Consider the following 144,179-nt stretch of genomic DNA (forward strand, 5'->3'; position numbering starts at 1 on the left):
CAGAGACCATGGATGGGTACTGCTGCCACGCACACCAGTCGAGTCAGCTTGACAGGCCGAGAGGCCTGGAAGCACTCATGAGGCAAAGAGTTTCACGGAAGCTCACCTTCTGGAGTTTTGGCCTTCTCATTAACCCATATACTCATCCCCTATTCCCACGTTAGTCTGGTGTATGGATCCACATGCTCTCTTTTAGTGTTATCTTATTATAAGTTCTTTTTAAGATTGAATTCTGATATAGCTAAGCTTTTGCCAGTGTTCCAATATCCTAGAAAGTCCTTGAGCTGACCATGGGCTTGGAATTCAGTAAGAATGTTGTCTATTCAGTGGCATTCAGAATTGCCTCTGGTATTATACTACCACTTTGAATAAAAGCTAAGTCACTGCCCTACACAAGAATTTATCATCATCTAGGAAGAAGGAAGTTTGAGACCTAAGGAGGAAGCAGAGTACATACTTAGAACTATAGATAGCTGAGTTCCACCCATATACACATATTTACAATTGCCTAGGGGGAAGGTGGTCTATACAATAGACTAAAATAGGAACTATAGAAAGGGCACGAAGCCCTTGACCCTGACTTCTAAGATTATGTGGATATTTGGTGGAGCTCTTTTTGATCCCAGTTGTTAACAGTGAATTTTATCCCAGGTGTTTCCTGTGAGAACTTCTGAGTTTGTATTCCTCCGTTTTCTGTAAGAATCCAGTAACCTCTTTGTACCTTGCTTGTGTGTCACCCAACTTTCCTAATCTCTTCTGTATAAAAAGTTTGATGCTCAATTTGACACATTACATTCAGATTCTACACAACCTCTCCTCTGTGTATCTGTCTATCATTTCATCCAACGCTTTGCCCACCTGTGACTAGAGATCCGTTCCACGCAGACAAAGGGGCCCAGAGTGTCTGCAGCATTCTGCTTAGTGGTTAGTTCCCCATGGTTTCATGCTTTCTCATAGAGAACTCAGAACCACAAGCACATGGATGGCAGTATCAACAATTGGCAGAAAACCTACCCATCAATCATTAATTAAGAAACTGCCCTGCAGTCCTGCCTGCACAGACCAATCTTATGGAGACATTTTCTCAATTGAGATTCCCTACTCTCAGGGGACTTTACTTTGTGACAAGTTGACAAAAAACTATCCAGCCCAGTCAATATCAACATATAAATCAACACATAGCATATTTATCTTCCTGGGACTGGGATACGTTATTCAGGTTATGTTTTTTTTTTAGTTTTGTTTTTTTTTATTTTTTTCTGTTTCCATCCATTTCATAACAGCTGAGTAATGTTCCATTGTATAAATATAACATATATGTTATACATTCTTCAGTTTATGGACATGTAGGTTGTTTCCAGTTGCAGATAATTATGAATACAGCAGCAATTAATATGGTTGAGCAAGTGTGCTTCTAGGAGGAAGAAGCACTTTGCGAAACTTTCTGACCTATCAGGTGTCTGTTGTTATGTCCCCCCATTTAATATCTGATTTTGCTAATTTGGATATTATCTTTTTTATTTTAGTTAACTTGAATAATAGTTTGTTTATCTTAGTGATCTTGTCAAAGAACCAATATTTGTTCCAAAAATTTATTTGTATTTTTCTTTCTATTTTTTTTTCCACCCTGAGTTTTACTATTTCCTGCCACCACATCTTTTGGGTGTCATTTCTTCTTTGTGTTTGAGATCTTTAGGATGTGCTGTTAACGTGCTAATATAAGGTTTTGCTAATAATTTTAACTCATTTTTTATTAGATATTTTTCTTCATTTACATTTCAAATGCTATCCTGAACGTTTCCTATACCTTCCCCTACCCTGCTTGCCAACTCACCCACTCCTGCTTCCTGGCCCTGGCATTCCCCTGTACTTGGGTATATAATCTTCACAAGACCAAGTGACTCTCCTCTCTTTGATGGCTGACTAGGCCATCCTCTGCCACATATGCAACTAGATACATAGTTCAGGGGGTTACTGGTTAGTCCATATTGTTGATCCTCCTTTAAGGTTGCAGACCCTTTAGCTCCTTGGGTACTTTCTCTAGATTCCACATTAAGGGCCTTGTGTACCATCCAATAGATGACTGTGAGTATCCAATTCTGTATTTGCCAGGAACTGGCATAGCCTCACAGGAGATAGCTATTCCAGTGTCTTGTCAAAAAATTTTGCTGGCATATGCAATATTGTCTGGGTTTGGTGGTTGTCTATGGGATGAAACACCAGGTGGAGCAGTCTCTGGATGGTCGTTTCTTTTTTCTCACCTCCAAAATGTCTCTGTAACTCCTTCCATGGGTATTTTGTTCCCATTATAAGAACCAATGAAGTATCCACACTTTGGTCTTCCTTCATATCGAGTTTCATGCGTTTTGGAAATTGTATCTTGAGTAGTCTGTTTGGGGGCTAATATTGGCTTATAAGTTAGTACATATCATATGTGTTCTTTTGTGATTGGATTACCATACTCAGGATGATATCCTCCAGATACATGCTTTTGCCTAAGAAATTCATAAGTTCATTGTTTTTAACTGCTGAATAGTACTCCATTGTTTAAATGTACCAGAATTTCTGTATCCATTCTGTATCATATATTCTTCTGTTGAGCAACATCTGAGTTCTTTCGAGCAAATGGCTATTATAAATAATGCTGGTGACTGCTTCCAATTTTAAGAAGGGGCAAAGTGTCCACAATTTGGTCTTCATTCTTTAGTTTCATGTGTTTTGCAAATTGTATCTTATATCTCGGGTATGCTAAGTTTCCGGGCTAATATCCACTTATCAGTGTGTAAGTATCATTTGAGTTCTTTTGTGATTGTGTTACCTCACTCAGGATAATGCCCTCCACATCCATCCACTTGCCTAGGAATTTCATAAATTCATTTTTTAATAGCTGAGTAGTACTCCACTGTGTAAATGTACCACATTTTTTGTATCCATTCCAATGTTGAGGGGCATCTGAGTTCTTTCCAGCCTCTGGCTATTATAAATAAGGCTGTTATGAACATAGTGGAGCAGGTTTCCTTCTTGCTGGTTGGGACATCTTCTGGATATATGCCCAGGAGAGGTATTGTGGGATCCTCTAGTAGTACCATGTCCAATTTTCTGAGGAACCGCCAGACTGTTACAGAGACAAAGTTTGGAGCTGAGACAAAAGGATGGACCATCTAGAGACTGACATGTCCAGAGATCCATCCCATAATTAGCCTCCAAACGATGAAACCGTTGCATAAACTAGCAAGATTTTGCTGAAAAAACCCGGATATAGCTGTCTCTTGTGAGACAAGGCTGGGGCATAGCAAATACTTAAGTAGATGCTCAAAGTCAGCTATTGGATGGAGCACAGGATTCTCAATGGAAGAGCTTGAGAAAGTATCCAAGGAGCTAAAGAGATCTGCAATGCTGTAGGTCCAATAACATTATGAACTAACCAGTACCCCGGAGCTCTTGACTGCATATGTATCAAAAGATGGCCTAGTAGGCCATCACTGGAAAGAGAGGCCCGTTGGACATGCAAACTTTATATGCCACAGTACAGGGGAATGCCAGAGACAAAAAATGGAAATGCGTGGTTAGGGAAGTGGGGGGTACGGTATGGGGGACTTTCTAAATGTACATTCTAAATGTAATTGAGGAAAATACGTAATAATAAAAAATATTAACAAAATAAATAAATAAGGCTGGTATGAACATCATAGAGAATGAATCCTTATTACACATCGGAACATCTTCTGAGTATTTGCCCAGGAGAAGTGTTGCTGGATCTTCTGGTAGTACAATGTCAATTTTCTGAAGAAGCACAAGACTGCTCCAGGTCCCTGCCAAGTGTATTCTGCAAAGGCCCCAAACATCCGGCCACTTTCCGAACCAGAGTAAAGGGGGTCCGCCGGGTGCAGAAGTGCTTTGCCTGAGCATCGGCAACAGACATCTTGGTTCTAGGACCCCACAGGGTGTATTCTGCACAGGTGAGTTTACGGAATACAGAAGCCAAAAGCTTCTGGGAGAGGTGGGAGCCACAGAGCTTCTAAGGCAGCCCACTTTTCGGGCCCCAGACAACTGGCAAATGTCCAGGCCAGAGGAAAGTGGTCTGACCAGTGCGGGAGCGCTTTGACGGAGCATCGGCGGCAGCAGATATCTTGGTTCCGGGACCCAGCCGAGAGTATTCTGCACAGGCTTCAGACATCTGGCCACTTTCCCAGCCAGAGGAAAGGTGTCTGCCCAGTGCAGGAGTGCTTTGCCTGAGCATCAGCTGCAGACATCTTGGTTCCAGGACTCCACAGAGTGTATTCTGGACGTGTGAGAGTGTAGAATACAGAAGCTAACACCTTCTGGGACAGGCCAAAGCAACTCAGCTTCAGGACAGGTCCTGTTTTGGGCCTTCTTCTTCGGCCAGGAGGGAGGTCTTTAGGCCATATATCTGTGCACCTTTCCCTTGAGAGGAGAGCTTGCCTGCAGAGAGTGCTCTGACAACTGAAACTCAGAGGAGAGATGTAGTCTACCAGGTCTGCTGATAGAGGCTAACACAATCACCTGAGGAACAAGCTCTAACCAGAGAAAACTATAACAACTAGCTCCAGAGATTACCAGATGGCCAAAGGCAAATGTAAGAATTGTACTTACAGAAATCAAGAACACAGCACTCCCACTCCACCTAGTCATGTGCACCCCAACAAAACCGAAAAGCTAGACCCGGATTTAAAAGCATATCTCATGAAGATGGTAGAAGACATCAAGAAGGACTTTAATAATTCACTTAAAGAAATACAGGAGAACACTGCTAAAGTGTTACAAGTCCTTAAAGAAAAACAGGAAAACACAACCAAACAGGTAGAATTCCTTAAAGAAAAACAGGAAAACACATCCGAACAGGTGATGGAAATGAACAAAACCATACTAGACCTAAAAATGGAAGTAGACACAATAAAGAAAACCCAAAGTGAGGCAACGCTGGAGATAGAAACCCTAGGAAAGATATCTGGAACCATAGATGCAAGCATCAGCAACAGAATACAAGTGATGGAAGAGAGAATGTCAGGTGTAGAAGATTCCATAGAGAATATCAGCACAACAATCAAAGAAAATGCAAAATGCAAAAGGATCCTAACTCAAAACATCCAGGAAATACAGGACACAATGAGAAGACCAAACCTACAGATAATAGGAGTTGATGAGAATGAAGATTTTCAACTTAAAGGGGCAGCAAATATCTTCAAAATAATTATAGAAGAAAACTTTTCAAACCTAAAGAAAGAGATGCCCATGAACATAAAAAAAGCCTACAGAACTCCAAAAAGACTTGACCAGAAAAGAAATTCCTCCCAACACATAATAATCAGAAAAACACATTCACTAAAAAAAGATAGAACATTATAAGCAGTAAGGGAGAATGGTCAAGTAACATATAACGGCAGGCCTATCAGAATTACACCAGACTTTTCACCAGAGACTAGGAAAGCCAGAAGAGCCTGAACAGATGTTATACAGACCCTAAGAGAACTCAAATGCCAACCCAGGCTACTATACCTGGCCAAAATCTCAATAACCATAGGTGGAGAAAACGATGTATTCTATTTCTCCTTCCCTGTGTAATTTGTTGACAACTTTCTGAAGTATTATAACTATCTATCCTAAAATTTAACATTTTTTTGTTTCATATTATTAATCAGTAGTTTGAAATACGAACTTATTATGGCACTACCCAATGCAGGTAGAAAATATTCATAATTATTATTTTTTAAACAATATTCTGTATTTATGTTTAGGTAGGCATGAAATTATTAAGACAAAGTATTCTGTCCTCGTTCTAAAATCAGTTCTAGGTAACAGTAAAATAGTTCCTATGATCTAGAAGTAAACACAGAAAAATAGACAACAGGAATATATTACTTTAAACCTAGATGATATATATATGTACACAGTATATTTCAAATGAGTCACTAATCTTGTTGTCAGGGATCACAGATGTGTAATATGCTTGATTAATTTTTCTGCTAGTAGCATAAACAGAACATTCTGCCACTATATAACAGCAAGCCCTAAGAATTAAATTTCAAGATTGTTTATAACTTTATTTATTCATGTTCTATTACTCGAGTATGTGGTTTCTTCAGAAAGTGTTGTAGTATCAAGTTTTGGACTGTAACCAAGAGTAATTCCACTTAACTGTAATATTTTAAATAAACTTCCTAAAATGTGACATTCCGTATGGAATAACAGACATAATCCTATACTCATGCTTACCTAAACTTGTAATCTCTAATGTTTCCTCCTCCTACTATGTTGCATCAGATCCTACTATTCAAGGCTGTACTCAACAAAACTTGAAAATCTGGATAAAATGGACACTTATTTAGACAGATATCAGGTACCAAATTCAAATCAGGATCAGAGAAACCCTGTAATTACTTCTACCACTGTGAGGAGCCGCCCTCATGGTCACCAATACAAGATGGCGCTGACAACACCATTGTCACCATTGCTCATGGTGAGTACGCTCAGGCGTCAGGGTATCTTTCCATTACCTGAGCCCTGCCTCTCCAATGGCGTCATCAGGCTGATGGTGGGCAGACAATTCCGGTGATTCACGTCTCCAACCGTATTTCTAACCATACTTTGCAACCTATATAAGGGAGGGGTTTTCTGCTCTCTGGATCTCCTGACTTGAAGCTGTTCATCTATCTCTGGAGATGTATTAAAGCTTTACTGCAGAAAGATCTGAGTGTCCTGCATGTGTTCTTGCTGGCGAGATGGTAGCGCAGGTCATCCGGTGCCATAAACCCAGGATCAACATCGCTGGCATTGAGGAGAACCCCTGGAGATGGGGTGGATTCAGAACTGCAGGGAAAAGGTAAGTTTGGAGTGGTATGTCTCATCGTGACCCTCTTATCCCTATTGATTTCGGTCTTAATCTAGATGCACCCTAGGAAGGGGCAGTAGAAGCTCTAGTCTTGGTTGCCCTGGCCCTCATTCTGTTTCTTATTCTGTCCATCGAGGCTGGTGCTGAAAAATGAGGTGTTGTCAGTCTGACGTAGATAAGTGGCAACACTGAGGTATCTTCTAAGCCTTCCGTAGATAAGGGAGCAGAGCACTGTGTTTACTTTCGCTTTGCTTAAGGAGTACTATAAATGGGGTGTAGATCAAGAGCAGGGACTCACTCTATCATGGCCTCCTCAAAGTCAGTGATCACTGCATTACAGACAGGTTGCCTCCAGTACGCTGCAGAACTTTGTTAAGGAAGTGGATCGCATTTCTCCCTGGTATTCTTGTTCGGGGTCTCTAACTGTAGTCTTATGTAGTAAGCTAGGAAGTGACCTTGACCTTAAGCATAAAGAGGGAGACTTACGCCTGGGCACCAAGGCATTTGCAAGCTAATATAAAACTGTCTAGAGGATGAAACCTGCCAAACAGCCAATGTGGAGGGACAGGGAATACTAGAAGAGGTTCAGGACAGTATGTCAGAAACCTAACAGAATGAGAGAATGGGAGCTTGTAAAAAGAAAGACATGTCTAAGAAAAAGGGCCCTCCCAGGGATTCAGAAGGAAGGGGAGAGAGAAAAGAGGGCAGTAAAACTGATCCCTCTACTAAGAAAAAGCCACACATGTAATTCAACATTGCCTTGAAGCTTGGGGACAAACCAAATTTCTTAGAACCGATAATGGACTGTCCTACACCTCTCAAAATTTTCAACAATTCTGTCTACAGAGGAATGTAACTTATTTAACTGGTTTGCCATACAGGGAAAAGGCATTGTGGAACGTGCCCACCACACTGTTAAAACTTACCTTATCAAAAAGAAAGGGTGAGTCGATGAGGCTCTTACCCTTAACACTGAGAGTGGACATCTCCATGGTACTCTTTACTCTTAATTTTTTGAATATTGATGAGCAAGGCCACACTGCAACTGATCGTCACTGTTCAGAACCAAACAGATCTAGAGAAATTATCAAATGGAAAGTTGTCTTAACTGGAAAATGTAGAGGCCTGCATCCTATTTTAATAAGATCCAAAGGAGTTATTTGTGTCTTTCCACAGGAAGAAGACAATCCCCTTTGGGTTCCAGAATGCCTCATCTGAAGGATCTCCCCTTCAGAAGATGTGGACAAAAGAGGGAATTCTGGAAACAACGATGGATAATGACCCTTCTACTGGAGATCATGGTTCCTAGTATATCGGGGGAATTGTGTTGGGGTATTATGTCTAGCATTCTGTTCATGCCTGTCATGCACAGTGCACAAGTTTTTCCACATTTCTTTACTACTGATAAGGAGCTGGGACTTGCCTTTTTACCATTAGATGGACAAATTCAGGTTCTGATGGAAAACAGAACTTCTCCCTCAAAGGAAGCCTGTGCTTTGTAATGATCTCTGACTTGAAAGACCAACGCCAGTGTATATCCTTATAAAATCAATCAGTGGCCTGGTTGAAAGCAGCTGCTTGGGGAACCCACTCTGAAATAATAGCCAATGCCTTGATAATCCAAGGCTGGAGGCCTAGTCATAAATCCAGGAAAGCACTGCCCCAGCAACCCAGAACGGCACCCTTTTGTAAAGGAAGATCCTCGGAGGACTCCATGCTTCCTTGGACTGGGTGCCAGGCCAGAAAAACCTTTTGGGTGGTTGAAGGATTTTTTTTCCTTTTCCCCACATGTAAGTGTAGAGATTAATGAAATCCTTGCTGGACATGATTTTAACTTCATGAATTCTGATCGGGCAGATGCTAACCCTTTTGATCAATGGTTACTTTGTGGGGTTAATGAGAGCTGTACCGATCTTTCACCTATGGCAACGATTGGAGGTGGATATAGTGAAAAGGTCCAAATGGGTTTTGAGTGGTAGGGCACTTTGAGTGCTGGTTTGGGGTCTTTCGATTGGTCCTCCTCTAATACTAAATATAAATCATTTAAAAGGGTGAATTATACTGTCACCCCGGTTTGTGTTTGACCCCCTTTCTGTGGGTGGTAAGTAATAAAAGTTTAAATAATAATCAATTAGAATTAGATTGCTTGCTTAATGAAAGTTTCTATACCCTGTGTTGGGATGCTACTAAGTATTACTTTGCTTTGGTTACTCATGTGCCTAGATTTTTTCCAGTTCCTGTGGAAGCCTCTAGAATTTAAGCTTATTTAGAGAAAAGAGAGATTTTGGAATCTCTGCTATTATAGTTGGCTTGGTAGCAACAGCAGCAGTAGCTGCCTCTGTCACTGTTTCGGCCCTGGCCTTGTCTGCTACGGTTCAGACAACACAAACTATAAAATTACCTTTAGGCAAGAGTGACATTGGCCCTGAACAGCCAGGCAATGGCCAACTCCCAGATACAGAGAGGCCTCATGTTGGTAAACCAACGGATCGATCTGGTCCAAGAGCAGGTGTATATTCTTTGGCAAATGCCTCAGCTGGGTTGCAAACATAAGCTGCCTAGCGTCTGTATCACCTTACTACAATTTCAGAATTTTACAAGAGCAGCTAACCTGTAAAAGGCTTTGTCTTGTTATTTGTTACAGAATTGGACCATAGAATTTGAACAGACACTCCGGGAGCTGAGGATCACCATCTTATAAGTTGATTCGACATGTCTTGACCTGTCATTGATGGAAGGATTTTCTACCTGAATTTCTGCAGCATTCTCCTACTTCAAGCAATGGGTGGGGGTGGTTTGTTTGGAGTGGCTGTGTACAGTGGAGTACTGCTCCTACTATGGATGATCTGCAAACTTAAATCCCAAACAAGGAGGGACAGGATGGTAGTAACCCAGGCACTTGTTGCTTTGGAGCAGGGTGTTTCCCCCGATATATGAATATTGATGATGCTCAAGCAATAAGGTTGCTGGACATCCAGCTCCACAAAACCCTGAGGCGAGTCTTGCTGCATGGGTTGGAGCGGGTGTGCTTTAACAACCCAGGTGAGTTTTGTGGCTAAGCACTGCACTGGAATGGCGTTGTGGTGTAATTTGAGCTTCTTTCTGGGAGATATGTCATCATTCAAGAAGGTTGAGTGTCCTAGTGTCCTTCCCCCAAGGAAAAACTACAGGGGAGCTGACCAAGACCCCTCTGGGTGACGAGCCTGGGAGGAGGTTTTGTGTAAGGCCCCTATGCTTGCACACTCGGAATTTGACCTCTATCTCCACTCTCAATACTGTGTGGCCTGTTGCTTCTAACATAAAAGAAAAGGGTGAGATGTGAGGAGCCGTCCTCACGGCCACCATTACAAGATGGTGCTCACAACACCATTGTCACTATTGCTCGTGGTGAGTGTGCACAGGCATCGGGGTATCTTTCCATTACCTGAGCCCTGTCTCTCCAATGGCGTCATCAGGCTGATGGTGGGCAGACAATTCCGGTGGTGCACTTCTCCAACCATACTTCTAACTGTACTTCACAGCCTATATAAGGGAGGGGTTTTCTGCTCTCTGGGTCTCCTGTCCTGAAGCTGATCATCTATCTCTCGAGATGCATTAAAGCTTTACTGCAGAAGGATCCGAGTGTCCTGTGGGAATTCTTTCTGGCAAGACTGTAGTGTGGGTCATAACACCCCTAAAGAATTAGAAGCAATCGTTAATAGTCTCCCAACCAAAAATAAGCCCAGGGTCTGATGGGTTTAGTTCAGAATTCTATCAGATATTCATGGAGACCTAATACCAATACTCCTCAAACTATTATGCAAAATTAAAAGAGAAGGAACACTATTTAATATGTTCTATGAAGCAAGATTACAACTATACAAAACCTAATGAAGAAAGGAAACTTTATTCCAATTTCCATTATGAATATCGATGCAAAAATACTAAATAAAATCCTTTCAAAACGAGTCCGAGAATACATCAAAAGGATAATCCATCATGACCTAGTTGGCCTCTTTCTTATGATTCAGGGAGAGTTTAATATCGAAAACCATCAATTAAATCCATTATAGAAAAAAAAAGAAAACAAAAACAAAAACAAAAAAAACTCAACTACAAAAACCACATGATTATTCGATTAGATGCATAGCAAATAGTTGGATAAATACAATGCCCATTCATAATAAGTCCAGGATAGACCAGGAATTCAAGGCATACACCTAAAAAAAAAAAAAAAGAAGAAGAAGAAGAGGAAAAGAAAAGAAAAGAAAAGAAAGCCCAGGATTTAACTTTAATCTAAATGGTCAGAAACCAGAAGGAGTCCCACTAAAATCTGGGACTGGACAAGGCTGCCCACTTTCTCCCTACCAATTCAATAGAGTACTTGAAATACTAGCCAGAGCAATTACACACATTTAAAAAAAAAAAAAAACCAAAAACCGAAAACAGATGAATACAAATTGGAAAGGAAGAAGTCAAAATTTCTCTATTTCCAGAAGATATGATAGCATGTATCTATGACCCCAAAAATTACAACAGAGAAAAGCTAATCCTGATACACATTTTCAGCTTAGGAGCTGAATTTAGAATTAATTTGAAGATAACAGTGGAATTTCTCTGCAGAAAAGACAAATAGTATGAGAAAGAAATTAGGGAAAAACATGCTTCATAGTAGTCACAAATAATATAAAATTCCTTGGTGTGACTCTGAGAAAGTGAAATATATGTATGATAAACACTTCAAGTTTCTTCAAGAAAGAAGTCAAAGAAGATCTCTGAAGATGGTAAAATCTCCCATGCTAATGATTTGGCAGTATTAATATAGTAAAAATGGCTATCTTTCAAAAAGCAATCTGATATGCATTGCAATCACCATCAAAACTCCAACTCATTTCTTCACTGAGTTAGAAAGGGCAATTTGCAAATTCATCTTGAAAAAAAAACCTACTATATCCAAAACTATACTCAACAATAGAAGAATGTCTTTTGTAATCACCATGCCTGACCTCAAGCTGTACTACAGAACAATTATGATAAAAACTTAATGTACAGGAATAGTGTTAGACAGGTAGATAAATGGAACAGAACTGAAGACAGAGAAATGAACCCAAACTCATGAGGTCACTTGATCTTTTACAAAGGAGATAAAACCACCCAGTGGAAATAAAATGGCATTTTCAAAAAATGGTGCTCGCTCAACTGGCAGTTAGCATATTGAAGAAAGCAAATTGATTTGTTCTCATCTCATTGTACAATGCTCAAGTCTAATTGGATCAAGGAACTGCACATAAAACCAGAGACACTGAAACTTATAGAGGAGAAAGTGTGGAAGAGCCTCGAAGACAAGGTTAAATGGGGAATATTCCTGAACAAAACAGCAATGGCTGTTATTATAAGATTAAAAATAGACAAATGGGACCTCAAAAACTGCAAAACTTCTGTAAGGCAAGGGGCACTATCATTAGAACAAAACGGGGAAAAAGTCTTTATCAATGCTAAATCAGATAAGGGACTAATATTCAATATATACAAAGAACTCAAGAAGCTGGATTCCAGAAAATCAGATAACATTATTTTTAAAAAATGGGGATGGTTCTAAGCAAAGAATTCCAAATTAAGAAACACTGAATGGCTGAGAAGCACCTCATAAATGTTCAAAATCCTTAATCATCAGGGAACAGAAAGTCAAAATAACCCTAAGATTCCACCTCACAGAGAAAGAATGGCTAAGATCTAAAACTCAGATAACAATAGTTGCTGGTGGGTATGTGGTGAAGTAGGAACACTCCTCCATTGCTTGTGGAATTGCAAGTTGGTACTACCACTCTGGAAAGCAGATGGGGTTTCCTCAGAAAAGTGGTAATAGTTCTACTGAAGATCCAGCAATAGTCCTCCTTGGCATATATCCAGAAGATATTCCAACTTGTAATAAGGATACATGCATCACTATGTTCATAGCATCCTTATTTATAATAGCAAGAAGCTGAAAATAAACCTGATGCCCGTCTTCAGAGGAATGAATACAGAAAACATAGTACATTTACATAATGAAATACTACATTACTATTAAAATCAATGAATTCATGAAATTCTTAGACAAATGGATGGATCTGGATGATATGTTCCTAAGTGAGATAACTCAATCACAAAAGAAAGCACATGATATATACTCACTGATAAGTGGATGTTATCCTTGAAGCTCAGAAAAAAACAAGGTAAAATTTGCAAAACCCATGAAACTCAACAAGAAGGAAGACCAAAGTGTGGATATGTCGTTCCTTCTTAGAATTGGTAACAAAAGATCCATGGAAAGAGTTACAGAGAAAAAGTTTGGAACTAAGACTGAAGGAATCCAGACACTGCTTCATTATGTGATCCATACCATAAACAACCACCAAACCCAGATACTGTTGAACAGCCAAACAAGAGCTTAGGGACAGGAGACTGATATAGTTGTCTCCTGACACGATCTGCCATTTCCTGACAAATACAGAAGTGGATGCTCACAGAAATCCATTGGACTGAGCACAGGGTCCCTAATTATGGAGCTAGAGAAAGTACACAAGGAACATTCTATGAGGAAAAACAACTAACAAGTACTCCCAGAGTTCCCTGAGATTAAATCTCCAATCAAAGTAAACATAAGTTGTGACTTATGCCTACAGCTGCATATGTAGCAGAGGATGGACTAGTATGTCATCAATGGGAGGAGAGACACTTGTTCTTGTAAAGTTCCTATGACCAAGTTTTGGGAATGCCTGGGCCAGGAATTGGGAGTAGGTGTGTTGGAAAGCAGGGATAGAGGGGAGAGGACTGGGATTTTTGGAGGGGAAAATAGAAAAGGGAATAACATTTGAAATGTAAAAAAAAAAAAAGAAAAAAAAAGAAAAGAAATAATAAAAAAAGAATGAAATAAATTATTTGTAATGTTCTTGAAATAAATTCAGGTTTTGCAAACATATTATTGGAACAATGTTCAGGTATTTTCCGGTGGCAAAATCATAACAAGTTATTTTTTATCAACATATTGTGACTACAATGTCAAGAGTAGTTATATGTGTTGCTAAAACTCGGGTATAAGAATATATAGATATAGATAGATAGGTAAAATTTCAAATGAACTATATAAAATCTCTGAGAAAAGACTTCTTCCGTTTCAGGTGACTAGGTAAAAGTCTAGTGAACTGCACAACACACAATTAATACCCAACACTGAATATGCAGTAACCTTCAGAAAGAGACTCCTCCGAAATATTTATGTCATCTTCTTCTTCATCAAAGTACAAAAGTACTAAGTAATCTTCCTTTGGAATCACCATCATTTTCTTAAGAGCCATTCTTCTCTTAAAAACTATAATGTCTTCTTAGTTAAAAAAATGGAAAAAAGAGAAAAAAAAATATGATCTTCCTCCTTCATTTAACCCTCAGAAGCCGTAGGAAAAGGCAGATCGGGAGGTTTTTCCTCACATAGTGGCCTCTTGGGACTGAGATTTCTCTCCAGTCACACATCCTTTAACAGTCCAATAACCCTGATCAGAGCTGGTTATCTCTTCCAGGTCATTCAGAAGTGAACTCCTTCACAACCGCACCTTTCCTTGCTTGTCTGCTCAATGGGAAAAACAAACAAACAAACAAACAAACAAAACAAAGCAAAACAAAGACAAAAACAAAAAAAGCAAAACAAAAACAAAGCAAAACAAAAACAAAAACCAAAAAAAAAAAAAAAAAACAAAAATAAAACAAATAAAAAACAAAACAATAACAAAAATAAAAAACAAAACAAAATCAAACAAACAAACAAACAAATAAATAAAACGTTATCAGGAGAGACCCACATGTAGTACTCTGAGGACCCTTTGTGATGCCAGATGGAGAAAACAGGTCTCATCCAGGGATTTCACCCTTTGGCTGAATATACCCTGTGTATGCTGTCATGGAGTACCAGGCACCATTGATTAGAAGGGAGGTCTCAGGAGGTGGAAATGAGCTACCATCTTTAAGACAAATGATTTCCAGTTTCTAGGTTGATAAGCATTTGCAGACTTGAAAAAACATGAACAAATGTGTAACATGAAAGTACTGGAAATGGCACTACTAATTTCAACTGTAATATTTTTTGTTATTTATTTATGTGCATAAAATTAAAATGTGTGTACTTTTTCTGTATGTACATACCCACAACAGAACAGTCCATGCTGTCCTAATAGATCAGAAGAGAACATCCAGATTCACTACAATCCCTGGTAAACTCCCACCTCCACCTTCCTAGTATTGAGCTTGATTACAAGAGTGTGCTAGGATGTGCAGGCCCTCTCTCCCTCACTTATGTGCTTGGATGCCCAGCCCCTTTTTCTCCCTTATGTGCTAGAGTGCTCAGGAACTCTCTCTCACCTATGTGCTATGCCCTCTCTCACTTCTGTGCTAGTCTGCTCATGCCCTCTCTCTCACTTATGCCTCTATAGCCTACAGAAGCTAAAAGAGAGCAGTGATTCTCTAAAACTGTAGCTGTGCATAAATTGTAAGCCACTATGTGGGTGCATTGTGCCCGGTCCTCTTCATAGAACAGGTGCTTTTTGTTTGTTTGTTTGTTTGTTTGTTTGTTTGTTTGTTTTTTGAGAGAGGGTATCTCTGTGTAGACCTGGCTGTCATGGAAATCACTGTATACCAAGCTGGTCTCAGACTCAGACATTCTTGGCCTCTGCCAACCAAGTGATGAGAATAAAGGCATAAAGCACCACTGCCCAAACAACAGTTGCTCTTATCAGCTAATTTTCCACTTTTCAACTAATCTAGTGTGTACTTCATGTATCTTTAGGGCATTTCTCCCATTTACTTTCAAGGTGGAGGGTGTTTCCACCAGAACAGGGACCCAAAGTGGGATCCGTGGCACCATGGCATGGGTGTTTATTGTTACATGCCAACATTGAGAAATCCATCAAGAATCATTGGAACAGACTTCAAATGAATCACTTGAAAGAATATAAACAAGAAAGGGGGGTAAACACAGACTGTGGGAGATGTATAAATAATCTGGTTTACCAAAGTTTTATTGAACCCAGTGATCTCTACTCTGATATTAGTATGTCCATAAGAGTCCTGGGAGGCATCATGTATTCCCCAGTGCTGAGTAAATCTTGAGATGCCAGTAAAAGAAGCCTTTACAACTGCTCCTCCCTGGATAAAAATCAAAGGATTGAAATCTGTACAATTGCCATTGACTCCCCAAAGCACCCACTTGTGAAAGGAATGCATTCTAAAGTCCTGGATGAAAAATCTCTTTTTCATAAAAAATTCATTCTTTGGGTCATCTGTCATGTTGGAAGAAAAGGAAAAAGTTTTACTCTGATCTGCCCAACAAGTGATGGAGGATTGACAATCAGACCAAGGCAGGATCAGACCTTCATCTTCCAAGACACAATGAGGGGCTATTTTTGGTTGGTGGGGACATTCTTTGTCTGAAAAGTTAGGTGGTACAAATGTACCATTAACCCAAATTGCATCCTGCCAAAAGGTCCGATTTGTAAAGGTTATATCTACATTAGAATTATCTTGGGTTGTGCTCACCCAACCTCCTTGGTGCTCATTAAACCTCCCTAAAGCTCAGGCTGGGAGGTTGATACAATGTCCTTGTCCATTAATTTGAAAACATAAAAAACCCTGTTCTAGTAAGGAGGGATTTTCTCCTAATGATAATAACGAGTTGGATCATAGGGTAAATATGGCAAATCCACTGTTTTATTATTAGTAAAGAATTTTGGAAATTTGGAAAATTTGGAAAACTATAGTATCATGGCGAACTGACATTGGTTTAGGGAAAGTCGAGAGAATAGCACATATCTGTTCACCCATTATACTAGGAACCTGAGACAAGTTCAGCATTGTCAGGATCAGGAACAGTCCTCAGGAGGTCAGCATTTTTGCACCATCCTTGATGAATATCCTGCGGGTGAGTCAATCCGGCAGCCAAAATGGGTTGTCTTCACTCTGTGGAAAAACACAAACAGCTCCCCGGGATCTGATTAAGATAGGATCCGGGCCTTTCCAGAGACCAGTTAAAACATCCTTCCGTTTGACCATTTCTTTTGGTCTATCAGGGTCTGAACTATGTCGCTCAGCTGCAGAACGTCCCTGCTCGTCAAGATTCAAAAAATTAAGTGTAAAGAGTGACATAGATACTGCTACTCTTGGCACTGAGGGCAGAGTCTCATCAACTCCCCCTTTTTGTTTTATAAGATAAGACTTGAGTGTGTGGTGGGCACATTCCACAATGCCTTGTCCTTGAGGATTATAAGGAAGGCCAGTCAAGTGAGTGACATCCATTTGATGACAACATTGCTGAAATTTAGTAGAAGTATATGCTACCCCATTATCCGTTTTAAGAATTGTGGCCTTGCCCCAGCACTCCACACTTCTAGGCAGTGCTGTATAACATGAGAGGTTTTTTCCCCTGTTAAAGGTGTGGCAAACATTACACCATTGCAGGTGTCAAAGGAAACATGTAAGTACTGATTTCTCCCAAAGGAGGAAATATGAGTGTCATCCATTTGCCAGACTTGTAATGGCCTGATGCCTCGAGGGTTTACCCCTACATGAGGTGTAGGCAAAAATTGACAACTACCTATGCACATAAGGCAGAGGTTCACTAGGACACTGAAGCCAACAATCCCGAGGCCGAGCAGCAAGCTGGCTTTCACCAGTCGTTGTTGGACTTTTTCTGCACTGAGTAGCTTGCATTTTATCTTGCAGGTACCTTTCTCCCTTATAATGAACTGCTTCCTCCTCCAAGTCCGTTTCTTCAGAGGAGCTAAGCCCTTCATCAGATTCTGAGCTACTAAGAGCTAGCTGCTTAAACTCATCTAGTGGCAGGTAGAGGCTCCTTTCCTTATGTGCCTCTCCACCTGGATCTCCCTTTTTCTCTCCCTTTCCATCCCTTTTCTAATCTCTCCCAAGGCATTCTTTTCTTTTTATATCTTTTCCTCGGGATCAAGGCCCATGAAAAGGCCTAAATGACCCTAAGCAAGCATACCATGGTGCCACATTGTCTATCTCCCTGACAAATCCCTCTAAGGTATTAGTGGCACATTTTAGGCCACAGTGCTTCAGGACCGAGTGTAAGGCCACTATTATAGAATGCGAGATTCTCATACTGCCGCTGTACAGTCCTGACTGTGACTGAAAATGGACGCTGTCCAGGCACTGTCCAGTCCTGACCGTGACTGAAACTGGTCGCTGTCCAGGCGCTATCCAGGCCTGACCGTGACTAAGAACCAGTCAGCAGTGGAAGCAGTGGAAGAAAAACGAAACTGAAAGGAAAAGTGCAATCGCTGTGCAAACAATCAAAAAGGTGTCTAACTCTGGAGAAATTTCAAAACTGTATGTACCTTACAGAGCCTTTCATCCCGTAGTTCTGATTCCGCCCCGCGAACAAGGGATCTTCCTTGCACTGGTGTGATGGTATAAAGTTCCCGGGTTCCTCGGTGCCACTTATTGCATCCCACTCGGCCGGCAAGAAAGAAGCAACAAACCGGAATCTTCTGTGGCAAAAGATTTATTGCTTACTTATCAGGAAGACCATGATCCGGGAAAATGGCGCTGCTTATATAGCCAACAGCATGACGTTTCAGCACCTGATGTGACGTGACAGCTCCTGATTCGATGCTTGACCATCACCCCACTATTATGCCCCGAGAATGGACAGTGACTAGGAGTGAGTTCACTCTTGCACCTGCGTACAAGGCTTGTTTACTAGTTAGGCACAGGGGAGGCCATCACCATCTTATAATGGCGATTGCTTGTGGCACGCACGCGATTTCTCAGGGCATGGCACTACACAGCCGTCTATATAAAAATGAAAATGTAATTAAGGATAAAAGTGATACAGGAGAAATGGGTAACAATTCAAGGAGGAGAAGATAGGGATGAATTTGCTAAAACTCATTTATGTGTATGTAGAAAGTTCTTACCCAACAAATTTAAAACAAAGTAAGTAAGTAAGTAAGTAAGTAAGTAAGTAAGTAAGTAAGTAAGTAAGTAAGTAAGTAAGTAAGTAAGTAAGTAAGTAACTAGGTAAGTAAGTAAATAAATAGACAAATATATATGTATGCACGTGCATATCCGATTGGGGTGTGTGTGTGTGTGTGTGTGTGTGTGTGTGTTCATATAAGCTTGTAGGTATGTCGCACCTGTGACTAGAGGAATGCAATCATGCAGTATCTTTCTTTATGTCCTATGACGCAGTGTGTTGATTAGAATATCTTTTGCCCATGGTATGTGGCATTATTACAAGGTGTTGGCTTGTTAGAGGAAGTGTATCATTGTGTAGGCTTGCTTTTGTGTAGTGCTCAATCTCTGCTCAGAGACAAAAATCGATCCTCTTCCTTGCTACCTGTGACCACAAGCTTCCTTCTGGTAGCCTTCAGACTAAGATATAGACCACTTAGTTCCTTCCCCAGCACCTCCTCTACCGGGGTGCTGCCATGCTTCCTACCAAGATAATAATGTACTGACCCTCTGAAACTGTAAGACAACCTCATTTAAATTTTCCTTATAAGAGTTGCCTGAGTCATGATGTCTCCTCACATCAATGAAACCCTATGGAACATAGGCAGTATGTTAGACTGATTTTTAATGCTTACAAGATAATTGCAACCAGCCTGCAAGCACAAAGTAAAGATGATGAATGAGTTGCTGTATTTTTTTTCTCCATCTACCCAAGGGACTTCAGACACTCCCAGATATGCTGGACTGCACCTGAATCTTACTACATCACTAGAGGTGTCCCCATCATCTTTGAGATCTGAGCAAGGAACTGTGGGACCTTTCTCATCTAAAGCAACTAAATCTAAGGAAACAACTGTAGGGTTTTCTGCATCTGCTCAGGGTACTAGGGGGCATTCCTTATCTGCACAAGACACAGTAGGAAAGCCAATGTCTGCAAAGCAGTCTGTGGGAACTTTGCCTCCCACTCCAGGACCTTTAGGGTCCACCCAAATCACTCGGATCTGATCAGAAGCCTCTGGGAATTTCTTCCTCTTAACCAGGAACTCTAGGCTCTTCTTCTTCCATAGAGCCTTCTGGACATTGCCTTTCTGACCAAGCGTCTTTAAATCTGTCCACAACTAGGCAAGGGAGTGTACAAACTGTGCCGTCTTCTCCAAAGACTGTGCAACATCCAACTTATTGCCAGAAATGTATGAGGTTTTCTCCGCTTTCTGAACCTTCTGGACAAAGATCCCCAGCTTCCTCAAGGGATATTGGGCCGTTACTACCTAGCCAGAAATCTCAAAAATCCATTTCATATTCACCAGCAGATGGGAATCACTCACCATCTGTACTAGGATCTCAGGAGCATCCTCTATCTAGTAAAGACTCTCAAGGATATGTGCTATCCTCTCAAAAGTGTAAGGACTTTTCCACAGCTGCAGAGGGGATTTTGCCTGTGCAAAGTTCTTTGTCATCCACACAAAGGAATCTAGAACCTTCCGTAGATTCCACAGGGATATTGCTCATGGGACAATGTAAACACACAGAGACTACCTCGGGTCCTTTGCCTCTAGTGAGGGAGAATACTGAATCTTCTACATATGCTTTGCCTACCCTAGGACCTTTGCCACCATCACCTCGAGAACCTGGTACACATTCATCTTTTACTCAAGGAGGTGCAGAAACATTCCCATCTAGTCCCGGGAACCTAGCACATTTGCAATCATCCCAGGGGCCTCTGACACATTCCATCTCAGCCCAGGCAATGACTCATATCTCTGGATCTGCTGAAGGGGCTCTACTGCATTCAGCTCCTTCCCCAGCAGTTTCAGAAACAAATGAATATTCTCCTTCTACCTGAGGGACTTCAGACACTTCCAGATGTGCTGAACTGCACCTGGATCATACTACATTATTACAGGTGTCACCATCATCTTTGAGATCTGAGCAAGGATCTCTGGGACCTTGCATACCTGAAGGGACTAAATCTAAGGAAACAACTGTAGGGTTTTATGCATCTGCTCAGGGCACTAGGGGTCATTCCTTATTGGCACAAGCCAAAACAGGAAAGTCCATGTCTGCAAGGTAGACAGTGGGAACTTTGCCTCCCACTCCAGGACCTTTAGGGTCCACCCAAATCACTCGGGTGGTCTCAGAGTCTTTTCCATCTGATCAGAAGCCTCTGGGAATTTCTTCCTCTTTACCAGGAACTCTAAGCTCTTCATCTTCCATAGAGGCTTCTGGAAATTCCCTTTCTGACCAAGGGTCTCTAAAACTGTCCACAACTAAGCAAGGGAGTGTAAAAACTGTGCCATTTTCTCCAAAGACTGTGCAACATCCAACTTATTGCCAGAAAGGTATGAGATTTTCTCCCCTTTCTGAACCTTCTAGACAAAGATCCCAACTTTCCTCAAGGAAATTTGGGCCATTACTACCTAGCCAGAAATCTCAAAAATCCATTCCATATTCACCAGCATATGTAACACATTCATCATCTGTACTAGGTTCTCAGGAGCATCCTCTATCTAGTAAAGACTCTCAAGGATATGTGCTAACCTCTCAAAAGTGTAAGGACTTTTCCACAGCTGCAGAGGGGACTTTGCCTGTGCTAAGTTCTTTGTCATCCACCCGAAGGAATCTAGAACCTTTGGCAGATTCCTCAGGAATATTGGGCTTGGGGCAATGTAATCACACAGAGACTACCTCGGGCCCTTTGCCTCTAGTGAGGGAGAATTCTGAATCTTCTACATATGCTTTGTCTACTCTAGGACCTTTGCTACCATCACCTTGAGTACCTGGTACACATTCATCTTTTACTCAAGGAGGTGCAGAAACATTCCCATCTGGTCCTGGGACCCTAGCACATTTGCAATCAGCCCAGGGGCCTCTGACACTTTCAAGCTCAGCCCAGGCAATGACCCATATTCTGGATATGCTGAAGGGGCTCTACTGCATTCAACTCCTTCCCCAACAGTTTCAGAAACAAATGAATGTTCTCCATCTACCAAAAGGACTTCAGACACTTTCAGATGTGCTGAACTGCCCCTGGATCTTACTACATCACTACAGTTGTCACCATCATCTTTGAGATCTGAGCAAGGAACTCTAGGACCTTGTTCAACTGAAGAATGCCATCTAGAAGTGACTAAATCTAAAGAAACAACTCTAGGGTCTTCCACATCTGCTCAGGGCACTGAGGGGATTTTTTTATCTGCACAAGCCACAGTAGGAAAGTCCCTGTCTGCAAAGGAGACTGTGGGAGCTTTGCTTCCCACTCCAGGACATCTGGGGTCTACCCAAAATACTCAGGTGCGACCAGAATCTGTGTCATCTGAGCAGATGTCTCTGGGAATTTGTTTATCTTCACAAGGAACCCTAGGTTCTTCATCTTTCCAAGAGGCTTTCGGACATTTCTGTTTTTCCCAAGGGTATCTAAAAGCCCAATTTTAAACAGGGGAATACACAAAGTGTTTCATTTGCTCAAGATACTTTGCATCCTCCAACTTCTTGTCAGACAGAAGTAGGATTTTCTCCAACTGCCCATCATTTTGCACAAAGATCCCCAGGTTTCCCAAGGGACACTCGAACTTTCCTACCTAGCCAGAAATCTCAAGAAACCTTTTATCCTACACCATCAGTACTGGGTGTTCAGGAACATCTTGTATCTACTCCAGAGGTTCTAGAAGCTTTGTCATCTTTTCAAAAACACAAGAAATTTTCCAGGGCACAAGAGGGAACTTTGCTCATGCAAAGTTCATTTTTCCCCAAACAAAGAAATCGAGAAAATTCAACAGATGCCACAGGGATATTTGCACAATATGAAGAGTCACACAGTGCTTTAGGCCTTTTTTCACAAGTGAGGCAGGCTGTAGCATCTTCTCAGTCTACTTCAGCAAATCTAGGAACATTGCCACCATCATCGCCAACACCTGGTAGACATTCCTGTTCTGACCAAGGAGGTGCAAAGACTTTCCCATTTGGTCAAGGGTATCTACCACCTTTGCAATCTGCCCCGGGTCCTCTGAAACTTTCTATCTCAGCCCAGGCAATGATGAATACATCACAATGCTATGAATGTTCTCATAATCCTCTGGGTCTTTCATCCTCAGAACAAAGGACTCCAGGATCTTCTGATTCTGCTCAAGGAGGTGTGAGTCCCGGTCTCTGCACAAGGGGACCATACATCTGTCCACATGTCCACAAAGGTCTACCCAACATTCTACATCTTCCAAAAGGTTTTCAAGTCCTTCTTTACATACACAAGGTATAGGAACTCACTCCACATCTACACACTACACAGTAGCAGACTCACCATCTTTACCATTGTGTCAGGGATATAACCACCCTGCTCAAAATACAGCAAGGATTTTGAGATCTGACCAGGGATCTCTGAGGATTTCAGCAAATACACAGGCTCTGTAGAAACATTGCTGCCTCCCCAGGGGGCTCTAGGATATTCATCATTTGCATGAGGAGCACAAAAATTTTCAACAGCTACCCCAGGACATGTGATATCCAATGACTCAACTCTGGAACTTGCAATTTCTGCCCAACTTAGTTCCTCACTTTCTTCCCTAAGCCTTTTGGATCTTCCCTTTCCACAGAAGAGCCTTTTGACCTCTCTAAACCTACAGAGGGACCTTTAACTTTATTCCAGGGACCAAATGAGTCTTTGAATTCTCTACAAGGGGTTCAACAAACAGATCCATCTGCTTCAGATCCTTCAGGATCTATGCATTCTTCCAAAGGACCCATGGTAATTTCTTTATCTGATTGAGGAACACTAGGATCTATATCATCTGCCCTAGAGCCTTTGACATTGTCCCTATCTGCTCAAGGGAATCCAGGACATTTGTTATCTGTTCAAGAAGCTGGAGGCCCTTGGCTGTCTTTATAGGGGAACCTGGAAGTTTGTACCTGTACACATGGCAATCCAGGAATATCCAATGCTTCATCACGAGCTTTGGAAATTTCAGCATCTACCATAGTGAGTCTAGGACCTTCTCCATCTGTCCAATTGGATTTGAAAGAGTAACATTCTGTCTTAATGTCTTGGAGACCTTCCATGTCTGCCCAAGGTGTACTAGAAACATCAATATCTTCCCAAGGGCTTACAGAAACTTCCTTGTTACCTCAAGAGCCTCCAGGACACTGGTTGGAAAAGGAGGCTTTAGGATATTTACCATCCAATCCAGAAGATCTTGGACTTTCTGATTCTTCCCAGGACACACTAGAAATATGGGCATGTATGCAAAATAGTACAGAAATACCATCTGTCACCCAAGAGGTCATAGAATCTTTGTCAGCCACACAAGATTCTCCCAAATTACCAGCTCCTTCACCACTTAGTCCAGAGACAGAAGAACCTCTGACATATACACAATCCATTTCTAAGAGTTCAGAATTTGTGCCAGGGACTCCAGAAGCTTTGGCATCTGTGTTAGGGTCTCTGTGTCTTTTGAAACCCAATGAAGGTGCTCTGGGCCCTTTAGTATCTGAACAAGGGATCCTGAGAACACCAGCATTTCCCCAGGAAAGTCTAGAACTTTCTCAACCTGCCCAGGGGCCTCTAAAATCTGTGACATCTCACCAAGAAACCGTCGATACTCCCTCTTCAACAGAGTTTCAGGGACTGTCCCTTTGTGCAGAAGGGGACATTATGCCTACCCCTCCTCGTGAAGATGGATGGAGAAATTTCTCTTATCTCAAAAAGAACCCTAGACGTTTGAAATTTAACCAAAGGATATTGAAACATGTCCCAATTCCTGAAAGGGATATCAGATACTGCCTTTCAGAACTTGTTGCCTTAAAATGTATCTCTTCTGCCGTAAGTAGCCTCACATCTTCCAAGTATGCATAAAAGGAATCCAGTCCTACCTCTACTCCTCAAAGGAGCATCTCCTCCTTAAAATCATCTCAATTGAGTTTCAGATCTAGTATTCTTTGTAAAAAAGTTCTCAGTCATTCTCCTCTTCCAGGAGATTGCCCCACACCTTCTAAATTGAGGAAAACAAGACCAAGCCCTTCCTCTGTAGATCAAGAGGGCCTGAAATATGTGCGCTCAAAACATGCGGGCTGGAAACACTGCCATTCTTCCAAAATTTGGGTAAGAGTTTGCAAATTTAAGAAAGAGGTGTAAAGCTTAAAACTATGACTAACATAAACTTCACCACTTCTGATTCTGCTAAAGGAGCCTGCAGATGCTCACCATCTCATGAGGTGGGCCTCAGAAGTCCCCTACCAAGCCAAGGCATTCACAGACCATCTAAGTCTACTGAAACCCCATCAGAAAAAGCCCCTTCTGACCAATGGGACACCAAAGCTTCCAATTCAGAGCATGAGGTTGATAAGCCATCCTCCATCCTTACAGAAATGTGCATGCGAACCACTCTTTCTCATGAAGACAGCCTCAGGCATCCCACCTTCCTCATGAGATTCCCAGACACGCTACTTCTACCAAGAGAAAACAGAGGAAAGCCTCTGTTACCCAAGGAGCCCTGCAAGCTTCCCCTACAGATCAAGAATGCATTGAGTCATCTCCAGATGGAGACAGTCCCCATAGAGGTGTGAAACACTCATCATCACCCCAAGAGGATATCAGCCTTTCTTTTTCTACTAAGGAGGACTCAAAACATATTCCTAATCTCCAAGAGGGAGAGAAAACTTCCAGAATTGCCAAACGGGAGCCCATAGCTTTTGTGCCTATCCTATGGGCATTCATACCTCCAAAAGGGAGTACCACATTCCCTTTTGGAACATTCCCTGTTATGCGAAGATATGACAAACATACAATATCTCAAGCAGAGGATGTGGTACCTGCTCTCTCCTGTTCTTGGAGAGACCCATCATTACAATATGAATTTGGGTTCCCCCTTTGTGACCTAGGAGGCCACAAATATACACATCATTTGAAAATCAATCTCAACAGGATCGCACTGCAAAAGGGGAGTTGTAGTTCTTTCCTCTTCCCTAAAGGAGGTGTCGGACCTTCTCAATCAGACCAATGTGGACTCAGACTTTCCAGTTCTCACCAAAGGGACACTGGCTTTGTGATCCCTGTTTCAGAAAGGCTCAGAATGCTTCAGGCTGAAATAGGTGGCCCCTCAAATGCTCCATCTAAGAAACTGGGCCTCACCGGTGCTTTTTATGACAAAAGAGATATCGAAAATGCTCTAGGAGGCTTACGACTTACTCCTTGCTTCTGACTTCCTCCTTCTGCCCAGGGACACACCAGAGCTCCCCAGCCTGCCAAACGGAACCTGTAAGGCAGTCCATTTCAAGAGGGTGGCCTGGGCCCTACTCTCTCTTACTCTGGCATTTTCAGTTCTTTTTTGATACAGAAGCTGCCCTCATATTTTCCCTTTCTATGCCCCTTATGAACAACATGAATTTAGAACTTTTTCTTTTCATCAACTGTATATCAAACTTACAATTTCCACTCCTAGCTGCCTCAGATGCATATTGAAGCCTCATCTATGCCCCTGTGACTAAAAGCAGGACAAGAATCCCCTTTCTGATTAAGATTAGCTCACAATTGTATCCAGAAGAATGTGCTATATAATTTTCACCTCATGGAGAGTATTATGTGATTCTCCTGAACATTGAGGACCTAGACCTACCTACTAGATCTGATCTAGTCCATGAAAAATCCACTCCCTTGATCTAAGGTGCACCAAGTGCTTCTTATTCTGATCCTCTGACCTAATTACCCCTGTCCAAGGATCAGGACCCGGGTTCCTGAAGTCTCAGAGCTTAAGAGTAGCCAGCACGTTAATGAACCCAGGACATAGACATTAAGCTGACCAGCAAAAATGAGAAAGCCTTGCCATTTTTAGAAGTAGGCAGCAGATTTATCAGGAGAACTAGCTGGGAAATGCCTCCTAGCACACTGGAGATTGATTAAGCTGTTGCATGGCCTGCATGATTTGTGTGTTCTAGCTTCCCAGGAAGTCTCAATCATGAAATATTCAGGCCTTCTCTCCTCTCCACATCGACCCTTGATCTTGTACAGATACAATAGTCTTTGGCATTTCTACTTTCCCCAACATGGTGTGAACCTTTCTGCCTCTAAAGGATGGCATCCTTTATAGATTGTTTGTGGATACATCAATATTATCACTCTGTCAATGGGTCCTCCAAGTCCTGTTTCTGACACACAAACCTCAGAATTATCCCTTCAGCACCAAGAAGACTCACACTGTCCCCCCATGCTTGAAGTGGAGCTTAAATCACTCTCAGTGGCTCAAGGAGTCATCAGGTACACTTTGTCTAAATTAGGAATTCAAAAACACTCCAGGCATTCTTCTCTGGTAAGGTTCAGACCTACAGCTTAAGAACCACAGATCTTCTAAACTACTGTATGGACCAAGGGAACTTCTGATATGCCCATTCTGAACCAGGGATCCTCAGATCATCCCCAATAGCCTAAGTGACCTTCATCTTACCTGTCTAGAACCAATGTGCTGGGGCTGGAGAGATGGCTCAGCAGTTAAAAGCACTGACTTCTCTTCCACAGGTCCTGAGTTCAATTCTCAGCAATCACTTGTTGTACCACAACCATCTGTCATGGGACCTGATGCCACCTTTTGGTGTGTCTGAAGACAATGACAGTATACCCACATACATGAAATAGAACCTATGTGACTCACAACTTACACCAATAACTCAAGGGGGATTCAGATGTAACCCCGAAATCAAATATGTTAGAAACTCCCGAGTATTGAAGGCAGCATTATCATATGAGAACCAGAAACCTCAGAATTTCGTTAATTTCCCTCAGAATTACCACTTCAGAACAAAGGTGTCACATAGGTCCTCAATAACTGAAGATGCCCTGATACATATGACATGATAAGCAAAGGACTTATCAACAGACCCCAACAACATTTTAAGAAAGCCACAAAGTTGGCTCTTTTACTATCAGCATGCAATAGCATTGATGAAGTTACAATGGGGACTCAGATGTACCCTTCTAGACCCAGGATAATTTATACCTCCAGCATAAATATCAACTCCATCACGTCAGGCCCCCTCAGATGTAAAGTATCCCATAACTTCAAGGGGGCTGACACCCAGTTGGTTTATCTTTTGAAGAGCACCTAAACCTTGCTTCCTCTAATCATAGTATCCCCTGACATTATGTGTGTGCCAAAGGGGTCAGCTGACCTTGAGTAAAACTCTTTATTCTTCCTCCTTCTGCACTGGAAGGGTCTGAGACATGCCTCTCTGATGAAGCAAGGTATAGAACTGACCTTGTGAGTGAGAAGTTTATCTCAAATATTCAGGCTCAGCTCTAGTGTGCTTCAGGCTGAATCCTTGGTACCAAGAATACACAAGAGTTTCAGTCTTTGTTCATGGTGGAATCAGGTCTACCACTCAACTAAGAGCTTCTCCCTCAGACCTTATTGTTTAGGGAATACACTTTTGACCACCAAAAACAAACAAACAAACAAAACAAACCTCACAGAACTCCAGAGTCAAGTCCCATGGCCAATGTATAAAAACCTCAGCCTGGATTCAAGGCTCTCTTTAAGCTGGTCATCAGAAAGGTAACTGTACACTACACCCACACCTGTGTGCTTTGTTGTAAGTTTAATAGACAACAAATCCAGGGACTTTGAGCCAACTTGTCAGAAGAAACCTCAGATTGCTGTCAAATCTTCATGGAGTCCTAAGAGATAAGAATTTTTTAGAGTTCTCTGAAGATGTGGAGGCCTGGAGTGCCTGGAACAAACTCCTCTACAGAAGGTGAACAGGGCAACTCCCCTACTGTCCAACAGGGTTGAGGGACTTTCTACTTTCCAAACCTATAGTATTTTCCTTCCTGTGATGATCAAGGTCATAAAATGTACACCTTTGATGCAATGGGCAATCATAAAAATCCCTTCCGTTCAGGAACCCATGGGATATTTTACCTCTGACCAAGGAGAATTGCTCCCTCTGCTCAAAGTTCACAGAAATCAAGAGGAGGAGGCCAATCCTGGAACCTTATGCCACTTTCTTGAGTATAGTCACATGACATTGTGTGAAATCATCATTATAACTCAGTTCTGGTTGGTTGAACATAATTCTTAGGAGGCAATCATGCTGAGGATACAATCCGAAGCTTTTCATGAATCATGGTATCTATATTTGGTGCCTTGCTAATTCAGCTAAGGATATGGATACCCCAGGCTGTGAAGAACTGTCAGAAGTTGTGGCAATGCTAGGACCTCATGAGCTAAGGTAAGCAATTTAATTTTTGCTCAAAATATTATGGGGAATTTTATACTCCGATCATCTCTCCTGTTACAAGGATATCAGCAACTCCTTTCTCCCCAGGGCTACTCACTCCTTCTACCTTTACTTAAGGAGGCATCACATATTCCCACTGAAGCAAAGGGAGCCTCAGATCATACCAGTTTGTCCAAAGCAGGCTTGGACATACATTTAGGTTGAGGAATCCCACAGAGCTTGCTGATATTATGGACTGAACCTTAGATGTTTTTCCTAATGTTTCTGAGACTTTTCCTTCAGTTCAAGGTAAACTCTAGATTCAAAAAGGTTTCAATGAAGAATCTTTGACATAGATACTCTGTCAAGGAAGAATCTTTGATTTTATCTTTGAATTAGGGAAATATAGACTCACCCTTAAATTTGACCGGGGATTAATACAAATTCTGCTGCTTATGGAGCCTACAGAAAAGCCACTGACATGAAAAACTCAAGCCAATGTTCTTTTTTATTTTTTTTCCTCAAGGAAACTTTAAATCAACTTCTCTTGACTATGCTTACCTCAGAAAATCCACTTTTATCCATAGAACCATGAGGTCTATTCCTCTAGGAGGTCCTAAAGTTTCCCTTCAGACCTGGATGGCCAGGCATGCTCAAATAAAAGAAGGGATGCCAAACACTCTGAAATGATGTCCTGGGACATGACAGTAATTATATGAACCCTAATCTAATTTTTAATTTTAAGCCTGTCACTTGAAATGGATCAATTCCATTTTGGTGCCTATGCCTGGGATGCTGCTGTACAGCTTATGGAGAACATAGAGCTAGAGTTTACCAAACAATTTGAAAGAAAACTGCTCTGATTGTTGGCAAGCAAAACTCAAAGTCTCAGAACACATGGGTATTCTGGACTATGAGGACATTTGCACTTGATAAGTTATTTTTGACATCTTCCAATTCCCAAGGTAAACTTTTGTCTGAGGGATTCTGTGACCTTCCTTCTCTTCCTTATCCACCCAACTCGTTCTCTTTCTCAAAAATGTCATTCAAATATATGAAGTATATATGTGAATGTATACTTCAAAGTAGTTTTATACCTAGCTGGTCAGCCATATTTCCAAAAGTGACTCCTTCTGTAAACAATGTACCCTAGTCCAGTCTGGTTTGAGGTCCCATAGTCCAAGTTACAAATCAGAGCAAAGTACCTGTGCCATCTGCCTTTAGGCAAGTCAATAGAAATGTAATAACTTCATTAATTCTGCCTAGACCTGGATAGATGAACAAAGTCGAAGAAGTATACTAGCCAGCAACAGTCATTGAAAGCCTTTGGAAGAAAAAAAATATGTTGCTGCCATGTCTCTTCTGAATGAACACAAACTATGAAAATACAAACTCTGAATAAGAATTGGAAACTTATGATCATGCCTGGAAACATTCTCCACTCTATAATGTACCAGAGACCATTACTTTTGACAGAGGTGTATATGGCAGTTTCACATTCTGCCTCAAGAGGAGTCTGCCCTCCTTTTTCAGTAGGGCCTTCGAGATTTCCTCTTTTACATGGGGCCCACATTTCCCCATGGTAACTCATTTTTTTCTCACTACACTGAATAGAATGTCAGAACTCTCCTAGGGCTAACATTGCCTTAGACCCTATTGGTCAAATGTCGCCTAAAACATGTATTATGCCTTATAAGGAATATTCCTAATCCTACCAAGTAGCTTTGAATCATTTTTCCTTAAAGGGATGTCAGACCATAAGAGACTTATACCACTCATTCTACATAAAAGAGAATCTAACATTCCCTGTCTTCCCAGTAGGAATCTGGGCCTATTGTCTACTTCAATTCACCAAGTGGATTTTAGAACTTCAGTTTCTACAAAGGGGGTCCTGGGAAATCAAAGACTATTGAAAGGGCTCTCAGAACTAGCTCCTGTGTCAAAGGGGCGTTTCATACATCTACTCTCTGTACTAGGACACTTCAGGTCCATCTGTGCAATTATTGAACCACCAGAGATTCTCTTCTGGCTGTGCCTCGCAAATACCCCTATTAACTAAGTTTGCTTTAAACATATCCATACAATACATACACGACCAATGACACCTCACATTTTCTATCCTTTTAGATCATAGGACAGAAAATAGAAATCTGAAATTGGCTCTCGTATCCTGTGCTTCAAAAATGGTCATCAAAATGCACCATTCCTATCTCTTATTCACAGATGTGTGCAGCTGAACACAGCCTCGAGGAAACATCAATGCTTGCATAACTATTTATGCTGGGAGATTGTTGTGACCACTGACTGGACTCTCAAAGATGTTACACAGGGTATGCATATAAGGGAAATACTTGGAAGCTAGTGAGGCAGAGTCTGAACATTCCTCCAGTACCCAGTGAAGCCTAGAAACTTACCCTGTTGACCATGGGTGAACTGGATATTTCTGACCTGCAAAATATGACTGGGGACCTCTACTTTAGGAACTAAGACATTCACGATTTTTTCTCTGTTGAAGGTGGTCTTGGAACTTACCATTCTGAGAAGAGGTTCTCATAACTCCTATGTTCCCAGGATTCCTCTCACACTCTTTGTTTTTTGAAGTAGCCAAGAGAACTAACCTGGGTGAGGCTGAGTGAGGTTCAGTCTTTTCCTTCCCCCAAAATATGGCCTTGGATCTTGTCCATTTCTGCAAGGGAAGGGGGCATTAACCACTGTGTTTGACCAAAGGAAGGTCCCACTATTCTTTATTCCTATAATGCTATTAGATATGCTCTTTTGAATAGTAGTGCATGATGCCTTGTATCCTCAAGCATTCACTTATGACTTTGAACTATATCAAATGTATATTCTCTAATTAAGTAAGATTCAAGCCTTTCCCTTTTATAAGGATGACAGGGGAAATATATTGTTTTTCTCTGGTTTGTGGTCCCAGGTCATTCATATATATATAGAGAGAGAATTATTGAATGGATCCTATGTTATGCTTTGTAATCCAATTGAATTGTTGTTGCCTATATATGTACATATTACGACAAACTGAAGGCGGCAACCTAGCCAGGGACAGACATCCAGGCTGTTTGAAAAGCCTTGGAATGTTCTCTGAACTCCCTCAGACTAAACACAGGATGTGAAACTTTTACCAACTAAGGAAGATTTGGAAGCTGAAGAGCAGTGGAGGGACTTCCTTTACTAATCAAGTTAAAAGGGACATTCATACATAACAGGATGTTGCATGGCACTTACCCCCTCTCCAAGGTTTTTCTAATGCATACCATTGTACCAACCAGGTCTCATTATTTTTCTTACTCCTAAGTGCCCAGTACTTCCTCTCTTCCCAAGTTACCTCAGTTCTTTTTTTTTGTTTTGTTTTTCACTGAAGAGAATGTCAGACATTCCTCCTATGACTAAGCCTCCTGCAGACCTTCTCTGTTTGCCCAAGATTGTCTAAAGTACTCATTTAGTAGAAATACCCTCAAACTTTCAGTTTCGTTGAAAGTGGGACTCAGTCATATCTCTTGTGACAAAAGATGTCCAAACCACTGCCTGCCAAATACAAAAGTGGATGCTCACAGTCATCCATTGGACAGAGCATAAGGTCCTCAATGAAGGAGCCAGAGAAATACCCAGGGACATGAAAGGGACTGAAGCCCCATAGAAGGAACATCAATATGAACTAACTAGTACCCCTCCCCCAGAGCTCCTTGGAACTATGCCACCAATCAAAGAAAACACATGGTGGAACTTGTGGCTCTAACCACAAGTGTAGCATAGGATGGCCTAGGAGGTCATCAATGGGAAGAGAGGGCCTTGGTCCTGTGAAGGCTCTATTCCCCATTATAGGCAAATGCCAGGGCCAGGAAGCAGGAGTAGGTAGGTTGGGGAACGGGGGGAGGGAGAAGGCATAGGAGATTTTCAGAAGGCAATCTAGGAAAGTAGATAATATTTGAAATGTAATTAAAGAAAATATCTAATTAAAAAAAGATGCCCCAGACTAAGTAAGCTTTATGCCATTCCCACTGAAAAAGGTAGAATGATGTCCACTCACATGCAGTTCATTGTAGTACAAAAGGGGGCTATAATTACCTCCTTCAACCTCAAGGAACATAGACATCTAATTGCTTGCCAAGGGTGTATGTGTCATGGAGCAATGATGACAGAGACCTCAGGTTTGGATCCTATGGCCAAGAGGGTTTCATTTATTATACCTGTAGTCATAGGAGTTTCAGATATAGCCTCTTGGGATGCCCAAGAGTATTCTTTCCAAGGGCACCTTAAACTTGACTTAAACTCATATTACCTCAGTGCCACTCTCTATTAGAAAGATTGCAAGGCAAACACAATTGCAACTTCACAGTGGGCTCTCACATGTTTCTGAGTGTAGGGCAGAGGGCAGAACATAGAAAGAAAACTAATATGCATGTGATCTTCCTAGAGTTAGGTGTCAGAAATGGTGTGTTCCTGTCTCTCACTTATAGATAGGTACAGACAAATACAACCTCAGGTCAGACAGCCACTCTCCCTGTTGGAAGAGTGTGCTGATTGTTCCTTGTATTCTTCCCAACAGTATATACAATATATGGATAATGGAAGGTGGGGAGACTAGATGGAAGCAAACTATGCACTACCATTCTGTTCTCCCTCTACCCAAGATAAACTAGATTTTTCCCTTTTGCACAATGTGGTGACTTGATCCTGCTACTTGGTTAATCATGGCCTGAAACTAACTAACTTACTTTCTCTCTCTCTCTCTCTTTCTCTCTCTCTCTCTCTCTCTCTCTCTCTCTCTCTCTCTCTCTCTCTCTCTCTCTGTCTCTCTCTCTCTCTCTCTTTCTCCCTTCCTTCCTTCCTTTCTTTTTCTTTCGTTCTCTCTCTCTTTCTTACTTTCTTTCTTTCTTACTTTCTTCCCTCCCTCTTTCCTTCCTTACTTTCTTTCTTTCTTTCTTTCTTTCTTTCTTTCTTTCTTTCTCTTTCCTTCCTTCTTTCTTTCTTTTTTTTCTCTCTCTCTTGCTTTCTGTCTCTTTCTTTCTATCTCTCTCTATTTCTCTCTTTCTCCCTCCTTCATTCTCTTCCTCTCCTTTCTTTCTCTTTCTTTCTTTCTCTCTTTCTTTCTTTCTTTCATTCTTTCTTTCTTCCTTCCTTCTTTCTTCCCTCCTAAATTTCTTTCTCTTCTTTCCTTCTTTCCTTCCTTCCTTCCATCCTTCCTTCATTCCTTTGTTCCTTTCTTTTTTAAGTATTTAGTTATTTATTATATATACAGTGTTCTCTATGCATGTGTGCCTGCACATTAGAAGACGGCACTGGATACCATTACAGATGTTTGTGAACTCAGGAGCCCTGGGAGAGCCGTCAGTGTTCTTAACCACTGAATCATCTCTCCAGCCCCAGGTTCTTTCTTTTTAAGCAAAATGGGTCCGAAAGGTCATAAAAGTTGTAGGTATGAACACATGCTACTCAACCTGTTTTCAAGGTATCTCATACCATCACCTTTGGATGAAGGGTTATCAGAATTTCACTTGGGATAGGTGGCCTTCATGACCTACTGCTGTTACCAACAATACCCAAAACCTTCCATTTCTGCCCAAGGTCAGTTATAATTATGACTGTAGTTTACTATTGGAATCTCAGAATTTTCATTTTTCCCAAGGGTACCAAAATCCAGGTATCCTAAGAGCATCCTTACATACATATGAGCCTCAAATATAACACTCCAATCATGAGCTTTAGATCATTTCCCTCCAACGATGGTCTCTAGGAAATTATACTTCACTTAATTCTGCCCTGCATTAACAGAGCCTGAAACTTAGGTCATCTATCCTTCGTACCATCCTTCATGAAAACACCCATATAACTGATGATAAGCTTCAAGAGTACTTAGAGACTTACAGTCATGCCTGGTGCATAATACTTGTATTGCTGCCAGGCTTACCAAGGTGTATGTGAAGATGGGAATCTTCTAAGTTGTGAAGCAGTCCTACCTCTCCTGCTTAAGGTAGGCTAGGTCACTTCCTTAACCCTAAAGAGGTTGGGGACATTAAGCAGACTCTAATTCTGCTTTAATCTTCTACATCAATACTTAGACCACTAATTTGTGTCCATTATATATCAAATGTACCCTCTGTATACATGAGGGTCCAATATCTGTCTTGTAAGCCTGACAGGCCTGAGATCATCTCTACCTGCCCCAGGCCCCAAACTTCACTTCCAGTCCAAAAGGTCTTCAATAATTACCCTCTCTGATCAGAAAGAATTCCAAACTATTCTCTATCTGATGGAGGGCAAAAATTTCCATTTAACTGTGTCTCACATCGAACTCCTCATTTGAAAGGGGCACCAGAATGACTCTTTTTGTTCCAGTGGTTCTCAAATTCACATCCTCTGTCGAAGAGGTCTATAAATGTCATCCAGTCATACCAGGGCTTCAGTGCCTCTCCCTCTCCCTATGGGAGCCTCAGACACACCACATCTAGTCATAAATATTTCCTCTTCTCCCTGTGTCTATTGGGCAACAAAGCCTTCTCGAATGCCCATATTTGACTGAAATATTTCCTTTTTTTTTTCAGTGGTGGACACATACCTACACTCTCTTGTAAAGTGTAAATAGATCTTGTCTTATTGACTATGTGTGCCTGCTATATTACAACTGTCTAAGATTACTTCCAAACTTCTTCCTGTTACAAATATTCGGAGACATTCCTCCATTCAAGAAAAGTGGCCTTGCTCTTATGTCATCTGACTAAAGGTTTCATAGACCAAAAATAACCATCCAACCTGTTGGAATACTGAAACAATTGCTGCCTGCTTTCCACACACTACATAAAATATGTGGATATCCTAAATTCTACAAAAAAGATTTGTAAGCAGATCAAGCAATACTGGGACTCCCTCTTCTCCAGAAGGTATTTGCATTTTCACCAATGTGAAATGGTATTTCTTATTTATTGAAAATAGCCAGAGATTTTACACTTCTTACAAGTAGGTTTAGAATTTCACACTTGCAAAGTGTCACAGAAATGCTGCTTATGACCAGAATGCTTCAACTTCCTTATTCTCATGAAGTTTGCCACATTACCTCTTTGATGAAGGGCACAACCATCCTACTTCTGTGCAAAACTGCCCAAGCTCCTCCCCTATCTTACTTTAGGAATATTTAGACATTCACAACAGAGAGTGCTCCAACCTCTGTGGAGCACAGTGTGTTTGAGGAAATCCCCCAGATTCTCCATCTTCCCAGTGTATGTCCTACGTATAACTTCTAATTTCCGTGGTCTGGGAAGCACTGTTCTGACCTAAGAGATTTCTGAACACACTGGACTGAAATCCCAAACTGAAGAGTATCAAGGTAAGGGTAAATCAGTTTACTATCTTTGTTTTGTTACCTTAGACAGAGACATCCTGGCCTCCATGCAGAGGAATGTGTGGATGGACATATATTTAAGGAAGACACTAAACCAGAAAATACTACATTACACCCTCTTAAAAGACTTCTAAGATTGTTGTCATGCCTACCACTGACATTCAGATGATGTGTATTCTTGATTGTGATTTCATGTTTGGAGCTGATGAAGGAGTAAGTACCTGGAATGTCCTAGAATTCTCAAGGTAGCAATCAGTGTTCAATTTCTGATCAATAGTGCTTCAGACATAGGAATAACAGGACAAAATTATTCTATACAATCCTATGAAGCTCCTATCACCATCCTCCTATTTTAGAGAATCTTAGATCTATCACCAATCCTGAGACGGGCAGAAACAATTCTTCTCCTGCACATAGGGATACTGCATATGTCTCTCCTTGCCCAAAGTATTCCAATTACTGTCTTTTTACTGAATTTGCTTTTAGACTATAGCTGAAATATTCCACTTTTCACCAAAAGATCTACCAGCCCTCCCTGTTCTAATAGAGAGCTACCGTCCACCAATATCCAAAGGGTTCTCAGACATTCTAAATATGCCCCTGTGGGAGTAAACTTACTAAGTCTATTTAATTGGGCCTCAGATCCTTCTGCTTTGACCTAAAAGATTTCAATCTACTGACTCTGAGTTACCAGGGGCCTCAGATCTCATTTTCCCCAAGTGGTCATCAAATATGCCTTTCTGACCAATAATGACCTTGCAATGTTCTCCTCTGATGGAGACACTTAGTCACCCCCTCCTCTAATTTTAACTCCCAAATGGACCTCCAGACCACCCAAGCTTAAATTACCTGAGCCGAACATTAAGAAGTACAGCCCAGAACAAAAGCTCATTTCCTCAATGCAGAAACTAAAATGATGTATTCCTCACGATTCATACCTAGACCCAGGAGATGAACATATGCCTGAGAAGAAGAACTAGTGTGGAATTGTCAGCCAGGTTTTTGGTGAGTGCTCAGACTCCTTCCTGATCCGGCACCACATTTACTACAGTGGACAGATGTTCTAGTCTCTGATGAGGAGTTGCTAGCTGTAAGGAAGTACCTGGAATGGGCTCCACTGCATGAGGTAGGCTGAGTCTTTGAGCTCATGTAAAGGAAAGAACATGCAAATTTAAACTCTACCCAACCAACATACTAGTTTACCTGTACAAAGGGGTTTTAGATTTCCAAATTCACACAAAGATGCCCTCGTGTATTTCCCCTCTGACCATTGGGGTCCTATCTATTTTTCATGGCTCATAGGGTCTCATTTCTTCCCAATGTCCATTACCCACTCACCTCTGACCACTAGCCATACATCTCTGATTAGTGTTGGGGATGTTCTCGGTATGACAATAAGGCCTACAGTAGTGCCTACATGCCATTTTTGAATAATTGGATCTTAAATTCCACCTCTGTCCAAGGGTACTTCAGAAAGACCTTTCTCATTACATGGGGTCTCTATAGTAGCATCTTTATTCAACAGGCCTCTGGTTGTACCTTCTGGCCAAGCAGGTCTTACACTTCACTTAAAGAGATGCCACATTTACACAATGTAGACAAAAAGGATTTGAGCATTCTCATACTCATCAATATAACATTCCTCCCCTCAGGTTTGAAGTCTCCAGAGCAGCAAGGAGAGTGGGGAGTAGAACTCATCATCTTTAGGTCACTCATCCCCGATGGATTGTTCCCAACCTTAGTATACAGACATGGATGGTTGAACACAAACCTGTCAGGCTGACAATGCAATAGACTTCTACTAAAGTCCTTGGAACCATGTTCAGAGTGCTGCACATCCTCCTAAAGATGCCACGGATGACATGGTTCCTTGTGATTGTTGTTCTCTTCTTGTTGTTGCTGTTTTCTTTTAACTTTTGAAGAGGATACATTATTAGTCTGTTGCTATGTTAGTCATCTCCTGGCATTAGAAACCAACATGCCACTGCTTAAATGTTTTACATTTCCTACTCTTTTTGGAAAACACAATGTATGCACATCATTTTTTCCTATTGTTTCAAAGACATACCACTATGTAATTCAACTTTACAATTGGAATCATTTTGACCAATATTCACATGAATATAAATTTTATGTGTAAACTTCTTCCTGTGCGGTGTTATTTTCCACCAGGTGACAGTTTCATTTCAGGTCATTTGGAAGATCGTTCCTTACTATGTGTCTTTAAAAGATATATTTTGGAGCTGAGGGGTATGACTGAATATCTTCAGCACAATAAATACCTTCTGTAACTTTACTATCTAGTGGATTATAAGTATCAGGTTGTACACGGTAGTAACTAAAATAATGGACAAGTTTGAGAAAGATTTTAGGGTGTAATCTCTCATAATATACACAAAAAAGAAAATCCTATATATTAATCAAATCTATGCACACCAAATGAACATTGTGAGTTTTGTGGATTTGTTTTTATATGTCTTTGTAGTTCGAATGTCCAACCTTTATGTCTTAATTGAGGATTGTAAACAATGCTCAGGGCGTGTGTGTGTGAGTTAAAGGGCACCATGTCTTTAGTGTTTAGATTAATATCACATATCATTATCTGTCTATCCATCATCTATATATGTATGTATGTATGTATGTATGTATGTATGTATGTATGTATGTATGAAGTAATGATTGAATGTATTTATATAGATATGCATGCAACTATTTCTCTATCATCTACCAATCACTCTTTCTCTTTCTATTTCTCTCACCCTCTTTCTCTGTTTATCTCTTATGCATGAATATATGTATGCATGTAGCTAGGTAGGTGTGGTAGTTTTAATGGAATTGGTTCCCATCGGCCCATAGGCTGTATTCGGATGAGTAACCTTGTTGGACTAGGTGTTTCCTTGTTGGAGGAAGGGTGTCACTGGAAGAGGTGGGTGGTCTCATACATGTTCAAGTTATGCCCAGTAGGGTTCTGTGTGTTTGCTGTCTGTTTGCCTTTCCAAGAGTAGCTGTGATAGAGTGTTCAATGATTCAAGGAGGGGATGTTGGTTAGATGGCATATAAAGCAGGCAAGACACATTTACATACATGGTAGAAGAAGCAAGCTTTAAGAAGCACAAACAATCACACACACACACACACACACACACACACACACACACACACACACACACATTTGTTGGACAGTGCAAAGCTTCAACCACTTTCCATATATACTCACATTTGGTGGATAGAACAAAGCACCAACTTTATTTTTCTCACACTGCTTATATATCTCTGCACAATCTTTCAATTAGTATAAAATTTGTACTGGTTACTTTCTATTTTCTTCTAGTGAATAATTATGAGAATATATAAGGAAAAGCATCTTCTCACTATACTTTTATGATGAGCTATTTATAAATTATGTTTATAAATATCCAATATTATCCCCAAGAACCAACACACATTTCTAACTAAAAAACTTGTTATAGATTAACAAGTTGTAAGCAAGTAAGGTATTTTTTTCAGCCAGTTTCTCTTACTGGTAGACTGAAATTTGCTGTTATACATAAAGGATTAGTTTTTATCTATTCCAAAAATTAATCCTTCAAAAATCTTAAAAGAATCACAAAACTAAACTTTTATGTAAAAACCTATCATCCCTTTCTACTTCGAATCCTCAGGGTGCACATCTGTACATTAACCATGTTTTTCTTATATCATATCAGGAATCAGAGGGAGGAAATAGGTACAAAGAAATAATAATCATCTGAACACCAGCCTGAATTTTGAAAAAAAAAAAAGGCATGCTTTTCGTAGTAATTCTTTCCAAGATCGTGGTTGAAGTATTAATCTGCATCAGCTGCAATCCTTGAGAAAGTTAGATCTAACTAACACTGTGGGTGGCAATGATATTGCCCAGTGAGGGGCTGGAACCCACCTTAAATTTTCATACAATCCATAGATTATGAGGTATGTGATTTGAGGGCAGCAAGTAGAGAGAAACTCTACAACAGCATGAGTGGTAACAGAGTGGTACCAGCTTTTAAGTGTTTAAGAGTGGTAAGAGCTTTTAAGTGGTTCACCTTACCAAGAATCCATGAATTTTTTTACCAAGAATTTTTGGAGGTAAAATGTACATTCCTGGGAGCCCCTCTGCCATGCTTAATATTCTAGTAAAATTAAAAATAATATTAACTTCTCATTTAATAGACCCTGCTTACAGTCCCCCCAAATTTTACTCCCCACGGTTCTTTCACTACCTCCCATCCTCTCCAGTTCCTACACCTTTCGGGCATCATTCACCAAATTCTTCTCTTTCAAATATCTCTTCCTGCATTTCCTTATTCAACCCCATCTCCCTCCCCTATGCCACCTGATCTTCTCTTTCTTGTCCACCTTTGTCCACTAATAAAATCCATTCTATATCCCCATACCATGGGCATCAATGTATGCACCCAAGTCCTTCCTCTATACCTAACTTCACTGGATCTACAGATTGTAGACAGGCCATCACATATGTAATGTAGAATGTGTTAATCTTTGTATTGCTGTCACCAAAAACTATAACCCAAGCACAAGTTGGGGAGGGTAGGACTTATTTGGTTTACACTTCTTCATTGCTATTCATCATCTGAAGACAGACAGAACAGGAACTGAAATGGGCCAGGTACCTAGAGGCAGGAGCTAATACAGAGACCATGGATGGGTACTGCTTCCACGCACACCAGTCGAGTCAGCTTGACAGGCCGAGAGGCCTGGAAGCACTCATGAGGCAAAGAGTTTCACGGAAGCTCACCTTCTGGAGTTTTGGCCTTCTCATTAACCCATATACTCATCCCCTATTCCCGCTTTAGTCTGGTGTATGGATCCACATGCTCTCTTTTAGTGTTATCTTATTATAAGTTATTTTTAAGATTGAATTCTGATATAGCTAAGCTTTCGCCAGTGTTCCAATATCCTAGAAAGTCCTTGAGCTGACCATGGGCTTGGAATTTAGTAAGAATGTTGCCTATTCAGTGGCATTCAGAATTGCCTCTGGTATTATACTACCACTTTGAATAAAAGCTAAGTCACTGCCCTACACAAGAATTTATCATCATCTAGGATGAAGGAAGTTTGAGACCTAAGGAGGAAGCAGAGTACATACTTAGAACTATAGATAGCTGAGTTCCACCCATATACACGTATTTACAATGGCCTAGGGAGAAGGTGGTCTATACAATAGACTAAAATAGGAACTATAGCAAGGGCACGAAGCCCTTGATCCTGGCTTCTAAGATTATGTGGATATTTGGTGGAGCTCTTTTTGATCCCAGTTGTTAACAGTGAATTTTATCCCAGGTGTTTCCTGTGAGAACTTCTGAGTTTGTATTCCTCCGTTTTCTGTAAGAATCCAGTAACCTCTTTGTACCTTGCTTGTGTGTCACCCAACTTTCCTATTCTCTTCTGTATAAAAAGTTTGATGCTCAATTTGACACATTACATTCAGATTCTACACAACCTCTTCTCTGTGTATCTATCTATCATTTCATCCAACGCTTTGCCCACCTGTGACTAGAGATCCGTTCCACGCAGACAAAGGGGCCCAGAGTGTCTGCAGCATTCTGCTTAGTGGTTAGTTCCCCATGGTTTCATGCTTTCTCATAGAGAACTCAGAACCACAAGCACATGGATGGCAGTATCAACAATTGGCAGAAATCCTACCCATCAATCATTAATTAAGAAACTGCCCTGCAGTCCTTCCTGCACAGACCAATCTTATGGAGACATTTTCTCAATTGAGATTCCCTACTCTCAGGGGACTTTACTTTGTGACAAGTTGACAAAAAACTATCCAGCCCAGTCAATATCAACATATAAATCAACACATAGCATATTTATCTTCCTGGGACTGGGATACGTTATTCAGGTTATGTTTTGTTTTTAGTTTTGTTTTGTTTTTTATTTTTTTCTGTTTCCATCCATTTCATAACAGCTGAGTAATGTTCCATTGTATAAATATAACATATATGTTATACATTCTTCAGTTTATGGACATGTAGGTTGTTTCCAGTTGCAGATAATTATGAATACAGCAGCAATTAATATGGTTGAGCAAGTGTGCTTCTAGGAGGAAGAAGCACTTTGCGAAACATTCTGACCTATCAGGTGTCTGTTGTTATTTCCCCCCATTTAATATCTGATTTTGCTAATTTGGATATTATCTTTTTTATTTTAGTTAACTTGAATAATATTTTGTTTATCTTAGTGATCTTGTCAAAGAACCAATATTTGTTCCAAAAATTTATTTGTATTTTTCTTTCTATTTTTTTTTTCCACCCTGAGTTTTACTATTTCCTGCCACCACATCTTTTGGGTGTCATTTCTTCTTTGTGTTTGAGATCTTTAGGATGTGCTGTTAACGTGCTAATATAAGGTTTTGCTAATATTTTTAACTCATTTTTTATTAGATATTTTTCTTCATTTACATTTCAAATGCTATCCTGAACGTTTCCTATACCTTCCCCTACCCTGCTTGCCAACTCACCCACTCCTGCTTCCTGGCCCTGGCATTCCCCTGTACTTGGGTATATAATCTTCACAAGACCAAGTGACTCTCCTCTCTTTGATGGCTGACTAGGCCATCCTCTGCCACATATGCAACTAGATACATAGTTCAGGGGGTTACTGGTTAGTCCATATTGTTGATCCTCCTTTAAGGTTGCAGACCCTTTAGATCCTTGGGTACTTTCTCTAGATTCCACATTAAGGGCCTTGTGTACCATCCAATAGATGACTGTGAGTATCCAATTCTGTATTTGCCAGGAACTGGCATAGCTTCACAGGAGATAGCTATTCCAGTGTCCTGTCAAAAAATTTTGCTGGCATATGCAATATTGTCTGGGTTTGGTGGTTGTCTGTGGGATGAATCACCAGGTGGAGCAGTCTCTGGATGGTCCTTTCTTTTTTCTCACCTCCAAAATGTCTCTGTAACTCCTTCCATGGGTATTTTGTTCCCATTATAAGAACCAATGAAGTATCCACACTTTGGTCTTCCTTCATCTCGAGTTTCATGCGTTTTGGAAATTGTATCTTGAGTAGTCTGTTTGGGGGCTAATATTGGCTTATAAGTTAGTACATATCATATGTGTTCTTTTGTGATTGGATTACCATACTCAGGATGATATCCTCCAGATACATGCTTTTGCCTAAGAAATTCATAAGTTCATTGTTTTTAACTGCTGAATAGTACTCCATTGTTTAAATGTACCAGAATTTCTGTATCCATTCTGTATCATATATTCTTCTGTTGAGCAACATCTGAGTTCTTTCGAGCAAATGGCTATTATAAATAATGCTGGTGACTGCTTCCAATTCTAAGAAGGGGCAAAGTGTCCACAATTTGGTCTTCATTCTTCAGTTTCATGTGTTTTGCAAATTGTATCTTATATCTCGGGTATGCTAAGTTTCCGGGCTAATATCCACTTATCAGTGTGTAAATATCATTTGAGTTCTTTTGTGATTGTGTTACCTCACTCAGGATGATGCCCTCCACATCCATCCATTTGCCTAGGAATTTCATAAATTCATTTTTTAATAGCTGAGTAGTACTCCACTGTGTAAATGTACCACATTTTTTTGTATCCATTCCAATGTTGAGGGGCATCTGAGTTCTTTCCAGCCTCTGGCTATTATAAATAAGGCTGTTATGAACATAGTGGAGCAGGTTTCCTTCTTGCTGGTTGGGACATCTTCTGGATATATGCCCAGGAGAGGTATTGTGGGATCCTCTAGCAGTACCATGTCCAATTTTCTGAGGAACCGCCAGACTGTTACAGAGACAAAGTTTGGAGCTGAGACAAAAGGATGGACCATCTAGAGACTGCCATGTCCAGAGATCCATCCCATAATTAGCCTCCAAACGATGAAACCGTTGCATAAACTAGCAAGATTTTGCTGAAAAGACCCAGATATAGCTGTCACTTTGAGACAAGGCTGGGGCATAGCAAATACTTAAGTAGATGCTCAAAGTCAGCTATTGGATGGAGCACAGGATTCTCAATGGAAGAGCTAGAGAAAGTATCCAAGGAGCTAAAGAGATCTGCAACGCTGTAGGTCCAATAACATTATGAACTAACCAGTACCCCGGAATTCTTGACTGCATATGTATCAAAAGATGGCCTAGTAGGCCATCACTGAAAAGAGAGGCCCGTTGGACATGCAAACTTTATATGCCACAGTACAGGGGAATGCCAGAGACAAAAAATGAAATGTGTGGTTAGGGAAGTGAAGGGTACGGTATGGGGGACTTTCTAAATGTACATTCTAAATGTAATTGAGGAAAATACGTAATAATAAAAAATGTTAACAAAATAAATAAATAAGGCTGGTATGAACATCATAGAGAATGAATCCTTATTACACATCGGAACATCTTCTGAGTATTTGCCCAGGAGAAGTGTTGCTGGATCTTCTGGTAGTACTATGTCAATTTTCTGAAGAAGCACAAGACTGGTCCAGGTCCCTGCCAAGTGTATTCTGCAAAGGCCCCAGACATCCGGCCACTTTCCGAACCAGAGTAAAGGGGGTCCGCCTGGTGCAGAAGTGCTTTGCCTGAGCATCAGCAACAGACATCTTGGTTCTAGGACCCCACCGGGTGTATTCTGCACAGGTGAGAGTACGGAATACAGAAGCCAAAAGCTTCTGGGAGAGGTGGGAGCCACAGAGCTTCTAAGGAAGCCCACTTTTCGGGCCCAGACAACTGGCAAATATCCAGGCCAGAGGAAAGGGGTCTGACCAGTGCGGGACTGCTTTGAGTGAGCATTGGCAGCAGATATCTTGGTTCCGGGATCCAGCCGAGAGTATTCTGCACAGGCTTCAGACATCTGGCCACTTTCCCAGCCAGAGGAAAGAGGTCTGCCCATTGCAGGAGTGCTTTGCCTGAGCATCAGCTGCAGACATCTTGGTTCCAGGACTCCTCAGAGAGTATTCTGGACGTGTGAGAGTGTAGAATACAGAAGCTAACAACTTCTGGGACAGGCCAAAGCAACTCAGCTTCAGGACAGGTCCTGTTTTGGGCCTTCTTCTTCGGCCAGGAGGGAGGTCTTAAGGCCATATATCTGTGCACCTTTCCCGTGAGAGGAGAGCTCGCCTGCAGAGAGTCCTCTGACAACTGAAACTCAGAGCAGAGATGTAGTCTACCAGGTCTGCTGATAGAGGCTAACAGAATCACCTGAGGAACAAGCTCTAACCAGAGACAACTATAACAACTAGCTCCAGAGATTACCAGATGGCCAAAGGCAAATGTAAGAATTGTACTAACAGAAATCAAGAACACAGCACTCCCACTCCACCTAGTCATGTGCACCCCAACAAAACCGAAAAGCTAGACCCGGATTTAAAAGCATATCTCATGAAGATGGTAGAAGACATCAAGAAGAACTTTAATAATTCACTTAAAGAAATACAGGAGAACACTGCTAAAGTGTTACAAGTCCTTAAAGAAAAACAGGAAAACACAACCAAACAGGTAGAATTCCTTAAAGAAAAACAGGAAAACACATCCGAACAGGTGATGGAAATGAACAAAACCATACTAGACCTAAAAATGGAAGTAGACACAATAAAGAAAACCCAAAGTGAGGCAACGCTGGAGATAGAAACCCTAGGAAAGATATCTGGAACCATAGATGCAAGCATCAGCAACAGAATACAAGTGATGGAAGAGAGAATGTCAGGTGTAGAAGATTCCACAGAGAACATCAGCACAACAATCAAAGAAAATGCAAAATGCAAAAGGATCCTAACTCAAAACATCCAGGAAATACAGGACACAATGAGAAGACCAAACCTACAGATAATAGGAGTTGATGAGAATGAAGATTTTCAACTTAAAGGGGCAGCAAATATCTTCAAAATAATTATAGAAGAAAACTTTTCAAACCTAAAGAAAGAGATGCCCATGAACATAAAAAAAAGCCTACAGAACTCCAAATAGACTTGACCAGAAAAGAAATTCCTCCCAACACATAATAATCAGAAAAACACATTCACTAAAAAAAGATAGAACATTATAAGCAGTAAGGGAGAATGGTCAAGTAACATATAAAGGCAGGCCTATCAGAATTACACCAGACTTTTCACCAGAGACTAGGTAAGCCAGAAGAGCCTGAACAGATGTTATACAGACACTAAGAGAACTCAAATGCCAACCCAGGCTACTATACCTGGCCAAAATCTCAATAACCATACATGGAGAAATCGATGTATTCTATTTCTCCTTCCCTGTGTAATTTGTTGACAACTTTCTGAAGTATTATAACTATCTATCCTAAAATTTAACATTTTTTTGTTTCATATTATTAATAAGTAGTTTGAAATATGAACTTATTATGGCACTACCCAATGCAGGTAGAAAATATTCATAATTATTATTTTTTAAACAATATTCTGTATTTATGTTTAGGTAGGCATGAAATTATTAAGACAAAGTATTCTGTCCTCGTTCTAAAATCAGTTCTAGGTAACAGTAAAATAGTTCCTATGATCTAGAAGTAAACACAGAAAAATAGACAACAGGAATATATAACTTTAAACCTAGATGATATATATATGTACACAGTATATTTCAAATGAGTCACTAATCTTGTTGTCAGGGATCACAGATGTGTAATATGCTTGATTAATTTTTCTGCTAGTAGCATAAACAGAACATTCTGCCACTATATAACATCAAGCCCTAAGAATTAAATTTCAAGATTGTTTATAACTTTATTTATTCATGTTCTATTACTCGAGTATGTGGTTTCTTCAGAAAGTGTTGTAGTATCAAGTTTTGGACTGTAACCAAGAGTAATGCCACTTAAATGTAATATTTTAAATAAAATTCCTACAATGTGGCATTCTGTATGGGAATAACAGACATAATCCTATACTCATGCTTACCTAAATTTGTAATCTCTAATGTTTCCTCCTCCTACTATGTTGCATGTGTTCTGTCATTTACTCCTTCCATAAAGGCTTCATCCTTTCTTCCATGCCATGTGCCACTTTGGGGTTCCTTATCTCCACAGATAGTCCAAGTTAAACATAAAATCTAATAGTTGAAGCTAGACCAAATGTGATTACAGACACGTAGCATTTCTCTTTATAGGCCTGACTTAACGCATTTACTATATAGTATTTTCAAATTCCATATACTCTCTATCAAATTTAGTTACAGCTGATTGCATCTCCTTTTTTGAAAACAAAATCAACAAAAATGACTGAGCAAGTATCAATAGATAACCATGCTATCTTTTCTACACTCAAGTGTGATATAGGTGAGTCACCAGTTAGTTCTATTTTTAGATATTTTTAGCAAATTCCACACTGATTTTATCCTGGATGTACCAACTTAAGCACCCACCAGCAGAACAGCTGTACTTTATTCCCACATCGCTAATGCTTCTTGACTTTTGTTTTCCTGATTGTACTCATTCTTTAAGGGATGAGCTAGAATTTAAGTTTGGAGAAAAAAAGAGCACCAGAAAATTTTTTTGTGGGAGCCATAGCTAGTGTTGAAAGATATAAGGAGTAATGTAATAAAGGGAATTGTTTCCTCGAGGTGAGTATCCGCCAAGCTAATCCTGCAACTTGTGCAAAGAAATGTCCCAAGGATTGATCTGTTTATAGCAGAAAAACAACATATCAAATTTATGAAAAAATATTCAAGGAAGCAGGCAGGTTCTATCTAAAGCAGGCAAAAGAACTTGGCAACATCCACCATGTAGTTCTTTCATCAGATTAATGAAGGATACAGAAGGAAAAGAGCCATGGAGTCTTCCTACGTGGTTATGGAAAGCCACTGAGGGCATCCAGGTTGCAGCGAAGTCCCTGAATAGATGTCTAGAGAGGCTTTTTGTGAAGGTATGAAAGGGAAGCCTATATTGTGATATAGCAATCAGGATGTAAGAAGGTCCACAGCTGTGCGATATCTCTCAAAGAAAGCTACACACAAAGAATGGAACCAGCCCAAGACAGAGAAATATATTGTAGTCATGAAACTAGATAGGAAGAGCTTTTTAAGCCACAATGTACATAAATTTAGGATTTGGGGTTTGTCTAGCTAGATTTGATCTTGATTTTCCCAATATTTCCTGTTTATGTTTCTTTTCCTCTTATTTTGAATGAGAATGTATAATCATGTCAGTGTACTTTGAAAGTAAACAATGCTTTGAATTTGATTTTATATGGTGTTACAATTAAGAAATTGTAATCTGTTCTAAAAGATTAAATATGATTGTAGTTGTATATGGAATTTTATCTCATGTTAAGCATGATTCTGCCCTGGAAATTCATATACTTTATTTGCAGTTGTATATTGGATATAGGATACTGTGCTAGGCATAACTATTGCTTTCCTTTGGAAATTAATATAATATAAGGAGATATGATTGTATGTCTTATTGACAAGAGGTATACTTATGAAGGCTAGTCTTGGTTGTAACCCTGATAATATTAGGAATTCACTAAAACTCTGGGAATTTGGGGCACCTGTGAGGAATTTTTTTTCCTGATTTGATTATGTGAAATAGGAAGACCAACCCCAAATGTAGATCGTTTGTTCTGTTGTAGAAACAACTGTAAAATATAAATTTCATTGATGTCAGTTTTTTTTAATAAAAGTGTGTAGCTAGGACTAAATTCTAGTAGTTACAATCAAGATAGTTTTTATGATCCTACACTGTTTCTGTCTTTTATTACAGTGTTTCCTGAACACTGAGGTGGAGATTTGATGGTGACCTCCCTTTTAGGACTGAATGTTAGAAGGTCCCTCAGGCTTTGCATATTATCTGGCTGGTAGATTAGAAAGGAGATGGTTAAAAGCAAAATTGGATGGATGAGCAGTTAGGCATTCCAAAGAGCAAATGGTGCTTGACTAACCTCGTAAGCTATCTCCCTCTATTCTCTGGGACTGGTTGTTGCTAGTCTATTTCTGTTTTTCCTTATATATCAGATTGATATTTCACAAGTGTTGTTCCTCCATGCCCAGAACCCTTATTTTTAGTCTTATACCTGAACAAGCTTCCTTTCATTTTCAGCTGATCTGCTCAGGTTTCAGTATTAGAGAGCATCTCAGCAGAGCTTGCAGCTCTATAACCCTGCCACTCCCACTGCTGCTGCTTTCCAACTAGCATTTCTGGACCCATCACGTGTTCACCTGTAACTTTACTCCAAGATGATTTGGCGGGAATCAGGTCCCTACCCCTGCTTCATAAATGAGTTTCAGAAATAGTAAAATTGAGCTTTGTTCAGAATTTTGCCTTAGCTACATCTTTCTCTTCTCTGCCTAGCTCCCTGTTCTCTTCCAGGTTTCCAAGATTCCTTTCCAGATTAGAACCCAGACATGTGAGCCGCTGGCCAGACACAACACATTTGAATTGGTACTTGTTTGTGACTTACACATCTACATGCTCCTGAGGCTGTCAGGAGTATACTCTGTTTCACACTCAGCAACACTGAGTCTAGGAGGCTAAAGGCAAGCTAATGGTTAACAGAAAGAAGGTATTGAAACAAAGTTGCAGAGTGTTGAGTACTGAAACAATGAAAGGCAGAGATGACCCTGCCTTAAGTGCTTCTCTCTCTGACAGGCAAATGCCAAACAGAAGTCAATTTATTTCTTGATCTCTTGAGGTTCTATGCCCCTTCAGGGTTCTCATTCTCTAAGCTCTGCATGCATGCCTGACATGACTAGGTCATGTTATATCTTCTGCTGATCAGAGGAAAGATTTGTCCTGCTTTAGAGCCCGGCCCCAGGAAGTTAGAACCCAATAAAAGCAGACCTAATGATTTATATGAACTCAGGCTGTGTCCTTTATTATCATAGCACAAGGAATGCTAAAATATGGATAGTTATGGTGAATTTGATCCTGGCTCATTGCCACAAGACTCTAGGTGTCTGTGTAAAGGTTTCTCTTGGCTGCATGAGCTTTGCCAATTTAGATATCTGAAGCCTTATGTCATGGACCTTGGCCCACAAAAATCCTGATTTCTTTTCTCCAGTTTTTTCCAGCATGAATCCTAGATACTGCTGAAATATTACTTCTGAGTCAGACATTGAGCAAAATTTTGTGTATGAGATCTTACAAGAGAGCTTTATACAATGCCCAAGTCTGCCTTCAAGATAAACAAGCCAGTTCAGAACTACCTTTACTGGGATGCTCCATATTCTCTACCCAGAAATCACTGTATTTTCCCCAGGACCACTTTTTCTTTTCTCAACTTGAAGTCTAGATTACTTCTGCCTCTCTCTGATTTCTATGCTCCCCATTCTCTCTCCCATGTAGATGCTTCAGGGATGAATCATCTCTATAGAAAGGGACTGACTGGTTTAAGAGAAGTTCAAGTTGCTACAACAGTAGTGGTATCAGAGTGGATGACCAGAATTCTCCAGGTTACAACAGACTATTCATAGAAGGGACTGCAGATATCGTGGTGAATTGTGGAGAGCCGGTATGTGCTGCAAGCAATTACGTGCGTGCCGCCAGTAATCTCTGAGAAGAGCCATGTGTGCCGTGAGCAATCACCATTATAAGATGGTGCGGGCCTCCACAGTGCCTAACTAGTAAACAAGCCTTGTACGCAGGTGCGAGAGTGAATTCACTCCTAGTCACTCCCATTCTCGGGGTGTAATAGTGGGGTGATGGGCAAGCAATGAATCAGGAGCTGTCATGCCATATCAGGTGCTGAAATGTCACACTGCTGGTTATAAAAGCAGTGCCATTTTCCCGGATCGGGATCTTCCTGAGAAGCAAGCAATAAAGCTCTTGCTGAGGAAGATTCTGGTTTGTTGCATCTTTCTTGCTGGTCGAGCTGGACGCAATAAGTGGTGCCAAAACCCGGGAACTGTCATCACACCTGCGCAAGGAAGATCCCTCATTCACGGGGCAGAATCAGAACTGTGGGACAAAAGGCTCTACAAGATACGTACAATCTTGAAATTTCTCCAGAGTTAGAAGCCCTTTTGATTGTTTGCATGGCGATTACACTTTTCCTTTTGGTTTCGTTTTGTTTCCACCACTGGAACTGTTGACTGGTTCTTAGTCGCAGTCAGGCCTGGACAGCGCCTGGACAGCAACCAATTTCAGGCCCGGTCAGGCCTAGACAGCGGCAGTATGGGAATCTCCCATTCTATAGTAGTGGGCTTACGCTCAGTCCTGAAGCAGTGTGGCCTAAAAATCGCCACTAAGACCTAAGAGGGATTTGTCAGAGAGATAGACCGTGTTGCACCATGGTATGCTTGCTCATTGTCATTAACTGTCGCCTCTTGGGACAAACTGAAAGGAGATCTAGTTAGGGAACAGCAGAAAGGCAAACTTAAAGCAGGGATTATGCTGCTATGAAATTGGTGAAATCATGTTTAACAGATGAGGATTGTCAGCAAATGGTAGAAGCAGGGCAGAAAGTTCTGGACGAAATTCAAGAAAGTCTATCAGAGGTAGATCAGGGAGAGAGAGTAAAAATAGAGAGGAAACAAAGTGCACTGAAGAATTTAGGCCTTTCCATGAGCCTTGAGACAGAGGAAAAGAGAATGTCAGGGAAAATACCTAGGGAGAGATTAGAAAAAGGGATGGAAAGGGAGAGAAGAAGGGAGATCGAGCTGGAGAGGCACATAAGGAAAGAAGCCTCTACCCACCACTAGATGAGTTTAAGCAGCTAGCTGTCAGTAGCTCAGAATCAGATAAGGAACTTAGCTCCTATGAGGAAACAGACTTAGAGAAGAAAGCGACAGGTTGTGAGGGAGAAAGATACCAGTCAGATGAAAGACGAGTTAATCAGTTACAGAATAATATGAAAGCAGCTAGAGACAAATGTCAAATCATTGCGCAGTCTTCGGATATGCAAATTCAGGGTTCTAGTGCACCTCTGCCTTATGTGCAGAGGCACCATTCTGAGCCTTATGTGCAGAGGTATCATTCAGACTCATTTATACCAAAAGAGGAACAGAGGAAGATACAACAGGCATTTCCAGTTTTTGAAGAGCTGAGGGAGGGCATGTTCACGCTCCAGTAGAATATATACAGATTAAGGAGCTTGCAGAAAAAGTCCGTGTTATGGAGTCAGAGCTAATTTCACTGTAGCACAAGTTGAAAGGCTTGCAACTCACACTATGACTCCTGGTGATTGCCAGACTGTAGTAAAAGCTGCAGCCCCCAGTATGGGGATGTATCTTGAATGGAAAGTTTTGTGGCAGGACTCCCGTCAGACGCAGGCAAGGGCCAATGCCACCATGGAAGGAAACCAAAGGACATGGACATTTGAATTGCTTACAGGTCAGGGACAGCATGCTGCTAACCAAACAGATTATTATTGGGGAGCATACGCCCAGATCTCAGCTGCCGCTGTTAAGGCATGTAAGGCACTCTCTAAGAAGGGAGAGGCAAGTGGGCATTTGACCAAGATCACTCAGGTCTACCAGGAGTCATACTCAATTTTTGTGGCTAGAATGACAGAGGCAGCAGGGAGAATATTTTGAGATACAAAAGCAGCTATGCCTTTAATTGAACAGTTGATATATGAACAGGCTACCCAGGAATGCAGGGCAGCTATTACACCTGGAAAAAGCAAGGGACTGCAGGACTGGTCGAAGGTTTGCCGTGAACTTGGTGGGCCACTCACTAATGCAGGTTTAGCAGCTGCCATTCTACAAGTGCAAAAATGCCCTGACATGGCTGAGCTCAAACTCTGCTATAATCGTGGCAAACCGGGACACTTAAAAAAGGACTGTAGAGCCCTTGTTAAAAGGAGAGCACCAGGATTGTGCACTAAGTGTGGAAAATGATATCATTGGACTAGCGCTTGTCGTTCAATCAGGGACATTCGAGGCAGGCTCCTGCAGCCAGGATTCCCTCAAGCAGTAGATAATGACACCATTTCAAAAAACCAGTACAGGGTCCTCAGGTCTTAGGGCCCGAAAACATACGGGACCACGACAGGCGAAAGGTGGACCCCACAGTCCGCAGGGCAACAGAAGGCTCAGCTGGATTGGACCTCCGTACCACCACCCAATTCATGCTGATCCCTCAAATGGGAGAGCAGCCTATTCCTACTGACTATAAAGGACCTCTGCCATCTGGGAGTGTCGGCCTAATATTGGGCAGGGCTTCCCTTTCACTACAAGGTCTTATTGTTCACCCTGGAGATGTAGGTCAAGATTATGAAGGGGGACTTCAAGTTCTCTGTTCCTGTCCTCAGGGTGTCGTTTCTATTTCACAAGGAGATAGAATAGCTCAGTTAGTAATTCAGCCAAGCCTACATGGCTGTTTTCCCTCTTCTGGTGTCCCTCAAGCTACCAGAGGGATTGGTTCTACTGGAAATGATTCGGCCTATTTAATAATGCCTTTAGATTCCAGGCCTTCTTTAGAGTTAGTTATAGAAGGGAAACAATTTAAGGGGATTTTAGACACAGCAGCAGACAAAAGTATTATTTCTTCTCACTGGTGGCCGAAAACTTGGCCAGTTATTCAGTCATCACATTCTTTGCAAGGTTTCGGTTATCAGTCCTGTCCCACTATTAGTTCCCGTTCTTTGAGCTGGACAGCGCCTGAAGGTCAAATGGGATGATTCACTCCTTATGTCTTACCACTCCCAGTAAATCTCTGGGGGAAAGACATCTTACAGGCACTAGGACTGACCTTAACTAATGCATGCTCGCCACAAGCTGTTCGAATGATTAAGAAAATATGCTATAAAGAAGGAAGGGGATTAGGAAAAGGAGAGCAGGGTAAACTTGAACCTATCCCTCAAAAAGGTAATAATGGGAGACAAGGTTTGGATTTTTTCTAGAGACAGCTGTTGAGGGTTCCATGCCCATACCATGGCTTACAGAGGAAGTTGTATGGGTTCCCCAATGGCCTCTCTCCTCTTAAAATATTAGAAGCAGCCACAAAACTAATTTCTGAACAGCTACACTTGGGGCATTTAGAGCCTTCTAACTCACCCTGGAATACACCTATTTTCGTAATTAAGAAAAAATCTGGCAAATGGCGCTTATTACATGATCTTAGAGCAATTAATGCGCAAATGCATCTGTTTGGACCAGTTCAGCAAGGGCTACCATTACTTTCTGCCTTACCCAAAAATTGGGAAATTATAATCTTAGACATTAAAAATTGCTTTTTCTCTATACCTTTATGCCCTCAAGATAGGCAAAGATTTGCATTTACGATCCCAGCCATTAATTACTTAGAGCCAGATCAAAAATACCAATGGAAGGACCTACCTCAGGGGATGGCGAATAGCCCCACCATGTGTCAACTGTATGTACATTTGGCACTTAAGTCAGTTAGAGAACATTTTCCATCATTACAGGTGATAATTTATATGGATGATATTTTGATTTTCCATAAAAATTTAGAGTTATTGCAAGATGCATACCTTATATTAATAAAAACGTTAGGGCAATGGGGATTGCAGGTGGCCACCGAAAAGGTGCAAGTTGCTCGAATGGGAGCCTTCCTAGGGTCACTTATTTATCCTGACAAAATTGTTCCTAAAAAATTAGAGATTCGCAAAGATCAACTACATACCTTGAATGATTTTCAAAAATTGTTAGGAGATATTAATTGGCTGAGACTTTTTTTGAAAATTCCATCAGCAGAATTAAAGCCCTTATTTGACATATTAGAGGGAGATACCCATATCTCCTCCCACAGAGCACTTACCCCAGCTGCATGTCAAGCTTTACAAATTGTAGAAAAGGCCCTACAAGATGCTCAATTACAACGCATTGACGAGTCAAAGTCATTTGAATTGTGCATATTAAAAACTGCACAGTTACCAACAGTGGTCTTATGGCAAAATGGGCCCTTGTTGTGGGTCCATCCTAATGCTTCCCCTGCAAAAATCATTGAGTGGTATCCTAATGCAGTTGCTCAACTTGCACTTAGGGGGATAAAAGCAGCCATTACTTATTTCGGGTAAGAACCTTATATAGTAAGTGTACCTTATACTTCTGCTCAAGTTCAAACCCTGGCAGCAACAACCAACGATTGGGCAGTCTTGGTTGCCTCCTATTCAGGACAAATTGATAACCATTATCCAAAACATACAATTTTACAATTTGCCTTAAGCCAAGCTATAGTGTTTCCAATAATAACAGTCAAACACCCACTTCCGGATGGGGTAGTAGTGTATACAGATGGATCCAAATCTGGTATAGGTGCATATGTAGTAAATGGCCAAGTAACATCTAAACAATATAATGATTCATCACCCCATGTTGTAGAGTGTTTGGTAGTTCTAGAAGTCCTTGAAACTTTCCTGGGACCGCTCAATATTGTATCTGATTCCTTATATGTGTTCAATGCAGTTAATATGCTTGAAGTTGCAGGCTTAATTAAACCAACTAGTAAGCTTGCTCACATTTTTCAAAAGATTCAGTCAGCCTTGTTATACAGAAGACATCTTGTCTATATTACTCATGTTTGAGCTCATTCTGGCCTTCCTGGCCTCATGTCTCATGGAAATGACTTAGCAGACAAAGCCACTAGAATCGTGGCTGCTGCTTTGTCCTCACAGGCAGAGGCTGCAAGAGAATTTCATGAATGCTTTCATGTGACACCTGAGACATTACACCACCGTTTTACTTTAACCAGGAAAGAATCTCGTGACATTGTCACCCAATGTCAAAACTGTTGTCAATTTTTACCTACTCCTCATGTAGGGGTAAATCCTCGTGGCGTCAGGACATTACAGGTCTGGCAAATGGATGTCAGTCATATTTCCTCCTTTGGGAGAAATCAATATTTACATGTTTCTATTGACACCTGCTCTGGTGTAATATTTGCCACACCTTTAACAGGTGAAAAAGCCTCTCATGTTATACAGCACTGCCTAGAAGCGTGGAGTGTGTGGAGCAAGCCCACAATTCTAAAAACGGATAATGGGCCAGCATATAATTCTACTTAATTTCAACAATTTTGTCATCAAATGGATGTCACTCATTTGACTGGCCTTCCTTATAATACTCAAGGACAAGGCATTGTGGAATGTGCCCACCACAAACTCAAATCTTATAAAACAGAAAGGGGGAGTTGATGAGACTCTGCCCTCAGTGCCAAGAGTAGCAGTATCTATGGCACTCTTTACACTTAATTTTTTGAATCTCGACGAGCAGGGACACTCTGCAGCTGAGCGACATAGCTCAGACCCTGATAGACCAAAAGAAATGGTCAAAGGGAAGGATGTTTTAACTGGTCAGTGGAAAGGCCCGGATCCTATCTTAATCAGATACTGGGGAGCTGTTTGTGTTTTTTCACATAGTGAAGACAACCCATTTTGGCTGCCGAAATGACTCATCCCCAGGATATTCATCAAGGATGTTGCAGAAGATGCTGACCTCCCGAGGACTGTTCCTGATCCTGACAATGCTGAACTTGTCTCAGGTTCCTAGTATAATGGGCCAGCAGAGATGGGCTATTCTCTCAACTTTCCCTAAACCAATGCCAGTTCGCTATGATGCTATAGTTTTTCCAAAATTCTTTACTACTGATAAAACAGTGGATTTGCCATATTTATCCTATGATCCCAACCCGAGCACCATTAGGAGAAAATCGCACTTTACTAGAACAGGGTTCTTTATGTTTTCGAATTAATGGACCAGGAAATTGTATCAACCTCACAGCCCGAGCTTTGGGGAAGTTTAATGAGCATAGAGGAGGTTGCATGAGCACAACCCAAGATACTTCCAATGTAGAGATAACCTTTACAAATCGGACCTTTTGGCACGAGGTAAATTGGGTTAATGGTACATTTCTACCACCTAACTTTTCAGACAAAAAAGTCCACACCAACCAAAAATAGCCCCTCATTGTAGTTTGGAAGATGAAGGGCTGATCCTGCCTTGGTCTGATTGTCAATCCTCCATCACTCATTGGGCAGATCAGAGTAAAACCTTTTCCTTTTCTCCCAACATGATAGATAACCCAGAGAAGGAATTTGTTATGAAAAAGGGACTTTTCATACAGGACATTAGAATGCATCCCTTTCACAAGTGGGTGCTTTGTGGAGTCAATGGCAGTTGTACAGAACTCAATCCTTTGATCTTTATCCAGGGAGGAGCAGTTGGAAAGGCTTCTTTTACTGGCATCTCAAGATTTGCTCAGTATTGGGGAATACATGATGCCTCCCTGGACTCTTATGGATATAGTAATACCAGTGCAGAGATCACTGGGTTTAATAAAACTTTGGTAAACCAGATTAATTATCCATCTACCACAGTCTGTGTTTACCCCGCTTTCTTGTTTATTCTTTCAAATGATTCATTTGAAATCTGTTCCAATGATAATTGTTGGATTTCTCAATGTTGGGATGTAACAAAGAACACCCGTGCCATGGTGGCACGGATCCCACGTTGGATCCCTGTTCTGGTGGATACACCCTCCATCTTATCTATGTTTTGAAAAAGGAGAGATTTTGGCATTACTGCTGCCGTGATTATAGCAATTTCAGCCAGTGCAGCTGCTGCTACAGCTGCAGGGTATGCTATGTTTAGTGCGGTTCAATCAGGCACAAAATTAAATCAGCTTTCAGCAGATCTGGCTGATGCCATCACTGTCCAAACTTCTGCTAGTACCAAGTTAAAGGGAGGGCTGATGACTTTGAATCAGTGCCTTGACCTGGCGGAAGAACAGATAGGTGTTCTATACCAGATGGCCCAGTTGGGTTGTGAAAGAAAACTGGAAGCTCTGTGCATTACCAGTGTCCAATATGAAATTTTACTTATGCAGCTAATATGTCTAGACAGGTTTCTTTATATCTTGCAGGAAACTGGTCTGAAAGATTCGATGAGACCCTTGAGGACCTTAGAGCGGCCGTTCTAAAGATCAACTCAACACGAGTGGACCTGTCATTGACAGAGGTCCTCTCCTCCTGGATTTCATCTGCCTTTTCTTATTTTAAGGAATGGGTGGGGGTAGGTTTATTTGGCGTTGCCACCTGCTGTGGACTTGTGGTCATGCTCTGGTTGGTTTGCAAGCTCAGAACCCAACAAACACGTGACAAGGTTTTGATAACCCAAGCACTTGCTGCCATCAAGCAAGGGGCCTTCCCTGAAATCTGGCTATCTATGCTCAAAAACTAATTGACATTGGTGGCTGTCCTCTTTTATAGAGTTCGCCCTAGTTTATTTAGTAGTTAATGTCACATAGCACTGTGGTATCCAGGGACGGGCAACTTTCCTCATGCACAGATCAACCTAAGACACGGGGCCCGGTGGCGATAGGGTTACCCTATGACAGGAAAGGCTGTGACATTGAAGGAATGACCTAAGACAGGAGCCACAGTGGATGGGCAAAGTTACACAGGCCTAGACCAGCCTCAAGTTTTAATAAAATAAAAAGGGGAAGATGTGGAGAGCAGGTACGTACTGCGAGCAATCTCATGCATGCCACCAGTAATCTCTGAGGAGAGCCGTGTGTGCCGCGAGCAATCGCCATTATAAGATGGTGCGGGCCTCCGCTGTGGCTAACTAGTAAAGAAGCCTTGTACGAAGGTGCGAGAGTGAATTCACTCCTAGTCACTCCCAATCTCGGGGTGAAATATTCAGGTGATGGGCAAGCAATGAATCAGGAGCTGTCATGCCATATCAGGTGCTGAAATGTCACGCTGCAGGTTATAAAAGCAGCGCCATTTTCCCGGTTCGGGATCTTCCTGATAAGCAAGCAATAAAGCTCTTGCTGTGGAAGATTCTAGTTTGTTGTATCTTTCTTGCCGGTCGAGCGGGACGCAATAGTGAATAGCTTTTACCTCCCTGCTGTTGCTCTCCTAGTACTGACCAGAAACTGAGGTGCCATTTCCAGCAGACTGTGCTAGGACATAGTCATAGAACACATCTTCCTTCGAAAGCAGCTTCTAGGCTTCATTGGAAAAAACTTAAATCTGTGAATATTGGGAACAGAGTCTGTACATAGCTCAGTTGACAGAGTGACTGCCTAGCATTTAGCATGCCTAGGACTCAGTGATTAGTGCTGTCTTTACTTTATTGCCTTTGGTGGGTCTACTTATTATATTGTAATACACTTGGGATCATAGAAAGGGATATCATGATGACCTAAGACCAAGACTGTCAATGATGTTGGTTAGAGTCTTCTCTTGTATCCTCAGGCTAAAGAGACCTGATACCAGAGTGACTCACATTACTGAGAAACTCAAGTTTCTATTTCATTTCTTTTTAAGGCCTCTTAATTCAAAGAGTCATTGCCATTACAAGGTGTAACCATCACACACTTTATCTCTTTTATCTAGGTGATTTCCCAGTGTTCTTTACTTGGTTCATCAGCTCTAGGATTCAATTCAAAATAGCAACCAATAGTATTAAAATCTTGGATAGAACAGATATATAACAGTAATTACTTTGCCTGAATATATTAGTACAAAATCTGACATAACTGAACAAATGGAAACTAGGCTTGTGTCATGGATTAGAGGGCCTAGATCTTTTTCACAGCAGGTTATGCACCCTTTAGGATCCTCTGTAGAAACAATGAGGTACAATGGTCACTGATCATTCTTAACAGAGAGGCCCTTCTCTACAGGTAACAGATTCCTAGATCCACATTAAGTTGATTCCTGCTAAGACGGTCTATAGTGTATGACCATGTTAAATTCATGCAGGAAGCTACTGAAAAACAAAGCATTGTTCCAATCAGCAACAGACAGGACACAGAGCTCTGAGTATACAGCCAAGGGGAAATTTAAGTCATAGGGCTTAGGCTAATATCCTCTGATCTAAATTGTTCTGATCATGTCTTAATAGCTATGTATCTTAGTACCTGAAAACTATATCTCTACATTCATTTGCTTATTCATGATTGGAATATATATTGTACGCTTTCTCATTTCGTGGTATGTTAAATTTGGAACTTGGTATAAAACTGTTAATAATCCGAATGTGCAGTATTCAATTGCATTATATATGCCTTAAACACCATGAGAAGGAAGGAAATGAATATAATAAATCTTTTTTTTTTGCCATGTTATACAAACTTATTCAGAAAACCTACTGAAAGACCCCCGTGGGGAGTCCCTTCTTGGGCAAGCGCGCACCCAGTAGGACACTGAGACCGAACTCACTGTAATTATACAAGGGTTTAATGGCATACAAACACACAAACAACAAAGGTTCCCTCAAGCCAGAATGCTGAGGACGAAACTCATGCACCGCGCAGGGGGCAGGGGAGTTCAACCCCAGCCCAAACTTTTTACAGGCTTATAAAGGCAAAAACCACAAACCAAAAACAGGGGAGCCAAAAGAATTTGCGCCATTACACATAATTGGCTTATTTAAATGGCGGCAGGATGATTACAAATTAGCAGGGTAATATGTACCTGCTAAAATGGAGAAAGACACAAGGGCTTGGGACTTCTCGAGGTCAGCAGGACACCTGGTCAATGTATGATTTATGGGGTCTATAGGGAGCTGCCATCCTGCCAGATGGCCATTTGGTCCGCCCTGATAGCAGTGGCTAGTTCCTGCATTCTCTTTTTAATCTTTTATGGCCGGAAATTCTTAGCTACAGGGTGAGTATGGCTGTGCCTGGACCCGCCTGGGTCTATTCTTCAGCCCTGAATTTCTTGAACTTACATACAACAATGCTATAAGACCCAAAATTATAAGTTTTTGCTGTTCATTACCCACTTCTTTTAGTGGATAGCTCTAATCTTAGAACGACCTTTCTTCTTGTTGATATTGCTGTCTGAGGACCATGACTTGTATGGTGTTTATTTTATCTTTAACAAAAGCAACCAGCTTATTTAAAATACATGGCCCAAAAGAAAGCAGGAGGAAAAAATAATCAGAGGGCCTGCCAGGGTGGAATCAGTGTCGTAAAACAGGGAGACCTGTTAAACCAATTTTCATACCATCCTTAATACGCTTCTCTTTCTTTGCTTCATTTTTCTAACCTTTCTCTGAGCTTAGCCATGGAGTCCCTGATAAGACCAGAATGGTCTACATAAAAACAACACTCTTCTTTTAGTGCGGCACAGAGTCCACCTTCTTTGAGAAAAAGTAGATCTAGCCCCCTCCTGTTCTGTAGCGAGGTCAAAGTTTCTTCAAGTTTGGTGATGGACTGCTCTAGTGCTCCTAGGTCTGCATCCATAGCGGTTGTGCAATTCATGAAAATAGTGGGGGGTCTGTATCAAGGCAGTTGTGCCTTTGCCGACCCCAGCTGCTGTTCCTAGACCCAAAAGCACTGCTAAGGTCATGGTAATGGGTTCCCTTTTATACCGGGTCCAGTGGTTGAATCCATTGACAAAAAACTGTCATCATGATACAGAAGCCTAGGAACACTCTGAACTAAACGACAATAATCTTTAGAAGTATTAAAAACAGATGTAAATACACAGGGAGTGAGTCCAGTGTTGCAAGCCCATACTGTGACTAAGGGAGGGACTAAGTACTGACCTCTATTATTGGAAGACTGGAGATGATGAGTCTGATTACAGAGTTACCGTTTGTCATGTGGGACTTGTTCCAGGCAAAGTCTATTTCCCGAGACAGCTGCTAATGTTAGTTTTCTGTTTTCTCCCCAAGGACACTGAGAATTGTCCTCAGCCTTATTGTTTGTCTTGACTTGAGCAACTCCCTCATAATATGAGGGATTGGAGGCATAACACAGCCAACAAGACTTAGTGATGTTGGGATTGGTACTATTGCGTACCAAAAAGCCCCCTGTACCAGACTAAACAGACGGTTTTCAGTATCTGGGGGAGTAGGGGCAATGTAAGTTTCAGGTCTGAGGAAGGGGTATAGACTTCTGTTGGAATAGCTGGAACAACTAGGGTAGGTCCGGGAAAAGCAGGTCTGGGAAGGGGCATTGGAGGTTTTTTAACAAGAACGGGGGTAGGTCCTACTGCCTGGGTTGGGGGACACTTCATCTTTAGCCGAATCTTAAATGTGAATCCAGGGCCTGTCCCTGTCACATAAAATGTTAGGCCCCACAGTCTTCCCCTTATCCAATCTTTTTTGTCTCTTTTGCTTTTTGAGTAAAAGTGATGTTTAAGGAATCATGGCCCTTATTTCATCTGGATACTATAATAATATCAAGCTAGAGGAACGGTCCCAATGAGTGGTACCAGTGGTTTCACATCTCCACTGACTACAGAAGATGCCCTCTATTCCCCCACACCAGCGAGCCTCTTTTTTATTTGCCCTATCCCTGGGACAGACATAAAAGGGCTCCTGACAAAGTCTCCTCTGTTGAGACCTGCTACTACAGCCTGGTATATCTGCAATGTACTTTCCTTGGGAACTTAACCCCTGGTGATATGGCTGCTTGTGATAGATTACCTCATCTTGGGGCACCGTTTCATGTGACTCTTCAGGGATATCCCAGGCATCTAATCCATCTATCAGGGCACAGATTTCAGGAAACAGAGGGGGACACCATGTATAAGGGGGGGGGGGCCTTTGAAGTACTCCATACAGTATCTCCAGCTTGAGAGATGGCCTCCCATGTCAGGGTCATAAGAGCGTGAGGATTATTACCCAAGGTTGGTGTACAGCGAAGGCACAGTTTAAGAGAATTATCAGTAGCGGCCACTGTCCAATTTTCTCTGAGGTCGTCTTCATCCTGGTTGGTTGCCTTTTTTTTATGTGGGATGCGTGGATCCAGGCAGCGATCCTGTCTACCTTTGCGACCTTGGCGCTGGTCAGCAGCACTAGATAAGGTCCCTTCCACCGTGGCTCAAGCATGCCAGCTCGATGTTGTCAGACCAGAACTGAGTCCCCGACCTGGAACCTGTGGGGCACTGCACTGCTCCCTGGTATGTATGCTTCTTTAATCTGGTCCCAGATCTGTGTTCTGACAACTTCTAAGGCCTTTAAATGGGTAAACAGAGAAGAGGGTGAGGAAGAGTTAGCACTGGAATTCAATATCTCATCAGACTCGGTCAAGGGGGGTGGTCCCCCATGTAGAATTTCATAAGGAGTAATGCCGAAACACCCAGGTGTGTTTCGGGCCCTAAGGAGCACAAAGGGAAGGAGGGTCACCCAGTCTTTACCACTGGTCTCAAAAGCTAATTTAGTTAGGGTTTCTTTTAGAGTCCTGTTCATTCCTTCTACCTCTACTGATCTCTGGGGTTTATAAGCACAATATAACTTCCAATTGTTCCCCAAATGTGTGGCTAATTCCTGACTTACCTGGGCAACAAATGCAGGCCCATTTTCCAAGCATATTACACTGGGGATCCCAAACCAGGGTAGGATCTCTTCAACGATCTTCTTGGTCACCACCTGAGCAGTTTCAGACTTGGTGGGGAAGGCTTCTACCCATCCTGAGAAAGTGTCTATGAAAACTAGTAACTCTTTATTACCATATTTTCCTGGTTTGATCTCAGTGAAGTCTACTTCCCAGTAAACTCCAGGTCTATCCCCCAGTTGTCGTTTTCCTTGTTCATTAAAGGGGCCTGCAGCATTAATTAGGCAACGCACTAGCAGGATTTAGTTACTTGTTCGTCTAGTAGCCTGAGCACATAATAGTTTGAGGACTGGATTAAATCACACAATTTCTTTGCTCCCTGATGTGTCAGGGGATGGATGCGTTTTACATATGCCTTTCCTTCTCTATAGGGCAAAATAATTTTTCCTTCTTTTGTTCTTGCTATCCCATGGTAGCTAAATCCTTTGGACTTCCCTTGTTCTTCAAGATCTTCAATCATCTCATAATCTTTGGAGGTGTATTCAAAACTGATCTCTGGGGTCCCTTTTGGTTCTTCTATACTCTCTACAGGCAGCGCAGGGATGCCTTGTACCACCTGTTTGGCCACCCAACCTGCCATCTGATTTCCCTGGGCTACAGCACCTTGCTCCTTTTGATGGCCAAGGCAGAGGATGATGGCCAGTTTCTTGGGCATGTGTATAGCCTCTAGGAGGGCCAAGATTTCTTCTTTATTTTGATTTCCTTGCCTGCCGAAGTAAGTAGCCCCCTTTGTCTATAGATGGCCCCATGAATGTGAGCTGTGGCAAAAGCATAGTGGCTGTCAGTGTAAATATTGATTGCCTTACCTTCTGCCAGCCGCAGAGCTTTAGTTAGTGTCAGGAGCTCAGCCTTCTGAGCCGAAGTTCCTTCTGGAAGTTAACTTGCCCAAATTACATGTTTTCTGTCAACCACAGCCTCTCCTGCTCTTTATTTTCCCTCCACCACAAAGCTGCTACCATCTGTGTACCTGTCAGGCACACCTGGCCAAGTTTGGTCAGTCAGATCCTTTCTCGATCCAGTTTCTTCATCCAGGATATCAGCACATTGGTGTACCCAGGTAGAGTCATCCGTCTTGGGGAGGAGGGTGGTAGGATTGTGGATGGCAGGTAGGGCAAAAGTCACTCGGTCATTTAGCAACAGGCTCTGGTAGTGGGTCATCCGGGCATTTGTCATCCAATGGTCAGGGGGCTGTCATACAATACTCTTTAACGCATGGGGAGTGATTACACTCACATGCTGACCTAGAGTAAGCTTGCCAGTATCTTTAACAAGTAGGGCTACTGCAGCGATGGCTTTTAGGCAGGAGGGCCATTCACTGGCAACTGGGTCCAATTTTTTAGACAGGTAGGCCACTAGCCTCTTCCACGGCCCCAGAGTCTGAGTCAGGACTCTGCGGGCTACTCCAGCTGGCTCATCAACGTATATGGTGAAAGGCTTAGTCAAATCTGGCAGGGCCAAAGCCTGGGCTGCAAGCAGAGCAGCCTTTATGCTGTTAAAGGCTTTTTGGTGTTCCTCTGTGCAGGTGAACGGGACTTTTTCTTTAGTGAGTGGGTACAGAGGTGCCGCCAACATTGTGGACCCTGGTATTCAGAGTCTACAAAAGCCTGCCTTTCCCAGAAACTCACGTGCTTGTCACAGAGTGGTGGGGGTTGGGATCTGCATCACAGTCTTCTTTCGAGCTTCGGTGAACCACTGCTTTCCTTCTCGGAGGGAGTATCCTAGGTAGGTCAAGTCCATATGGCATAGCTGAGCTTTCTTAGTGGTACACCAATTCACTTTTTTCATTTAGAAGCTTCTTGATCCTGTCAAGGCACAGTTCCTGGGTTGAAGCTGCAAGGATTAAATCATCTCCATACTCCAGGAGAGAAATTTGGAGGTTCTGTTCCCTAAAGGGCATAAGGTTGTGGTGGACCACTTCATCAAAAAAAGTGGGTGAATTTTTGAACCTCTGTGGCAGCCTAGTCAAGATTAGCTGACCCGTATATCCTCCTTCAGGGACTCACCACTCAAAAGCACATAGAAGTTGACTGCTCAGGTGTAATCTGAGACAGAAAAAGGCATCTTTCAAATCCAGGACAGTGTACCAGGACCGTTCAGGTGTTAAGGAACTCAGCAAGTTGTGAGGGTTGGGCACAGTTGAGTGAATGTCCTGTACCCTCTTATTGACTTTTCTTAAGTCCTGGACAGGCAGATAGTCATTTGTCCCATGTTTACACACTGGCAGGAAGGGGGTATTCCAATTGGACTGGCACGGGACCAATATACCCTGTTATAACAGTCTCTGGATATGTGGTCGAATGCCGTTTTTAGCCCCTTGACTCATGGGGTATTGCCTGACTGAAACGGGTTTGGCAGCCATTTTTAGCTCGACTATGTTGGGTGGCACTTGCCTAGCTAATTCCATCCCAGCCTGCTCTGCCCAAACCTCTGGAAAACCTGTCAACCATTCTTTTAAGGGTAAAGTCTCAGATTTCTGTTCGTGGAGGTGATATTCTTCTTCTAAATTTAAAACTAAGCATGCCACTGGATTCTTCTTCCATGATACCTCAGGTCCGTCAGAAGTAAACTGGACTTGTGCTTTCAATTTTTTCCAAAGTTCCCAGCCTAGCAGGGGTGCTGGGCACTCAGGTATCACAAGAAAAGAATGTGTCACTTTATTTTTTCCTATGTCTAAAATCCTTTTGGTTGTCCAGGGATAAAGCTTGCTACCAGTGGCTCCCATAACTAAAATCTTCTTTGATCCTAATTGTCCTAAAGGTTCAGTCAAGACTGAATATTCAGCTCCTGTGTCTATTAGAAAATTAACGGGGGTCCCCTCCACAGAGTGAGTTACCCTAGGCTTGGGGAGGGGGACCGAGCCCCAACTTCCCTTGTCTTCTTCAAGGGCAGATACTTTGGGGCCCCTCTGCTTCTTCTTTGGGCAGTCTCTGGCCCAATATTCTTTTTTCTTGCAGTATGTGCATTGGTCTTTCTCAAGTGGAGGTCTCTGTTCTCCTGGGGGTCTTCTTGTCCTGTTGTGCAGGTTCCCTGACTGACCATTCTCTGAACTTTCTCCACCTACCACTGCGGCCAAAATCTTAGTCAAGTTCCTATCCTGCTGGCGTTCATGCCGGATTTCTCTTTCCTCTACCTCTTTCTCTTCTCTCTCTTGCTTTTCTTCCTCAGTCTCTCTCTTGTGGTATACTTTCTCAGCTTCTTTTACTAAATCTTGCAGAGTATAATCTTGGAGACCCTCTAACCTCTGTAACTTTCTCTTAATATCAGAGGCAGACTGACCAATATAAGCTATGGCTACAGCTGCCTGCTGACCCTCCTAAGAGGGATCAAATGGGGCTATCTCCTATAAGACTCCATTAGTCGTGCTAAGAAAACGGAGGGCAGCTCCATTGAACCCTGAAGGACTTCTCTTACCTTGGCCAAATTGGTGGGTAACCCTGCAGCCCGCTCTATCCCTGCCACTAGAGTCCATCAGTAGACTGTGAGACGATCCCTATCTTTCACAGTATTGAACTCTCAGGCAGAACGGGCCAAGGGGAAAGCTGCATTTATAAGGTTGGGGAGATAAGTGGGGGTCCCATCTGGTCCTGGGACGTTTTTATCTGGCTTCTAGCAGGATCCTCTCTCTCTCTCTTCAGTTCTAAAGGGGACCTGCAAAAGTTGCTGGCAGTCATCCCAAGTGGGCTGGTAGGAGAACATTAGGAACTCAAGGAGTCCTGTTAAGCCTGAGGGATTCTATGAGAAAGAGGAGTGATTAGTTATACATATCTGTTATACATATCTGCCAACATATCTATCAATGAAAATGGCCAGTACTGCAATGGGACTAACTGCCCCGGGGCATGGGAAGGTCCTCCTACATAAGCTGTTAAAGGCAAAGCAACAGTGGATCTGGTTTAGATTCACTTCCCTCTGAACTATGGCCTTTGCAGCTAGGAGTCCCTCCCAACGGTCCTGTCACAGAGGCCACCCTGGGGTCTGCTGGGGTGGGCAGTTGTGAGGGATCAGGATTAGAAGTTCTTTGGGGGTAAGGGGGTGGGAAGGAGTCAATGAAAAAGGCATTATCAATTTCAGGATAGATCCTCAGGGGGGCCGATGGAACGTGCTCTGGCAGACCCGCATGCATCATTTTCGGTTTCATGGCTACTGCCACCATCGCTGCCTCAGCTCCGGAAGTCCAGGAACCCAGTCAGGGTGGCAGATTTTGTACCAGATCCTGCCACACAATTATATAAGGTACCGGATCAGGATGCCCTCCTGCAGTCTGAAAAATAACTTGACACCTAGAATAACAGGCAGGCTAAAATTTCCCTGCGAAGGCCAGCCCACACCAAAAGCTGGCCATTTAGAGGAGCAAAAAGTTTGCCAAGGTCCCTTCTTGACATCAAAGAAAAGATTGTTGGCCCTAGCATAACGTCTGTTCAATGGTTCTGAGTAAGTGTTAGTGGGGTCGTCACAGGCTTTCCCATGTTAAGCTCTGTCACACACATGTTAAAAACGATTACAAAGGCTACAAGACTCAAAAGCAAAACCGGTTGCCTACTCTGTGTCAACCAGAGTTCCTGAAAAGAATCAGACGGCCTAGTAACAGGTCTCAGAAACAGATCGTCAAGGAGAAAATTTATCCCTGACTTTTCCCGAGGAGGTTCACTAGGCATCCCTGGCCCTCCCCCTGACTTCCCTGAAAGTCTCCTAGGGCGAACAAATGGTGGACACCTAGACACATCTGTCCTTATCCACTTTGCTCTCCCTTCGAAGCACTGTCTCATAAGAGAGTTTGCAAAACTGAAACTGTGATCTCACAAGATTTTCAGACAGAATATAGAGACAAAACCAAGACAAGATAGAGGGCCTTACCTCCAAGTGGGTCTAGGACCCCTGGGTGGTCACGCATCTCCCAGCCAATGCACCACATGAAAGACCCCTTCAGTGAGTCCCTCTTCAGGGAGGTGCGCACCCAGTAGGACACTGAGGCGGAACTCGCTGTAACTATACAAGCTTTAATCTCACACAAACACACAAACAAAAAAGGAGCGCCCAAGCCAGCATGCTGGGGTCGAATCTCATGCACTGCGCAGGGGGCAGGGAAGTTCAACCCCGGCCCAAACTTTTTACAGGCATATAAAGGCAAAAACCACAAACCAAAAACAGGGGAGCCAAAAGAATTTGGGCCATTACACATGATAGGCTTATTTAAATGTTGGCGGGATGATTACAAATTAACAGGGTAATATGTGCATGCTAAGGTGTAGGGAGGCACAAGGGCTTGGGACTTCTCGAGGTCAGCAGGACACCTGGTCAATGTATGATTTATGGGGATCTATAGGGAGGTGCCATCCTGCCAGATGGCCATTTGGTCTGCCCTGATAGCAGTGGCTAGTTCCTGCATTCTCTTTTTTATCTTTTATGGCTGGACATTCTTAGCTACAGGGTGGGTTTGGCTGTGCCTGGACCCGCCTTGGTCTATTCTTCAGCCCTGTATTTCTTGAACTTACATACCACAATGCTATAAGACCCAAAATTATAAGTTTTTGCTCTTCACTACAACATCCAAGATTTTACCTCTTAATCAGATCTCTAACTTTTTAGCTCCAAGTTAATTTGGGTTTTGCAATTTTCACAGGGTGTCTGACAATCTCAAACACTACAGCCTGCTGCTGTTCTTCAACAATTTTCTGACTGGCAACCAAGCTCCTGCTGTTTCTATCAAAGAATGTCCCACCCATTCCTCTTGTTCAAAAGTGCAGCTGGACAGGCACTCTCAGGCCAAGGAGACCTCAGTAAACTTTATCTGAACATTCAGGTGCTCTCAGGCACTCCTTTGTTGAGCCATGCCAAGGCTTTGAAAAAAAAAAAACAGCCCAGTGGATAAAAGTCATTTCATTTGTACCTGGCTGTCCACTTTGAACAAATGAGCAATAATTCTGTTTTTGTGAAATATAACAGGTAATGAATATTTTAGTTTCAGTCAGTGGAAACTAACGGCTGTTCCCATTAACTCTTTCACACCAATTAACATTTTTGCTTCACGGTTCCTTTAACATTTTCGATTTCCACAGTATTCACACCAGGATGAATACTGAGACATTACGACCAGGGACATCATTAGACCAAAGGTAAACAAATCTCTCTCAACATATGTCCTTTCACAATGGAAACAGACCAGAGACCATGGGGATGCACAACTCTGAATAGTTTATAAAGGACCCTGTAGATATCTGTTCTTGTATATTGAGGGGTGTGTTTAAGTGGAAAAAACTTACAGCTGTCATTTGAGAATAACACATATAAACCTCAAATGTTTTTTTTTAAATGAGAAATGTTGACAATTATGGTTCTTATACATAGGGAATATCTGGATTAAGAACTAGTCCTTACCCAGACTTCACACTTCCTCTGACCCTGACTCTGTACCTTCCAGGCTAAGAATAATCTTGATGGCCTGATTTCCCCAGTAACAGGCTATCCAGCAGAAAAGAACAACAAACTTCTCAAGATTCAACCAGTATACTAAGACATGGTTCATGTCTAATTGTTTACACAGACAGGCAGAATACAGTACCAATACCAAGATTTTGGAATAAGAAGCCAGTGTCTATGAAAATCAAAGAAACTTTCTGCAGCATCATGATCAGGAGCAGTGGAAACTGCAAGCTTTGTGGCTGCAGTGGTGAATAATTCTTCACCTGACAGCTCATCCCAGATTTATCACACTAACCTCACAGGCCACTGTGAAGAATACAAACACTTTGGATGTGGACAGCTTAAGACAGAATGCTACCCAACAGGATGCCTTACATAGGCTCTATATGGTAAGGTTGCTACAGAAAGTTAGAAGTGTCTGAAGGCATTACTTGGGAACTGTGATGAGGACATCTTCTAAAGAAGTATTGTGAGACAGAAAATTAAAAAAAAATGTTGATGTCTGCTTAGAAAGGGGTTTAATCTCAGGATTTGGTGATAAAATCCAGTAGATTTGAATTCAGGACTGAACTGCACAAGAAGGCCCAGAATTGCTAGGACTATACAGAAAAATCCATTTCCAGATAAGTTAAACAGAAAAAAAGGAGAGGAATGAAATGAAAAAGAAGAATGTCAGTGTCCTGATGTTAAATCCTGTATTTGTGAGCAATAATCAACAAACTTTGAAAGGAATAATGCAACAACGTGAAAAAAAATGGACACACCATTTAAAATATCTTACATAAATCAGTAAAAAAACATTAAAAATATCTCACTAAAAATGGCAATATTTGCAGGGTGTTGGTGGTGCACAGCTTTAATCCCAGCACGAGGGAGGCAGACATAGGCAGATTTCTGAGTACAAGGCCAGCATGGTCTACAGAGTGAGTTCCAGGACAGCCAGGGGCATATAGAGAATTCCTGTCTCAAAAAATCCAAAAATCAGACCATACACACAAATAAGAAAACAAACAAACAAACAAACAAAAACAAAAAACAAAACACACACACAACACACACAAAACAGAAATACAACAACATAAGGCAATATTCCCTTTCCGTTTTGTCTTGTGGTTTTCTTTTTTAAATGTGTTATTGCATCTCAGAGATGCTTCCTCCTTTATAAATACTGACATCACAAACACATCATAGATATGAACTTGCATCATTGCCACAGGTGTTTTACAACTCCTACTTCAGTGACACAAGGGACTCCACACACATACTCCTTCCATAGAGTAAATGTATCCAATATCATACAGATTATTCAAAACAATGGAAATATCTTCAAATTATCTCAACACTTATGCCCAGTGATCGGGTGTCTCAGCTTGAGGCTCCCAATGATCAATTGTTTATAAGTACTAGCTTGTAAAACTGTAAATGAGTTGTCTATCTGGAACCCTTTATAAGATCCTGTCCTCAGCAAGGATCCTGTTCAAAGCCATTAGCCACTTTTTTTTTAATGTGCACATTTAATGGGATAAAGTAATGAGACTTTTCCTAATTGTAGAAACGACCTAGTCTCTTTATTTTCCCCCACATTTTTTATTACATATGTTCTTCTTTTACCTTTCAAATTCTATCCCAAAAGTCCCCTATATCTCCTGCCCCCTGCTCACCTACCCACTCACTCCCACTTCTTGGCCTTGGCATTCCCCTGAACTGTGGAATATAAATTTTGCTAGACCAAGGGCCTCTCTTCCCAATGATAGCTGACTAGGTAATCTTCTGCTACATATGCAGCTAGAGGAACAAGTTCTGTGGGTACTGGTTAGTTCATATTGTTGTTCAACCTATAGGGTTGCAGACCCCTTCAGTTTTTGGGTACTTTCTTTAGCTCCTATATTGGGGTCCCTGTATTCCATCCTATAGATGACTGTGAGCACCCACTTCAGTATTTGCAAGGCACACTATTTCATACACTAGCAAGATTTTACTTAAGGGACGCTGATATAGTTGTCTCCTGTGGTGTTTTGCCCTCAGTCACTTCTATGCTTCATAAGAAAGAAAGCTCTAGTTGTGTGCCATGCAGATCGTGTAGAGGGCTGTCAATATCCCCTCTCCTCCAGCAAAGCCTCACAAACAGTCACAACGATTGTCTTCCAGGACAACTTTGAGTGCCTAAGATAAGGATCAAAGCACCTCTGCTTGCTCCAATGTCTAAATGTCACTGTAGATTAAGAAATTCCCTAGCAAGACCCTAAGATTCACAGTCCAGGACCATTTCAGCAACCCATTACTTTTCTAGGGTCCAAACTTGTTGCAATTCTACAGACCTATACATTGTACCCTTAGAGCCCTTCTCAAGAGCAGGCAGCAACTGTTCCAAATGCTTTCTCCAAATGCAGCTAAACAGAAACAACCTGCAGAGAAAGGTGATCTGCTCCTGGTTCGACCAAGGTGACTTTGCCTTTGTGTGGGGTGGTGGTGGGAGTTTACCTGCTGTGAGACCCTTTTCCTGTAGTTGTGCTCATCCACCAAAGCACTTGGAAAGACAAGGAAAGAGTTCCTCATTCAAAATCCCTCCTCCTGCCTGTGGTGTTTGTGTTTCTAAGGAGTGGTAAATTGGATCTATTTGGGGGGTTCTTTGTGTCTTTGTGAGTCCACACACAGTGATTCCTCTCTCCTATACTACCTTTCCCAGAAAAATTAGAATCATAGTCTACACATCATTTCTTTTATTTTATAAACTTTGATGGTGGGTATGGTTGTTTGTGTACATGTCATTTTGCTTGGATACTTCATGTGTAAAATACCTGCAGAGGCAAGAAGACTGCTGCTGGAAATGGAGGAAGTGAGAAAGAGAAAGGAAGAGGGGGACTATTAATACATTTTAAAGCTTTCTAGTTAAATCCGCTCTTCAAGATAAACAATTGAAAGTGTAATTAGTCGCTGGCCTTGTTATATTAATACTGACTATAACAGTAAAGCATTTGAAATGTTTTGTAAACAATTTATTAATTTATCTAATACAGGGTAATGTGGAACTTTAAAAAACTCTTCTTTTTAAAAAAACAAAGGACAAGATAAATTATATCCCCATGCACATTATTTAAATCACACTTTAAGAACTTTGAAATTTGGATGTCAAAGAACTTAAAAATGCCTGATAGTATCTTAAATAGGAGACATAATCATGTCTAGGTCAAATGAAAAAAATCTACTTATTGGTATATGGCTTGATCCTAAGTAGCTACTTTATAGGGAAAGGGACAAGAATAGGTTCTCTTCACAGAATGCTGCATATATATGAAGGCTAATTTTTGTGAAAAACTAACAAGTGTGTTTGCTTAGTGCCCTGACTGTAGTGACAAGAAAGCTGAATTGGGTATATGTTTTTGACCTACCTTTGTTTATCATTTTCCCTGTTTGGACAAGCTAAGATGCTTTACTTCAAGGTTTTTAAGAATTATGGGATATAGAACAGTATAGACTGTGTAATCTGATTTAGAAAGATTAGTCTCAAGATAGAGTTATAGTGATTCATCTTCTAACTTCACTGTGAACAGGTATCCTAATTCAATATTGGACTGGTCTATTAATAATTCCAGTATTAGAAGAATTAGGGAAGATAGCTAAAATCTTAATTAGCTAGCAAATTTAATTTGGAGGACAGCCTCCACTCCCAGAGAGGCTGCAGCCTTTCTGCAATTCTCAAAGCCACCTCCCCACACCAGAATCTCTAAGACTAAGCTTGATCATTGCTAATTTGTAACTGAATGGGGTACCTGGACTTCTCCAAAGAAACTTTCATACTGTTGCTTATCACTGTCCCACCTTTGTTTCTCAAGCAGGTCATCCAAGTCCTTCTGCCTTACTGTAGCAGATGTACAGCCTTGCCTCCAACAGTGAAGGTGGCAGTTATTGATCTTCATTCTAGTACATATTATGACTTTGGTCTGAATTGGGAATAAGGTGTGATAATGAGGGCTGGACATTCAATGACAGACATCCAGATCTCAGAACCATACCAATCTAAGACAGAGTTACATGCCAAAATAAATGACTGTTGATAACACAACACAGAGCCATGTTTTGTGTGATATATAACACAAACTAGTTGCACGTAGCATCCATAATGGAATTTGATGCTTCAGGAAGATCTAAGATTTCCTAAGGGAGGTGTGGCCTCCAGTCACCATAACTCCCAGGCAAGACTATAGAGCATAAATACATTTTATGCCTCAGTTTAGCACTTTTTAAAATATTATTAACGGGGGGGAGTATAACCTCCTCCAACCTATGCAGGTTCAGACCTTATGCCATTGAGGCAGGGCCACCTGCAGTGCAGCTCCTCAGCTAGTTTCCTTTGATGTGAAACTACCTGCCATCTGCCATGAGGCCAAATTGGTTCTCCAAGATTTTCTGTAGTTAACTGCAATCTGTGAATTTGGTGACTTAGTGCTAAAAGGCTGTGCTGACAACTTGGTATCAGGAAAGCAAGAAACTTGGCATGGCAGAGAATGGGTTTCCCCCTTTATAAGTGAAAACTTTTATTAAATATTTGAGCCTAGATCAGAAAATTGTCTTGGCTCCATTTTTCTCTCACCTATATAGTTCCCCTCTCTTTTCAGCCTCTGTTTGCCTCCCAGGTGAAACACAGTTCAAGTTAGGTAAGGCCTGGTTTCCAACAGTTTTGGTCCTGATCTTTATCACATTGAACACAAGACAGAATTTTACACTAACACTAAAGATATCTGCCTGTGCTTAAAATTCTGATTACAAAACACTTCCTTTAGAAGAGTGGAGTGGTTGATGAACACCAGACACTTACTTAGCAATAGTTGGCCTATGAATTTTGAATAAATTTCTTATTATGTGGAAGATTCAAATTGAATTAAATAGTTTTAAACAAGCTAGGAAGGAAGTAGACATGAAGGAAAAAAATTCTAGAGTAGATCAGTACTAAAACTGAAATAATCTGAGGGTTATCTGTGTGCTAGTGGGGAGGCTAGAGGGAGAGGGAGATGGAGAGGGAGAGGGACAGGGACAGGGACAGGGACAGGGAGAGAGACAGGGACAGGGAGAGGGACTAGGACAGGGACAGGGATATGGACAAGGAAAGGGGGAAGAAGGAGGAGGCAGAGGTAGAGCAGAGGCGGAAATGGAGGTGGAGGTGGAGGCAGTGGCAGACTGAGGACCTAGAATTGCAAGCCACAGAAAGGAGTGTAATTGAGGCATTGTCTCCATAACAACTGAAAGCAACATAACCTAAGGGCATCTGTCAATTTCCTGGACAACTATTCACAAAGCTAATCTTTCAAATTCTAACCAAAATTTTCATAGAATGAGAAGATTGGGATTTCGAAATCAGGTGAACATATTTCTTATTATTCATTAGTATTTTTTACTTAAACTAGCAAAATATATGTATTCATTTTTTTTAATTTCTAATGTATTTCATTATTATTATTATTATTATTATTATTATTATTATTATCATCATTATTTTTGTTATTTTTATTACTAAAAATCAGTTTTTCAGTACAGTTCTTATTTTCCTCCTGGTTCAATTTGGTTAGAATAGTCTCTAATTTTCTCTCATTAATTAAATATGTTGTAACTTCTTTTGCTTTTATGTTGTGAATATAAGTTATGATTGTTAAAAGCCTGTTAAATATACATGATATTTTCTAAAGCTAAAATTCATATATGTTAAAACTGTATTTAAAATCTATTTGTAATATTAACCATGGTAGAAGCAAAAAAATAATCTCAAACAAAGTCCTGTATGAAAGGAAGAAGTGACCAGTTCCTCATTAGGCAGTGACCATTCCATCTCCACAGGAGAATATGCAGTGTAACTGTGGCTTCATAGAATGAATTGGGTAGTGTTACTTCTGTTTCTAATTTGTGGAACACTTTCATGAGAATTGGTATTAGTTCTTCTTTGATGGTCTGATAGAATTCTGCACAAAAGCCATCTAGTCCCAGGGTTGTTTTGGTGGGAGATTATCATGATTGGTTCTATTTCTTAAGGTGTTAAGGTGCTGTTTAGATGGTTTATCTTATGGATTTGGTATATGTCTAGATAATTGCATATTTCACTCGTCTTTCGCAGCGTTTTTTTTTTAATTATTCATTACTTAACTATGAAGTTTATTCATTTCAAGTTTTTTTTTTCCAGGCTGCATTCCATGGAATATCTTTGGCTGAACTGGAATTTGCTCTATAGACGAGACTGACAAGGAATTTAGAGATTTTCCTGCCTCAGCATAATAAGTCCTGGGATTAAATGTGTGTTTGCCCCCATTCCCTGGCACCTAGGAATTAATTTTGAAGACTACTTACATACCTTCATATAGTTCAAACCTTATAATATTACAAAATGGAAGCCTATCACAGTGATTCCTGCTTTTAACCAGAGGATTATGGGTCTTATGAAATCATATCTCTTTTGACTTCTAAGAAAGCCATACATACATAGCCAATTTGAGGCCAGCCAGTGCTAATCAATACATTTTGGCCAAAATGGAAAGAAAAAAAAACACAAGTGAAAGTGCCTTTCTTATTTTAAGAATGGGCTACATTATAATAACACACATACTCAATCACATTCAGACTCACAGAAACAGACAGACACACACAGAAACACACACAGACACAATCAGACAGAAACAGAGAGTGAGACAGAGAGAGAGAGAGAGAGAGAGAGAGAGAGAGAGAGAGAGAGAGAGAGAGAGAGAGAGAGAGAGAGAGAGAGAGAGAGAGAGAGAGAGAGATCCACAGTGTTGGTGTTGGGAATCATAGCCACCTCCTATTTGGTAGCAGCAACTTTGTGTAACAGATAAGTCATCTTTTTAGATATTGGCTCTAATTTTGAATTGGCCAAGAAAAACCTGATACTATGCAGTCTGGAGCTGACATTTGGATTTCATAGGATCCCTGAAAATGGTTTCTGAGCAAGAGAACATAAAGTTTAATCATTCCTGGTGCATCTCACATATCTTCGGCCCAGTCTCCAATTGAGACACACAGAATTTACTGTTGGGGATTTGATAAAGGGGGTTTATTTTTGACAAGAAGCCCCTGAAGGATTACACAAATACAGTTGAAACAACCTTAGTACATGTCAGAGTGTGGTACCTCCCTTCTTTATGCTTCTCAGTGCAGCTTCATTTAGTGTGTTCATTTAGTCCTGGTCAGAACACACAACAGAGCAGAAACAAACATTCTTTTCAATTTTTACACACCTTCTAATTTTTTCTTGTTTTTGTTGTGTATCTTGACAGACCCTTGCAAGCATTAATTTATTCTTAGATGAATTTGGACATTTTGAGTAATGTTCTCTTCCTACACCTTCCTTCTCTCTCCAGTAATGTGGAGAACTTTACATGACTCAGAGTATAAGATCATTGGCTGCTCTTGCAGAGGGTCTGGGATTCAATTCCCAGTGATCATCCTGTGTGTCACAGCCACATGTAAGTCCTGTTCCAGGGGACCTGATACAAGCTAACTTAGGACCTCCATGTAGTCCAGGAATGTTCACATCCAACAAATACACTCCTTCAGGTAAAAATGTCCATCCAATAGAAATAATGAAAAGTATGCTGTTTACCAATTGTCATGTAGAACTTGATTTCCAAATGAACACAAATATTATCAAGAGCAGACTTTAAAGTATGCATGTAGGTCAACCATTGTGATATGTTTGGTACTTATTTTTTCTTTCTTTTCTGTTTTGCATCCCCTAGGACCTCGCATACCTATGACTTGGAGGAAAGTAATCCAGAGTTCTTCCATAGTCTCTGCTTCAGTTTCTGCCTCTACTTACCACTCTGAATCAAGTTCTGTCCTGACTTTCCTAGGTCATGCAATTTACAAGCTGAGACTTGTAAACAGAAAGAAACCATTACCTCCTTTTGTAGTTTTGGGCCCCGATCTTTATCACATTGAAATCAAGACAGGCTTGCATACTTACACTTATGCTATCTGCCTGTGCTTAAACTACTGGTTACAAACAGTTTGTTCAGAACAGTGGAGTGACTGTTCAATGCCAGACAGTTACCTAGACATTGTTGCCCTATGAATTTGGGTTACATCTCTCATTATACTGAAGATTCAAATTCAATCAAATGGTTTTAGTACAAGGTAGAGAGGCAACTTAATGTTCATACAAAACCAATTCCACAGTAGATCAATTCTAAAACTAAACTAACCTGTATGTTATCTCAGCACTAATAAGTAGCAGTGGGACAATCAAAGGCATAGGAAGGTGCAGAGGCAGAGGTTCAGATACAGGCTGAGGTAGAGAATGTAGAGGCAGAAAAAGAAGGAGAGGCAGAGTCACAAGGACAGTCATAGGAAGATTCAGAATCAGAGAATGAGTCAGAATTTGTGGTGTGCATGTACCTGGTGTGTGTCTTTGTAATTCTTGGACATTTTAGGAAGTTACATTAATTCAAGTCCTGAGAGGTGGGGTGATTGGTTACGACAAAGCTATCAGATTGCAACAAGTATACCAAGACATGGTTTCTGTCTAATTGGCCACCCAGACATTTATATACTTATAGGAGTACTTATAAAAGGAGAGATTCCAAGATAATGGCTTTCTTTCTACTGATAAGCCTGCCTCCCCGAGTCTCAGCAAAAAAGTTAATTATGATTCATTAGAAAAGAGCACACACAAGACTGCAGAATCTCAGCCAATACTATTGAGAACACTTTTTTTTTTAAATCACAAAGCCCTCACACAACATTTTAAAAATCCTTTACTGGATTCATCTTCTAAGTATACACTATATGTTATATTTAGTGTATCATAAAATACTAAAGTGGAGTATCTACTTATGCACGCTGAAAGTGTACTTCAAACAGAAAGCATTAATACTGTTACTCCATAGATGAAACATGTTTATGAAGTAACACTAAGGGAGATTTACACACAATATTTGCATTTCATATGAGGTCCCCAGATGAAACTTAATTGCATCAAAACACATGGCACAGCATGGAATAGGTATGACTAATATTAAAATAGTGAACAGCTGAATGCAGGAAGTATGGAATACAGAGTTACTAAGTTTGGTGGAATACTATATTTACATACAACATACATTAGTGAAAAACTCCTGCTGCATTACTTTGCACAAGATTGAGTGTCAAAGCTAGTACATTTTGTCTGGTGTTTGGTGGTTGGTTAAGCAAGTTGCTTGTGGTTTTTTCATATCCATAGTTAAAGAAAAAGCACTAGGAAAAAAATTAGATTCAGAGATTTTCTAATTCCTCTCTCTACCTTTATTTCTGTCCTATCTAGTGTTTTGGAGTATAAAAAGAAGAACCTAGAAAATATCAAACACAAGCTCTAAAAATGAATCTTCCTTGCCCTCCACCAGAAATCATCAACTGTGAAGAAATACACTTCATCTTCTTTATCATAAATTTTAAAAAACTCTCTTCAATAGCTTCTTGACTGGACTGTTTCTTTTTACTTTTGTGTGTGTGTGTGTGTGTGTGTGTGTGTGCCTTGCTGTGCATAATTCCTTCCTGTGTTGCTATCCATTCATGTTTGTGGATTTACTCACAACAAAGCAGATACAGTGCATTGGAGTATCTTTTGCTTTTTTTTGCTTGTTTGTTTGTTTGTTTGTTTGTTTTTGTTTTGTTTTGTATTGTTTTGTTTTTTTTAATTTTCTGGTGGTGGGGAGTGCATCTATGCTTTTTGTTGGGAGCTATTACTGCAATGCTATTGTCCTGATCTCTGAATTGGGTCTCTCCACCTCCCCCGCCCCCATAAGAAAAGAGGGTCAAAAGCAGGCCACAGACTCACTGCTCTGAGAACAACTACAGATTGTTCCAACCCTAAGTCAGTGCTGGATGTCCTGACCTAAAGATGTACCCTGATAACGCCAAGTTCCTGCTTCCACCAGTAGTCGCCAAAAGAAAAATTTCCGCTGCCCCTTCCTTCCTGCTGAGAAGTACTTCCTCTCCCCCCCCCACCCTGCTGCCCCATCCCTCCTGCTGAGGTGCATTGCTTCTGCCCCATTTCTCCTGCTGAAAGGCACTTCCCCTTTTGCTTGTGCATTTAAACCTTGGTCATGGCTAATACATTGGGGTCCTGATGTAATTCAGAACATTTCCATATCTTTGTTCGCACAATATCCTCATCTCTCTCTACACCCCATTTATTTCTTAAGAGAAAGTCCTGTCGAGACCCTCGAATAACTGGACCTGCTGGACGGGTCAGCTTTTGAAGTTACAAATCAAATACTACCATTGAGTGACAAATCTACCTTAGACAGGGTTTTGAATATTTTAACAGAAAGTGTTTCTCTCTTTATTACTAAGAAATTATAATCTTGTTTTTCTTGTACTCATGAACTGTTACAGAATTTTTAGGTCCATTTATACCAATTTTATGCAGACACTAAGCAATGTCAACCCATTGCTGACATTTTTTTATTGATAATGCAATTTGATCAATACATGAGTTCTTGTTTCTGCCTTGTGTCTGATTGTGTTTTCTTGAAGACTTGTATCTTATGGGCTATAACAAAAACTTGTAATGCTTGTAATGTACAGTTGAGGAGGGTGGTCTGGAGACTCGGGGGGTATTTCTGTGTATAGAATGAATGCCAAGTGCCTGGTGTTAAATCAGGGAAATGTTGCTCCTTAGGCTACATGCTCACCGTTTTGTGTTCATACATTTGGGGACAATATTTTTCAGTACCACAGAGCAAACGTTACAGGTACTTACTTTTTAAACTGTCAGTAATCACCAAATCTGAAATCTGGGCCTTGGACCACGCTGTTCTCTCAAAGCTAGTCAGAAAATGCTTAGCCATATGAGCCCAATCCTTGCTTTTTATCCTTAGAGTGGAGGAAAACTGGTCTTTCCTGTAAGGGTTTTGCAATTAGAGATTCTGGTGTCAGCAGAGCTTACATGACCCCTATTGAGGTTGATCATTTGTAATAGCAAGGGAAATGTGGGAGGATCATTACCCTGATGGCTCAAAATAAGTCTAGAACACACTGCATTCTTCCCCCTTGTGGGTGCCATCCCTGTCACATTTTGAAGAGAAACAGTGCTCCTCCAGGAAGCTGGAGGAAATTGGCCTGTATTCCTTTGGATGCTGTTAGACCCAGCCTCTAGGTCTGGACTGACTATCATTAAGGCCCCTGTCCCTGCTGTTCTCTCAGTTCTCCACAAAACAAGAGACTCTCTTTAGCTTTTGTGCTGAGTGATGTCAGCCCTGCTTCTCATATACTGATTAACTAGGCTATTTGGGCCTTAGAAGAATGTCTTTTTCTCAACTATCTATTTACCAGGTAAACTGTCAGTGAGAATGGTGAGACATCTATTCTTGGCAAGGTTACCATAATTAAGGGCAGGGAATATGAAGATAATGCAGACTTATTGATATATTCCCAAAGTCTAGATTTAATTGACACTCTAATGACTTGCACAAGAAACATGAGATTGTGGGTTGACTTCAAAGTGTAACATATGAGGTCCATATAGAAAATCAGGAGATGACTGTTGAGAACAGCACTGGGCTTTAAAGAATTTGTTCTACCATGACTTTCCCAATATTTCACCATCTTAATAAGTATGTTGTGAAGGCAGGAGATGGTGTAAGAGTGTTCTCATCAGCATCTAGGTCCCATGGATGCTTGTACACTCTGTCACTTCAAGATATCTATGGCACAGTGGTACCTGATTAACGAAGAAGCCTTTGTAGTGCCACAGAGCAGCAAATAGTGGCCTAGAAGCAGGAAGTAGGAAGGTTGACCATGGCCCTCCTTTTAGGATTTACACTTTAAAGCTGAGACACACTGTAAAACACACATGTTTCTGACATTTAGCCCATGGAATGTACAGAGAATATCTCGGTCGATTGGTATGATGGTTTTAGACATGACTGAAAATGCGTTTATGTTAATCTGAGTGTGCTAGTAATCTTATGCCAACTTGTGAAAATCTAGAGTCACCTATGAAGAGGAAACATCAAATAGGATCTCCCTACATTAGATGGGTCTATAGGCATGCTTTTTGGATTAAAAAAAGTATATATTAATTTAATTTTTTTCATGTAATATGGGTTGAACAAATTCTTTCCCTACTTTATATCCCTACCATTCAACTCAGAGACACTGTGAAACTTATAGAAGTCATGGACCAAATGGATTTAACAGATACATTTGGAACATCTCTCCCTAAGACAAGAACACACATGGTATGCACTCACTGCTACGTGGATATTAGACAAAGAACACGGAATACCCATGATATTATACAGTAAATATCTGCACCGAAGCTGTACCCATACTGTATTCATATCATCACGAATCAGTATGCACAGTTCTCAGTACTGTGCATCTCCTAAAGGAGTATTGCCAACAGCAGATTTAGCAAGGCCTCAACAAGAATTATACCACTGGTAACATCACAATTTGTGGCTTTTAGGCTAAATTAGGAGCTGGAGGTCATCCTCCTCATCTCTGTTATTCCCACAGCCTGAGGAAATTAGGGGAGCTTGCAATAACAGCAAGGATGGAGAACCAGAGACCAGCAAAGGGACTAAGACCATCTATCAGAATAAAAACCAATCTCTTCTAATATTTGAAATATCTGCCTTCCTAGCCCTTCTAATAAACCTATTTTTCAAATCAGACCTAAAGCCAAAATGTATGGTAGAATGTCTTTAGAATGAAAATAGCAGTTGCCACCTTAAGCCTTTGTTTGCAGGGATGCACTCCCCCTGCAGTCTGATTGGAGGATGTTGATTGACCTGCTTAAGAAAAAGAGACCCAGACAATGAGAAAGTAGCAATGCAAAGCTTCTTTTGGGGAAGTCCAGATACTTTATTCAGTTGCAAATTGCAAAGTTCTGAGAGTAGCAAGAAAACAGCTTTTCTGGGAGGCTGAGTCCCCAACTAAATTCTATGCAAAAGAGGAATTTTAGTTCTCAGAGTGATACTTATAAGAAGATTCAGGATCTGTGTTCAGCTAACAAATTAATCTCTTGGGCAGCCTCTGTGCTCCATCTTCACATGAAAAAACGCAAACCGAGCTCCTTCCCCAGATTCGAATCGGATCTGGAACCTTACATTCCTTAGTTAGTGTGTCCTTTCATTTTATCAATGCATAAGAATTAGAAGTAACTGGATGCCAGTGGTGATCTGCTGCAGACTGACCTTTAATATCAGTTTGCAAAAAATTTAGATCAAATAAAGTAAAGGCAAGATGCGCCTTTGGTGACCTTGGGGGATATAACTGCCACTGTTTTGTCATAAAAGGCCAATTCTTTAAGGTCTGATGAGCACATTGAACTATTCCGTTTCCATGGGCTTATAAGGAATTCAAGTTTTATGTTTGATTCCAAATTCCTTACAGAATGAAATAAAATTTTTACTAGAATAGGATAGCCCATTATCTGTTTTGATATGTTTAGGCAATCCTATTGCATTAAATGCTTGTGGGCAATGATCAATTACGTTTTTAGAAACCTTTCCTTTATGGAGAAAAGCAGAAAAAAGCAAAATGAAATCCTGAACAAGTATCGATACAAACATGTTCATATTTTAGTTTTCCAAATTCTGCATAATGGGTTATATCCATTTGCCAAATATGATTAGACATAAGGCCTCTAGAATTGACTTATAAATGTGGCACTGGAGATAATGAAATACATTTAGGACATTGCTTTACAATCATTTCGCTTGTTCTTTAGTGATCTTATGTCTTGTGTGTGTGTGTGTGTGTGTGTGTGTGTGTGTGTGTGTGTGTGTGTGTGTTTGTGGGTATGTTATTAAAATAAAAGTTAAAAAAAAAGCTTTCAAATTTTGTAAGAAAAAAAGCTGAGAAAACTGTGCTGAGAAAGCAATCCAATAAGCAGCCTTTCTCCATGTACCCTGCCTATACTCCTACATGTGTCCTGTCTTGATTTCACTCAGTGATGGAGTGCAATATAGAAATATAATACAAACTAAGCCTTTTTTCAAAGGGAAGGGAGGAGATGGTGGATGGGTTGGGGATTTGTTGAATGGAAAATGGGAAAGGAGCTATCATTTAAAATGTAAATAAATCCCAAAATTAATGAAAGACAATATGTCCTATGCAGAAATCCAAAATGACCACATAAAACTGCTCACATACTATCTCCTAAGCTCAAATGTGTAAGGCTTGGACATGCATGACTTCCATCTGTGCCTGCAGGCCACTGAAATCCGCAACAACTATGTGGATATCTACCCTGACTTCCTGGCACAGATGCTCCCCAAAATGAAGTGGGCAGTGATTATGCAGGGAGCAGTCACCTCAATCTTGGCTGAGGTACTTAAAGATCCAACTGAAAGCTATTAACAGGACGACACGTTTTTTAGGAAGATGTACCCACATGTGGCTTGAGATTGATGTATTGGATGGTACCCTGCAGTTCTCAGAATCTGGACATCTTTTCCCTATAAGCTGCAGGATCCCCAATATGGTGTTGAATGATAAGGATACAGAGATATAAACTTGTTAGCCACCACACTGTGAGGTGGGAGAGGGTGCACAGGTGAAGGAACACCCTCATTGAAGCAGAGGGACAGAGGATATGATAGGGGGTTTCTGGATGAGTGGGAAACTGGGAAAGAATACAACATTTGAAATGTAAGTTAAAATATATGTAATTAAAAAAAAAAGACCAACCAAATAATGCAAAGTGAGGGGCCCATCGCTGCCACCGAATATGTAGCAAATGATGGACTAGATGGACACAGTGAGAGGAGGGGATCCTGGTCCTGAGAGACTCTATACCTCAGTGTAAGGGAATGGCAGGACAGGGAAGCAGGAGTGCTTAGGTTGGTCAGTAGGAGGAGGAGGGACATGTTATTGCGTTTTTAGAGGGGAAAACTTGAAATGGGATAACATTTAAAATGTCAATATAGAAAATATCTAATAAAATAAAATAATAAAATAAACAACATTGGGAACAATAAGTTAATAGCAGAATAAAAAAAAAAATCAAAGAAGCTGGGTGTGGTGTTGTAAGCCTTTATTCCCTGGACTTGGTAGGAAGAGGCAGGCAAATTTATGAGTTCAAGGCCAGCCAGGTTTTCAGAATGAGTTCTACAACAGCCAGGCCTACACAGAGAAAACCTGCCTCAAAAAAAAATAAAATAAAATAAGAAAGAAAGATAGTAAGAAAGAAAGAAAGAAAGAAAGAAAGAAAGAAAGAAAGAAAGAAAGAAAGAAAGAAAGAAAGAAAGAAAGAAAGAAAGAAAGAAAGAGCAAAGCACCAAAGCACTCATGTGCATGCACTGGTTCCAAAGACAGCCCTTTCCAAATGATACAACAGCACATGTTTTCACAAAATGGATTCTGAACATGTCCTCAGATTGTTCCTTTGACTATACTACTAGGTTATTCCCCTCATGGTGACAAGAAACAAAAGGAAGCAAGATATTAGTCTGAAGCAGATATCAGACTGATGCCAAGACCAGCCTATGACTCCATTATGCTTTCTGTTTTCAAACATCCAGAGAGTGGTTCTCAACCTTTCTAATGCTACAGTTCCTTCATATATATTCTTCCTCATGCTTGGTGAGCCCTTACATAGAATTATTTTTTTCCTACTTCATAACTATAATTTCCTACTGTTATAAATCCTAACATAAATACCTGACATAAAGATAGTCCTAGACAACTCCCATGAAAGTGTCACAAGGACTTAGAACTTATAGGTTGCCATTCACAGTGCCAGGAAATACTAGTAAGACTAGCCAGCTCCTTGATTTTTACACTTTCTGCCTTCCAGAACTGTACTAGGATAGATGTGATCTATTTTAGTTGTCTAATCATGTGATCATCTGGAGTTGTCTAAGACTATCTTTATGTCAGGTATGTATGTTAGGATTTATAACAGTAGGAAATTATAGTTATGAAGTAGGAAAAAATAATTTAATGTAGGGGTTCACCAAGCATAAGGAAGAATATATATGAAGGAACTTGGAAACACACATACCCAAGAGGATGATGGAGTCTATTTTTCCTGTCCTGGAATCTTAGCAGGGATGAGTCAGCTCTAATGAAATAGATGAGAAAGGTTACTGGATGAATTCCTACTCAAAGTCATTGGAGACAACAGCAAATCTGTTTTGTCCGAATGGAGAATGGATGAGGATTTGTGCTCCATTAAAAAGGTCAATAAATTGACTAATTTGATTCCTGCCTGTATATTTGTGTGTGCTTTGTACTTTTTTCTGCTTTGTGTTGTGCTCTGTGTTCTTGATTATTACCTCTAGGGTCCTTACCATACTTGCAAAATGAAATATTTCTCAGTAGGAAAAGCTCTCATTTTTTTCCTCTGTATACAATATGATTCTTTAAAAAATAAGTTTTTGATTCCTTTGTACTAATAGTAAGATCAAAATTTCTGGGAAGACACTTTTCATTGACAATACAGTTTTTCATTCAATAGATTCAGATTACTGTCCCCCCAAATCCTTCTACAACCTCTCCACTTCTCGACCCACCCAAATTCACACTTTTTCTTTCTCCCTTTATTAAAATACAAACAGGCATCTAAATAATAATGATACTATTAATGATACTAATAACAATAATAATGAAGATTAAGATACAAAATAAACAAATGAACCAGAACAGAACAAAGCAAACATAATAAAAAAGAGGCAAAGAAAAAGCACAAGAAATATACATGTAGACACAGAGACATATATGTTCACAAACACTCAGAAATCCCATAAAAACAAAAAAAAAACTGCAAACCATAATATATAAACAAAGGACCCTTAAGGTATTCTTTAAAGAACCCTGCCAATACCTTATTATATAAAGGACCTCCAAGATTATTATCCAGTTTGATTTTCATTTGCCAGGCAATGCTGAACTAGAGACTTAGATTTAAGCATGGTTTGCATACCCAGTGATACCCTAGTGGAAATTTGAATGTTTTCCTTTCCAAGCTACAAACTAGAAATAACTTCTGAGATAAAGATAGTGGCATGCACGCCCTTCCCTCTCATTGCTTGGGCTCTTTCTATCTCAGACCTTGCAGGCGCTGTGCATACAGATACTGCTACAAACACATTTAGTTCAATGCAACTGATAGTAGAAGGCCTTGGGTGAGAGTTTTAACCACTTCGACCTATGGGAGTGATAGGATGATAAGAAATATCAATGGCTCATTTATACTTGGTTGCTTCATTTTCTATACTCATGCTGGTTTGCAGCATGACCACCTTCATAGTCTCTGTGGGTTTTGACATGATGAATGAACAGGCAATCTTCAGAGGATGTAAAGAATTAAAGCTCAAGGAATGTATGAGGTGGCCCACTAGCCACTCAAGTAAGGTTACTAGCCACTCAAGACCGCGTACCTGAACTTCATCTCTGAAATAATATACATGGTAGAAGAAGAGGATTGTCTCTTCCACACTGTCCTGCAATCTCTACACATGTGCAGTGGTTTGTGCACAGTTACACACATATGTACTTAATCAAACACATGTACCCATAATGTAAGTACATTAAAATGTATAAAATCATATAAAAACAAGCAGACCTTCTATTGGAAGTTTCAGAGAGACTACATTTATAGGATTTGGAGCTTGTTTGTTTCCTACCAACCTCCCATGCAGAAGGGAGGTTTTACATCTACTTTCGCACGACTAAGACTTCGCTTGAAGCACTTGCCTGGGATTCCTGTAGATTTGGTTTTTCTCGCCACATATGAAGAAATCTCTGTGTATTTTGAGTGCCCTAGATGCTGCTGAACTGAAAAATGCACATGCAACACAGACTTCCCACAATTGCTGAAGGCAGGCCCTCCTTTCTTTCTTTTACTGTAGAAGTAACTTTTCCATTTTCTAAACAACAGACAGTAGTAGTTTCCTTCCTAACACAAATGTCTCTGGTTTAGTTAAATAGATTTATTAGCTTCAAATCAGACAATACCATGCAAGTTCATTTTCAGAAGGGTTAAGTGGAATTGAATTTGTGTTGTGTATTACTAACTGAGAGGCCAATTTATAACCACAGAGCACTTTGAGTTGAGTGGAAATAATATTTTTACAATTATAAAATGCATAAAATTCCGTACCAAATTTTTATCAAACTTGCTTTATATGTAAGATAAATCAAAAATTAACAGACAACTACAAACAGTTAAAGCATACAACATGGCAATAAATTAAACGAAAATGCTAATTTAGAAGTGGGAGAAGATAAGCTTTTATGGAATCTGTTTAATTGTATAAGAAAGAGAAACATCACTTTTCTTCACATGCTCAGAATTTAAGAGGGGGAAAAGATCCATGTCATAATCCAGTTCTATGTACACAAAATTAAGCAAGATCCTCATAATTAATGTGTGAGTACACAATGCCTGACTCAAATTCTATCATAGACGCTCAAGTCCTGTCACTGCAGGCTCATCAGTCTCACTGTATTATTGTTATTATTATTATTATTATTATTATTATTATTATTATTATTATTATTATTATTATTTATTAATTGCTGTTGTTTTTCTTTTTGTTATAATTACATAATTTAAATTTAAAATTTATTAAATTTCAGTAGATAATATTCAAGAAATGTTTAAAACTTTTAATATTGACCAGGGACAAATGACTCTGCACTAAAAAACTAGATCTCATTCCCCATATTATTATCTGTTAACAGTGTGCTCAAGAAGATCTGAGACCTAACAAAGTTGTCCTTTAGTTCCTCATTTTGCTCACATCAGCATCTGTAAACCATTGCCAAGTTCAGAGGCTAAGAATCTGCATAGTATCTTTCACAGACCAAGTCCTCATCGATGACAGAAACTGTGGCTATGTACTGTGTTTATACTTTATTCCTCATGATGAAGGAACAGCTGAAAGCAAGAAACTGATGCTCTAAAGGGCTTACCAAGAAACTTCCCTGGACAATATTGGTATGAATTAGTACAATTTGACTAAAAGAGCACTTTGTCCACCAGGCTTGGAAGATGTAGAAAATGTAAAAATATTAAAGAGAAAAATGTAAAGCTGTACTTGTAATATAGTTAAAACATCCATGGAAGGAGTTACAGAGACAAAATTTGGAGCTGTAACGAAAAGATGGAGCATCTAGTGATTGCCATATCCACGGATACATCCCATAATTAGCTTCCAAACGCTGACACCATTGCATACACTAGCAAGATTTTGCTGAAAGGATCCAGATATAGCTGTCTCTTGTAAGACTATGCTGAGGCCTAGCAAACACAGAAGTGGATGCTCACAGTTACCTATTGGAATGGGTCAAACGGCCCCCAATGCAGGAGCTAGAGAAAGTACCCAAGGGGCTAAAGGGAACTGCAACCCTATAGGTGGAACAACAATATGAACTAATCAGTACCCCAGAGCTCTTGTCTCTAGCTGCATATGTATCAAAAGATGGCCTAGTGAGCCATCACAGGAAAGAGAGGCCCTTTGGACTTGCAAACTTTATATGCTCCAGTACAGGGGGACGCCAGGGCCAAAAACGGGGAGTGGGTGGGTAGGGGAGTGGGGGGATGGGTATGGGCAATTTTGGGATAGCATTGGAAATGTAAACGAGGAAAATACCTAATTAATTAAAAGAGAAATAAAAAAGAGTTTATGGTTAATGAGGGTAAATTTTTGTTAAGATTTGTTCACATAGCCTGTCTTCCACTTAGCTCTATTTCCATAGCCAATGGAATGAAATTCTGCCAGGCCTTGTCTATCATCAATATGAGTGGATGTGCAACTACAATAGCCAAAACTAGAAGTTATCATGGAAGATCTCTTTTCTGAAAAAAAATTGAGGAAGAGTGGATTGGGGTAGCAGAAGTGGAGGAGAAGTCAGGGAGCAGAGAAGAGAAGGAATACTAGGTTTGGGATGTTGATTGATTAACTAATTTAAAAAAATCAGCTCCAGGACAGTTTATTTTCTGGTGTTAGAGAAAACTCATCTCAACAATTATTATTAAGGAGAATTTTATTATCTGAGATCCTACAGTGAATTTGTATTGGTGTTTGTGTCTGTGTCTGTGTGTCTTGGTGTGTGAACCTACTATGTTGCTTAAAGTAGCTAGCAAAATATAATTTGTCTTTCATGAACTCACAAGCCAGGATTCACTTCTCTGACTACATGGCCATCTTAAGAAGTATCCTCCTGACCAAGCAGTTGTTATTTCTACATAAACCTGGGATTCAATCTACCCTGCTTCTAATTGGGACCAAATGTATAAGCCACATGTCTTTCTCTGCCAGACTACTAGTGGATGAGACCCTCGAGTATCAGATGCATACCATGTTGGAGAGGGTACAGAAGCTCCCATGCACTGACCTTATCAATAAATTAATGCTCAAACTTTTCTATAGAGAAAACTGCTATACTCATTTAAAATTAAGAAATCACAAATTGTACATCCCTTTAGGCACAGGAGTGGTATGCAATCATTTAAAAATTCCAGTGTGTGTAATAAAAGCCAAAATAATCAAAGTCACTTTACTGCTCTCTTTTACTTCCACAGAGATGGATAACTAGTATGGACAGTGAGATCTGTAAGTGGACTTCAAATGCTTACAAGTTTCTTAGGTTTGTGTTGGCTTTCCGGTCTTCTTGTGTTCCCCAAGCTTCCATGAAAATAGACAATGTCAAGGGAGAGACTGAAGTGACAACTACCATGGTAACACTGAAGGAAGACACAGTCTTGTGTTCTTGTTCATAAATTTACCTGAATCTTTGTTTTGGTATTGTATGACGGTCAACATTATAGCCACTGAATCTATGCCATGAATATTAATTCTTTCTGACTTCAAGGGCCCTAATAGCATTTTACATCTCTTCTGAGAAAAGTGAAGAATTAAATCATAGTCCATGGTACCTGAAACCAGAGGATAGTGTCTAAGAAAACATTGCTATGGACACAGATGTCAAACAAAAACATAGGTTGGATACAAATGTCAAACAAATACTCATTTCTTTTATTCCTAATACAAAAAAAAAATTGTGTGGATAACACAGATAATGAAAGACAGTGGGAAGCAACTTATTATTCTATTTTATCTTTTTTTTTATATGAAACATAACTCTGCCAAATTTTCTAGATTTTAAACATTCTTTACATTCTGTCCCTGCAATATGCTAATTTTCCTTAGCTTGGAAATTCTGTCTGAGTTTTTTGACTAAGTGAGGGTGCATGTGTGTGTGTGTGTGTGTGTGTGTGTGTGTGTGTGTGATATGTATTCAGGGTCCAAAGAGACCAGAAGACCTAGAGATACAAGTAAGTTTTTATTCTTGTTTTCTGACACGTTCTGGTGTCTTAGAAGCCTTGATTGTCTGTTAAACATTTTCTCACACAGGTTACATGTATAGGGATGGTCAGCAATGTGGGTCAGCTGGTGCTTAATGAGGTGAAATTTCTGAAGGAATGGCCTCCCACATTCAATACAGTTAAACAGGATTCTCTCCTGTATAAAATCATTGATGTTCAACTAAATTTGTATTATGATTAAAGGTTTCTGGCACCAGGAACACTGATGTAGTTTTATTTTTTAGTGAGTCAGATAATGTATTTTAAAATCTGAACGGTATTTTTCTGCGTGTGAGGGTGCATGTGTGTGTGTGTGTGTGTGTGATATGTATTCAGGGTCTAAAGAGACCGGAAGACCTAGAGATACAAGTAAGTTTTTTTTTTGATCTTTTTTTTTTTTGTTTTGTTTTGTTTTCTAGACAAAGTTTGTTTGTTTACCCCTGGCTTTCCCAAAACTCACTCTGTAGATCATGGTGGCCTCAAACTCAGAAATTCGTCTGCCTATGCCCCCAACCCCCAAATGCTGAGATTGAAGACCTGTTCCCTCACTGCCTGGCATTAGACAGTTTTTTTGTTAAACTATATTTGGTGCTATAAACAGAACGGGAATTTTAACATGTACTGTTCAAGAATTGAGCCATCTCTTTCTTCACAATGCAAAGAATAACAAGAATGAATAAAGTAGAAAAAATATTGTGTAATAGATATGAGGGCTTATCTATAATTGTTTAAGAGTTAAATAATAACAACAAAAAGTCAAACAGCTCAGTCTGGACATATGTATACAAATTGCAAAGTAACTTTCAACAAAATACACAAGCAATTCAATGAAGGAAGGCTATAAATGTCAATAAATTATGGGGAGCCAATTGGACAATGTGATGAGTGTTCTTGGTTTTGAACTTTACTGCATCAAGAATTAATTAAAATCCAACTGACTGAGCAAGACGTTAAAGGATTTTTTTTCTTAATACTTTGAAATGGCAAGCTCCATTTTGAATCTGAATCTTTCAAGTGGGAAAAGTCACCTTAAACCTGGCACACACTTATATAAATGTTCTGCAACCTATATGAAAGACGTGGAAGAAGAAAGTTTGTTTTCTTTGCCTGTTTGCCCTCATTGGGAAGCCCATTCCTTCACTGTCAATACAGGCCATTTTCAGTATTCCATAATACACTGGAGACTACCTGAGACAATCCACCTCATTGACTGAATAACTATTATGTTCTTAGAATATCAGTTGGTAGACAGCTATTGTTGGATCACACCCTGTAATTCACTTTAAAGTCTATTTAAACTACATTTAAAGTATATTATATAACAAAATATTATAAATGATAAAATATATTACATATAAAATAAATTATATATAATATATACACCATAGTTTTATAACATTATGCATATATGTAATTTGTGCTGTATGTTTTGTTTCACCCGAGAGCAGTGACACATAATAGGTAAAAGAGTAAGCCTCACACTCAATCTCAACTTCATACTGTATGTAAAATAATTCACAAGGGCATGGACTTAATGTAAGAACAAAATAAAAGATTTAGGAAAATTGGAGTATATGTATGATTAATAGAGTTAAGAGTTCTAGATTTCATGGAAGAAATATTCATTCTAAGAGAAATAATTGATCCTCACTAAAATTAAGAACTTTCACACTGAGCTGGATGATGGTGGTGCATGTTTTAAACCCAGAACTTGGGAGACAAAGGCAGGTGAGTTTGTGGTAAACCTGCTGTACAGATTGATCTTGAAGACAGCCAGGGTTATGCAGAGAAATTGTATCTTTAAAAAACAAAGAAAACAAATAACCCAAAAAAAAATAACATAGAAATTTTTTTTTCTGTAGCAGTTCCTGCTTCAACAGTGAAGAAGCAATCTAAATCAATTATAACCCAAAAGGTAATATCTCCCAGGGTGTATTTTTCACCATTACAGTCCAGGTTACACAATGTATACACAAAGGAAATGAGTTATAGTTAATCAGTTAACCTAGACAGGTGGTTTAGCTTGTAGATGACCAGCATTACAACACTGTAGAGTGTCTTCTTCGATGGGTTAGCATAGCCCATTCTTTCTCAGATAAATGCATTTGTATATCGTCAAATATTAACATTCCTGAAGAAGAGAAAGGACTTGAATTTAATACTGAGGCAGAAGCAGTTGTTGTACCTGTCTGTGAATCATGGCAGGCTGCATGCTGAGGAAATTATCAGTAAGGAATTTAGGTAGAGAAACTGAGGTGACCAGCGGTAGGCAAGTGGCCCAGATAATTGGTTGTAAAATATCCAGTTTCCACTCTGACCCTGACAAGTCTAGTCGCCTGGAGATCAGTAAGGTTGAATGTACCAGAGAACACTAGTGGTCTTAGCAGCAGGAAAAATCTAAAATGAGACTGGCTGAATTCAAAAGGGAAATGTTAAAATAAAATAAAACAATAACAAAAAGCAATCTGACTTTCTCCAGCCCCTCTATGGTCCAGTAGCCTCCTTGGCTATTTAACACCAACAAACCACTAGTAAACACTAGTGTTGGGCAGATTTGTGTGTTGCTGTAAAGCTGCCTTGATAATTTGCTTTCTTGGGTGTTATCCTTCATGAAGTTATTTCTCTCTTTTCCTTCTCTGTAAAATATATAAGACTAAGCTTAAAAGCATTTTCTGAAGTGATACATGAGTCCCACCCTCTCTATATAAGATCTGGTTACCATGAGTCAGCCAAAATAAACTCTGCCTGACATTCTTAGGTATGATTCTGAAAGAGGTGTTTTCTGTTGTCACTGGGGTGTCACTTAGTTCCCCATTCACTAGCAGCACCTAGAACATGGCACTAGGGTACAAAGGCCAGTGGAAGTCCTCCTCTCTCAACTCATGGATGTATTTTCATAAAAAGATATTAATACCAGCATCTATTCCACCTCTAGAGAACATGAATGCTAGCCTAGGCTCCTATACCTAACAAAACTCTCAATCACCATAGACGGAGAAAACAATATATTCCACGACAAAGCCAATTTTACACATAATCTTTCCTTAAATCCACCCCTACAAAGAATAATAGGTGAAAAACAACAACACAAGGAGTGAAACTACACCATAGAAGAAACAAGAAAGTAATCTTACAACAAATCCACAAACACATGCTTCCACCTCTAAGAATAAAACTAATAGAAAGTAACAATCACTTTACCTTAATAAAAAAAAAAAAAACTAAAACAATAAAGCAAAACCTAAAACCCTAAAAAACCAAAATGTAAATGTCAAATGTAAGTGGATCAAGGAGCTCCACATAAAATCATACTGAAACTTGTAGAGGAGAAAATGAGGAAAAGCCTCAAAGATATGGGAACAGGGGAAAAATTCCTGAATAAAAGACAAATGGCTTGAATTGTAAGATTTAGAATTGACAACTGGGACCTCATAAACCTGCAAATCTTTTGTAAGGCAAAAGACACCTTCAATAAGACAAAAAGGTCACCAACTGATTGTGAAAGGATCTTTCACTATCCTAAATTAGATAGGGGAGTAATATCAAATATATATAAAGAACTCAGAAGGTGGACTCCAGAAAATCAAATAACTCCATTTAAAAATGGGGCTCAGAGCTAAAGAAAGAATTCTCACCTGAGGAATACCAAATGGCTAAGAAGCACCTGAAACAATGTTCACCATCCTTAATCAGCAGTGAAATGTAAATCAAAACAACCCTGAGATTCCATCTCACACCAGACAGAATGGCTAAGATCAAATATTCAGATGACAGCAGATGCTGGCAAGGATGTGGAGAAAGCAGAAAACTCCTCCATTGTTGTTGGAATTGCAAGTTTTAAATCAACTCTGGAAATCAGAAAATTGGAAATTGTACTACCATAGGCTCACACAATACCTGTCCTGGGCATATATCCAGAAGCTGTTCCAACTAGTAAGACACATGCTCCACTATGTTCAGAGCAGCTTTATTTATAGTAGCCAGAAGCTGGAAAGAATCCAGATGCCTGTCAACAGAAAATGTTTACAAAATTGTGGTACATTTACACAATGGAGTACTACAACTAATAGTACAGCTATTGAAAAGAATGAGTTTATGAAATTTATAGGCAAATGGTTGGACCTGGAGAGCATCATCCTGAGTGAGGCAACTCAATCACAAAAGAATGCTAATGATATGTACTCACTAATAAGTGGATATTAGCCCTGAAACCTAGAATAACCCCAAGGTATAAGACACAATTTGCCAAATACATGAAACTCAAGAAGAACGAAAACCAAAGTGTGGACACTTGCCCCTTCTTAGAATTGGAAACAAAACACCCATGGGAGTAGTTACAGAGACAAAGTTTGGAGCATAGACAAAAGGATGGACCTTCTAGAGATTGCCATATGCAGGGATCCACCCACTAATCAGTCTCCAAACACTGACACCACTCCATACACTTGCAAGGTTTTGCTGAGTGGACCCTGATATAGCTGTCTCTTGTGAGATTATACCGGGGCCTAGCAAAGAAGTGGATGCTCACAGTAATCTATTGGATGGATCACATGGCCCCAATGGAGGAGCTAGAGAAAATATCCAAGCAGCTAAAGGGATCTGCAATCCTCTAGGTAAAAAAACATTATGAACTAACCAGTACCCCAAAGCTCTTGACTGTAGCTGCATATGTATCAAAAGATTGCCTAGTAGGCCATCCCTGGAAAGAGAGCCCGATTGGGCATGCACACTAATTATGCCCCAGTACAGGGGAACGCCAGTGTCAAAAAGTGGTAGTGAGTGGGTAAGGGAGTGGGGGAGGGGGAGGGTATGCGAGACTTTTGGGATAGTGTTGGAAATTTAGATGAAAAAAATACCTAATAAAATATATTAAAAAGAGATTGAGACTGAAAAAGAAAAAAGACAAATAAAAAAAGAGAGAGGCTGAGGAAAGAGAAAATTGACGAGATAGAAGCCTTGAAAAAAATGTAACTAGGTTTGCGGCTGTATTCACAGGTGATAAAGAAGTTTATAGAAAAGGTAGATATCCTTGGTCTGTCTGATCTTCTGGGAGTCAAGTTGCCTTTGGGACCATGAAATCCTGGTGGGACCAAGATCCTGGGATCCTGAGATCCTCTGCACCTGGCCATGTTAGAACTCTGGGTGTTATGGGGCTGGCTGCTGAGTTTTCTTCCAAGGACTGTTCAGGGCCTTGGCCAAGACAGAATAGAAATAACCCATGCCACTTGTCCGGCACAGTTCCTGCATGCCTGGATCCTTCTGATTCCAGCTACTCCATGTGTTGATGACAGATGTTCTTCCTCCTGTCTGATTATCTGATCCTTAGAATGTTGGAGTACCTTGGATTGAAGCAGCCTCTCGGTGTTGTGGGGCTGCCTTCAGAGTTTGCATGCATGGCCTGCTCAAGGCACTGGCTCCAGAAGTATTTTTAAATGATGCTTCTTGCAAACTTGCCTGTCTCCAAAAATATCTGACATATTTTTATAGGAATGGATTTAATCTTATAAATATATTAAGGAAAAATGACATCTTGATGATTTTAAAATATCCTAACAAGAAAAAATAATGGACCTTCTCCACTAAGTCTAAAATAATTTTGAAGCCACGTGGTGGGGGCACACACATATTTCGAAGTTTTTGGAGGGAGAAGTAGGCAGATCTCAAATTGAGACCAGTCTAGTTTACAAAGTAATTTCCAGGACTAATAGATATACAAAAAAAAAAAATACTTATAATAAAAAACAAACAATACAAAACAAACAAACAAAACAAAAAACAAACAATCAAACAAAAAAGACAGTCCTGGAAAGGAATGATAATTTTATATTATGTGGTTGTTAGCCACATATCCCTGTGCACATATGTAAATACACTTATGTTTTTTTAATTTTTTTTTTAAATTTAGTAGTTATTTTCTCCATTTACATTTCAAATGCTATCATAACAGTCACCTTTAGCCTTTCCCCTCCCTTCCCCCTGCCCTGATCCCCTACCCACTCACTCCCATTTCTTTGTCCTGGAATTCCACTGTACTGGAGCATCAAGTACAATGGGAACAGAGAGTAGGGGCTGGTCCTGGGAAAGAGAAAGGGGCCAATCAGTCATTTTATCCTTCCTCTCAGGTAGCAGTTTATTTTGGTTCAAGAAACAAATATACTTTCTTTCAATGAATTTTATAAGTGAACAGGAAATATTTCCATCTCTCAGAACTGCCTGTGGAAATTTTATTGTGGTTATAGGAGTTTTTTTGGGTCTATTTTCCGAAGAACAATTAAAGCCAGGTATGTTTAAACATACCTGTATTAGCACCAACACGGAATGCTGAACCGCAACACTCTATCACTTCCTAGAGAATACATAACATACTAAGTGCCTACCTCAACACTAAAATGAAGTGAAATAAAATCAAACAAATGTACCTTCGATAATTGTATCTAGTGCATTGGGAAGTTTATAAGATAATGAATCAAAAAATTCAATTATCTTTATGATAAAAATAATTAGAAATGTTAAGAAGGTTAAACAATTACTACAAGAAGGGGGAGGGAGAGACCTGGGTGAGAAACCACACACGGAGGGGAAGAGATGAACTTGATCAAGTACTGTGGGGGGTTGTGAAACAGGAGTGCATTGATGAAGATCAGCAAAAAGAATGGAAACAGGCAACTTTGTGAGGTAGGAGGTGAGAAAACCCTCTAGAATGTACCAGAGACCTGGGAGCTGAGAGACTCCCAGGACTCAAAGGGAGTGACCTTAGATGAAATGCCCTCCAGTTGGGAAAGGGGACTTGTAGAGTTCTCCCAGCAGTCCTCTTCTGTATGTGTATTGGAGGCCTCATATGAGCAGGTGAATTCTGTATCTTTGAAGGGTCAGAGTTTCAGACTTCATGGTTGAACAGTTTAAATGAGACTGTGGGTCTTCCTAGAGGGATACCCTTGTTTTTAACATTTTTTAAACTTTGTTAATTCAACAACAAGCGTCAGATGCTCCAGTCCATTAGTTGGTTGCAAATATCTGCAGCTGAATCCTTCACCTGCTAGTTCCTAATGAGGTACATGTCTTAAACTTGTTGTAGTGTATGTACTAGATAATGAATCAAAATAATATCAAAAATATATTGCATATTGTAACTGAGAAATATAACGTTGGTTCTAAGGGACCTATTCACATTCAGTTCAAGATATAGGTAATAAACAGTGTTTCTCAATGTTTCTTAAAATGACTGTGGGTAACCTAAAGAAACAAAGCTAAACCAAACTAAACCAAAAGAAACACCCTCTTCTATACATTGTCTCATCTTCTTTCAATTGACCAGTTCTTAAAAGCCATGCTCTTGAGTGAAACTACACATTGGAAGTGCCCTTCCCCTACTCTGATTCAGAATATCACTTTACATGAGCTCAGATATCTTATTTTGTAATCTGAGTGAATGTGTGACTTTGATATTAGTTGATTGTTAATAGAAAGCACAAATTGTGTAGGAATGTGAATGAATGTTACAGATGCCATTCCAATATCATTCCCATTGGAGGGAATAAGATAAAAGAATCATAATTCATAATAAGTATTAGAGAAGTAGAAATTGAGAGAGAGAGAGAGAGAGAGAGACAAACAGACAGACAGACATAGAGATAGAGACAGAGACACAGAGACACAGAGACAGAGAGAAAGAGAAATTTCATCACCTAGAATATAATATTGTAGAGCACTGATAGATATTTCAGCACTTTTATCATCTATTGCTTTTGCAGAATACCTTCTTGCAGTAAGCAACCTCTGCAGTTTTCTGAATTCACACATTTGTAATATTAATACTACCATGACTGTACTTCTTAAGAACTAACAAGTAGGTGAAACAATCAGATGAAGTTGTATGCAACCAACCAACGGACAGAATATGTTGAACCCTTGGTTTAATTGGAGAAAAACTGAAGGAGACTGAGGAGGAGATCAACCCTGTAGGAGGACTAGATGTCTCCATTAATATGGACCCAGAATTCTCCCAAATGCTAGACAACCAAAATGGCAGCTTACACCAACTATAGTTAGAAGGTCCCCAAAACATACACAGAAAAAAAAAATTCTTGGTCTCTGTTCAATCAGAAATGATGCAATGATTCTCAAGAACCTAGAGACCCCAGGGTGTTTAGAAATCAGATGGAATGGGTACATGCTCTTGGAGACAGGGGATGGCCAGTCGATATGGCATGTGGAACAGTAGGAGGGTGGACAGGGTTCAATGAATGAATGAATTAATAAATAAAAAAGAATACTGCCAAGTAACCACGCCCCATATACTCTAATTCTTTAATCATAATCCAAGAAAACTCACATGTTCACATAACAGCACACTCAAAAATATAACTAAAAAATACACACACACATATAACTGAAATTCCATGATTTTGAAGTTCATTTTACAAAGAAATACAGTGGAACAGAGTTTTTCTTTTGTTCCATTAATTTACATACATTTGTTTTCCTAATCTACCCAAAATATGGATTGTTCTCCATATAAAAGGCCAAAATCTCCTAACATAGTTTTTATCTGGGAAAATCTCCCAACATAATTTTATCTAGATCCACACCAATTATACCTTTCATTAGAATATAATCTGGATTCAGTTAGATATACATTAAATTTATATTTAAATTTCAGTTATTTGTTGTAACATGGATGTAAAGTAGAATATCAGGGTAATGTCTTTTTCATTTCTCTACTGATATTGGCATTGGTTTAAAAGAACAATAACCTGCTGAGCACTGGAAAGAAGGCTCCATGGAGAGAATATATTCTTGGCACCTCTGTAAAATTCCAGGCATTTCTATTCATGTCTGCAACACTGTGGGTGGGAACAGGTAGATATCCCAATAGTGTACTGGCTATTCAAACTCGTCAAAATGGTGGGTGTAATACACTCTGAGAGACCAAACGGTGAGGACATTCTACTCATATCTGAACATATGTGTATGTTCATGGTGTGACCTCACAATTGGGAACAGACACTCCACTCATATGAAGCTAGGAAACCCTCTTGCATACCACACATGAAACCTTGAGTTCAGCAGTTCCATAACCTATGTGTCTCTAAGTATGAAATGGGAAGATTTATATTCTCATTGTCTTGTTAATCCTGTTTTCTCTTAAATTCCAGAAATTAAACCAATGTATTCTCAGATTCAGGATGGTAGAACACAACATTTTGTCTTTCTGGAATAGCATCCAACTATCATCAGAAAGACTTTTCAACTTACCCTCAGGACAATAAGTATCCATTTAGAGGGTTTTAACAGGATAACAAATGTATTTAGTTTTCTATTTGAGAAATAGACTGTCTAGAATGTACAACAATGTACAGGTAAAAAATGAACTTACCTTGGAGCCTGGCAACAGTGAACTGAAAATAATTGTCAGTGGTGTTCTCTGTATATGGAATATGTCAAGGGAATAGATCTTAGAGTGACAGAGACAGAGTGGATATGGACAGAGACAGAGACATAGAGAAATAGAATGGGGTGATGAGATGATGGATGGTCTTGATTTTAAAACGTAAATGAAGAAAATATCTAATGTAATATTGAAAGAAAGAAAAAAAGAATCATTTTTACAATATTTCTTTTCTTCAGAACCCCATGCCTCATACACCAAATTCATACAGTTTCCGTTTGTGAAGCACGCTTGATACATCTAAAAAGAAAATGTGACAAAGAGTTGCAACAGAGAGTTTTGGAAGGGGCTAGACTGAAAGCCTAGCAGTTAATCACTTGCTCCCTACAAAACTAACATAAATGCCCTGTGGATGTAGAAATCATCTATTAGAGGATCACAGAATGCAGGGGAAGGATGCCCAGAGAAACCTGTCTAGAAAGATGACCCATACCAAGAAGCTTTTCCTCTAATTGAGAGACCTTGCCTCCATGAAAAGATAGACAACACATTAGGGTCATTTCCTGAATCCACTTTGGGCTTCAACAAGTGTCTGCATGCACATGTAGAGGAAAAACCTTCATATATACTGTTCTTTCTCTTAAAATTGCCAACACGCATGGTATCTCTTAAACACACACACACACACACATAAACACATGCAGAAAAGAAAAAAGTTCTGGAATAGGGAAGACTAGACAGAATGGCTAAAATAAGAAATAACAAAAGCCAATGCCACTGTTGCAGATTCTTGAAGCCACAACCAAAGCTTAGGTACTGCTTTTAATGGATGGCCTGCTGCAGACTGGCCTCAATCAGCCCTCCTCAATCTCTGGGAGAAATCGTTGTCCTGGTATAGGTGGGCAGGAAGCTGACATTTAAGTGTCAATCAGATACAAACACAGAGGGGGTGCTGTATCTGAATGTAATTTCTCAAAGAAATCATCAGATTATTAATATAGAAACAAATAGGGAAGTTGGTTTTCAAATCAGCCAGGTAAATGAGGTTACTGAATTCTTAAAGACTCATGTCCAAAATAGAGCAATAAAAACATAATGACTGGCAGGGACTGAGCAATAAAATAACTGAAATGAATTCTTCTCTAAAGTCAGCTATATTCTTTGAAGCTAGGTTTGAACACTTTATGATCACACCATGCAAATGGATTTCACACTCAAGCCATGGTTCTAATTAGGGAGTTTCTTTCTAGCTAATCTTCTCATGAATAATTCAAAACTGTTGTTCCCCCTCAAACCACAGCACAATTTATTTCCTAAACCATTGTAAATTCCTGTATATGAGAGGGATTGTATGGGGGAATCTTTCTACTAACAACTAATGTAGCCTGCCATGCATAAGTATAACAAATATTCTAAACATACTTTCCTAAAGTTGTCCTGAGATTTCTAACTCTATGTAGTATATAGCAATGGCTGTCACAATCTCTCTTATAATACTAGAGGTAACTCTGGTTGTTACAGGTAACATTCTTACTGAATTCCAAGCCCAGGATCCGCTCAAGGACTACCTAGAATATTGGTGAAGGACAGGGAACAAAGTTGGATATTGCTTAGATATTTGCCAAGTCATTACTTGGAGGCACTTATAATAAAACAACATTGAAAGAAGTCACAAAGATTCAATCACTTATTAATGTAAGGACAAGTTTGATGCATTTTTTCCAGGATGGTTCCTGAAGACTTAGTTTCCATGAACTTTTTGACTAGGGACTGTGTCTAAATATTTAGAACTGTCACGGAAGTCACTACTGGGGTTTGTGTTCCAATGGCTGGTGTGAGTTTGTGTGTGTGTGTGTGGGGGTGTGTGAGTGCGTGTGTGTTTGTGTGAGTGTTGTGTGTGTTTATGTGTGTGTGTGTGTGTTTGTGTGTGTTTATGTATGTGTGAGTGTGGGTGAATATGACAACAAGCTAATGTTCATCTCTTAGTGATACTGTGAGCACTCTGCTGCCTATCTTAAATCATCACAGCTGTCAGTGTCTAAAGCTAACTGAATTCCAGAAAGCAATTTAGTAGATTTGATTAATGTCTCCTTACATCACATAGATATTTTCTACAGTGCATATAAGCACATATATTTTAGAATATACTGAAACTTAAAAATGTAAATTAAAAAAAAAAAACAAAAACCTCTACCAACTTCAAATTAAAAAAACACATTTATTTTAGAATTCTCTAGGATACTCGCAATTTCCTGTATTCCCTACTCATGATGTCCATATGTTAGCATCTTACAAATTTGTATGACAATAATGAGGAGAAAATAAAATTTGTAAGGAAAAAAAAAAGACAGTTTTGTCTTAGACTACTTATTAACAAATGCCTGGGCCACAAACTGTGGCTTATTCCCAGATAACGTATTTAACACATTCAAAATATTTTATGTTTTGTACATTTTTAGTTACCCCTTTATCTATTTACTTAGCATCTTCCTAAATATCTCCCTTAGCATATGTGCCAGCATCTGTCCCTGAATCTGTTTATTCTCCTAATATTTCATAGAATACTCTCTTTTTGAAAAGTCTCACCTCATATTTTCTTCCTCAGCTCATTTGTCATACACATTATTTAATTGACAGATGATGTTTATAAGAGAGTCTCAAAATTTGGGGCACTAATAACAACTAAATATCTCATTTAAAATATATAAAGTAGGTTTTGTGTATGCCACATGGCTGCAGTACCTGGAATGGCCAGAAGAAGAAGTCAGATCTCCCAGACTTAGAGACAGATGGGAGGGTGCAAAGGGTTCTGAGCCATCTCTCCAGCCCCTCAATAACAAAGTTTTGTCACAGAAAAGATAAAAACGGACATTGCCATTTCTAAATTCTTTCACACTGTAGATATCAGTCCACACTCCTTTTAGTAGTCAAGAGACCTGGAGTATATTAACGTTTTCTTACTCCCACTTTTGAGGGTACTTACACCTGAATTTTCCCTAGTATAAGATTGTGAAGGAATGAATGGCAGATTTTCCAGGCTATTTGCTAACGGTGTACCTGTTTTGGTCTACAGAGCTTCCATACACTATCCTGCATGCCCTTAATCTCTGACAACCCCCTTACCTTGTGGATTCTTACCTTTGGACACTGATTTACACTTTTTTTTTGTGCAGCCATCAGTGTTTTGGCACTAACGGATTTTGTTCAGTAGGTGCTATTTAACACATAAAGATCCACTGAATTTTAAAATATTCATTGTTATAATCTAATTTTATACAGATAGTATTAAGATCTCGTATGGAATTCAAATGTTTCAACAAAAATGAATTGAATTTTGGACGTTGTGTAAACTTTTAAACAATCCTCTGGTTTTAAAATTTGGTGTGTATGTGTGTGTGTGTGTGTGTGTGTGTGTGTATGTGTGTATTTGTGTGTTACTCACCGTTGCTAAGTTTCCATCAACAAAATTTTCACAGACAAATCCAAGAATAGATTGGGGAGACTCAGAAACTTTCACCCCCAACAAAGGAGTTATTGGAAATTAATGGCTTCAGGTGAGAGGGCCAGTTTTCTTCATGGATTTGGCTAGTGAAAGGTTGCCCGTGTTCCAGTATATATTTGTCCCTACCCACACATATGTAGTCAGGACTAAATGGACTCAGCTATGTATATAAAAATGCACATGGACTTAAGGATAAGAGTGATACCGGAGAAGTGGGGAACATTTCAAGGAGGAGAAGATAGTGATGGATTTGCTCAAACTCATTTACATGTATGTAGAAAGTTCTTCACAAACAAATTTAAAACAAAGTAAATAAGTAAGTAATTAAATAAATAGACAAATAAATTTGGATGGACATACATATCAGATAGGATATGTGTGTGTGTGTGTGTGTGTGTGTGTGTGTGTGTGTGCAAATGTGTGTGCATATAAGCATGTAGATATGTAGCACCTGTGACTAGAGGAATGCAATCATGCAGTATCTTTCTTTATGTCTCTCTGCCACTTTCCTATGATGCAGTGTGTTGATTAGAATATCTTTTGCCCATGGGATGTGGCACTATTACAAGGTGTTGGCTTGTTTTAGGAAGTGCATCATTGTGTAGGCTTGCTTTTATGTAGTGCACAATCTCTACCCCGTGACAAAAATCGATCCTCTTCTTTGCTACCTATGGCCACAAGATTCCACCTGGTTGCCTTCAGACTAAGATATAGACCAATCAGTTCCTTCCCCAGCACCTCCTCTACCTGGATGCTGCCATGCTTCCTACCAAGATCAAAATGTACTGACCCTCTGAAACTGTAAGACAACCTCAATTAAATTTTCCCTATAAGAGTTTCTTTCCTGAGTCATGATGTCTCTTCACATCAATGAAACCCTGTAGAACATACGCAGTATGTTAGCCTGATTTTAATGCTTACAAGATGATTGCAACCAGCATGCAAAGACAAAGTAAAGATGACAAATGCGTTTCTGTATTTTTTGAACTTCTGAATTTTTGAATGAATATGGGGATTGGGAAAATTAAAAAGTTATGGGAAGGAGAAAGAGAGGATGCAAAGACCTATTGGGCACCTGTCACTTGCTTTTGCAATCAATATTTTATTTTAATACAACACCAACAACTAAAACAACCAACAACAGGGCATCCATACAACAGATTCACAGAGAAGACACCAAAGGGCATTACATTCTTGTAAATCATTTTCCAGCTAATGTCTGGTGTATTGAGCCTAAGGATTTTACTGTCAAACCCTGATGATTAATCACTCGATTGTATCCCCTAACACAATGATGAATGACACTGTGGTCAACAGGACAGTTAAGTAAATAGATTGTTTTTCACACTGTCAGTTTGAATTGTTACTATATATCCCAGTTTTTTTTGCATTTTATCTCCATAAGTGTGTTCTTTTCAGCCCCATTTGCTACATAGAAAACGGAATCTTTTACATTGTATTTCATTTAGTGTGCACAATGAAACCTAAAGACTAATTTAGTCCATTTCAAAGTAGAGCTCTCTGTTCTCTTTTCAAAATTGAAATTAAACTGTTTTCAAAATGTTTTGCACTTGCCTGGCTTAGTTTAATTAAGATTGTGGGGTGGGAGGGATTTCTCCCACATTCTCAGTTGTCTCAAACTGGAAAAACTCTCTAGAAAGGTTGTGGAACCTTTGTGACTGTGCCCTAGCAGAGGAGGTCACTGGCGCAAGAAGGAGGGAACTGGCTAGTTCTGACCTAAATCTTGGCTTCTAAATCCAACCAAATGTGAGAAGGGCCCATTCAGGCTCTTAATGCCACTTGTTGAACTTGTTGTTTCCTACTATGCTGTCCTTATCATGCCAGTCTTTCCCTGGTGAGTTTTTTGCCATATACATCTCTTCCTGTACATTCATTGTGTCAGGAGTTTTGACAACTTAACTTAAAAATAATTATTGTAAGTGTACATCTGTCTCTCCACCTCTTCCCCTACCCATACCCCTCTCCCCTCCTTCCTTCCTTCCTTCCTTCCTTCCTTCCTTCCTTCCTTCCCTCCTTCCCTTCCTCTCTCTCTCTCTCTCTCTCTCTCTCTCTCTCTCTCTCTCTCTCTCTCTCTCTCTCTCTCTCTCTGTTTGTGTGTGTGTGTGTGTGGGTGTGTGGGTGGGTGTTGTGTCAAATAGATTGCTGTCAATTTTGCCTACATGTATTTTTTAATGTGTGTGTGTGGAATGATTTTTCACGTTTAAAATTATTCTCACATTTCATAAATTTCAGTGCAATCTTTACTTTTATGGAGATAAGCTTCCAAATGGCTTTTTTTCTGGAACTCAAGAAATTGGAATGATCCATAGTTTTATGACCTGAGTGAGAATTGTCAATAGGTTCCCAGTGATGCTGTGGGGCCATACTTAAGATCTGTGTAGCAGCTAGAGGAGCCTCTGTGTTCTTTGAGCCCTGCATTTAGAGAATAACTACGAATTGTTTGTACAGTTGGCTCTAGCATAGAGACTCTTTTTTTAAATTGTTTTCTCTTTGTCACTAGATGCCATGCTTTGGAAAGTCCTTCCACATGGAAACTACTGACCATATTGAATGGTGGAGAAAGGAGATTCACGGTAAATTATAAATGAAGAAAACAAAAGTTATGCCCTATAACTGATACTCCCACAGCTTAAGCTGTGTGGAAGCATGGAGAATGTTGGAGGACTTGCAAAATTTATTTTGGATCTCATTCCTCCTCATTGCTCACATAATTTAGTACTTAATATCCTCGTGATTTCATAGATATATTTTTCTAAATACTTCTTAATTAAGTTGTGTGAATGTGTGTAACTCTGTGAATGTCTCTGTGCATGTCTCTCTTTCTATGTATATTTTTCTCTGTCTCTGTGCCTACTTGTGTGTCTCTGTGTGAATGTTTATGTGCATGTCTCACTCTGTATGTCTAAGTTTCTCTCTCTTTCTGTCTCTGTCTGTCTATCTATGCCTCTCATCTTTTCTCATTTCTTCTCCTTGTTTACCTTCTTCTTCTATTGTTTCTCCTTCTTTGCCTTATCCTTCTCCTCCTTATTCTTCTCTCCTTCTGCTTCTCCTTTTCCTTCGCCTTCTCCTCCTACTCCTGTTTCTTCTTCTTCTTCTTCATCATCTTCTTCTTCTTCTTCTTCTTCTTGTTCTTCTTCTTCTTCTTCTTCTTCTTCTTCTTCTTCTTCTTCTTCTTCTTCTTCTTCTTCTTCTTCTTCTTCTCCTCCTCCTCATTCTTCTTCTTCTTCTTCTTCTTCTTCTTCTTCTTCTTCTTCTTCTTCTTCTTCTTCTTCTTCTTCTTCTTCTTCTTCTTCTTTTTCTTCTTCTTCTTCCTTATTCTTCTTCCTTATTCTTCTTCCTTCTTTGTTCTTGTTCTTGTTCTTCTTGTTCTTCTTGATATTGTCTTTGGTCTCCTTCTCCTCCTCATTCTTCCTCTTCTTCTTCTTCTTCTTCTTCTTCTTCTTCTTCTTCTTCTTCTTCTTCTTCTTCTTCTTCTTCTTCTTCTATGCCTTTGACTTCTCCTTCTCTTCCTCCTTCTCTTATTCTCCTTCTCTCTTTCTCTCCTCCTTATTTAACCTTCTCCTTTTCTACTTCTCCAAGTCCTCCTCCTTCTTTTTGTTTTCCTCTTCTTCCTTCTCCTTCTCCTTGTCGTTCTGCTCCACCCATTCCTCTTCCTTTCCTTCTTCTCTCTTCCTCTCCATATTCTTCTCCTTCACTTTCTTTTTCTTCTTCTACATTTTTCTCTATCTCACCCTCCCTGACTCCCTCCTACCCTTACCCAACCCTCCCTGATGCATTCACAGACTCTCCTCCAGTACTACTGGTCATTTGAATTTTGTCTTGCCAAGCTATGAAAACAAGGATGGTCTCCTGAGGCATCCCCTGTTACTGGTCTTTTCCATATGTCTTTTCAATTGTCCTTTCACTGTTTTACAGATTTCTTCTAAGATCATTTTACCCCACCCCACCTCCATGCCTTGATTTCTTATGGTGGGAGTGTCCAGAGTTTCAAACTCACATCCTCTTTCCTGGTGTTCTGCCTGAGAAACCACAAAATCTAGGGGCTAGAGTTAAATTTGATCATTGAGCTTGGGGCATTGTGCTATGTACAAAATGCCTGGTCTCCAGTCATGCTGAAGTCCTTAAACCTGATGAAACCTAATGGGTCGTAATTTTCACTTACATGGGAAGGAAGGCATTTACTCAGTGTTTCTGGAACCCTGGCTCCTGGTAAAGTTACCAAACCCACAAGCACTCCAGCCCAGCAGTGGCTAATGGCTAGCAGTCACATACAAAATGACCAAAGGTTCTGATCTTCGGGTTAGATAACTTCTAGTTACCTAGCAACAGCAAGATAACAAGCCCAATATAGGAGAGGCTACTTAGCCCTACATCAGTCTCTCCCTCTCCCTCTCTCTCTCTCTCTCTCTCTCTCTCTCTCTCTCTCTCTCTCTCTCTCTCTGTCTCTCTCTCTCTCTCTAACTTTTACAATCCTTACTCTTTGTAAACTTTTACCTCTTTCTCTAAGTGTTCACCTTTCTTACTCTCTAACTTGCTTTCTGTCCTTCCTTCTATGTCTTTCCCCATCTCTCCTTTTGGCCATGGCAAGTCTAACAATCTTTTTACCCTTTGTTTTTCTCACTGCTGTCTAAAATAAAGCTCTAAAACATTAGACTGTCTATGTTTTTTTAAGGCCCTATATGGGATGCCAGAGACTAAGAATCTGGTACCATTGTCTTCCCCTAGTTCACCCCCATCCGTGTAGTGTCAGTGGATTTACACAACCAGATGCACAACCAGGGATGCATGGTAATTATCCTTCACTCCTCCCATGTCAGCCTTCACAGAGCACAGAACGTTCTGCTGGCCATATTCTCTCTCACTTCATCAACTTCCCCTAAACCCACAGTTTCACACTGGACACTTAACATTACTACGAATTATTAAAATGTAACTGCATTTAAATTTAAAAATCATCTCCTCATTTGTGTTGGTAACAATCCAATGCTTAACAGATATTTGTTAGTAGTGCTTACCTGTTGACATTGATACCATGAACTTCTTATTACTTCTGGTGCTTTGTGATTTTTTTTTTCCAAGCAAGATGAGGACTTGAACAATTTATGAAGTCATGTCTTTGGACTCACAGCACTTACATGATGTAGTTCTAGTTTCCCAGAGACTTCCAGTATCTGTATTGAGCCATAAACTTGGGACATCTGCAGCATGACCCAGAGTTTCATTGTGCTGAGCAGAGAGATCCCAAGATTTGATTGCTTTCTCTGTCCAAAGTATATATATATGCGATTAAATTACAATTGCATAGTGGTTTTTATTACTCTGTGTTATTATCATTTCAAATCCTCTTATTTCTTGGCTGAGTTGCTAAATGATACCTTGTTCTGTGAACCAGCTGCCACTTTTGTTCTAAAGCGATTGGATGAATCTTTTCAGCTTTCCTAGTTCCATTTACTGAGAAAGGTAGCTTCCCTCTGAGGTTATGGTCTCAGAAGTTGTTGGATGTTTCAAACCCTTCCCTGGAATGTCTGGGACTCTGCAGAAAAGGAACGAAGACTTTTGAAACAAAAGCAAGAAACTACTTGGTGACTTCTTCTTGTCTTGTGAAAATTCTGAGATCCATTCTTGCAACTGGAAATATTCAAACACATTAAAATTATTCTACAATGAGAAAATCAACTGCATTATAATTCTGATACTTACTGACACATGAGTTATAAGGATGTTCTTTATTAAAAAAATCAATTAGTTCTTACACTCTTTATTTCGTTCTAGAACACATTTTCCCCCTTTTAACAGCTAAAAAAATCTATTTTAATTCAATTTCATTTTTAAAAATCCATATTATTTTAAAAACTTTAGTGGTAATTGTAATAAGTATCTATAAAGTGTTGCAGATGGATCATGCCCCCTCTTTCTGAGGCTAATGGAAGGTTATTAAAAAAAATTCTTTCTAATGAACATCTATTCTTGTTGTTGTTTTTGTTGTTGTTGTTATTGATGTTGTTAGAGGTTATTACTTGACTTCAGGAATGTTAAATGCTAATGAGGGTCTTATTGTTCTCCAGATGTCTCCTTTCACCCCCCCAATATATATATATATATATATATATATATATATATATATATATATATATATATATATATATATATATATGTAAAACATATATATATATATATATATGTAAAAATGTGGTGAGTCCCTGAATGCACAATATCAAATGTTTCTGATTCAACTTGTGCACAATGCAATCTAGATTCTGTCTTTTTACATTGGTTTTCCTTTGCAGGGAAATGAAATACCAAAGCCTATCTGAAATTAAGGATTTTTCAAAAGTCTCATTTCCTTGGGAATTCTAAATAAAAGTTTATATTCATTATGGAGAATGTATTATGAGCTTGTCAAGGGCATTTTAATATGAATTTCTTTCCTGTTATGTTTATTTTTCCTTGGTGATATGAAGTCGAAGCTACTCAAATGAAAAAAAAAAAGAGGTATCTAAAACTACTTCTCATTATCTCACTTTCTTTAAATTGAGATTTCTGATGTTGAAGAGGAATGAAGTGAGTGTGCAGATTTTGTCCACATAATTCCTAAAAGAAAGAGCAATAGTCATGTTCCACAAACACCTGTATTCGACACCCCAATTAAATTGCATGGGTACTGGCTGAATCTAAAGTCCCTGTAAATGAATGTGTTTGTGTGTGTGTGTGTGTGTGTGTGTGTGTGAATATTTCCATGTGTGTGTGTCTGTGACTCAGTATATCTAGGTGAATATGTACATGTGTGTGTTAGGATTTTATTGCTGTAAACAGACACACTTATCAATGCATGTTTTATTAGAAAACCATTTAATTGGGGCTGGCTTACAGGTTCAGAAGTTCAGTCCATTATCATCAAGTTAAGAATATGTCAGGATCCAGGCAGGCATGGTTCATTTGGAGCTGAGAGTTCTACATCTTCATCTGATAGCTGCTTGGAAATGAATAGCTTCCTGGCAGTAGGCAGAGGGCATTAAAGACTGTTCCTACTCAACATCAAATGTGTTTTTGAGTGTTTATGTGAGTATTAGTATGGGTTCTATTGACATGAAGTGTCACCAGGATCATAGTAAATTTTGAACACTTTGTAACTTCTTTTCAGATGTTTACTCCATTATTTTCATGGCTGGAAACATGGTTGCCTTCAGACAGACACAGTGTTGGAGAAGGAGATGAGTTTTAGGTCTTGATATACAGGAAGCAGATGGAGACTGTGTCAAACTGGAGATTGCTTAAGGACAGCAGACATCCAAGCCTACCACCAAATTGTTACATTTCTTCCAACAAGATCACACCAACTCAACAAAGACACATCTCCATCAGTGTCCCAACTACTCCACCAATGTCACACCTCATGAAACTATTCCACACTTCCTGAGAGTGCCACACCTATTGGCACTATTTATATGGGACCATTAACATTATTCTTAAAACTGTTCAATGGACCTTTCATTAAAGGTAACTTTAATGAAAGAAATAAAGAATGTTTCAAAAAATAAACAGGAGTATGTATGTCTTGGTTACTGTTCTCTTGCTGTGAGAGACATCATGACCAAACCAACTTATAAGAGGAAACATTTAATTGTGGTCTTAGAGTTCCAGAGGGCAAGTCCAGGATATCATGGTAGACACCATGGCAACACAGAGGCAAAACATGTAGAGCAGTAGTTGAGAGCCAACAACTTATGATGGAGATGGCAGAGAGTAATGAAAGAGGGAGAGAGAGAGAGAGAGAGAGAGAGAGAGAGAGAGAGAGAGAGAGAGCCTGATGGGTTTTTGATATTTCAAGGCTCTGTGACAAGTCTCCTTTAATAATAAAACAAATTCTAATTCATTCTAAACAGCCCATCACCTGGAAAACTAACACATTTGAACGTGTGATCATCTGTGGCACACATTTATTCAAACGAATAAAGGAATGAAAAAGAAAATGAATTCAACTAATAAGTGGCCATGACACTTGGTAGTATAGTTTATATCATTACTTTTCATTTCTCACAGTTTAGGGTTATTTGCATAACATATTTCTGATCAGCCATCATTCTCAAATAATCCAAAGGCATCCTAACCCCACCCCACACCCACACACACATTTCTACTTGATTAACCATATTGGCATTACTTATTTTCATGGAAACATATCCCTTATTCCTGATTTAGTTCAAATCGTGAGAAATGTTGATGTATAATTAATTCCTATTCATAATGGGATAAAACAGAAGTCAACAGGATTGAATCCATTGTTCCTTGGAGCAGAAGATTTCCCATCGATTTAGTAAAATATTATAAATATGATTTTAAAAGAAGGCAACACCCTGAAAAAGTATTATTTTCATATTTTCATTATTTACAGACCATTCTGTGGTATAAATAGGAATCTAGAGGAAGAAAGGTGTTTAAAGTCACTGACACACACACTTAACTGAGGTTTCCTTAGCACAGGAAGAAGATATATCAATCCTCTATATCTGGAGAGTTTCTCCAGGCCCCTAATGATATAAAAGTCTTCAGGTCTCTAGGTTAAAACAACATTGCTTTTGCCTATAATTTATGGAAAGTAACCTCTTTTATACAGTAATCATATTGATGTGTGTATGCATACAGAAATATACAGGTAAGTGCAGAGGATAGGGAAGGGTATACTGTTTTCTGCTACTTCACTCCCTAACTTTCCCCTTGTGACAGGGTTTCTTGCTGAGCTAGGAGTGAGGCTGACATTCAGGAAGCCACAGTCATCCTTCTGTCTCTGCCACTCCAATTCCTAAGCACTGGTGTTGTAGGTGAATGTTTGACCAAACACTTGGCTTTACCCCTGGGACATCTCCCCAGATTCTTCTTTATTTCAAATAACCTCTGGATTACTTTTGCCCTCAATGTAATGAAACTGCTGTATAAGAATTTGTTATTTAGAAGATGGACATATAAGTGGTCTGTGTGTGTTCAGTACAGACATGGTATATTAAGAACTACTTTCCTTAATTCCTTGAGAATTTCATACACTATATTTTGATGGAATTTACTTTCCAATTCTTTTAGTAACTCCTCCCAGAACAAAACCTGGCCCATTCCCACCTAACTCCTCCTGCCAACTTCATATCTCGTCTTCTCCCCTTTGTTACAACCCATTCAAATCATTTGTGTTTCCCATAAACTCTTGGACATCTGGCTTCCAGTAGAGAATGAACAATCTATCACCTTCAAAGTCAATACCTTTGATGAAAACTGACTATTCATCCTTCATCAACTGTCTATACCTTATCAGATAGTGATAAGTGATAGTGAGCCTTCCCGTTCAGTGATGGAAGACAGAATGGCCTGATTTTGTGCAGAAAGACACAGTTTTTCTCTTACCTCTGTGCCTTACAAGATTTTCATTCTCTTCCTTGAGGATTTCTAAGATTCAGCTCCTCTACTTCTTGCCTCTTTCTGTGAGTATTTGTGAATATGCATGTGTGTCTATATTACAGATGTCTGAGTTTACATACAACTCAACTCAGAGTGGGATTTTGCAATTAACTGCTGGCACTATCTCACACTAGACTATATTCCTTAATGCAGACTTGGTGTGGGTAAGTACCAGAAAGGAACTGGAGATTGCTAGATATCTTCAGAGTTAGTTGTAGTATAGGTGAAGTTTAGACTTCTGACCTTACATTCTGGCTAGAACCTATGGGTTTAAGATGCATGGATAGGTGATCAATATCCTGAACTTGCATTGCATTTTTGTTCTTTTTGAACAAAACGGAGATATCCTTGAAGAGATAGATGGATCCTATCACTTTGTTTCAAATAAAGAATTCTGTGGTTAAATTTTTTTGAAATGTCAGTCATGGGTCTTTGATGAAGGCTTTGGTCCACAGTACAATGTTCATAGGTAGTACAATATGCTCTCTGAAAAGTGATTGGAACCTGAGGGCTTTAATCAATGAGTTAATCAATCAATGGATATGCATGGAATGGGTAAAAAACTTGTAAATGAACGTGGTCATTTGGACATGTCTTCAAAGCTGTTTATTGTCTTTGTCCCTTCTTGTGTTAATGCTGACTAGCTGCCAATAAGTTGAACAATTTTGCTGCTTCATGCCCCTTTCATATTCATGTGATCATGGATCCTTCTTTCATTTGTGATAGTAACATGTCAGGTTCAGAGGAAACATGGCTTAATTCTTTAATTTTTTTTTTCTAGAAACGGCATGCTAAATGTAGAACCAATGTTACCTAGTTGTTGTAGTTGGAATATTCAGCCACGGTATCTGTTGTCTTTGAGACTCAAGAACTTTGCTGCTACCCACACCACTGGTCTTTTTTCTGAATTCACTATTGTATTTTAGTAGATTTCAATATCATATGAAGTACCAGAAAAATGAGTGAAAAAATGACAGTGGTGAGATGTGTTTAGAATCATTAAATTACACACTTAAAAAATAAATAAATCAATGGATTTATATAGTACATAAATAAAACTCCAATAAAACTTCTGAAAAGGCTTAACTAAATGTGATGCTTCTCATGTGAGTTATTTGTCATAGCACCTGTGATTTAGCTGTTAATAGTAGTGGGTTTTATTACTTATGAATCAGACACCAATACATCCATGAAGGGGTAACACTCCATTCCCTCAGGAGAAATAAATCAATTAAAAGTCATTGGATTAATTGATGAGAATTTTTTCTGGTTAAAGCTGACTTGGCAGGAAGTTGGACAGATTGGAGTGTCTCCCAGAAAGTGTAACACACATTAGAATGTAGGTGTTGTGAGGCTATAAGACATATTCACTACTTGTCACCTATTATTGAGTATTCTTGCTGTTGGAGGTACTTACCCTTCACTTCTGCCATGGAGGGAAGTGGGTCTATACCTAGTCAGAAGGAGGAGATTGGGATGAATAATGTTTGTGTGGGTTATGGAGCAGGATAAACCTTAATGTGCTGGGATTTTTTTTTATCTCCAACTTGACAATCTAGCGTCACCTTAGGAGAGAGAACAATTGAAGAATTGTCTCTATTCACTTGGTTTTTGGGTAAGTCTATGGGACATTTTCTTCCTTGATGGTCGATGTGTGAGGGTAGGCAACTGTGGGTAAGCTCATCAGTAGTCATTTATAAAAGGGAGGCTTTTACTCTGTATTTAAATAAAATATTTGATCAAGCCACATGATTTTTGGTGGTTTGAATAAGAATATCCCCTATAGATTCATATATATGGATATTTAGTCACCAGGGATTGGCAGTGTGTTTAAGGATTAGAAGGAATGAGAGAAGATGTGGCTTCATTGGAGGAAGTGGTAGTGTCAATAAGGGTGGTCTTTGAGTTTTCAAGAAACCAAGGAAATGGCAGAATATCTGTCTCTGTCTAAGGATCAATAGTTCTATTGCTCCAGTGCTGCGGTCACTAACTTGATGTTGGACTAAACTTCTGTAAGTGTATTCAAGCCCCCAGTTAATGCTTTGTTTCATAATAGTTGTTTTATCCATGATGTCTCTTCACAGCAATAGAACAATGACTAAGATAGGGTCAAGAAATAAGCACTCTTTCCTGGTAATGCTTCAAGTTCCTGTTTTGCCTTCCTTGGTAATAATCTGTAACATGTAAGCTAATAACCCTTATATTCCCAAGTTATGTTTGATGTTAGTATTCATCAGTGTGAGAAAGATGCAAACTAGAACAATTGCATGTCATTATATACATGAGAATATCTTACCTTTAAATTAAAATAAAACACCTACACATTATTTGTCCTTATAGGATAAGTGACAGTGGTACTATTAGATATTTTGTTTCTCTAAGAAATTGTCTTACTTAAAATTTCTATTGTTGTAAGGACATACCATGTCCAAAGAGCTATTTCCATAGCAAAAGTTTTATTCAGCTTATATTCCACATTGCTGTTCATCATCAAAGTAGTTGGGAAAGAAACTGAAACAACACAGGTTCTTGGATCCAGAAGCTCATGCATAGGCCATGGAGTGGTGATGCTTATTGACATGCTCCTTAAGTCTGGCTTCCATGAGGAGCACAAGACTACCACCACAAGGGTGTCACCACCCACAATGAACTGGGTCCTCTCCCACTAATTAAGAAAATTCCTTACAGCTTGATCTTAAAGAGGCATTTTCTCAACTGAGGCTCCTCCTCTTTCAAGACTCTAGATCTTGTCAAGTTTCTATGAAACCAGTATGGCACTCTGAATGTAGTTGGACTACGAGGAGGTGTGGCCTTATAGGAGTGGGTGTAGCCTCTTTGGAGGAAGCATATAACTGTGAGGCTTTAAAGCTCTGCTCAGTGTGGAAGACACCATCCCTGCATGCAGAAGACTCTAAGCTTCCTCTCCACCACCACATATTCCCAGCCACTTGCATGTTTACTTCCTTGATGATAGTGGACTGAACCTTTGAAACTGCAATGAAATGTTGAAAAGCCCTAATGAAATGTTTCTAATGAGTTGCCTTAGTCATAGTGATTTTTCATAGCATTGGAACCCTAATTAAGACATCCAGCTAGCACAAAAACTCTCTTAAATACCAAAATTAATCAACAATAGAGAGTATTTTCAAGTCATTTGGCATTTAAACTTATTCTAGAGAAAAAACACAAATGATTGAGTCCATGACAAGCCTGACTAAAAACAAAACAAAAACAAAAAAAATACAAAAACAAAAACAAAAACAAAAACAAAGAAAACAAAAACAAAAACAAAACTACAACAAAAATAAAACCAAACAAACAAAAGAAACACTCAGAGTGCTTATGGGACCCAGTAAGACCCCCATGAAGCACAGGGGCTACTCAGGAGTAGTGACCAACATATTGGGCAACCTCATAGAGTTTGAAACCCATGAGAACTGGCATAGAAAAGAGGTCAGCACATATGCATTGAGTACACCTTCACTGTTTTATGAGAATGAGGCCACACATAAATTTAAGACTGGAATTTCCAGGGAATAGACAGGCTGAAATGGTACATAGGTATGTTGGGAGTCAGATGTTTGGAGGAGAGCCAGGGGAACAGGCCATGGGGAACATTTTGATGGTCATCTGGGGCACTCCACAGAGACATCCAAAAGATCACAGGATTCATCCCAGGCAAAGAGTGCTCAGGGAAAGCACTCAGGATCCATGCCCCACCATATATTATCTCACCGTATACTCATTTTCTCTTTTAAATTACTATTTGACCTGATCGGCTGGCTATTTGTTAAGAAACCAAAGAACCTAATGTGGATATGTCCAATTTTAACTACTTGCAGAAAATTTCTATTCTTCCTGGGTCTCCTGCTTCACATTTTGAGAACTTCATCTTAGAATATTTTTGTTCCTCAGTGTCCTTTTCTCCTTTGTGTGTCCTTTATTGTTTTTAAAGGTTACCATCAATTTAATCTTTCTTAACTTCTACCTGGTCTCTTTTCTGCATGTTAATATTGGATTTCTTAAAAAGATATCTTAATGGGAATAGAGAGATGACCATGTTGTCAAGAGTACTTTTGTACCGCAAAAAAACTGGATTTGTTTTCTTGAATTCATATCCAATGGTTAACAATCAGCTTTAATGCCAGCTCCATGGGATCTGACAACTCATGTCTCTGTGGTCACCTATACTCTCAAGCTACTACCCACCCATATAAATAAAGATAATAAATCTTAAAATGAGAGACAAGTTTCATTTGGTTTCATTATTCAAATGAAACCTGATTTTGTCTGATTTCTGAGTCTCTTTGGATCAGTTTTCTGGGTTGCACTTTGTGTAACAAGGCCACATTCCTTTTATCTATCACTCTTTCCCCCAACTTGTTGTTTCTCCCTCAGACTTCATTCCAGAGATTCTATCTATGTCCTGTCTTTCTCCCCTTCTTCCTAAAAATCCATCTTTTGCTGCCATCCCTGCTCCTCTAAGTCATATCTCCAATTCCTTGCTCACTATGCAGACCACAGAATCTAAGTCCTGTCCATTTTAGCCTGTGTAATATTAGATGTATGCACTGTTCACAGCCTGAGTTGCAACTTTCATCTTGCTTTGATGTTCTTTCCACCATAGTCCATCTCTTCCAACAATGTGTTCACTAAAAGCATGTCATGTCACACGTATTAATTTTTAGAACAAAACAAATTTTATTGACAAAGATACTGAGGTTGTCAAAGACCCATAGGTACCCAACATAGGAAAATAAACATTTTTTTCAATCCTATAAGTTTACTTTTCTGTACTTTGTGATTTTTTTTAATTTAAGTGATATTTGACACCAGAGTATAGACATAGATATGGAGGTCACCAAGAAATTTGATAAAGTACACAGTAGAATTGGCTAGAACTTTGTAAACAACCTTTCCGAACTTTTTGGATACATCATCTCTGGTGTACTGCACCCAGGAACCTATTAAGAAGTCATTGTCATCACCTGATCTCGCCTCAGCCAGAGGGGTCTCTGGAATGATGTGGAGGTTACCTTCCTTGTAGTCATCCAGGAGCTGATAGACGTAGAGGACCGGATCCTTCTTGTAGGAAATGTAAAAATAGTCCTGTAAGAATGGCACCTGGGCTAGCACCATCCCACTCCAGTTGTCCTCAGAGCCATCTTTCCCCTCAAATTTGTGTTGTACCTCTCTGCAAACCAGGGCGCTGGCGAGGTGGACATCCCTCACCTGAAGAAAAACTACTTTGTGAGGCAAGACCTTAAGATTTAAAATCCTCTCATCGCTGTGGAGCTCCTGTCCGTAGACACTGTCAATTCCGTCATACTTCACCAAATAAAGAGAAGGGCTTGTTGGCAGTTGACCTAGAATGATGGCCTTCCTATGGGTGACAGGCTCATTACCTTCCTTCCACCCGTGAGAAATTCTGCAGCCAACAATATTCCCCAGGGCCTGGGAAGAAGGCTTCCTCCTACTCTTCTTCTTGAGTGATGTCATGCTCAGACTCTTCAGAGGTATTGTCTTCTACCTGGCTGTAGACCTGTTGTGCTAGATCACACTGTCTAAGTGGCTTCCATTCTCTTCAAATATCATACTTGCCCATTGCCTGGGACTGAAGATCTTGCCCGTTTACGCCAGACACAATGCTGTTGCCTCTGTCATATATATGAATTCCTGATGGGCAATGGTTATGGGTTGGGAGTGAATGCTGGACCAAGACTCTTCTCTACGAGAACTTCTGAGCATGTGAAGAAGACTATTCTAAACAGATTTGAGCTCCTAAAATTAATTTTATAAAAATAAGAAGTTAATAAGTCAGCCATGGTGGTACACGCATTTAATCCCAGAACTCAGAAGGCAAGGACAGGCAGATTTCTAAATTAGAGACCAGCCTGGTCTACAAAGTGAGTTCCAGGGAAGCCAGTGCTATAGAGAGGAACCCTGTCTCAACAACAACAACAACAACAACAAGTAAAAGAAAACAGAAGAAAATCAAACGAAAAACAAACAAAAGAGAAATTCAAACAAAAAATAACAAAACAAACAATCAAATGGAGAAGTTAATAGGAAGTGGTGGTGACCCATAACTTTAATCATAGTACTCAAGAGGCAGAGTGAGGCAGACCTTAGTGAGATAAAGGCTAGTCTGGTCTACACAGTGAGTTTCCTGACAGCCAAATCTAAACATACAGAAACTCAAATAAAATTAACCAAGCAGGCAAACAAACAAACAAAGAAACAAAGAAACAAAAAAAAGGAAATAAAAATAGTGTAATTAACAAGTAATTCTCTAGAGCTCAGAAGAATATACTCAGATCAACATTTATTTCTTCAGCCCTGAGTTAATTTGTCTCTGATGAGGATCATCTCCTTGAAATTCTATGTCAATTTAGGTTGTGCTATGACTATTACACCCAATGATCAAGAAGAAGAGAAAAAAAATAAATAAAAGGGTCAGAAGGGTCACCATGACTCTCTTGTATGTGTAAGGACTGAGCTAAGTGCCTGCATTCACAAATATCTTCCCAGGGACACAGCACACCACTGTCCTTCTTTATTGTTTCTCCTGACCCAGCTTCAAAATTATTTGATGAAGCCATTGCATCAGTGAACTCAAGAACAACTCAACAATTTGAGGCAATATCAGCCATTTAGAACTAATATCTTCTAACATGCACTTGGACAAAGAGGAGATTTGGCATTTTAGTGGAATTGTGATCTAGATATTGTTAGCAAGGATAATAAATTCAGGAGATAAACTAACCTAGACCATTCATCTCCCTAGCTAATAAACATGGAGAAAGTAAATTGTACAGTAACTTTCTGTAGGAGAGAAAATTTTTAGCTTTCTGTAGCTATGAGGGTCCTAATTACTACATAAATATACTTCCCCATAGAAAAATATCCTAGTTGTCAAGATTCTGTCTCCTGATACAGACCAGGCACCAAAAGCCTGTGGGAAAAAATGACCTGGCTTTGACACACCACTGTGAAGATAGTGAACTCACCTTCAATGGATTCTAGTGCCTCCAAGTGGAATAGATGCGCAACCTCCAGCCAGTGATCTGTGACATCACCCTAGTTTAGCTTACATCATAGAACCCCTCTCAGGCTGGTTCCTTCCCTAGTTACACTCAGAAACGTTCAGCATCTCGAATTTACCTTTTCATATGGCCTCCTAGAAATAATAAATGAAATCCCAACTGAAAGGCCTGATGATCTGAGTAATATTCTGCCAAAGAATTTCACCCTTGCATTGTTTTTATTGTTTGGTTGTTGGATTTTTATTTATTTGTTTGGTTTGTGTTTTGTTTTGTTTCATTTTTGTTTTTATTTTCGTTCTGAGAAAGTCTTCGGTTTCTGACTTGACAACATCCATGGTGGTTATTTTTCATGTTCCAACCTTTCCCTTGGTTATCTTTAAGCTGTGCTTCTTATCATAAATATTGCCAGACTCTTTGAGGCAGCACACTGGATAGCACACCAATTTTCACTTTATGAAAACCCACAGTTAGAGGAGGACTATTTTTATGCAAAAAAACCTGGAATTTGACAGGGTTAAATGACATATATTGAAACCAATGGCAATCATGAATTATGGATTCTTTGGAAAGTAAGAGGAAAACATAGATCTTGGGCATGCTTACAAAGTTGTGATAAAATTAAAACAAACCTGATATCTCCCAGTCATATTTTAAAAGTTTTTAAAATTTACCAGCACTTCTGATTACAAGGAATTTCAGAGATTAAATGCAGTAAAACAGGATGAAATAGATGAGGTAATTTTAGTTTTGAAATATGTGTAGACAGAATACTGGACACAGGTATGTATAAAATTTACTTACAAATTAGAGGACACTTTAATTGTTCATGCCACATAGATCTTCAGTTCTTCAAAAAAAATCGTTTTCAGTACATTCCACGGTCCCCACCACATCCTGTACATCATCTTCATAGAATATGACACTATCTATAGAGAGCTAGATCCTTCAACAACAGTCATAAAAAAAAATCATTCCTTAAGGTGTGGCCACAGGCCAATGTGATGGAGGATCTTTATCTGAGATTCTATCTTCCCAGGTTGATTTAAGTTCAAAAAAAAAAATCTAAGAAGGACCACTACATATCCATATCATCAATATTGATTGCCTCACTGTATGAAACATACATGCTATGGAGTGATTTTAGATGTCAACTACTGGATGAATGCCTTAAAAAGGAGAGACAGAGAGAAAGAGAGAGAGAGAGAGAGAGAGAGAGAGAGAGAGAGAGAGAGAGAGAGAGAGAGAGAGAGAAATATATTTCTCATCTATGTGTATTAGTGCAGGGCTTTGTTTTCAAAAAAATGGATGGAACGTTAAAATACTATATATTAGGTTAGACAAGTAAAACTCAAAATGACAATTGTGAAAATATAAATTTAATAAGAGGCATTAAAAAATAGGAGGTATTTTGGAAGAGTAAGCGCAGCAGCAGGGGGAGATTTGATACCAATGGAGGATAGTGGGGAGGATGAAGATGGTAAAAGGACACTATAAACCTGTGCAAAGGGTCACAGAAAAGGCCTGCGACTTGTACACTTAAAAAACACTGGTATAAAGTAACAGAGTCCAAATAATATTTTGATTAATTTGGGGATTTTAGCTTCAAAACACTATAAAATATATTTGTATTTTTCAACTCAGGTGTGGTTCTTGCTATGTTGTACATGATATGGGTGACAGGATATGGTAAGGTGCTTCAATGTTTGTGTATCATTTATCATCAAATGCACATGTCACTCAGTGAGCTGCAAGGCTATCACTGGGAAGGAGGTATCTAAAGATATTAAGTGTACATGACGTAGGGAGAATAATGCCCCCACACTACTATAGATGTTGAAATAATCACATGTGTTTCCCAAGAATAATTTTCTGAAGATTAATCCCCAGGTGTGAATATATTTGGAAGAAATTGAATGGGTCAGGAGGGATATGACTTACATATAAAAATAATTTAATAATGCTGTTATCGAAAAGATTTAATTATGAAAGGGAGTTTGGCTCTCTCTTTTCTCTTTCTAGCCCATTGGTTCCCTCTGTGATGACATCATCTCACAAGAATTCACTCATTTGCTGATGGTGTGTTCATCATTGAATATACAGACTCCTGAAAAGAGTCATACAAAATATGCTTCATTATATACTAGACAATTAGTGTCATTTTGTTTGGCAATACAACATGTATGATTATGCCTCAGAATCATGAGCAACTGGGCCATATGGGAAATATAATTAGTATATGTCTGCTGACTGAAGATCAGATGTGTTGAGTGTTATCATGTGTGCTGTTCATGAGAGGAAGCTGCATAGATGGTGAGTATAGATCAGAGAGGAACATCCAAGGAGGACACTATGTAAGGAACCCTAGGAAGAGCACCATCACTGCTTTTAGCTAGTACACATATTTTTAGAATCCCCACTTTCTAGGGTGGAAAAGAAAACTGTATTACTCTAATTTACTAAGTATGGTCATTTGATACATCAGTGATCATCATCAAGGTGAACAGGTGTTGACAGAAGTTTGGGGACTCAGAAGAAGCCTGTTCTGGGAAAACCCATTGCCTTCAAAGAACGGAGATTTCTGACCAGCAACACTGGATAAACAGTCTACATTGGCAGCAGTAGCCCCATTGTGTCCAAATTAGTGGTTTTCAATCCACTAATCCATCCATAAGCAGCCTCCAAACACTGACACCATTGCATACACTGGCAAGATTTTGCTGGAAGGACCCAGATTTAGCTGTCTCTTGTGAGGCTTTGCTATGGCCTAGCAAACACAGAAGTGGATGCTCACAGTCAGCTATTGGATGAATCACAGGGACCGAAATGGAGGAGGTAGAGAAGGTACCCAAGGAGCTAAAGGGGTCTGCAATCCCATAAGTGGAACAACAATATGAACTAAAGAAACCCCCCAGAGCTCATTTTTCTAGCAGCATATCAGAGCTCATGTTTCTAGCTGCAGTTGTATCAGAAGATGGACTAGTTGGTTATCATTGGAAAGAGAGCCCCATCAGTCTTGCAAACTTTATATGCCTTAATTCAGGGGTATGCCAGGGACAAGATGTGGTGGTGGTGGTGGGGGTGTGGTTGAGGTGGGTATGTGGGGACTTTTGAGATAGTATTGGAAATGTAAATGAAAAAATACCTAATTTTTAAAAAAATGAGGAAACCATTGTCAGAATCACCAGCAAGAATTTTAAATAACTGCCCTAAAATCTGGATTTAGGATTCCTTGAGAATCTTCCAAAACAAAAGGAAATGCAGAATCTTGGTGCTGTAATTGGAGAAGCAAGAGAAAAGCAAACAAGAATTTATCACAGAAAAAAAGACAGAAGAAGTAAGAATTAAAGACATATTTGGGAAAGATGAATAGTGAAGTAGAGATTAGAGCAAGCAGAAAGGACTGAGGAGATAGCTCACTGCTTAGGCCCACTGATTGCTTTTGCACAGGACCAGGGTTCAATTTCTAACACCCACATGGTTGTTCACAACCACCTGCAATTCTAGTTCTAGACGATCTGATGACCTCTTTGGACAACACACACACACACAGACACACACACACGCACACACACACACACACACACACACATATACTCACCCACAGAGAAAAAAAATCTTTTAGAAAACAATTATACAAACAAAAAGGAGTCAAGTATAGTTTTATTCCCCTTTAATACCAGCACTCAGAAGCAGGCTAAAATATGTAAGTTGAATGACTGCCTAGCTGATAGGTGTGTTTTCAGAATTTTCTTTTTCTTTTTCTTTTCTTTTTCTTTTCTTTTCTTTTCTTTTTTTTTTTTTTTTTTGATTTTAGGACTATTTCAGTATTTGTTTAAAGATTCTAGATTTTTTTTTCTATTTACTTCTTCTAATGTTTTAGGCTTTTTTTTCGGGCTTTTTAGTATTTTACAGTTTTCGGGTTTTTTTTTTGGGGGGGTGCAGGAGGGTAAAGCCCTTTGGGTTATTTAGAGTTTTAGGGTTTTAATGGTTTTAAATTTGGGAGGTTGTTTTGTCCTTACAAGTTTTTTGTTTGTTTGTTTGTTTGTTTGTTTGTTTGTTTGTTTGTTTTTGGTAGGGTTGAGGTTTGTTTGTTTATTTATGTATTTATTTATGTGTTTATTTATGTATTTATTTATTTATTTATTTTAGATCTTGATTTCTCCTAGAAATTTAAGGTATTTCAGGGTTTTAGGGCTTTTTAGGGTTTATCAATAATTTTAGGATAATTGTAGTTTTTTGTGTGTTTTTGATCTTCTTGTTGTTTTGTTTTGTTTTGTTTTTGTTTCTTTTTATACTTTTAGTGTTTTATAGGGTTTTAGAATTTTGTAAAGGTTTTTTGTTTTCTTGTGTGTGTGTTTGCTTTTTTTTTATGGGTTTACGATTATTTTTGTATCTTAGGATTTTAGTTAATGTTTCAAGGTATTGTAGGTGTTTTGTTGTTGTTGTTTTTTGTTTGTTTATTTGTTTGTTTTTGTTGTTTTGCTTTTTTAAGCGGGTTTTCAAGTTTTTTTTTTTTGAGTTTCAGAGTTTTGATGTGTTTTTAGAACTTTTTAAAAAAACTTTTTTTAGGGTTTTACAGTTCTTTTGGGTCTTTTTACTGTTGTTGAGATTGTTTTAGAATTTTAGGGTTTTTCTTTATTTTTTAGTTTTGTTTTGTTTTTTAATTTAATTAAGGAATTTTTAAAAATTGTTTTAAGCATTTTTTTAAATAAGGTTTGTAAAATGATTTTCTTTTCCAGTGTTTTTGGCGATTTTTTAAGGCAGAAGAATTTGTAGTTGTTGGGGTGGTGGTTTTGTATCTTTTCATTATCTTTTTTTTTTTAATTTTTTTTTTTTATTGTCTCATTAGGGATCTAGACTTGTAGAGTTTTGGATTTTTTTTTTAGGGTTTTATAATTTTTTTAGGGTCTTTTTAGAGTTCTTGTGTTTTCTTATTTATAGAATTGTAGGGTTTTAAAAATGTTTATTAAGATTAAAAAAATAGCTTTTTTCGGTCATTTAGTGTTTGTTTAATAATTTTAGCGTTTTTAGGGTTTTAGGTTTTGCTTTATTGTTTTAGGGTTTTTTTTTACGTTTTTTTAAATGATTTTAGGGTTGTTCTCAGTGTATTTGGCGAGATTTTTTTTTTAAGGCTTAGTGTGGTTATTGTTCTTTCCTTGTTTGTTTGTTTGTTTGTGGTAATGATTTTTTGTTTTTTTGGGTCTTTGTAGAGATCTAGATTTTTTTGTTTGTTTGTTTGTTTGTTTGTTTAGGGTTTTAGGTTCTTTTAGTTTTATTTTTTCAAAAAAAATTATGTTTTTTTTATTGTTTGTTTGTTTGTTTGTTTTTAGGGTTTTTGTTGTTTATTTAAAGCTTCAAGTTTATTTTCTTTTCTCTTCTTTTTTCTTTTTTATTTTTTAGAGTTTTTAGGGTCTTTAATGTTCTATCTCTAAGAACATAGAAACTGAACCTATTGCTTTTAGATTATTTATAAATTGTATTCCATTCTGAAAACAAGAAACACTATAAAGTCATGTTTGTTCATTTGTGTGTATGTCCCCAGGAGCTACAGAATATGTGTGCCTAATGCAGAGCTCTACAATATGTCCTGATCATACAGATTTAATTGTCACATCATGAAAGTTCAAGAACTATAATATAAAGTTATATCTATGTATCCTAGTTCATTCATCTTTCAAACAAATATAGTAGAAATGTCACAGAGGGCAGAATTTATTGATCATGATTTCGAAAAAGGACCTCAAAAGTCATTAAATCAAGTATCTTATACTAGCCAAACTCTACCCATCTATCCAGTTCACTCCTGTAAGAATAATTGCACCTGGGTTTTGGTTAATTCTTATTAAATTCTCCAGTTAAAAAAGGTCTTTATTAGCCCCCTTCCAGCTTAGTGAAAAACTCCATTCACTCTCCTTCTGAAAGCAAAAGCATTTTTCTTTCACAGACTATGTTAATTTTACAACATTTGCCTCTGGATGGTTTCCATTTCCACAGTTTTGTTTGCCATGACTCAATATTTCATCTCTATTCAGACAACTCCTCTCATATATCACAGGTTAATACACAATGCTCATTTGTGAGTCATGCCAAGAAAGCGGAATGAACTTGTGGGATACAGAAGAGGGAAAGACACAAGAGCAACAGAAGTATCATTAAGCTGGATACTACTCTAGAATACTGCATGCTATTCATGTATCCTGGGGATCCAGAAATTCATCTAGACTGGACCCTAGTTATCCATTGGAAGGATGTAGTCTGAAGCTTAGCCTATTGACTGGCAGCTCCCATAGCTTTGAACCGATCCAATGATTTTTATCTTCCACACACCAACCAGTAGTTTCCAAGCTACATTCCCTCTCACAGGCAAAAGCCCGGAAAAAGAATAGAAAGCACTGTACTGTGTGCTAGGGTAGTGCTCATAGAAGGTATTGGCAATCTGCACTGAATCTATTAGCACAACTGCAAAGGTATGTGGCACAGGCAATCCAAGGATCACCATGCTTCCCATTTTATCTCTCCAGTCTATATATCCTCTCCCAACTCTACACACTATGCTCCTATTCCTAGGGATCATTTAGAGGTCTCATAAATACCACCATGTATAACCCCAGAAGATGAGAGATGTTTGAAGCACATCGATAGATTTTAAGTCTGACAATTGTTGATGTCATCAAAACAATTTTCTGAGCTGTGTTGTGCTTTTGTCAAACGATGGGGCTAGAATGGCCCTGCCAAGATCTAAAGCAGAAATAATAGTTTTTTATTTGTTTGTTTGTTTGTTTTTTCTATTATTATATTGGAACATGTCATCATCAATTGAACTTCCTCAGTCTAAAAAAACAGGTGATACTTACAGTTATTTGCTGCCATCTCTAAAGTCTGGGCAAGGCAACTCCTGTGATTCTCCAAGCCTTGCTTCTTACCAGTTCTGGGCTATATGCTGTCAGGATAATGTTCTAAACAGGGAACTCTATGGATATCCAGATTTCAATAGTTTTCCCTTCAAAAATATAGTAAAAAAATTGCAATTGTACATTTATTTTAGTATTTCTGGTCAACATTTTCCTACTGAAGTGACAGAAATATTTACTTTTTTATATCTTTATACTAACATTAGATTTCTGTTTGATTTGTAGGGGACAGGTTTATTTGAGACAGTCCTACATTACTCATGCTGACCTCAAACTCGCTATGTAGCTATGGACAGTCAAAGGCCTTGATCCTCCTTCATTCAACTGCCAAGTGCTGGGATTACAGATTACAGTACCATAGCTATTAAAATATTTTCTATGACTGATAAAAGAGGTGAGGATTTGACTTTAGGATTGGGTATTTTTCTAATTGTAGTCATAGTTTACATTGAATAGAATCATTATGTGAAAGGTAACAGAGATTCTGGTCTTTCAGATTTCTACTCATTAGTAGATCAGTTAATACATTTAAATATCTGCTAAAAATGTCATGGCATAAGTGGGAACATTAGTTTAAGATCTTGCCCAGGGAGGTTTCTGGTTTTTAAAAGATTCAATAAATAGGAGTAGATTCATGAGTTTAACATGAATGAGCATGTCTTATCTAATTTGCCAATGTTATACATAATAATACAAAACATAAATTTTAAGTTTTTAGAATTATTTTCCTAAAAACATATATATTTATGACCAAATGAGCTAGAATTACTCATAACAAATATTTATTATTATAAAAAGCCTAAATTTTTGTTGAAAGAAAATGAAACTTATTCTGTTGAATTTATTATAGTCTTTTATTTTGATAAGTATTTCTGAGGTTTTTAAAGATCTAAAGACAAACTATTCAGTGTATTTTTTTATGATAATTTCCAAGTATGTTAGTATACTGAGACTAGGCTGCTAAGCCCAATGCCCACACTACAAAGAGGTTCTAGCTTTTGGTCTGTAAATGACTAAAGTGTTTTTTGCCATGCTATGAAATGTTTAAAAATTGCCTTCATTTGGAGTATTTATTTATTTATTATCTGTAGTAGCTATCTGTTTCCTGAACTGACTCCCTCCACGTTGTTCACAGGCAGGAAATGATCTCCTGTTCATTTCAAATTGAATACCCCCCAAACAATTAACCAACCAAATTAAAAAAAAAATGGTTAATATGGTAATTGCCTCAAATCTTACATGGAAACCATTTGATGACTACAGTGATTGTTACATTAATGGGGAGATGATCTAAAATAGTTTATTATTTTACATTTATGAATTGTTGATCTTAGAGCATGAACCATGGGATATGTGTTTAGGACATTTCCCTCTCTGTGTCAATGAGTTTATCTTCTATTAGATTCAGTGTATCATATTTTATGTTGATAATCGTGTTCAATTTGAAACTGAGCTTTGTGCAAGGTGATAAGTATGGATTTATTTTTATTTTTCAACATACAGACTGCAAATTAGAACATCACCATTTATTGAAAATCCTTTATTTTTTCCATCGTTTTTTTTTTTTTTTTTTTTTTTTTTTTTTTTTTTTTTTGGTTCTTTGTCAAAAATCTAGGGTCCATAAATATTTGGTTTTCTTTCTGGATCTTCAGTTCTAGTCCACTGATTCATCTGTCAGTCTCTGTATCAATACCATGTAGTTTTTTTTTTAAATCACTTCTTCTCTATAGTAGAGTTTGAGGTCCAGGATTGCTCTGAGCCAGGATAGCAGTGGAGTCACAGAGTAGGACCCTGGCAATGCCTTTAAAATCTAAGTGTCCCAGGGCTTTCTAGCTCTCTCATTGTACTGAAATGCTGATGATAACTTCTAAAAAGTACTGGGTCTTTCTGAGGGTAGGCTGGCTTAGGTGATTAACACCTGTAGCCTAAGAGGAGGATTAAGCAATGCAGCCTTTTTTCTAGCTCAGCAGGAATTGCTGGGCTCTAATTTTGAGCCTACTAACCAGATGTCACTGGAAGAGAAGGAATTTAGAGAAGTGATTATAGAAGTTATTACTAAGTTATAAAAAATTTCCTATGAAAGTTATATAAGGGGAAAAGCAGAAAGATCCTAAATGGGGAAAGGGAAAAATTCTTCTAAGTGGGCAAAAGGAAAAAAAAATAGTCTAAGTGGAGAAAGGCAAAAAAAAAATCTTTTCTCGAGATGTTCCTCGTCTCTTTGTCCTCAGCACTTATACATATTTCAGAATACATGACCACATGCTACAAAGTTCAACAACTGTCTCAGATCAACAGGTTCACTGAAGGTATCAAACCATAACTAAGATGTTAGTGAAGTTTTGTGTAGGTAAACCCAATCAATATTTTATCTTTTACCCTAGAACCTATAATAAATCATTAGTTCCTTTCTGATGACCTTTGGTTAATTGTTATACAACCTCTTGTAATGTGCTCTAAGTAGGAGAAAGCCTAGTTACTATCAAAGAGCAATTAGTCAGAGACATTTGGAAAACTGGAAGTTCTCATTGCAGTTTTGACTCTCAGTAAAGAACCTAATAGCCCTTTTAGTTTGGGGAGAATTTTATTGAGTATTTTTGCATTGATATACATAAGAGAAGTTGGTCTGAAGTTGCCTTAATGTGGAATCAATTCACCAATAAAAACAAATAGACAAACAGACTGGCTATATAAACAATACACAACATTTTGCTGCATAAAAGAAACCCACCTCAGGTAAAAAACCAGATTCTACCTCATAGTAAAAGGCTGGAAAACAATTTTCCAAGCAAATGGACTGAAGAAATAAGATGGAGTAGCCATTCTAATATAGAATAAAATCAATTTCCAACCCAAAGATATCAAAAAAGACAAGAGGGACAATTAATGCTCATGAAAGGTAAAATCTTCCAAGATGAACCCTCTATTCTGAATATCTATGCTCCAAATGCAAAGGCATCCACATTCATTAAAGAAACTTTAGTAAAGCTCAAATCACTCATTGCACTGCCCACCATAATAGTGGGAAACTTCAATAACCCACTCTTATCAATAGAAAGATCCTGGAAATAGACTCTAAACAGAGATACATTGAAGATAATAGAAGTTATGAAACAAATGGATTTAATAGATATCTACAGAACATTTACCCTAAAACAAAAGGATATAACTTCTTCTCAAAACACCATGGTATCTTCTCCACAATAGAACATATAATCAGTCACAAAACAGGACTCAAAAAAATATTGAAAGTATCCCATACACCCTATCACATCACCATGGAAGAAGGCTGATCTTCAATAACCACATAAATAATAGAAAGCCAACATTCACGTGAAAACTGAACAACACTCTACTCAATGATAACTTGGTCAAGGAAGAAATAAAGAAGAACTTAAACACTTTTTAGAGTTTAATGAAAATGAAGGGACAATATACACAAACTTATGGGACACAATGAATGTAGTCCCACAAAGAAAACCAACAGCTCTGAATGCCACCACAAAAAAACCAGACAGAGCACACACTAAGAGCTTGAAAGCACACCTAAAAGCTCTAGAACAAAAGGAGGCAAATTTACAAGGGGGAGTAGATAGCAGAAAATAATCAAACTCGGGGCTGGAATCAACCAGTGGGAACAAAAAGAACTATTCAAAGTATCAACCAAACCAGGAGCCTATTCTTTGAAAATAGTATCAAGATAGATAAACTCTTAGCAAGACGAACTACAGGGCACAGGGATAGTATCCTAAATAACAAGATTAGAAATGAAAAGGGAGACATAAGACCAGAACTTGTGGAAAACCTAGGCATCATCAGATACTACTACAAAAGGCTATACTAAACAAAACTGGAAAACTTGAACAAAATGGACAATTTTCTAGATAGAAATCAGATACCAAAGTTAAATCCAGATCAGAATAAAGATCTAAACAGCCCCATACCCCCTATAGAAATAGAAGCAGTCACTATTAATCTCCCAACCAAATAATGCCCAGGACAGCCCACATGGGTTTAGTGCAGAGTTCTATCAGACCTTCAAAAAAGAACTAATTCCAACTGTCCCGAAACTATTCCATAAAATAGAAACTGAAGGTACTCTATTCAATTAATTCTATAGAAGCCAAAATTACTTTGATAACTAAACCACATAAATTCCCAACAAAATAGAAGACTTCAGACCAATTTCCCTTATGAATATCGATGCAAAAATATTTAATAAAGTCCATGCAAACTGAATCCAAGAACATATCACAAAAATCATCAATAATGATCAAGTAGGCTTCATCCTAGGGATTTAGGGATGGTTTAATATAAGGAAACACATCAACGAAATCCACTACATAAGAAACTCAAAAACAAAAACCACATAATCATCTCGTTATATGCTGAGAAATCATTTAAACAAATCCAACACCCATTCATGATAAAAATCAAGGAAAGATCAGGAATTCAAGGCCCATACTTAAACATAATAAAAGCAATATATAGCAAACCAGTAGTCAACATCAAACTAAATGGAGAGAAACTAAAACCAATACGACTAAAATCAGGGACTAGACAAGACTGTCCACTTTCTTCCTATCTGTTCAATATAGCACTTGAAATCCTAGCCAGAGCAATTGGACAACAGAAGTACATCAAGGGAACACCGTGGTCCCTTGCCAGGGGTGTCTCTGGACACCCCCAAGGACACACACAGGATCCACCACGGGATCCTAAGACCTCTGGTGAGTGGAACACAGCACCTGGTCCAATCCAATCGCACAGGACCCGAGACTGCACATTATTATTATGCATATCAGATAGGCATGTGTGTGTGTGTGTGTGTTTATGTGTGTGTGTGTGTGTGTGTGTGTGTGTTTATGTGTGTGTGTGTGTGTGTGTGTGTGTGTGTGTGTGTGTGTGTGTGTGTGTGCATATTAACGTGTAGGTATGTAGCACTTGTGACTAGAGGAATGCAATCATGCAGTATCTTTCTTTATGTCTCTCTACCATTTTCCTATGATGCAGTGTGTTGATTAGAATATCTTTTGCCCATGGGATGTGGCACTATTACAAGGTGTTGGCTTGTTTGAGGAAGTGTATCATTGTGTAGGCTTGCTTTTATGTAGTGCACAATCTCTGCTCAGTGACGAAAATCGATCCTCTTCCTTGCTACCTATGGCCACAAACTTCCTCCTGGTTGCCTTCAGACTAAGATATAGACCAATTAGTTCCTTCCCCAGCACCGACTCTTCCTGGATGCTGCCATTCTTCCTATCAAGATAATAATATACTGACCCTCTGAAACTGTAAGACAACATCAATTAAATTTTCCCTATAAGTGTTTCTTGAGTCATGATGTAGCTTCACATCAATGAAACCCTATTGAACATAGGCAGTATGTTAGCCTGATTTTTAATGCTTACAAGATAATTGCAACCAGCATGCAAGCACAAAGTAAAGATGATGAATGGGTTTCTTTATTTTTTGAAATTCTGTATTTTGAATGAATGTGGGGATTGGGAAAATTAGAAAGTTATGGGAAGGAGAAAGAGAGGATGCAAAGACATTTTGGGCTCCTGCAACTTGCTTTTGCATTCAATATTTCTATTTTAAAACAACACTAACAACTAAAACAACCAACGACAGGGCATCCATACAACAGATTCACAGAGAAGACACCAAAGGTCATTACATTCTTGTAAATCATTTTCCAGCTAATGTCTGGTGTATTGAGCCTAAAGATTTTACTGTCAAACTCTGATGATCAATCACTAGATTGGATCCCCTAACACAATGATGAATGACACTGTGGTCAATAGGACAGTTAACATGTATAAATACATCGTTTTTTACAGTGTCATTTTGAATTGTTACTGTATATCCCAGTTTTTTGCATTTTATCTCCATTAGTGTGTTGTTTTCAGCCCTCACTTGCTACATAGAAAACAGAATCTTTTACACTATATTTAATTTAGGGTGCACAATGGAACCTAAAGACTAATTCAGTCCATATCATTGTAGAGCTCTCTGTTCTCTTTCCAAAATTGAAATTAAACTGTTTTCAAAAATATTTTGCATTTGCTTGGCTTAGTTTAATTAAGATGGGGGGGGGGTCATATCTCCCACAGTCCCAGTTGTCTAAAACTGGGAAAACTGTCTAGAAATGTTGTGGAACCTTTGTGACTGTGCCCCAGCAAAAGTAGATCACTGGGACAAGGAGGGAGCTGGCTGGTTCTGAACTAAATCTTGGATTCTAAATCCAACCAAATGTAGAAGGGCCCATTCAGGCTCTCAATGCCACAGATCAACTTGTTGTTTCCTCCTATGCTGTCCTTATCATGACAGTCTGTCCCCATGTTTGCCATATACATCTCTTCCTGTACATTGATTGTGTCAGTTTTGACAACTTGACTAAAAAAAAAAAGTATTGTAAGTATACATATGTCTCTCCACCTCTCCCCCTGCCCCTTCCCCTCTCGTGTATGTGGGTATTGTGTCATATAGATTGCTGTCAATTTTGTCTACATGTATTATTTTAATGTGTGTGTGGAATGTTTTTTCATATTTAAAATTATTCTCACTTTTCATAATTTTCAGCGCAATCTTCACTTTTAGAGAGATAAGCTTCCAAATGGCTTTTTCTCTGGAACTCAATACATTGGAATGCTCCATAGCTTTATGACCTGAGTGAGAATTGTCAATAGGTTCTCAGTGATGCTGGGGGACCAAACTTAAGATCTGTGTAAAAGCTAGAGGAGCCTCTGAGTTCTTTGAGCCCTGCATTTGGAGAATAACTACAAATTGTTTGTACAGTTGGCTCCAGCATAGAGACTCTTTTTTTTTTTAAATTGTTTTCTCTTTCTCACTAGATGCCATGCATTGGAAAGTCATTCGACATGGAAACTACTGACCATATTGAATGGTGGAGAAAGGAGATTCACAGTAAATTATAAATGAAAAAAACAAAAGTTACAGCCCTATAACTGATACTCCCACAGCTAAAGCTGTGTGGAAGCATGCAGAATGTTGCAGGACTTGCAAAATTTGTTTGGATCTCATTCCTCCTCAATGCTCACATAATTTAGTACTTAATATCCTTGTAATTTCATAGATATATTTTTGTAAATACTTCTTAATTAAGTTGTGTAAATGTGTGTATCTCTGTGAATGTCTCTGTGCATGTCTCTCTTTATATGTATATTTTTCTCTGTCTCTGTGCCTACTTGTGTGTCTCTGTGTGAATGTTTATGTGCACGAACTCTCTCTGTGTGTCTGTGTTTCTCTGTCTGTGTCTGCCTAACTATACCTCTCATCTCTTCTCATTTCTTCTCCATGTTCTCCTTCTCCTCCTTCTACTTCTTCTCCTTCTTTGCCTTCTCCTTCTCTTATCTCCTCCTCTTCCTCCTCCTCCTCCTCCTCTTTCTTCTTTTTTTCTTCTACTTTTCTTTCTTCTTTCTTCTTTCTTCTCCTTCTTTCTTCTTCCTTCTCAATCTTCTTCTCCTCTCCCTCTTTCTTCTTTTAGTTCTTCTTCCACATCTTCTTCTACTTCTTCTCCTTCCCCATCTCTTCCTCCTCTCTCCTTCTTCTTCTCTCCTTCTCTCCTCCTTATTTCACCTTCTCCTTTTCTCCTTCTCCTCCCGTCCTGCTCCTTCTTTTTCATTTTCCTCTTCTTTTTTTTTTGTTCTTCTTCCATCTCTTTCTCCTTGTCATCCTGCTCCACCCCTTCCTCTTCCCTTCCTTCTTCTGTTCTTCCTCTCCATATTCTTCTCCTTCTACTTTCCCTTCTCATTCTCTTTCTTTTTCTCCTTCTACTTTTTTCTCTATCTCACCCTCCCTCCTAACACTTACTCTCCCCTCCCTGATGCATTCACAGACTCTCCTCCAGTACTATTGGTCATTTGAATTTTGTCTTGAGAAGCTATGAATACAAGGATGGTCTCCTGAGGCATTCCCTGTTGCTGATCTTTTCCATATGAGTCTTTTCAATTGTCCTTTCACTGTTTTACAGATTTCTTCTAGATCATTTTACCAAACCCAACCTCCATGCCTTGATTTCATATGGTGGAAGTCTCCAGAGTTTCAAACTCACATCGTCTGTGCTGTTGTTTTGCTGAGAAACCACAAACTCTGGATGCTAGAGTTAAATTTGATCATTGAGCTTGGGGCATTGGGCTATGTACCAAATGCCTGGTCTCCAGTCATGCTGAAGTCCTTAAACCTGATGAAACCTAATGGGTCGTAATTTTCACCTACATGGGAAGGAAGGCATTTCCTCAGTACTTCTGGAACACTGGCCCCTGGTGAATTTACCCAACCCACAGGCACCCCTGCTCAGGATAGGGTAATGGCTAGAAGTTATATACAAAATGACCAAAGCTTCTGATCTTCAGGTTAGATTCCTTCCAGTTACCTAGCAACAGCAAGATAGCAAGCCCAATATATGAGAGGCTACTTGGCCCTACCTCAGTGTCTCCCTCTTTCTCTCTTTCTCTCTTTCTCTCTATCTCTCTTTTCTCTCTCTCTCTCTCTCCCTCCCTCCCTCCCTCCCTCCCTCCCTCCCTCTGTCTCTGTCTCTGTCTCTGTCTCTGTCTCTGTCTCTCTCTCTCTCTCTCTCTCTCTCAACTTTTACAATCCTTACTCTCTCTAAGCTTTCACCTCTTTCTCAAAGCTTTAACCTTTCTTACTCTCTAACTTGCTTCCTGTCCTTCCTTCTATGTCTTTCCACATTTCTCATCAGCTACTCATGTCACTCATGTTCCATTTTCTCATGCTCCTTTTTCTTCATTGGTCTTCCTAACAGAAAAAAATGTAGCCTTACAACAAATCACTTTTGGAATTGTATTCATGGTGTCTGTTTCCACATTGCTTGCCAAAACAATCATTGTAGTTTGGCTTTCATAATCACAGAACCTGGAAGAGGTTTAAGGAACCTCCTTTTATCAGGTTCAATGAAATACATCCTTCTGATATGTTCCATATCAATGTATTCTGTGGGTAATCTGGCTCTCAGTTTCTCCTCCTTTTGTTGATATTGATATTTGTTGATATTGATGATAATGATAATCATTTTGTGCAACAAGGGTTCAGTTACTGCATTCTACTGAATTTTGGGATACTTGACCTGCCTTGCCCTTGGAAGCTTCACTGTGGATTTCGTGGCAAAGAATTTTCCTGAAACATTTAATGAAGCCAAGTTCCTGACCTTTGTCGTGCTAGAATTCTGCAGTGTTTATGTCACCTTCCTCCATGACTCACATAGGACTAAGGGCATGGTCATGGCTGCTGTAGAGGTCTTCTCAATCTTGGCATCCAGTACAGTGATGCTTGGATGCATCTTTACACCCAAGATCTACATCATTGAAATAAGACCAGACTTGAATTCTATCCAAGGTGTCAGATAGAAGTCAGATATCTGAACACATAGCTCAGGAATACTGTCAAATATTAATTTGGTACATCTCTTTAAATTATTGACTTACACTGCATTTATCTTGTTTTGGAATAATTCACATTTATTCATCCAGTGATGTCTAGAAATATTTATCCACCAATCTAATGTACATTCTCCATAAAATATTTACTCATTTACTTTCGTTTTTCCTTTGGAAGAAATAAAGTTCTCAAATTTTTATTTCAATGTTATTCATCATTTTTTTTCATGAAGATTTCTGTCCTGCTATTTTCCAATTAAATTGGATTTGGCAATTGAATCTATGACCTTGCATAGAAATTAAGTCCCAGGTCAAATAGGGCTATAAATAAAAGTATCAGAGAAAAAAATCAACCTAAAGAATCAACAAATATGAAATAAGAACACTTTTTCTTATTTCCAGTAGGAACATATTCATGAGAGAATACTCTCTGTTTTTTTCAGTGTTCTCCAAAATATGGCTCTGTATTCTAAGGTGAAATCATTCTTTTTTTTTCTGCTTTCAAATATACACATATCTTATCCAACAATTGACAGAATTTGGGGAACCCTGTTTTTGAAATAAGGAGCTAGTTGGAAGAAGCTGAGGAGTGTGACCAATAGAATGACTAACATCACTGTCAGCTACTCTGGACAACTAAGATCTCTTAGATAATATGCCACTAACTAGGCAGCATACACCAGCGGATATGAGACCCTGACACATATACAGAAAGGATTGCCTGACCTGGCCTCAATGGAAGAAGATACACCTAAACACCAGAGAAAGTTGAGGTCCTAGGCATTGGGAATATGTGGGGGTTGGGATGTGTGGATATCCTATTGCTGATGAGGGCAGAGGTATGTGATGAGGAAGTCAGGGTGCAGGCTGAGACTGGGATAACTACTCCACTGTAAAAATATGATAAAGGAATGTAAACAAAAACAGAATAAAATAAAGAAAGTTTGTAAATATGTCAACAAGCAATTATCATTTTGTTAGGAAAGAAAATGTTAAAACTGATATTATCGTGTATTCAATTTTTATGATAATCTGGCCTCATTTTCCGGATCAGATTGAGGTCCTGGACTCCGAAAATTCTAAATAGATGAAAATGGAGGCAACATTTTGATTTTACTACATCCTAGAAAATAACATTTCCAAAAAGATAAGTGTATGTTTGCAGCTACACTAAATCCTTCACATTCATCCATCAACAGCATGAGAATTTGGTCTAAAATGCATCATCATTTAAAAAAAATGTCTCTTCATGTTAGTCTCCACAGAAACATCCCTTTAAGGAATACATCCTGCATTAAAATCCACATTTTACTCATTGAAACTGGATTGAAGATGTCATGTTTGCAAAGAACGTCTTGATACTCAAACTGCAGTTTAAGGGACACAAAAACAGTTATGAAATAGCAGACGACGATAGAGGAACAGAACTCAGATATTCAGCATTGGCAGAACATTCTCTGAACAGTTTCCAAAATAGTCCTGGATCCTTAAAAATCTTAATACTTGCTTTCCATGAATGCATTTTTATAGAGAAAAAGGAAATAAAACCCTTGAACACACCACTCTCCACTAATATTCCACAATTCAGTGCAATTGCAATAACTTTTGTCTTTTTTTTTCTTTCTTTATAATTATTTCTATTTACAGTCCAGATTTTATTCCCCACCCTATCTACCCTCCAATTGTTCCACATCCCATACCTCCTTCACACCTCATACTCTCCACAAAAATGTCTCCACACCTCACCTCTAAACTACCAGAAATCTAAACCCCCTGGAACTTCCATTCTCTTGAAAATTAGGTGCATCTATTCAGATGGAACACACACCCAGCAATCCTCTTCTGTATGTGTGCTTGAGGCCTCATATCAGCAGGCATATTTTGTCTCCTTGGTTGTCCAGAGTTTTAGACATCTTGGGGGAGCAAGTTAATTGAGACTGTTGGTCCTTCTACAGGGCTGCCCTCCTCTTCACCATCTTTTAATCTTAGTTAATTCAACAATAGTGTTCAACTGCTTCAAGACATTGGTTGGGTGCAAGTGTTTGCATCTGACTCTTTCAGCTGCTAGTTGGGTCAGGAACATTTCTTAAACTTGTTGCAATGGGCATAATACCTAGTGAATGGGGTAAACTTGCTGAACATATACAATCTGTTGGACCAATCCTGCTTGATTGTAGTTAGTTTTTCTTGACATGATCATTTACCAATATCAAATTTACTATACAACAGTAAAGTTTACATCTCACAGAGATAGCATTTGTGAATGAGAAAGTAGATAACTGATCCTAAGTCCAGTAAAATCAGGCGGTAGGATTTACTAGTATAGAAATGGAGTGGGTGAATTGATGGGACAGCACAGGTTCGGAGGCAGGTGAGGTGGTCAGATGAGGGATTTCCAGGGGGAAATCTAAAACAGGAGATAACATGGGATATGAAATTAAACAATATAACCAAGACAAAAATGAAGAGAAAATGGAACAAACCTTTCTATATTCAGCAATAGGATTACTGATATTTATTAAAATGTATCAAGAGTTTCTAATATATGAAGAGTGATATAAATTAGATTGAAGTAAACAAAAAAGTCAGATTCATTTGATTATATGTAAAGGTGATCATCATTATGAAACTGAAATCTTGCTGTGCACAAATATCATATATCATATTTGTTTAACAGATGGATATGTGTATATATGTATTATATGTATATGCTTATAAGTGTTATATTATATATAATATATATGTATGTGTGTGTATCATTGTGTATTTATTATAACTATCTATCTATCTATCTATCTATCTATCTATCTATCTATCTATCTATCTATCTATCTATCTATCTATCTATCTATCTAATCTATAGATAAATAGATAGATATATCTATATCCTTTATGCAATTAGGCTGCAAATTTTCGTTCTCTTTGTTGTTATTGATGTACACTTAGAACAGGCCCATATCCTAGAGTGCACCAATGTTACTGCCATTTACTGTCTCTTGCAATACCAGGTCTACCTTGTGTTAGAGATATACACAGTGACATTTTGGTTAGAAATCTCCCTGGCATATTCAAGTAAGCCATTTTCTTGACTTTCAGCATATTTTTTTTTCCAAGATGGCACATAGGGTAAGGACATGGAGGCTAATAAGGTCTTCAACATATTGTCATTCCATGCACACCTGAGAGTGTGCACCTTTATCCCCCATGTACTTTGCAGTTTTGTTAAGATCAGAGAAAAATTCTGTTCAAGGTTTAATGAAAAAAAATCTCTAATAATATATATTATATATTGTAACTGAGAAATATAATTTTGGTTCTGAGGTACCTATTTTCCTTCAGGAAATTTGCATTAGGCAGTATTTCACAGAGTTTCTTCTAATGATTGCGTGTAACAGAAATAAACAAAGCTAAACCAAACCAAAGCAAAAGAAGCAACCTCTTCTATACATTGTCTCATCTTCTACTGATTCACCAGGTTTTAAAAGCCATGCTCTTGGGTGTAACAACAGATTTAAAGTGTCCTTTCCCTACTCCGATTCAGAATAACAATTTGCAGATGACATTAAAATATCATCCCCTTTGTAGAAGAGAAGATAAGAGAATCATTAGTCATACTGAGTGTTAGAGGAATAGATATTGAGAGAGACAGACAGAGAGAGAGAGAGAAAGAGAGAGAGAGAGAGAGAGACAGACAGAGACAGAGACAGAGACAGATACAGAGAGACAGAGAGAGAGAGACAAAGAGACAGAGAGAGACAGAGACAGAGATGGACAGAGACAGAGACAGAGATAGAGAAAGAGAGTGGAATATTGCATCACGTAGAACACAATATTGAAGAGCACTGCCAGAAAATTCAGGTAATTATATCATGCATTGCTTTTTCAGAAGACCTGCTTGCAGTCCACGAACTCTGCTGGCTTCTGAATTCACATAATTGTAATGTGAATACTAGCATGAATGCACTTCTGAAGACCTAATGAGCAGTTGAAACAATCAGATGCATATGTCTGCAACCAACCAATGGACAGAATCTGCTGAACCATTGGGGAATTGGAGAAAGACTGAAGGAGGCTGAAGAGGAGAGTATCCCTTTAGGAGGACCTGCTGTCTCAATTATTCTGGACCAGAATTCTCCCAAATGATAGACCACCAAACAGGAAGCATATACCAACTATTAGATTATCCCCAAAATATACACTGAAAAAAAATTTGATCTCTGTTCAATCAGAGATGATGCACTGAGGTCTCAAGAGGCTAGAGGCCCCTGGGTGTTTAGAGATCAGGTGGCTTGGGGACATGCTCTTGGATACAGTGGATGGTCAGTAGATATGGGATGTGTAATAATAAGAAGGTGGACAGGGTTGAGTGAATGAATGAATGAATTAAAATAGAATAATGCCAAGTAATCACATCCCCTATACTCCAAATCTGGAATCCGAATGAAGGAAACTCACATTCTCTTTAATAGTTGTGTAGTACTCCATTGTGTAAATGTAACACATTTTCTGTATCCATTCCTCTGTTGAGGGGCATCTGGGTTCTTTCCAGCTTCTGGCTATTATAAATAGGGCTGCTATGAACATAGTGGAGCATATGTCCTTTTTACCGGTTGGGACATCTTCTGGATATATGCCCAGAAGAGGTATTGCTGGATCTTCTGGTGGTAATATGTCTAATTTTCTGAGGAACCGCCAGACTGATTTCCAGAGTGGTTGTACAAGCTTGCAATCCCACCAACAATGTAGGAATGTTCCTCTTTCTCCACATCCTCACCAGCATCTGCTGTCACCTGAATTATTCATCTTAGCCATTCTGACTGGTGTGAAGGTGGAATCTCAGCGTTGTTTTGATTTGCATTTCCCTAATGATTAAGGATGTTGAACATTTTTTCAGGTGCTTCTCTGCCATTCGGTATTCCTCTGGTGAGAACTTTTTTTTTTTTTTTTAAGTTTTAACTATTTTTATTCAACATGAAACAGAACAACAGTTGTTCAGACAACAAAACAAAAACAGACACGAATTGACACATGGAAAGACTGGTGCATTAAACACAGACAATACAGAGAGGGTAGAGAACTTGATGTAACCAGAATTATGGATGTCTCCTGTATGGGGCAAAGAGAAACAGTACATCTCCAAATTTCCTTCTGTTCCTGGGAGAGCTCCAAAATCCTTTTTTCCTCTCTCTTGGTCTCTCTTTCTCATGTCATTTGTATATCTAGCATCTCCCACTCACCACCCACTTTTGTATTTTACACTTTTTATTTGATTTTATTATTTTAAGCTTTTAAAAGAATGTATTTTTTGTTTGAGTTGCCTTATTCTGTGCTCTAGTTCACATTCATGTCTGCCTTTGATTTTATTACTTCTTACTATAACTTTTATTTTTAAAGTTTTATTTTTTTTCAAGGACTTAAAGAGCAACCTTAGGTTATATATTTCAGAATTTTATGATATATATATTTTCTTTTTTTTTTCTTTTCCATTTTTTATTAGGTATTTAGCTCATTTACATTTCCAATGCTATACCAAAAGTCCCCCATAGCCACCAACCCCAACTCCCCTACCCACCCACTCCCCCTTTTTGGCCCTGGCGTTCCCCTGTACTGGGGCATATTCTTTGTTTAGTTCTGAGCCCCATTTTTAGTGGGGTTATTTGAATATATGGAGTCTACCTTCTTGAGTTCTTTATATGTATTGGATATTAGTCCCCTTACCGATTTGGGATAGGTAAAGATCCTTTCCCAATCTGTTTGTGGTCTTTTTGTCATATTGAAGGCATCTTTTGCCTTGCAGAAGCTTTGCAATTTTATGAGGTCCCATTTATCGATTCTCCATCTTACAGCACAAGCCATTGCTGTTCTATTCAGGAATTTTTCCCCTGTACCCATATCTTCGAGGCTTTTCCCTTCTTTCCCCTCTATTAGTATCAATGTCTCTGGTTTTATGTGGAGTTCTTTAATCCAATTAGATTTGACCTTAGTACAAGGAGATAGAAATGGATCAATTCGCAATCGTCAACATGATAACAGCCAGTTGTGCCAGTACCATTTGTTGAAAATGCTGTCTTTTTTCCACTGGATGGTTTTAGATTGCTTGTCAAAGATCAAGTGACCATAGGTGTGTGGGTTTTTCTTTGGGTCTTCAATTCTGTTCCATTGGTCTACTTGTCTGTCACTATACCAGTTCCATGCAGTTTTTATCACAATTGCTCTGTAGTACAGCTTTAGGTTGGGCATGGTGATTCCACTAGATGTTCTTTTATCCTTGAGAAGAGTTTTTGCTATCCTAGGTTTTTTGTTATTCCAGATGAATCTGCTGATTGCTCTTTCTAATTTGTTGACGAATTGAGTTGGAATTTTGATGGGGATTGCATTGAATCTGTAGATTGTTTTGGCAAGATAGCCATTTTTACTATATTGATCCTGCCAATCCATGAGCATGGGAGATCTTTCCATCTTCTGAGATCTTCTTTAATTTCTTTCTTCAGAGGCATGAAGTTCTTGTCATACAGATCTTTTACTTCCTAAGAGTCATGCCTAGGTATTTTATATTATTTGTGGCTATTGAGAAGGGTGTTGTTTCCCTAATTTCTTCCTCAGCATGTTTGTCCTTTGTGAAGAGAAAGGCCATTGACTGGATTGAGTTAATTTTATATCCAGTTACATCACTGAAGCTGTTTATCAGGCTTAGGAGTTCTCTGGTGGAATTTTTGGGTCACGTATACATATTATCATATCATCTGCAAAAAGTGATATTTTGACTTCTTCCTTTCCAATTTGTATCACCTTGATCTCCTTTTGTTGTCTAAATGCTCTGGCTAGGATTTCAAGTACAATGTTGAATAGGTAGGAAGAGAGTGGACAGCCTTGTCTAGTCCCTGATTTTAGTGGGATTGCTTCAAGCTTTTCACCATTTGCATTGATGCTGGCTACTGGTTTGCTGTAGATTGTTTTTATCATGTTTAGGTATGGGCCTTGAATTCCTGATCTTTCCAAGACTTTTATCATGAATGGGTGTTGGATTTTGTCAAATGTGTTCACAGCTTCTAATGAGATGATCATGTGGTTTTTGTTTTTGAGTTTGTTATATACTGGATTACATTGATGGATTTCCGTATATTGAACCATCCCTGCGTCCCTGGGATGA

The sequence above is a fragment of the Mus musculus genome, chromosome Y, assembly GCF_000001635.26.
Source record: "Mus musculus strain C57BL/6J chromosome Y, GRCm38.p6 C57BL/6J".
Lineage (NCBI taxonomy): Eukaryota > Metazoa > Chordata > Mammalia > Rodentia > Muridae > Mus > Mus musculus.